This window comes from Polyodon spathula, chromosome 3, assembly GCF_017654505.1.
Source record: "Polyodon spathula isolate WHYD16114869_AA chromosome 3, ASM1765450v1, whole genome shotgun sequence".
Classification (NCBI taxonomy): Eukaryota; Metazoa; Chordata; class Actinopteri; order Acipenseriformes; family Polyodontidae; genus Polyodon; species Polyodon spathula.
This window is the reverse complement of record NC_054536.1, coordinates 6,566,022-6,705,213: the sequence shown is the minus strand read 5'-3', so window position 1 is coordinate 6,705,213 and position 139,192 is coordinate 6,566,022. Positions and strand designations below refer to the sequence as shown.

At 38.8% G+C, this 139,192-nt stretch overlaps 2 protein-coding genes across 18 annotated transcripts in view; one reads left to right on the top strand and one right to left on the bottom strand.

Annotated features, from left to right (window-relative positions):
* Positions 1-25,124: 25,124 nt before the first annotated feature.
* LOC121311369 (zinc finger E-box-binding homeobox 1-like) lies at positions 25,125-110,477 on the top strand. Of its 6 annotated transcripts, none has more exons than XM_041243937.1 (9): positions 25,125-25,292; positions 78,244-78,441; positions 84,317-84,376; positions 93,681-93,836; positions 98,008-98,210; positions 98,625-98,730; positions 100,589-102,390; positions 106,153-106,333; positions 107,930-110,477. In XM_041243937.1, exons 1-9 carry the CDS (start codon positions 25,235-25,237, stop codon positions 108,583-108,585), a joined length of 3,420 nt encoding a protein of 1,139 aa, XP_041099871.1. In that variant the 5' UTR covers positions 25,125-25,234; the 3' UTR covers positions 108,586-110,477. The 6 variants fall into 6 exon arrangements, with proteins under 6 accessions (XP_041099871.1, XP_041099870.1, XP_041099873.1 ...); XM_041243936.1 differs by having other exon boundaries at positions 93,678-93,836; XM_041243939.1 differs by lacking the exon at positions 25,125-25,292 and adding an exon at positions 26,851-27,184 and having other exon boundaries at positions 93,678-93,836.
* Positions 110,478-135,002: 24,525 nt separating this feature from the next.
* LOC121311263 (rho GTPase-activating protein 12-like) overlaps positions 135,003-139,192 on the bottom strand; it is a 65,153-nt gene continuing 60,963 nt past the window's right edge. For 5 of the 12 annotated variants that reach the window (XM_041243903.1, XM_041243904.1, XM_041243906.1 and 2 more), the window contains one exon: positions 135,005-136,913. In XM_041243903.1, the coding sequence (XP_041099837.1) occupies positions 136,739-136,913 (175 nt within the window). In that variant the 3' untranslated portion in view covers positions 135,005-136,738. Of the gene's footprint in view, positions 136,914-139,192 lie in introns of all 12 variants that reach the window. The other 7 variants (XM_041243901.1, XM_041243899.1, XM_041243902.1 and 4 more) reach the window with 3 other exon arrangements.

The window sequence follows — 139,192 nt, the reverse complement described above, 5'->3', positions numbered from 1 at the left end:
TGCCCTTGGTTTTCAAATACATTACTATAGATAAGCTGTGTATATGCCAATGCTATGCATATAAATCCTAGTACCTGTGCTGCTGTACCCCATGATTCAGATAGTCTCAAGTTGCTTACAAATGCCCTTTTCATAATAAATGTAAGTAAATGTAGACAGACCCTAAGATTATTATATACTATCACCTGTGCAAAGAAGGGCTCTGACAAGATTCATCACAATGTAACAAGCTTTGTTCAATAGACATACATACACCTGCCTGGATTTTACACTCTTTGTCAGCACTCATATAACCACTTATCATTGGTTCTCCTTTTAAACAACACCGCAAATTTCACTCTGAACCGAAAATGTGTGACTGCAGGGTATATTTTTTTAACACACATCCTTTTCAATAAATGTTGATAAGTCTGCAAGATGTTCAAGTTGTTCTGGAGGTATGCATGACACTTTCACAATGCAAACCGCTTTTAATACCTTCAGGGTGGATATCTGCTCAAAGTCTGTTCCCCATAACTGTCGAACGATTCATCACTTTTAAATAAGTGCCGACTGTCTAAAGCCATGCTTCCATTGCTTTGTCAAACATATCATTCGATAGACTAAATACAAAACTGATGTAATTGCTCATGATTTTAGTACATTTTCAAATGAAATGAATGTGTATTATAACCACAAAAATTAGCGGCTCTGTCCGGCCCTAATTGTACATTTGAAAAGTATTTTACTATCAAGCATTCAACCCTAGCAAACATAATTGATCAAAATAAATCCATTCGTATCAATTTCTGAATGTTTTTTATTATTCATTACTGTTTATACAATAACAAAAAATGAATAAAAAGATACCTTAATGATACTAACCTTTAATTGTACAAACAATGTGTATTTTTGTATTTTAAATATACTGTGCAGACTGTATGCTTGTCTGCATTCATGGTTTTAGAGCTTTAAGCTCATCTCGCCATGGAACAGGACAGAATCTGCAACGACATTGTATCACACAACACTGCCCGCTACACTTGTGGTGGCTAGGCTTGTTTTAAGAGCTGAACTCAAGGATATGGTTTTTATAGTCAAATGTTGTCTAGGCCATTCAAACGAGTAGTGCCAAATGAGCGTGTCATGCCTTAGTCACACAGGAGATAATCCATCTAATTAAAGTGACTATATCCTTTCATTTTGGCCTAGTAGGTTTTTCTACTACCAGTAAATGATACATGTTGAATCATTAACAACCCAGATTGAATAACAGTTTTCTTTGGGAACCAAACCTGCCCCCAAATGGTCCACAGCTGCTGGATTCAGAGATGATGGGTTCTCAAAGGGTTAGTAATGATACTCTAAACATTTCAAAGATGACATGTCATAAAAGTCACCTATATTTTATAGCATGCAATATAATGTTTCAGAAAAACAAACAAACAATTACATTCTTGATAATAACAATTAAAAGATAAAACCCTTTTAACTGCTTATAAATCAAATCCTGTCCCTTAACTGTAAAGTGTATTCTCAGCACGCCCTCAAATTGCACAAACACAAGACCATACAGTCAGTAAAGAGTCTGTGTCTCATGGAAGCAATCAATATCTGCAAAAAAATTAAAAATTATAGACAGACAGATAAATATATAGATAGATAGATAGATAGATAGATAGATAGATAGATAGATAGATAGATAGATAGATAGATAGATGTATAATGTTAGTTTCCTCTTATAATGCTGATTTTACTCTGTAACACACCATCTTTACTCTGCAGCAGGAAATCCAGTGCTTCAGAAGCAGAGTTTGGACCAGCATTATCCTGTAGCAATGAGAGGACATCATTATGCTTTCAAAATAAATAAATATAGCTATGGCTAAAAGAGCTTCTTCATTGTACCATCATGCTCTTGTGCCAAATTGTCTTGTGGCTATGGCTAAATTTATCCTAAAAGTAACCCAAGCCTGTCCGGCAGAGATGAAAAGCCAGTGCATTAATCCACTGCAATATCTTATGAGCCATGATACTGAGGTACAGTATTCTGGGAGAAAAGTTTAGTAATTGACTTGAAGATTTAAAAGGAGAAACATCTGTTAACTTTAAACAACTAAGTAATGTGTTCCAGGGTGTCTTAAGCAATCTCTGGTTTTTCATTTTGTAGTTATTAACATTAGATTTTCCAAAGTGAATTCTTTGTAAATGCTGAAGGTAGGAAGAGTTGACTAGTTTTCAGCTTGTTTCAAGATACCTTTGTCGGAATTTGCACTTACTCTTTTCATTCATATATATATATATATATATATATATGCTCTTAGCACATTTAAACTCAGGGGGGATGTTTAATGTTTAAGGAGGACAGAGATGTTTTAAACTCCTGAAAGTAGTTTTGTACATGCACTGGGTATGCTAGATGTCCAGACAATTTTTTAATAATTAAGAAAATCAAACAGACTCATTTCATTTGAAGTTTTAACGAATTAGAGCAGTGCAAGTGCTCTTTTTGGTTTATTAAATGCTTTAAATGGATCGAGTGGTTGAAATCCGCTTTGGATCCCTGCTAATATGCAGCCTACGCGTTTCCAGTGCCTTTACAGGTTTAAAGGCATTAGTACTTTAATACAGTAATACAAATATGGTTATCATATGCTTAGCCTTCAGGCTATAAAATGCAAAAAGCTAGAGCACCCACAGCTGCATCCTACAACATACAATATATCACGCTCCACAGCTAAAATATACATCCTATACCTTATAGTAATGCATCCAATATAAACGAGACATAAATTAAAATGTATGCTTACCTTCCAGTATATGGAAGTGTAGTGTAGGATATATTGAAAATTAAGAACTGTCTTCAAAAGCCAGAGTCTCCTAAATATGACCAAACAGCAATCTGTTTTTCAAAGACCCTCAGAGCATGGACCACGTCAGCTTGCAAGATCAAGTTCAATGGTATTGAATGGGGTCTTGCTCTGGGCTTATGTAAGATTTTCCCTCCATTGACTACATCAGGAGTCCCAATTAAATCTGATCATCAATCTGCCTTGACTGTTCTTATCTTTGTGTTAATGATATATACTAGAAGGATCCGTTCAACCCTTTTTAAAACTAACTGGAGTTACATAACAACCTTCAAAATAAATTGGATATAACTTATTTCCAAAAATATTGGAAGATGATCTCATAGTTCTCATATTCAACCCCTCCTTTCTCTAAAAAGTCAGGTGAATCAAAGTTCACAGGATACTTGCTATAATACAATACAATATGATACAAGTTTATATCTGTATTAAAAGAGATGTTGTTTTATATATATAACATCAGCTTTCTGTGTGATTATATTAACCTGGGTCTACAACATATTCCCTCTAAGTAGTATATCTTGTCAACCTTTCAGATTAGTGTGTTAAGAAAGTATTGGACAAAAACTGTAGGAGTATATCACAAGCCCTTTTATAAAATCATTAAGCATACAGTGCTCAGTTCGGTTATTTTCATTTAAATTTAAGCTATATTTATATTTATATATTTAACTGCACCATTCTTGGACTAAACCTTTCTCTAAAAAATTGCCTGCACAAGCATGTTTCAGACACCCTGTTTACTTGCCAAGGTTAGTGTTTTTATTAATATGAAAATGTCACTTTAAGCACACTTCCAAGTCATTTTTTGGCTCACAAACATTATCCCAATTAAAGTTGCTACCTATCTGATAAGGACTGATACTGTAGACAACTTTTCTAATTTAAATGAAATACTCGCTTCAGCTGTTAAGTTTTCATTAATTTCTATGACATAATGAAGAGGGTTAATTTTGTTTATTATAGAAAGGCCATGGATTCAAAACTGCTGACGAACAGTAAATGTCGCTTTTTATACAGTTTCACTGTCTTATATTCAAACCTAACAGTTCCTCTATTTTTTTATTTGCAGTAAAACCTTTATATAAACTAAACATTTATATTATTTGGTTTAATTGATATTATAATGTCTAAAATACTTTTTTGTTTATTTGGAAACAGAAATTGAACTAAGAGATTAAGGAAACGTCACACCTGATATAAGTAAAATTGAATGAATGACTCTGATAGTTAGATTTGTGTCAGTGAATTAAAACTGCGACAATGTGGCAGGCAGTGTAAATATCCAAGAGATTTTTTTGGACTTCATTGAATTAAACGATTCATCGGTGCCTGGAATGACTGAATTACTTCTGCAGAAACTTTGTGAGCTGAGACTTGACATTGCAGACATAAGAGGACAGAACTATGATAAGGGAGTCAATATAAAAAGCAAAAACAACGGAGTACAAAAAAGGATACAAGACTTAAATCCACAAGCTTTTTTTCTTCTGTGCAGTTCCCATTGTATGGAGGCTGTTGAGTTTTTCAGCCGGATTCAAAACGTATATGCATTTTTCTCAGCTTTCACACATTGTTAACTTGGGATGTTCTTAAAGAACACACCAAAAGCCTAAATGTTATGGTAAAACCACTCAGTGAAATGAGATGTGAAAGTTGAATTGAAGCAGTGAAGGCATTTTGGTATCATCTTGGCAAAGTGTACGATGCCCTTCTCTCAATTGCAGTAAACTCACTGGAAGCAACGGTACTAAATATTGGGCGGACTTATTCAAAAGGATACAAAATACAGGATCCTACAAAATTACTATTAGCAATGTATTTCATTCTATAGCATCAAATACATATTTAATAAGTCATCTTGTTCACAGCAAAATTCAAATTCTCCTCCTGGCTCAGCTCGAAGTGGCTCTGTGAACACAAACAATAGGCCTGTGCATCCAACATTTTACATCAGAGGCGTGAGTGACCAGAATCTTTACTTGATACCTGCAAAAACATAAATCTTGTTAGCTGGGCTCCCATCTCTACATTCTTATTCCCATCATCAGTAGCCAAACACATTTCAACTGAATCTGGGTCCATCAAAGAACCGCACACCCTGGCAACCGAGGCCTTCCATGCAAAAGGATCTAATGACTTATACCACAAAAGGGACGTGGCAGAACCATCTGTGACATCGTCCTTGTAAAATATATTGAGTGCAGTATTATTCACAGCACTTTGCAAATGGTTCTGTAGCTGTGAAACTGAAGCAACCTGCTCAGAGTACAGCTGGATTCAGGTGCTGACATCTGTCCATGTCATGGGTCATCAGGCATAGTGTTGTCAGCTAGTGATTGTGTAGATTCAGGGTGTGTGCATCCCGCTCAGTTAACAACCCTTTAAAACCTTACCTCTCCCTAACAGGTGCTGCTCTGTGGTGGTTGTCGATGTCAGGCTAACATGGCTTCAGAAGAAAAGTATAAGAAGTCCCTGAACTTTTTTGTTTTTTTCCTGCCACACATACATGTGCTAATCCCATTGCCACCTTGCTTAGTTCATCTCTTCCCATTCCCATTCGCCCATATGAAGCAGGTGTGTTTGCAACTAATATGTTTTTCACAACTGGGTAAATGGGACTAACCTACTGGCAATGTTGTAATGCCAGTACATACTAAGGCTGAACGAATTAATTAACATTTCATTGATAAATCGCTGCCTCGTGCCATGATTTTATCATAATGTTGTTCTATTGCAATATTCACTGTTTAATTGTTTCATTCATTTTTTTGAATGTATTGTGTCACCGAATGCTAAATAAATGCCATTGTTTTTAATACATTCAGAGTAAATCATTCACTCTATGTAACAAACACAATTGATGAATGTCAGATGAAGCCGTTCTAAGAGTTTATTCTAATGTGTAAATCTGGAGTCGTTTCCAGAGAATGATATCAAGAAAAAGGGTTATGTATTATAAAAAATGCAAGATCAAACAGGGTTGTTTCCTATAAAGTGGTGGACAGTGTCCAGTGTCCATACTGTGTTTCGTTTCGCTCTAAGCAGTGCTGTCTTGGATGATGGTATACTGGTAGGTTTTCATTTATTAACAGTTTTATTAAATCTTACATTTTTATCACAGTACTTCTGATTTATTTTGCAACAAATCTCTCATGTAAGATATATTTTAAGAAAAAAGTAAATAAGGTCATTAGCAAATCAAAATGAGCCAAGCTTGCCATGAAATTAAATTGCCAAACTGACTTTATATTATAGCTTATATTATAGCTCAGCCCATGTTCATCTTGAAACTCTTCCAGCCTGAATGAAATTCTTACTTGCTTTAGGCCAAAAGTACTTCATTTTCCTTTGTATGAAAAACCATCTGATCCCTGTTGCATAATTATGCTGTGATGGCTTCCATTCAATCTTGTACATTGTTCAGGAAGCACATCAGCAGCCATGCATAATGCAGCAGAAAGGTTTGTAAAACACTGCTATACCCGTCTAGATTCTGTACTGTGCCGGAAATGATTAGTTACCATAAAAGAAAGAACTGAATTAGCACTGTCATCTTAAAGCAGGCAATCCAGATTAGATCTTAACGTTCAGAAGAGATGATGACCCATGCTTTCTTTTGTTGGACTGAAAGCATGCAGTAAAACAAGAAACTCAGTAGTGGACTGTTTGATTAAAGTAACTCTCCACTCTACCTAAATAATGTGCTTGTAATCTCCCCTTGGTCCGGGTAGCAGGAGGGGGTCCATCACATTGGAGAGTGGGGTCCTTGAAGGTAGCAGACCGACTAGGTCAGCTAGATAGGACGCTTAGTGGATGAATAACATCAGCCGGAGGCACAACTCAGCAGCTTTTTTTTGTCCTTTTTTTAGCGTAAAACAGATTCCAGTTATCCCTAAAGGCTGAAACGCACACTCTTTCTAAGCTTGCTTATCGCCTGACATCATGCCATCATTTAAATACATCAACACTCTTAAAGGGGCCGCATCCTGCTACTGCAGAATCGCTTGACACTCATTGACAGCATGTGATTGCAATTCATTTCATTCACAGTCACATCTTCAGCACTTGATAATTGTGCATTACTTAATTAGTGTGAATAGGATATATATTGTAAGTGCTACTTGTAGGTAGGGTTACCACATGACTTCATGTACATTAAGACAGTTTGGGACAGTTCAGGATTTTCAACTCACACCCCAATGCATTCTGGTCAATGTAGTCCTGCTGTGAAAAGTGCCTGAGACAGGTAGAAAGTACCTGAATGCATTGTAATGCGAGTTGAAAAGCCTGAACTGTCCCAGACTGTTCTAGTGCACACGGAGTCATATGGTAACTCTATTTGTGGGTGTAAGGGTCGGGGGCTGGATGACCATGCACAACATTAACCTTTTGTTACTGTAGTTTATCTGCATGATGATGTATTTGAAATAAGTATTTTATACATTTCAGGGATATCTCTGCCAAACCTGTGTCAGCATCCAAAGTCTTTTCGTGGTTTAAAGTTTCCAGGCATGATCTAAACAGCAGCCTTCTCTTTTTTTACATGAAAAACCTTGTCTCACACATATGTGCAAGATAAGGAGGTGAGATAAGCTCTTAGATGTGTGCGGGAAAACACAAGCAGCAATTAATAAGTGTATGCAAGACGTGAATCTGATCTACACGCTCATAGTGAGGCAGTCCCAGTCGAGGCTCATTCAGGTTATCACCATTCCTTATGTGTGGTTAAATATTTTGATTCAGAGTAAGTGATTCAGTGCTAACTGAAGTATCATGTCAAGTGTTGTGCTTTGGTCATTATTCTGGCACGTGAGAATTACTGTAACACTGAAGGCTAAAATCACAGGTTTTCAAAAACATGATTAGAACAAAAGCATTCAAGGTTTAAAAAAATATATAAATAAAATGACCTGTATTTCACAATAAATGTATTCTAGATAGATTGTTGAGACATTCTGAGCTTTTCCATTCATTCAACTGTAAATTAGGCCCCTTTTTTAGATAGAGTGTGAGATAAGATTTTTGGTTTTGGTGGGAAAAATACATGAGCATTGTACAAATATGCAATAAACTGTAGAGTGGGCAAACCTTTACGTTGCGTTTTGAGCTGTACTGGGATTAGACAAGATGCTTGGCAAGTATACCCTGCTGCTTAATCCTGTTGTCATCTTATAGAATGCATCATATCAGCTTTTTGTATCTGTCATCTTAGCATTTCTTTTACATGCAACGATCAGCAATGCACCACTTTCTTGAGTATGTCAAGGATCCAAAATTATTACAACTGTGATCTGATTAGATTTTAAAACGTCAACAAACACTGGTTATTTTGAAGTCCACTTTTAAAACAAATCTTCAGAGCATGTGTGTCAATGCAAGATTCCCAAAAAGCTATTACAAACATTTTGGCTGCAGGATTCTTTGGTGTATTAGAGTTTTACCTCATATCTGTAGATTGATTTTGTAAAAATGTAATGTTATGTTGACTGTGTGGCTTCAACAGTTTGGGAATACAGATTTACAAGATATAATTCATCATGTATGGTACCTTTATTACCGGTTTGCTAAATATTCCTGAGGCGTGATGCCATTACTTGCATTTAATAGGCAAAGCACTGACTTAAATAAAAGGCAGTGCTTGCTGAAGGCAAACTGAGAGAGCAAAGATTCCTTCGCTATGCAAACACCTGTCAGTTTTATTTTTATTGTGGTTTCTATTGTAGTGCACCTCAGAAGGAATGATATCATTTTCTATGCAATTAAATAATCTATTCCCCCAACGAGGTAAAACGTGAAAGTTATCCTCAAGTTTGACATTATTATTATTATTATTATTATTATTATTATTATTATTATTATTATTATTATTATTATTATTATTTTATTATTAATTCTTAGCAGATGCCCTTACCCAGGGCTTCTTATAGCTGTATACAAAAAATACATATCAAGAATTACAGTACAATTAAGAGCAAGATACAAAATACAATGACTTCAGTCCTAATAAGAGCATGCAAAAATGTACTGGAAAATCATTGGGCATGCAACGGATTTAGAATTACTGATTTTCCCCCACTGTACTTTTTAAAATTACAAAAGAAAACAAAATGTGCATTGTAAAAATCAAATGCAACAACAATTTTATTAACCAACATTTTAATCATTGACATTTCATATTTTAAAATCAGAGATCTTGGGGCTTGTTATGAACATTTCCAAGCCCACAAAATCTTAAATCTCCCAGGAGAATCAATTGTAGGTGTGGTTTGGTTGTACTAGTCAATAGACACTAGTTCTTTGACTGGATAACCGAGCTATATTCGTTCAGTTGGAGGTGCAACCTGGTGTGAACTTTATAATCTCTGCTAAATTCAACCTCCTACATGTTGCTTTGTTATCTGGGTTAATCACTATGGATGCCCACTTTGACAAATCACCCCAAAGAAGGTGGATTTTAATCCTACCGTCTCTGATTTACACCAAACCTTGTTCTTGGGGTTGTTTCAGGCAAACAATCCCACGTTTAAATTTTAAGATTGATCAGGTCAAGGGGTCAAAAATCAAAGTGTAGTTGATGGGTGCCCCCCCCTAACAATTCCATTCTGCATCCAAGTTGAAGTCCAGTTTATGGTGGCAGAGATTTATGAAATTGACCCATTTCTTGTATTGGGCAGCACAACCATCACTGACGTAATGAATTTGCCTCAGATGGGAAAGTTCTTCCTTCACTTGGGGAAGGAGTTTGGATTGAAAGAATTCTTGGCACCTATTATACTCCACATCAATGGGAAGTTCTGAATTGAGTGCAAAACCTTGATTAACATCCTCCATACTTCATCACAATGATAGCAGTGCTACTAACATCTCCATGTCACACACAAGTAATTGTTCACCTGGAATAAAAGGTGCTGACTTTTTTCCCCACTAATGCTGTGTCAGTTATTTACTCATGTCATGTGAGTCAGATAAAATGTTTGTTACTTCCAGATTATTCAGGTTTCTTAGAAATGGAGGTTGGGGGCGGGGGGGGGCAGGTTAGGTTTTGAGTTTTTCAAAGCAAACCAAAAATGTTACACCCTGGAATGTTGTACGGAAGAAGCAGAGACCTGGGCCTTTTTTTGGTAATTGTTGAGATTTAAATTGTTGGGGTTTCACCCTACGGTCAAGGGTCAGAAACTTTGTAAAGGTGTAACTTCCTTTTGTTTTCTTTCACATGTTGCCCTCTCTATAACTATTTGTAAAATAATGTATGGGAAAGAAAGAAATATGGTAAGAGTTGTTAGGGGCTGGTTGCACTTCAGTGGAGTAACAGCTAAATAACTAATTTCTATTATATAACAGAAATTAACTGCAGTCACATATTATTTGAGCCTACTATAGTATAAATATTAGGCATAAAGCCGACACAGACAGAGAAGCCTCCAATACCTTTAGGGTCATCATGGACTATCAGTGGATCAGTCTGAAGGCTCTCTCCAGGGGTTTAGGTAATCTGATCAATTGCCTATCTCTGTTAATGCTAATGGAACGTATTGTATCTAAACAATAACTTTCAATGTAGCATGTAATGTTTGCATTTGGAACTAATAAATGGTAAACATTGTTCAAATTTGAAACATGGTCTGGTTTCATCCTTATAGAGTAACAATGTAGTTAAATACCTTAATTCATAAAATTTACATGATGTTTAAGAGTGGGGATCCACAACCAAAAAAGTCTTTTTAATTTCGAGCAACCAATTTATTACAAAACCAATGCAAATATCTTCTTATAAGAAAGATTGTTTCAGCCCTATATGTGCTGTTCACAGGATTAATGATTACAGGAGAATCTCGGGGTGATTGTGTAATTCCTCAAATGATGCCACAAATCCTGAAACCTTGCTTCTATCGCACCACATAAATGAAGCTAATCTCATAACACATTACATGCTTTTCTGAATCAAATCATTATTCATTGTCACGCCTGAAGCCTGATGTAATTGCCCCACCCATCACATGCTGATCACATTTCACAGGTCAATACAGAGTAACAGAGAGTCCTTTAGATTTCCAACAGGATTGCATTCAACTGCTTTCGGTAACAGACTGCAGGGAATAAACTTGGAAAGCCCATATCTTAAAATGTACATACTGTATATTGGCATGACTAAATTAATAACCCATCAAAACGATAATGCCTCCATAACATACCCTTCATAAAGAGTGTGAATGAACTGTCCGATTTCATGACAAAACACGATATGGTTCACAGAGGGGGGAAATCTTTGTTCTTGTTTTAAGTTGAAACACTTTTCTCTATTAAATGTAATTTTGTATGTGTCTGCCCAGTTCTGAATCTTGTCTAGATTATTTTGAATGGCCTTTGCTGCTGCATCAGTGTTTGCCACTCCTCCTATTTTTGAGTCATCTGTAAATTTGACAAGTTTGCTTACTATACCAGAATCTAAGTCATTAATGTAGATTAGGAATAGCAGAGTCAATGTGGAGAAACTATAAAAAAGGCTAACGATCCTCGGATATATTGTGAAAAGTGTTGAATTTAAATCAAGAGAAGTAATGTTAAAACTGTACAATGCATTAGTAAAACTTCATCTAGAATATTGTGTTCAGTTCTGGTTACCTTGCTACAAAAAGGATAATGCTGCTCTAGAAAGAGAGCAAAGAAGAGCCATCAGAATTATTCCAAGTTTAAAAGGCATGTCATATGCAGACAGGCTAAAAGAACTGAATCTATAGTCTTGAACAAAGAAGTCTATGTGGCGACCTGATTCAAGCATTCAAAATTCTAAAAGGTATTGACAATGTCAACCCAAGGGACTTTTTCAATCAGAAAAAAGAAACAAGGACCAGGGGTCACAAATGAAGATTAGACAAAGGGGCATTCAGAACAGAAAATAGGTGGCAGTTTTTTTACACAGAGAATCGTGAGGGTCTGGAACCAACTCCCCAGTAATGTTGTTGAAGCTGACACCCTGGGATCCTTCAAGAATCTGATGATGAGTTTCTGGGATCAATAAGCTACTAACAACCAAACGAGCAAGTTGAACCAAATGTCCTCCTCCCGTTTGTAAACTTTCTTATGTTCTTATGTTATTATTGGTCTGTAGTTACCTGGTTCAGTTTTGTCTCCCTTTTTGTGGATCATTATTAAGTTTGCAATTCTCCAGTCCATTGGTACAACCCTTGTCTCAAGAGACTGTTGCCTGATCTCGGTCTCCTGTTTTTATATATTAAACTAGAATACATCATGGTAAACATTTGTTTGTTTTTTTAAGTATTGGTATTTTGACTTCATTACACAAAAGCCCACTGTGGGTAAGCAGACTCAGTCTGTAACCTGGCTAATAAAATACAAAATTATTTTCTTGGATTATTGAGGGAAATAAATCAGCAATGAATAACAGCCCTGTTTCAGTCCTCTGGCTCTCTTCAGTCAGGACAAGTGCTTCCAATGCTGATCTCAAAACATTCTTCTTTTAACAGTGGTTGTAAAACATCAAAATGACACACTTGGAGATTATATGATTTTAGTTTAATCCAGGAGTTATAGAACACTGATTAAATTGGCAGGGAGGGGGTTACATTTCCCTTTGTCAACATGTAGAAATGTGGTTGGAGCTGACAATAAATAATTACATGATTAATTAGGCTCCAGCCATAGGTGTATAAAATAGGTGTTCATGGGTGTTAGAGAAGTTGGTAGTATTAATATTGGTGATAGAGGTGGAGGTCTGTGTTCTGTGTTTCGTGCTGTGCTGTCCTGTCTTGTTACCATTCATGAGCTTTTGTAGAACATTTAGTTTTGGCCATTGTGCCTTTTGTTTTGTTGAGTGTATGTTGTTATGACTGTGTTATTTGTGTTTATTTATTTATTAAAGAGCGTACTGGCCAAATACCATCTGGGCTTTGATGTTACCGCTCCACAGCACCCTACCATAGATCAACAAGATATTAAAAAAGCAAAACATTGCTTTTGGTGTATATTTTTCAAAGGCTGAACATGAAGCTATCTATGTTATCAGAAGTGGAGGGGGAGCAGCAGGAGGTTTGAGCTGGTGGATCTTCATGTTCAGCTTTGTATTGGGTGCATGAGGTACTTTATTAGACTGCTCAATACAAAAAAGAGCAACCCATAGCTTGTTTGGTTCTATATGACTATGGGGGTGGAGCTCACCATTAGCCCCTCCTTACACAGTTGTTTTCCAATGCTTTGGCTATACTTACACTTTGTATTGACTATAGTTAAAAACAATGTTTAGCCATATTTTGTAATATGCTTTACCATACCTCCCTGTGCTTTACAATGCTGGTCTACATCATTTATCATGCTTTCACTATGCTTCATTACATTTTGCTATGCTTTTACTATGAACACGTTTATATAAGGGCTGCCCTGCCGCCTGTCAGTTTATCACAACATAAATGTTTTTTTTCATTCTATTTACGCTGGAATGACATTATAGTTTTTTCAAGGAGCCTTTTACAATCTAGGATCTGGTTTTGATACTAGTTGACAACCTTTCAGCAAAGACACGTTATTTCTGCATTTCAAAAAATGAACAAAATATGTCTCTATGTTAGAACTGGAATGCAAAGAAAATGGAAACAATTTTTTTTCCCCACAGGTTAATAGTCAAATTTTTCAGACTGTGTGTGGTATGAACACCAAAATGTGCTGGTATCTTTTATGTAAACTCCCCACCTCTTGATTTTGGCTTGTATATTAATCCCATTGTGTTGGCAATCCATGGACACCTATTAACTAAAGACAGATATAGTTGGAAGTACAGTATTATGATTTTCCATTTTTCAAAAATCCACAAAATTATTGATATTTCCCCAAAGAAAATGTCAAGTCTTTTGTGTTTTATTTTTAAATAATTAATCTACTACCTTTAAATCACACTGGTGCTGCCTTATTGCACACAATGAATAATATATATTTCAAAATGTGAAACAAAATGAGTGTTTAAGAAACTTTAAATTATATCATCAAGGGGGCTGATCTCAGTAACCTCTACCCCTTTGTGGCAGGCTGGCGAGTGGAAAGAGGCCCAGAGACAGACTGCAGTTCAAAAAAATAACTATTTTATTATAAATAAACACAAAAATGAAAGGGCACAAGGGCCAAAACAAAGCAATTTAAACGCAAAGAAAGACAAAAAGCAAAACTTACAAAAATAACAATTTCCAGGCTGGGCAATGCCTTCACTGGATTCAAACTTTCCAAACAACCAAAAAAACCAACCTGCTTCCTCAGCTCCCTCCTCCCAAATGAAAAGCAGAGGCCTCCTTTTATATCAGGTGGCTGGGCGCTGATTGATCGTTAATTAACCTAATGAACTAATCAACCCCAGCCACCTGAACATAATAAACCCAGGCAGGTAGGGGAAGTTAACCCCATCCCTGCCAATTTAAAAAGGGCAGAGCTTTGCTCTGCCACACCCTCTTTACCAGGAAATCCGCTTGGATTGCATCAACCACTTATTGTTAGGACTGATCCTATGTCAGCTTCTCCAGTCACAGCCAGCTTCTCCACAGCCAGCTTCTCCAGTCACAGCCAGCTTCTCCACAGCCAGCTTCTCCTGTCACAGCCAGCTTCTCCAGTCCCAGTCAGCTTCTCCAGTCACAGCCAGCTTCTCCACAGCCAGCTTCTCCAGTCACAGCCATCTTCTCCAGTCACAGCCAGCTTCTCCAGGCCCAGTCAGCTTTGCCAGGCCCAGTCAGCTTCTCCAGTCCCAGTCAGCTTCTCCAGTCACAGCCAGCTTCTCCAGTCACAGCCAGCTGCTCCAGTCACAGCCAGCTTCACCAGTCACAGTCAGCTTTTCAGCTCCAGTCTCACCCAGAATTTGAGAAAAAATGTGTTTCCATTTCCAGTTCTAGCCTAGAGACATATTTTGTTCATTTTTTGAAATGCAGAAATAATGTGTCTTTGCTGCAAGTCTTTTTTAAATGTTGTTTATATATTTATTTAACTTTATTATGTATTGCTATTTATTTCAAAGCAATAACAGATCCAGGTTAATACAAAAGTCGAGGGGTTCAAGGCATTTTAGAATGTGTTAACTTTCAGGAAGGTACACATTTGTATATTTTTTTCTGACACTTAAGTTTTGCTTCAGGTTATGCCATTGAATATTTCTTATTTTTAATCTGAAAAGTTTTTGTGGGCGTTCTATTATATTTGGAAAACACTGTAAACCCCCGAAAAAGTCGACCAAAAAAATGAGTGCCTTTCCATAATGAAGCTGTGCCCCTCTTGGTGCCCCCTGCGTGCTTTACTCTAGAATCATCACTGCTGATAAGGAGCAAACACACAGGAAGTGACTGTTTCAAAAAACTGCACAAAACTGGAGGGTGTGTCCCTTTTGTTGTTATCGGAGCCTACCCTTACATTTCTGCTTATGTCTAGAAAACAGCTTATTAAATTGTTATAAAACTTGGTATTAACAATATTTAATGCCATTTATTGGAGTATTGTACACAAAATGTCGTTCTGTCTTTACATCTGTTCATCTGTATGTCACATTTATATTTTTACATATACAGTCAATTCTCATTATGATGAAATCAAATTAAACAAATATCCTGATACTGATGACTTTTCTACATTCTCCCAGCCAAATTTAGCAGTCACTTACAGTAAATTACTTCTTATAATATGAATTCACTTAACACAAATGTCCTGTTAGTGCAAATTATTTTGGAGCCCCACCAGGGAAGAAAAAAATTTATTAACTTTCATCCAGATGAGTGCTTCAGTCTGTACTGTATTAGTGCTGTTTTGGCACTACTGATCACTACTGATGCATTTCGAGTTGCCATAGTGCTCACACAATGCCATTTTCATGAAGCACTGAAATGAGTTTCCAATGCTAAAAACATGCACTATCCTTGCAGGTAAAAGTGAAAGTGCTGAAAGTGGTGGATAATGCACCATCGTACAAGAAGAAAAAGGCTTAGAACAGCAAAACTGTGGATGCAAGTCGTCAGCGTCTCCAATTTGCTCAATGCCCTGATGTTGAGGACGTCGTGCTTTTGTGGTTTAAAAATGCCTGTAATCAGAATGGGACGTGCAGATTTCAAGTTGCAATGCATACTTTTTAAAGTTCACTTACAACTGTATTTTCAAAAAAATGCACAATATATTTAAACGTATAATACTTTTTATTGTACTGTAATCAAAATTAGGTTTCAGTATTACTGTAACCTCAACAAAAACTGAAAGCATGCATTTGGCTTTGACTCCTGATAATAAAAATGACTGATAAGACACATTTTTTTGCTGGTCCCTTGAAATTTGTATTAATGAAAGTTGACTGTGTCTTGAGAACACAAGAAGTTATTCCACTTACTGTAATTCACTAATTAATTCTTAAATATTACGTATTCGATTGGCTTTGCTTTCTATCTGTCTCAGAGTGATCAAAAAGCCACTCTTATCCTAAAAAATAGGTCTGGAGAGTGTACTTATAATTGGACAAGTTCCTTGCATATTTTAACAATTCTAATAATAATACATTTAAAATGTGTGAGCATAAAAATACAGAAAAACCTGACAGAATCTAATTAAAATGAGATGATTACCAGGGTTTAAAACGTCCCAGGACAGGAGATGAAATTGCCCTGGGTTATTCTCCTGAGATGGGTGCCATAAAAGTCCTTTGAAACAACAAAAATGTGCAAAATCCTGATTTACATAATTAGAATCTGCAGGATTAGCAGTCTGGGGAAGTATCTATGCTTACTATACGCTATATTTCAGCTTGTATTGCTGGATGCAGAACATCACCTTGCTTACAGAAAACAATGGTTTCTGGTATCTTGTTGTACAGTGGGATCAAGACAACACTTACATGATGGCTTGGCAAGACTACTGATAAACAGTTTAATATTTCCTCAGTGCAACTCTGTGTGTATTATTTGTGCAGTTCATTAAGGATCTCCTCATTTTTTTTTAAACTTGTAGTCATTGTTAAAGAAAATTGTGCATTAGTCATCCAGACGCAAACTTTTCCTGGGGACCTGAAGATCCACTAAAGCTGTAATGTAAACTGTGTGCCAGCTATTCAAAAAGGGTTGAGAATAATCTGAATGAAGGCACCCAAACTGGGGCCAGGGGTAAGTTGTCATTGACTTTCAGTATTGCAAGCATAATCACACCTTTAATTGAGATCAATTTCATTCAAGAAACAATAAGAAAAAGGCTTTCAGGATGCAGTATATGCTTTTCCGATCTCACCAGTTGCTTTGGAAATATTTTTAACAAATCCTGCAAAATGAGCCAGATACTTTATGCAGATGACCAAAACAAAAAATGAAGCACACGTTTATTCCAATGATATGTTTTGGAGAAATTACATTGAACAAGCAATTCCGTGGAGGCAGAAGAGTACAAAGAAGTGAATTTTGCCCTGTGTTACACTGTGCTCTAGTACTAGCAGCAGCTGTAGCAGCATAGACAACAGGATAGCAGCTCCTTCAGACACCTGATACTCATCCAGGTACAAGAATAGCACATTCTGACTGCTAATGCTGCTCCACTGACTTGGAATAGACGAGCAGTGGGCATGAGAACACACAGCAACCTGGGTATTTTGAGCCAAATGTACTTCCCTTATAATAAGAATGATGTATTTGTGTAATGTGGAAACTTTGGATTATATGAATATTGATTCAACAGCTGTTTATCCCACTTAAAACATTTGTTTTTAATTTTATATCATTGCCATTGCCCACCACTTATTGGCAATTAGCATTAAGAACTTATAACAAAATGAACAACTGTTCATTGACTGGGATTTCTCTGACATGTCGATATTTTTTAATTGAATATATAACAAAACTTTTTAGTTTTTGAAGGCATTATTTACACTATCTACCCTTGCCTACAAAAAACCCTTCTAAACACTTTCTGTAATGATGACTGCTGAAATATGTATTACATTGTATGAAGAATCAAAATGACACCAAGTAATTCTTCATCGGTAACAAGTGTGTCAGTAACATAACAGCATCTGTATGTAAATTCTAAATTAGAACTAGCAGTGTGATGAAAAAGCTGATGACCCATTCTTATATGAGTATGTACAGAATGGTATATACTATGCATTAGCAATTCAATGTGTATTCACAATTTGATAAGTGACTCTCCAGGTATATAGAAAGATGTAAGTGTGAAAACAGACAGAAACCTTCACATATCCCCAGAAACCAATCCTCTCCTCTTCTGCAGCCTCCTTCATGTTTGGGTATTGATGGGCCCCGTCCCTTGGCCTTGGTTGACCAGTTACAGCTGTCAAAGGTCTCCCCTCATGGAAGGGCTCAGGCACCCCTATCCTCTCAGTCCCTGGAATAAATATTTTACCGCTTCATCATGCTGTCATTCCCCTCTTTGAATTAGCAGATAAAAATGGAATCAAACTTGCATTTATGTAAGGGACAGTGTTATGTGATACATTGCTGTGTGGCATTTTGTCCTGCCCCATCGGTGAGATGAGCTTACAAGCTATATAACTGTTAATGCAGAATAAGCCCGGGTCTTTTGCATTGTGGTTAAGATGCCCACTTGCATCTTAACCTCAGGTGAAGTCACCTCTGAAATAAAACGCTCAAATGCTCAGCTAGAAGCTGTTTTGATGCAGAAAGAGTGAAAATCTATCAACCAAGAGATCATGCAATATAAAAAAGCTGGACTGACCGACTGGCACATGTTTAAATATTTGTTTTCAATGTTTTAGCTCCTATAGACTACAATTAGTCTCACCCAGCATCGCAGGAGACAAGGAGAAGCAGGTCCACCCTTGCATCTTAGATCAACAGGCACTGGAAACAAATGTATGTTTCGTTTGGTGTTTGTAATCACAACTGTATAACCAGAAGCTACTTCAAGTGTGAAGCCCTGCAGGACAGTTAGTGACAGAATAAATGACATACTTTAATTGAGTAAGTATAAATGAGGGATGCTTTTCTAATTACAGATTCAGTGGTGGTGTAACACGATATTTATATAATTTGCAATTCAAGGCACTTGTCTTGAGTGCGTGGCATAAGCTGGGTCTACGAAGAACGCTGTTTTCAATTTCATATATATACTGTGTGTATATATATATATATATATATATATATATATATATATATATATATATACGTAGAGAAATTAGTTGCATTAAGGGTTTTAATTTAATGAAAATCAACTTCTAGAACAGTGTATTCTTAAAAGTACAAGTTTAGATCAATAAATGAGGGTCAATTGTGTTCTTTTAACAATGTTTATTGAATTTAGCATCTGCAGTAAAAGAAAATACCTGCACAGTGGGTGTCTTCAGTAATAGTAGTATCTACAACGTATCGACAATAACGATCAGCCACTTTGTTACAGACTTTCTAACAAGTGTGACATAAACAATTTTGGCTGTTACTTCATGAAACCCTTATAAACACAAAAATGCATAACAGTCACATTTTACAGTGCCTCTGGGTTTCTGATCACATCAGATCAATTCTAATTTTTTTTAATCCTTTAATGGATATGTCCAGTCTACTTTTAATGTGTTCAAGCAAATTGGCTTCATCACTGGCATTCTCATCTCCACTTTGATATCTAACACATTATTTCTCTTGTCCAGCATTGCTTTAACCAGTTCTGCATACTAGTCTGCCAGAGGGCGGGATCGCTACGAGTACTGTATGCAAGCGTCTGATTGGTGGATGTGTTATTGGCGATCCAATCAAAACCGACAAGAAGTCCAAAATAAATTCTCCACCAAAATTTCCTGTTATACTGTAATTATACATCCAGGTTCGTGAACACCAAAAACAAGTAGAGAGAGACATTTTTACTGAATAAAAAGATTTGAAAAGATGAATACAAGTATAAGGCTTTTCTTTGTCAGATGCAATAATCTATACTGTCTGTAGAGAATTCATGTGGGGGATTCATTTGGGGGATTTCAACTTCCCCCAAATAAAATGGGAAAACCCAGTGGGTAGCGCAAAGGATGAAATAGAAATGGTGGAAATGACAAATGACTGCTTCCTAACACAATCTGTGAAGGCACCCACTAGAGGGGAGGCATGCCTTGATTTAGTCTTTTCAAATAACGAAGATAGAATAACTAAAACAGAGGTCAGAGAACCACTGGCAAACTCAGACCACAACATGGTCTCATTTGAAGTGTTTTTTAAATCCCCAAAAGTAAAGACTAAAGCTAAGGTTTACAATTTTAGAAAAGCAAACTATGAAGGTATGAAACAGAGACTAACAGAAGTAGATTGGAGTAAAATAGAGAAAACACCCACAGAAGAAGGATGGTTGTTCTTCAAAAATGTAGTACTAGAGGCGCAAAACAATTATATCCCTAAAGTAGACAAATCTAAATGTAAAACTAAATTGCCCAAATGGTTTAATAGATCAATTAAAAAAAATATTCAGCGAAAAAAGGCACTTTACAGAGCATTAAAAAAGGACCAAAAAGAAAGTACGCAGAAAGAGTACACAGAACTGCAAACGCAAGTCAAAAAGGAAGTTAGAAAGGCCAAGAGAGGAATAGAAATGAACATTGCTAAGGGAGCTAAAACCAATTCCAAAATGTTTTTCCAATATTACAACAGCAAGAGAACATTCAAAGAGGAGATTAAATGTTTAAGAGATACAAATGGCAAAATCGTAGAGGAAGAAAAAAAAATAGCAAATATGTTAAATGATTACTTTTCACAAGTTTTTACAAAGGAAGATACTGACAACATGCCCCACATGTCATCCAGTTCCTATCCAGTTTTAAATAACTTTAGCATAACTGAGGCAGAAGTGTTAAAGGGACTAGGAGCTCTTAAAATAAACAAATCCCCTGGGCCGGATGAGATCCTCCCAGTAGTACTCAAAGAAATGAAAGAAGTAATTTACAAACCGCTAACCAAGATCATGCAGCAGTCTCTTGACACAGGGGTGGTACCGACAGACTGGAAAATTGCAAACGTAATACCGATCCACAAAAAGGGAAACAAAACTGAACCAGGTAACTACAGACCAGTAAGCCTGACTTCTATTATATGCAAACTTATGGAAACTATAATAAGATCCAAAATGGAAAATTACCTATATGGTAACAGGGTACTGGGAGACAGTCAACATGGTTTTAGGAAAGGGAGATCGTGCCTAACTAACTTGCTTGATTTTTTTGAGGATGCAACATCCATAATGGATAATTGCAAAGCATATGACATGGTTTATTTAGATTTCCAGAAAGCTTTTGACAAAGTCCCGCACAAAAGATTAATTCTCAAACTGAACGCAGTTGGGATTCAAGGAAACACATGTACATGGATTAGGGAGTGGTTAACATGTAGAAAACAGAAAGTACTGATTAGAGGAAAAACCTCAGAATGGAGTGTGGTAACCAGCGGTGTACCACAGGGATCAGTATTAGGTCCTCTGCTATTCCTAATCTACATTAATGATTTAGATTCTGGTATAGTAAGCAAACTTGTTAAATTTGCAGACGACACAAAAGTAGGAGGAGTGGCAAACACTGTTGCAGCAGCAAAGGTCATTCAAAATGATCTAGACAAGATTCAGAACTGGGCAGACACATGGCAAATGACATTTAATAGAGAAAAGTGTAAGGTACTGCACGCAGGAAATAAAAATGTACATTATAAATATCATATGGGAGATATTGAAATTGGAGAAGGAATCTATGCAAAAGACCTAGGAGTTTTTGTTGACTCAGAAATGTCTTCATCTAGACAATGTGGGGAAGCTATAAAAAAGGCTAACAAGATGCTCGGATACATTGTGAAAAGTGTTGAATTTAAATCAAGGGAAGTAATGTTAAAACTGTACAATGCACTTGTAAGACCTCATCTTGAATATTGTGTGCAGTTCTGGTCACCTCGCTATAAAAAAGATATTGCTGCTCTAGAAAGAGTGCAAAGAAGAGCGACCAGAATTATTCCGGGCTTAAAAGGCATGTCATATGCAGACAGGCTAAAAGAATTGAATCTGTTCAGTCTTGAACAAAGAAGACTACGTGGCGACCTAATTCAAGCATTCAAAATTCTAAAAGGTATTGACAATGTCGACCCAAGGGACTTTTTCAGCCTGAAAAAAGAAACAAGGACCAGGGGTCACAAATGGAGTTTAGAAAAAGGGGCATTCAGAACAGAAAATAGGAGACACTTTTTTTACACAGAGAATTGTGAGGGTCTGGAATCAACTCCCCAGTAATGTTGTTGAAGCTGACACCCTGGGATCCTTCAAGAAGCTGCTTGATGAGATTTTGGGATCAATAAGCTACTAACAACCAAACGAGCAAGATGGGCCGAATGGCCTCCTCTCGTTTGTAAACTTTCTTATGTTCTTATGTTCTTATGTCTTTAACTGGGGAAAATCAGTAGTACTATCTGCCAAACAAACATGGTAACTCGGAAAAGCATGGAAATGCTTCCTTTTACACCAACTTGAGTTCTTGGAGAATTCAGACCAATTTGAGTGCACTTGAGTTGACGGAAATGATATTCCACCCATTATCCATCCATCCATTATCATTAACCACTTAATCCTTTACAGGGTTGCGGTGAGCACCACACATAGAGAAGGCAATTTAGAGTGACCAGTCAAGCTGAACAGTATGTCTTTGGACTGTGGGAGGAAACTGGAGTACCCAGAGAAAACCCACGCAGACATGGGGAGAACATGCAAACTCCACACAGACAGACCCCTAGGCCCGATTCAAACCCAGGACCCTGGTGCTGTGAGGCAGCAGTGCTAACCACCACGCCACCGTGCTGCCCCCAAATGATATTAGTGGCTTTCTAATTTTCCATTTACATGCAGTGGCACTGAATACTATTACACAGTTATCCTACGTTTCAATAGATATGTTGTAATTTTATATTTTAGTACCATAGTCAGACTGGAAGTTTCCAGTAAAGTTGAATTCCTAACAAAACACTGAAGAAGTGAACTAGTCAAAGTACATTTTTAATATGACAAACTATTCAGTATTACAAATAAATAAATACAATTTACACATAGTTTGGAGAATTGTATTTTTTTTTGTAACTCGTCTGTTTTACCCGTGGCCACAACATGAAGTACAGTGCAGCAGAAGACAAGAGTAACACCTACTGAATGTAAATAAAATAAACACAACTGTGAATAACTGATGGTAACTATGGATACTTGTTGATGCCATGCTTTTGTACACTGTAAACATACAGAATGATTCCAATGTGTGCAATGAGATTACAAAGGGTTACTTGTGACATTTCAGCCAGAAGGCCTTTATCAGACTGTGTGACAGTGAAGGGCAGGCTGTATGAGGCTTATTACAGTAACTTGCCTGTTTCCCCTAGAGCTCCCATTGAAGCATGGTAGGGCCACATTCTCCAAGTAGAAATTAACATATTAATGTGTCTCTCTTCAGAGATAAACAAAGGCTCCTCATGCAAACATGTCAGTTTAATTTTTTTTTTCTTTTAACTTATCACATTTAGCTTTTTTAAAAATGTATTTTATAAAAAATAAAGACAGTTACTGTTATATATTTCACTGCAGGTGTTCATGTGCACAGCAAGCACGAAATAGTTACAAAGTATATTAATAGGTCTAAGGCCCTGGGTGCTAGCTAACAAGTGTAAGGCCGCCTGTTAGCTGCACTATAAAAGGGTTCTTGTGGTTCTGTGTTGGTGTGTTCTGTGTGTAACTGCCAGAATAAACTACTTTGATTTTGTACAGTTCTCCTGTTCTGGGCTCACTTATTACTGGACCCAAATACAGAACAGTTACTATATATGTATATAACGTTTGTAAAATGCGATTATGTAACTGGGTCTATAAACAAATCTAAAACAAACATGTACTCTGGTAACTGGCTTTATTATAACATCATATTAGAAAAAAAAACACGTCTTTTGTACATCTTCATCTACAATCCATTGTAAAACTTTAAAAAAAAAAAAAAATAACGAACAACAGCTGCAAAAACTAAGTGAAACAATGCCAGAACGGTTTGTATTGCTCGAAAACAACGCCGTTAAACTGCTTTGTCACGCACAAGTGTTCAGATTTCGGAATTACGCACTTTTTGCAGCAGAAATAAACGACTGATTATATAGGACTGATACACCATACTGTACACAGAGTGAAAAAGGGCTGCGGCAGATCTACACACTGCTTATCAAATCACTCTTCTTACGACAAACGTACAATGTTGTTTTTGTTCCCCCTTGCAAGGCAAATTGAAATGAGTAAGTGCGCAAAACAGCCAACTTATCTGTGCTTGAACTGAAGTTGCAATTGTAGGCTCCGCCTCTGTGTAATGTTGATGCAATGTGCTGCAACAATAGTGTAAACACATACCAAGTTGTTTCCCTTGCCAAACGCCCTTTACCGGTGTATAAATACTTCTGTGTGTTCATAATGCATCGTGTCATGCATATTAAGTACGCTTTTAATATTCAAATATGCACATTTAGATGGACGGCTCGGCTCTGCTTCACACACATTTGACAGGAAAAAGCTCGCTACATTTTACTCGCTAACTTCTCAATGACCCCCTCAACCCCCTCCCCGACATAGAGGTTTGCCAATGACCACAAATAACAAATGGAGCGCGCTAGGGGGTGGGAGATGGATCACCCCTGCTCCAGATGAGACGCTTCTGCAGTGACAGTCGTGACGGCCGGGCTGTATGTTTTCCCTCAGTGGCTCCTCCCTGAACGATAGCACTAGTCTGTCTGCTAACGGTAAAGCAGTGGATGTGGGATATCTAGCTCTGCAGAATGGAAACCCATTTGGCACCGGTGACATTTACCTTATCGACTTATACTGTAGGCTAAAGTTAGTAGTGAAAATGCAAAATTACAGTGTGTTTAAGCGTGGATGCCACGCATCAATCCTCACCCTAAGCAATGTAAAGGGTTAATGATTTCTGAAACTATACTTTTCCTCCTGCGCTCGCACTTATTTCAGTTTCTGGTAAACGGTCATTACAGTGGAGGCATATCTATTGCTTTGCGGTCCCTAGCGACTCGTCTGCTATTTCTTGGTTCGCTTTCTCCCTCTTTTAATTAATTACCTGAAGATCCCCCACCCCTCCCCGCTATGAAGTTAATATGTTGTGTGAGTGATCAGCGTCCCTTTCCCCAGTCTCCCTTAGCAACATGGATTCTGAAACAAGAACGAGGAAAGAGGAAAACAGCAACGAAAAAACAAGACAGATTGAGTTGGACAGGAGGGGAGGGCGAGGTGTAAACAGTGGGAAGGTGATGTCGTAAAGCAGTGTCGTAAACCAGGTGCAGGGAGGGGAGGTGGAGAGGAGGGGGGCCAGGGAGGAGGAGGTGACTTTAGCTGCATTTAGACACAGCGAAAGGATCATGGCGGATGGCCCCAGGTGTAAGCGCAGAAAACAGGCGAATCCGAGGAGGAATAACGGTGAGTAAAACTACTCCAGTGTTTTCTGGGACCCATTGGATTGGGAGAGGAGAAGGTGCTTTTTGAACCCCCGAGACCCCTGTGGTCGTGGGACGCTCCGATCTCTGTCTTTAGTGAGTTAAGTAGAGGAAAGTAGAAACTAAGGTCTAATATATGCCTATGTGGTGTACCGTTATACCTGGGTTGCTTCTCTCTCTCCGCCTAGCGGTTCATTGCTCTCTGGACCGTTACGCACCTAATCCCGTTACATTGGGGGGTCTCCTTTTGTTTTCCCATTTTCTCAGTTTTAGTTAAGTTTCACTTATTCTTTCTTATTCTTTTATTGCTTCGTGTTGCTATTGTAAGTTTAGACGCCAAACTTTAGGCTGTTCTCTTTTCTTTTTTTTACGCTGATTGTGCTGAACCGAAACTTCATACCTGGTTTGCAGCATAGCAAAAAACTATCCCAGCGCCACTGCGTCGTTTTATTTTTGAGTAGTCGTTTCTGATAATGAAATTGGGTTGGTTATTGATCTTGGGGGGACGTTTATTCAGCATTGGTTAACTAGTTTAATTGTATAAAAACTTGTTACCTGAAAGACGCAATTTGGGGTTGCTCTCTCACGCTCAGTTGCAAACGCAGGACGCACTGTTGCTGTAAATTACGTTTTATATTATTAACCATCTTTTTTTATATAATATTAGAAGTGCATTTAAAAAAAAAAATGTTGTCATCTGTTTATGACGAAAACTTAAAAAAGGCGTGTGTACAGTTTAGTACTAGCATCTGATAAGGTTATGTGACTAGCGGTTATTTTTTCTTTTGTTGCAATGAAAACTAAAGGATCTTAATTTGGAAGCAAATATTTGACTGGAAAACTTTAATTAAATAAAAAACAGTAAATACAGCGATACTTATTTAGTTTTTTTTTTTTCTTGTATGCTGAAAGATACCTGTTTGTATATACTGGGTGGTAACGTTCAGAAAGAAAGGAAGGGGGCCTCCGTTCACAACTGCTGCAGTGTGGATAAGGCTATACGGAATTCATGCACATTGTAGCTTCCCCAAACAAAAATAAAATCGAAGGAGAGCTGTCTGGGTTCCTAGTGGCTGTTACTATGAGGAATATGGTTTTTTGTTTTGTTAAACGAAAACGATGTGTTGCAACCTTTTCCTGGCAATTGTAGGTTTCTGAGTGAGATTTCCTTTATGGAATTGAACTGTCAAAAAAAAACAAAAAAAAAAAAAAAAAAAAAAAACAAAATTGTCCGCGGCAATGAAAATAATAATGAAAAAAGTTGACTTTTTAAAATCGTTATTAGGGGGTTAAAAATCAATTTATGTTTAACTGTGACGAAAGAAAAACAAAACCTGATTTAGAGTTTGTTACCATTAAACTGGATTTTGTCTGTAATGTTATTTTTATATTTGTATTTCCATTTCGTTGGGTATGCTTTGAATTGAATATTTTCTGTGTTGCCAGATTATTTCACCATGTTATTTTTTTTTTTTTCTTTTTTGTATTAAAACTGTAAGTGCTCCTTGTTAAACGTATTTTTCTTTGTTATATTTTGGTGCGTTGTTATTTGTTTTATTTGTTTTAATTTTTTTTATGAACGTTAAGCAGAAAAAGCAAGCAGGCTTTTCCTGCTATTGCTGACGACATGTGTGTGACATGTGAGTCCCGAGTCACCCACTGCCTGCCCAGGAGCTGTAAACATGTTTACCTGAACAGGAAAGACGGGACTTTGCGCTTTCAAATGCCCTTCGTATAAATAAACACGCAGTTCTAATTTCGGGAAAATTAAAACATCAAACTGTGAAAAGGAATCGTTTCGTGAAAACTGACTTGTCTTTGAAAACAGAAGGGAAACAGATTCTTTAACGCTGCAGCAAATGGCAACTTGTGCAGGTAGAAAAAAAAATGGTGTTTAGTTTTCCTCCCGCATGCTGTCACAGCCCCCTTCTGTCTGTCTGCTTCCTTAATCCTCATGGGAGGGATCTGTTTACCACGCTTGCTGTCAGATTTGTTTTTTCTTTTTGTTTTAAATTGGTAAAACAGATTTATGTTGGTTTCTTTTTTCTTTTATTTTACCAACGCGTATGTGCACGCAGTCGTACTGTAGTAGTCTAGTCGAGAATTAAAGCGGTGCTGCATAAGGTGGTTTGAAATGACACGTCCTTTCCATTTGTGCAGGTTTGTACTGTACCGTTATCACGCCCGATAATGTTTTCCCAGCATTTGTTCGATTTGTAAAGTGTATAATTTCCTGTATGGATTGAGGGAAATGGCGATGCGATTTAACGGTTGCGGCAGTGTAGTGTATGTAGCTGCTGTAAAGGAGACAGGCCAGGTAAGCAAGGTGATAGAACACGTAAAAAAAAATAAAATAAAATAAAATAAAAGGATTAAAAAAAAAAAAAGTTTTACTGAGCAAAATGTGTTATGCTATCATTTCAATCAAGATAATTATTGTTCCATTTTGTTATTAATTAATTAATTAAATATTGTCAGTTATTCTGTATTAGCAAATAACATTGCTGAGTACTTACAGTCGTGAAGCCGCAATGAAATGTGATGCAGCATATTGCTGTTCACATAGTCAGTACTCACTGAATTAATTGATTCTTGCAAGTCATATTTGCCATACCAAGTTTAAACTTAACAGTATATAGAGTAAGATCTACCAGGTATTCAGGTTAATACAGAAATAAATACATGTGTGTGCTTGATTGTTTACAGGTATTCCACAGATTATGTGGATTGATTTCCATGGTATTTATACAATATGCAATTGTGTAATGCATTATTAGGTTGACTTTAGTCTTAAAGAAATATTCAAACTTTTAAAACCTAACCAGAAAATTAAATTGTGTGTGTGTGTGTGTGTACTTACTGTAGAGGACACACATTCATTGATATGTAAAGATTACCTATCCCAAAACGATTTAATGCTAGGATTGTCCAGCAAATGAACGGGATAGTCCTCGTTAAAGCCTAAAAAAACACATATCCAATAAACCTGTGTTCAGATATATACCTGCTATGCATTGCGTGCTATCTATAATATACCCACCCAGTTGGATAAAGGTTGCCCAGAATGCAGTGTCAGCATCAAGGTGTTAACAACCGGCAGGATGTCAGGTGTTGGTGTGGAGGTGCATGGGATACTGCAGTTCTTTGTCAAGGCCACTTGTATCCGCTCTCAGTAGACTGGTAATTTAAGATGGCAGTTTGGGATTAGAAGAATGCAACCCAAGTTAACATTCATAGCAAAATAAACAGACTTCTTCAGTTCAAACTGTGTAGCTGGTTAAAACAGCGATTTTGATCCTTCATTAAAAAGGGATGCTGAAGGAACTTCAAAGGGGGGGGGGGGGGGGGGGGGCTGTGGCATTCTACATAAGGTTGGTGGTCACCACTTTGGGTAATTTATTATTGTCCTTTCCTAATTTTTAATGATGTTAGGGGCCTCCTTCTGCATTTCTTAGTTCACTTTTAAAATGTTTATAAGCATTTCACTTTAATGGGTGGTTTGACTTAAACAATTTTCTTTAATAAAGAAACACCAGAATCATGCCAAACCGTCATTTTTCAATGTTGGAAATGTAGCCTTCTCTATTCAGCTTTTAAGTGTCATCTGTTAACATTTAAAAGGTCTACCCCTGGTGAGTATGGTTTACACAAAGAGGAAATTTTCATTTATCCTAAATTTTGTGCGGCGTCTGTACAACGCAAGGCAAACAACAACAGAAAATTAAAACAAAAAACAATTCCCTCTTTTTGTTTAGTTAAGTCAGCAGCCAAGGTACCGTTATGTGACCTTTGAACTAAACACCCATGCATGCTCTAGGTACGATTTCACTTTCTCCACATTTCTTTGTGAACCTCGGTGCATGTCGAATTGCGTGTGTGTTTAGGCCATTTTGCAGAAAGGGCCCAGAGGAATAACAAAGCACTGGGGTTGTCTCAGGCATAATCCCCACGTTTATCTTATTCTATTATAGTGTTGTGTGGGGGATGGGGTTGCTATGCTTCCTGAGGTGCTGGTATGGGCATGCAAGTAGGTAGGTGATCAGTCTTTTCTTCTGGGCTTTGCATAACAACATAGCAGCTCCCTTGAGAGTTACTTGAATAAATGCATGGCTGGCTGGTTAGCTCGCTGGCTGATGCTCATAATAACTATTTGCTCTCTGCGGAGCACTATGTGGCATAAGAGGGCTATTAATTGGTTAATTATATGAAATCACCAAATATGTGTCATGATAAGCAAGCTGAGGGTGTGCGCATACATTATTCACTTTGTCATCCCCACGCGGTAGCACGTGAACTTAAAAATGTGGTAGACAGTTTACAGTTGTTTGGTTGCAAAACACTGCATAACAGAGCTGTTACTGTTCAGTAATTGTACAGCTGTTTGCTTCCTAGGTAAAAATAAATAAGACACAGACTTTTTACCCCCTTTCATAACTCGTAGCACAGAACTGGTGTCACTTTTTAATAAGACTGTAAAAGCAATGCAGAGACGTGTAGAAGTTGTGTAAGCCTTGCATAATAAAGTGTGCTTCATAATTAACTGTTGCTATACGGACTTTCATTGGGCTTTTAATATATGGGTAGCAAAATCTTTCTCGTTGTGTTAAGCTGTATTGTTTTTTTTATTTCTTCAGAAATATTAACAGGTTACATTGAAATAGCATTAACACAAGGATGAGGTCACCCTTACTACAATACAGCAGAAAACATTTATTATTATTATTATTATTATTATTATTATTATATTATTGATGATTATTATCATCATCATATAGGTATTGATGTTGTTATTTGGTAAAATATAATTTTCAATAAATTGGAGTGTATAACAGTTTCATAGTGCGCACCTAGTAGTTAATAAGGCAGCAGTTCAGTTGTCTGACATGAGCCTTTCAAAACAAATTCCTTTACCAGTACACAACAAAGCACCATTACCTTCAAAGTAGCTGCCAGTGCCAGTATTATCTGCATTTGATTCACATATCATTGATAGGCTTCCAAAGACAAACTATGATTCACAGGATAGAAAATACAAAAGAGCAGAGAAAGTTTAAAATTAGCAGCCCGACACAAGATTTCTTTGTCTGACAGTGAACAACAGGAAAGGTGCTTCTTTACACTTCGAGGACAAGATTTTGAAGCTAGTTAAAAAAGGAAGACAAATAAAATCTGCCTATTAAAGTACAAAGGAGAAACCACTTTGAGTAGCTGTGGGACAAGCATGTTGTTTTTTTGCTAGCTTGGGGCTATAACATTGTTTGATTTCTTTCAGAAATAAAACACTTTACCTCCAGGTGTAGGAGGTAGCTAATGTAGAATCTGACATGTAGCAAACATTTCTTATGCTTATAAAAATAAATAAAATAAAAAAATAAAATAATCTTATAAAATAAAAAAAAAAGATTTGTAATCAGCTTGAGGGGTAAACATGTTTTTGTCCAGGAAACACAATTTGGTGTCTCTAATGGTCTCTTCCAAAACAGACGAGGCACTCCAGAGAAGTTCACAGTAAGAATTCAGATCCAGAAAGATCTTAATTTTTTTTTTTTCCTAAATCTAAGTCAGTTTCATTTCCCTCCTGGACTGCAGTTCAGTGTGCTTTATTGGGTTTTGTCAAACTGAATGCTTAAATGAGCTATTGTGTGTTGAGGCTTAGAGAGAGCAAAGCCTGAGGAGAAAAGACCTAGTTACCTTTACAGTTTGTCCGCTCTACCTCATACACTTTCTGTTTAAGAAGAAAGGGCCTATTCACAGGCCTCTGTATAGGGAAGAGTAGTCTTTTCACACTATGCTTGTGGGAAACTTCTTTCCATACTATGCATTTTATTTGCATACGTCCATTCTTTAAAAAAAAAAAGAAAAGAAAAGAAACGTCAAGCCTTCAGCACATTAAGAATCAGTGGTACGTTCAAAGAATTTATGAAATCACATTTCAGACCCTGCCTGTTTTGCTTGCTGTAGTTAGCACTTTTAAGGAGCCAGAGAGCTCATGCATTTTAAAACTGTGTGTCTCTACATGGTGAAGACAACTGGTCATGCTATGGGCTTTGCATATAATTAGTTTATTCATTTTGACAACTTTTCACTTGTTAATTTAGATTATCTGTCTAGTTTTTCTGTTTTTATTTATTTATTTTAACGTGCCTTTTGTCTCATTGGACTAAAAAAATAGTTTGCTGTTTTGTCAGCCTTGAAAAACCTATAAACCTACTCAACCTCGAGGAGACAGATCTGGGGATGGGCATGTACAGGTGGCAGCAGCTTTCAATTTAGCATCAAATAAATTCACTTGACTGTAACTTTGGCGAATGGTGACTTAAATTCTCAAGGGCTTAGATGAGTCAATATGGGTCTTTTATTCCTCATAGTGAAGACAAAAGACCAGGTGTCTGATATACCAAAAAGGACAGAAACAGATTGGATTGTAAGTAATTTTTAAGTAGAACTACACAACTTTTAGGCCTTTGTTGAACTCTCTTATAAATATCTTCGTTTTAGAAAAAAAAATACTCATAAGTATTCCTTTTGAAACTGCTCAGACTTCACAAAGATTTGAATAACATTTTACTAATCTTTTGTTTGAAACCTTAGCCTGTAGTCAGAGGCAAGTGCCTGAGAAAAGGAGAATGCTCTGTTGGACTGAAAGTGATGCAGGCAATCTGTGATAAAGTAGTAAGAGGAGTGTGGCAGAGCAAAGCTCTGCCCTTTTTAAATTGGCAGGGATGGGGTTAATTTCCCCTACCTGCCTGGGTTTATTATGTTCAGGTGGCTGGGGTTGATTAGTTGATTAGATGATTAACTTAATTAACGATCAATCAGCGCCCAGCCACCTGACATAAAAGGAGGTCACTGCTTCCCATTAGAAGGAGGGAGCTGAGGTTGGTTTTTGTGGCTTTGGGTTGGTGAATTTTTGAATCCAGTGAAGGCATCGCCCAGCCTGGAAATCCTGTATTTTTGTAAGTTTTGTTTTATTTGTGTTTAAATATCTTTATTTTTTGCCCTTGTGCCCTTTTATTTTATGTGTTTTTGTAATAAAAGTAGTATTTTTTTTTTTAACTGCAGTCTGTCTCTGGGCCTCTATCCACTCGCCAGCCTGTCACAAGGAGAAAATATATTTGTATTCAGCAGTAGATGTTGACAGGAAGCTTGCTGTAAAGGGCACATTCACGTAAGGGATCCATCTTAAAGCCTAGAGCACTCTTGCACCCCATGGTAAAATACGCAGAGCTGTATAACACCCTACCAAAGCCACTGGCATCCTCACAGACGTCAAATGTCTCAACAAAAACGACTTGTAAATAAAGGAATTAAGACAGTGAAAACCTGAAAAACATCATAACAGTGTAGTGGAATATTATTGTTCTGCCCCAAGTGCCCAGAACAATGCGTTATGAGCTCACCCAGGTGCTTGTCTTTGTTTGTCAAGGCATGTGGTAATGCTTAATATCCAGCAGTGGGGAACTCCTGGGAATCCCAGAGATGTTCCAGTCAGCAGCACAGCTGAATACACTGAAGGACATTTTTTTTTTTTTAACCCTTTCTCAACATAAATCAGGGTCAGACAGGAGACTTAGGTGGAATACCTCTTTAAATGAGCCCCAGAGTTTTGTGTCACCTTGAATCGCGGTTATGTGGTGGTAGAAAATAAAGGGTTGTTCTTAAGGGATGACATGTCAAAGACTGTGCCTAATTAGGGGTTTTACAGAGTACCATTGCACAAGCCCCATTTAATTAGCATCTTCTGGGACACTTGCAGTGATTCGGTGGAAGACTTTGCCTGGATAAAACCAGTGGAATAATGTTTACAGAAAATAGGTGAGCCATACTGTACAGTGCACTGCATGATTCGTCAACTGGAATATAGTGCCAGGCATAAGCGTGTATGGCAAGATCTTTGTGCCAATTCCCTAGCCAGGGGAGTGGTTTGACTGGAAGAGTAGCCAATTCCCCATGGTCATCAGTTTTAGCATTGCTTAAGAACTGGCCATTAGAAAGCGTACACTTAACAGTTTGGGTTACATGTATCAGTTCTCCATTACATAGACCACAAGGTATAGTGCTATTCTGGCTTTGCAGCTGTGATCGGCTATAGTTAATAGACCTTGAGATTTGAAATGATGTGGATTTTGGGGTTTGCTTCTTCCATCTGGTCTTGGTCTTATTGTACGTACTGTACGAATGACATGAAGTTATGGGGCTCGTGACGCTACTGTATCAGAAAGTGACTAAAATGCATTAGTAATGATGCAGGGTACTGCAGTGTTCTTATGGTACCTTGGTGCTACTGATCCAATGTACTCCAGCATCCTGAACTTCCCTTTCGTGTTTGAATCGCTTTGTGGTAAAACAGAAAACGAAAGGAGATTTGCTCATGCAAATGTTGTTTCAATGTTCTGAGTCACTGCAGAAATTTTAAAATTATGTAATTGTTTTGGACGAGGTAGTAATGTTTATTGTAGGTATGAAAAAAAATGACATCATAACAGATTTGGAACGGTTTGGAAGCTGATCAGGTCTGTAATGTTTTCCTTTGCACTGAAGAGTAAAAACTAACAATTAAAAAGGAAATCAAGGTTCAATATCAGTTTTAAGGTTGACCAAGCATGTAGAGTGCCCTTTTATTGGAATGGTGACTAAGAGCAGCCTTTAAGTCACACAGTGTGATTAAATAGAAAAATTAGTCATAGAATATATTAGTCAGAGAGGTTGCATAACTCAACAGCATACTACATTGAAAAGCAGTGCCTAGGCTGAGAAATGAAACCATTTGCCTTTTAGAGGGGGTGACTTTTATTACATGGCTTTCCGATTAATTCCTTAAGTCGTTAATATGAAGTTTTACTAAACTTCTCCAAAAGAAAATCTAAAATGAATGAATGATTTGAAGGCATCTGCTGGTCTGATTATACTTACTGCTTTTATAAGGAGTTTTTGGAACGCAGATGCTACTCCAACCCCCCCCTAACTTCGGTCAGTGGTGTGGCACAGCCCAATTGATTTTATTTACAAAGGCATTCTTCTGCCAGCGGGGCTGTTTTCTCTGCTCGTGCTGTAAAGTACTTCCTGTTGAGAGAGAATGAAATAAATAAATAACGTCAGCCTATATAGATTACAACTCCCAAAAAGAGACTGTAGCAAATAAACATGGATCCCGGGGAAAAAAAAACAAAAACCGGTATATTTATTTTTGCTGACAAACAAGATGCAAAGGATGCAAAGCTACAGTACAGTAGTCTGCCTTCTTTAATGTAGCTTATTTATGAAGACGAAGAAGGATTCTCATAGACAGGGCATCAAAGTGAAGGTATTTCCAATGATTTAAAAATCTGTAAAAGGGGTGCTAGGTCAGTAATCTCTTAGTCCTGCTAATCGGATTTTGACCAGTAAAAAAACTAAACAAAACAGCAGCACTACTGTCATTGTCACACCACATTCACAAGTCATCCAAGTACGTGCATTACTGTAGTCTATAAGTTTCAGAACGACCGTTTCCCAATTTATTATCTAAATAACTGGGCTAAAAAAAAACAGGTTATTAGCTGGAGAGGGTTAGTATTTGCGCTTGGATTGTGGATCAGTGAAACTCTTTCTTTCTATTGGAATAATCTTAAAATACTTGTACATTAAAGCTTTGACACGAGTAAGGAAGCTGTGCTGTGCTGCTGTTTCTAAAAGCTCCCATCCACAATGCTAGTGATTGGCAATGCGCTCTGTGGGTTTGGCAGCTGCATTTGAAACCCCAGTCCTTTTGAGAACAGGTGGTTCTGTGGCGGGTAGGAATTATATTACACGTCTCATAAATAACACCTTCCAAAAATGTTAAAACATTCAGATTTCAAAGTTATGTCAAGAGCAGGAATGTACAAGGTTGGATTAGACACTAACTCCAGAAATTCTTAGCGACACTTGATAACACCTTATGGTGTGTTATTGCAGGAACTTTAATAGGTCTTGGTTTCAGAATACTTCACTACAGTGGAGGCTGAAGGACACCTTACATGTGGACCTTGTTTTATATAATGTTCAAAAGGTTTTTCACTCAAGCTTTTCCATGCTATCAGGGTTGCATCTGAGAGTCAGGTTTCAGCACACATATACCTGTTTCAGAAGGTGATTGCAGTAACTCAGCACAGGTTAAGAATGAGAGAACCAGGTGACGATCGTCTTATTGATTAAAATACTAAACTATATTGGACAGCCCCTGGTACCAGAGAGAATTACCTTTGTTCTTGAACCAAACGCAGAAGTATCCTCGATTTGATAGACTTCCAATAATATAAAACATTTTAATTAAAACTATTATAACTTGTAATCTTTGCTTGCAACACGGCCCCACTGCACTGCAGTATTGCTCATCCTTACTGTATTATCTGGTCCTTGCCATATAAAAAAGTGTGAAAAAATGTCATAAAAAGGATCGCGAAGAACCAAGGGTGACCTGTCGCAAACCTTCTATCGGATTAACTTTCTGTCTGCTCTGTGACATTTCAGCAGACGAGACCGGCTTCTGCTGAAGTTATGAATATGTTTGACTTTAGCTTTCTGTCTTCTGAATTTTCAAACACCCTTGAATTCCACAGATTTTTTCTGCACTCATTACAGAATAGCGCACAACGAGAATGGTCTCAAAGATTGAACTAACCGGGGGTACAGCAGTATGCACTGTATATTAACCCTGAGTACAGCAGAATACATTGCACTGTATATTAACCCTGAGTACAGCAGTATACACTGTATATTAACCCTGAATACAGCAGTATACATTGCGCTGTATATTATCCCTGAGTACAGCAGTATACATTGCACTCTATAATATAGTCACCCAGAAATTGCATTGATTTCCCTCCACTTGCCTTGTCCATTTGTAGTACACAAAAGCAGAAAGCTCAACCCAGTTACAGTCGAATCATGGATTGATTAGCTGCCCTGGATGTCTTTCTGCAGGAGCTTTTCAACTGCAGAGCATGCAGTATTGTACGATACATTTCTGTATGCCTTCTTTTTCACATGACCACAGAAATGTAGACACTTACATTCATTGTATAAAAGGGTCAGTGGTAATGTTGCTACTGCCAATAAAGACAATGAAAATAGAATTGAAATAATTGGTTACAGTATCGCAGATATAACGTAATAGCCATGTCCTGTAGTTTTAAACTTACATCGTGTACAGTAGACTGCAGTTATTTTCAACCTTTAATATTTGTCAGCTAATCACGCATTTGTAAGGTGTGAGCGCATGTGACAGTGTTAATAAGTGGCATTCCAGAAAACTTACCGGTCCATTGCCTGAGCATTTGCTGGGTCTGAAGGCACTTTATGAAACTAGAGTAAATGTGACAGTTTAATTTAATTGGCACCTGAACAAAATAAAGTAGTTGCTATCTCTGGAATGGTTTCAGGTATTCTGTTTATGAAGAACACAGATGTGAAGATGCCACATTAAATCTTGGAGCAGTAAATACATTTTTTTTTTTTTTTTTTCACAGAATGAAAAAATATGGAAATGAATAGCACACTAAACTGTATTGGTAAAACCATATGGTGAGTGTGTGGGTGTGTGTGTGTGTGTATATATATATATATATATATATATATATATATATATATATATATATATATATATATATATATATATATATATGTATATATATATATAGTGAGGAAATGAGGATGACAGCTTACAATGAAAAGTGGGGAACAAATTCTTAACAAATTGAAACCCTTTTTTTGTTTTTAATCAACACACACTTTACTCATAAAATGAATAGCTGTGAAGGTAGTTAAAACATGAACCACAGTATAGGCTATATTTTAAAAACAAGTTTCAAAAACAAACTCTTCACTGCTGCTTCAAGGGGACACTGCTATGTAATTTGCTGCAAATTAAAATGGACTTGCTTGTTATATTTTGCTGTGTTTAGAGTTGAGTACATTGAAAACAGAAATCGAGAACCCTGGTATTTTTTATACCTTACAGGAATGAACACTATTTTTTTCCTGTTACATGCAGCTACAGCAGGTCTTCACAGGTCACTGATTGCCTTGGTAACAGGCCAGGGTAAGAGACACCTGAATAAACTGGCAAAGATATATGTGACATCTGACTGGGAGCCATGCAGCCCGGACGAGTTAGACTCTAAATGGAAAGCGTGGTGTGTGTGAAGAACCTGGGCTGCCCAAGGCTAACGTGTGAGTCACACTGTATCACTTTCTGTTTCACTCATACATAGAGCTCATGCACATTTGTGTTGCAGGGGGATAGGTTAATAGTTACACTCTGGTTTACCTGATGTACAGTAGCTTAGACATGGATCCGAGAGCTCTGTGGAGGACATAGAAGTGCTTCAGAATTGTAAAAAGTCACCAGGATACCAACACTAAATATTAAAACAAAACTCCAGCCTCCTCAACATAAATTATATTATAGATATTGCATTATTTGTAATTGAAAAGTATTCTATTGTCAGTCCACAGCATCTTCCAAATGAGAAAAAAAAAAGTGTTTGCCCTCTAGTTGTAGTTTTTGTGGTCTTTTTCTGTGGTTTTGTGGTAGTAGCAAACATAGCAGATTCTCTGTGAAGATGCAACCACATTTTTATTTCTGTACTGTAACTTTTGTTAGGAAAAGTGAAATGCTTTTTTTAAAATGTGATACACATTTTTTTTTGGTCTGTATTGTACCGTTGTGGTCTTATGGGACATTTGAGACAATTTACACCCTGTGCTTTTTAAATTTTTTTTTTTTTTTTTTTTTTTTATCATCGCCATGACAGCTAACATTATAGTAGTATGGTACCTTTGGGCAATTAATCAGTCATCTATTACAGTGCTATTTATTCTCTATGAAGTATTTACTGTGTCTCATTTTTACTAGTACAGTAAAGGGGTTAAATGTGAGACCCCTTCATTTCACAGACCAAAAAATAATATATAAGACAAAAAAGTACTTTTTTCTCAGGGTCACCAAACCCAAACTCTTTCCCAAGTTTGCATAGCGATACATATGTGTGTGTGTGTGTGTGTGTGTGTATGTATGTATATAATTTCAGCTTTCAGATGTACTTCAGCTTGCAGATAGAAGTTTTACAGAGCTTTGAAAACCCAAGAAGTAGCGGTTACTAAACTGATAACCAACCCTCACCCGTGCCTACACTGTGAAACATGTTTGAAGTCTCATGATAACATATCATTTGTTAAATGAATATTTATAGAACTGCTTCTAATCTTAAGGGGTGAGTTGTACAGGAAAGATGTGCTACACAGTGCGGCCCATTGATGGTTTTGCTTACTAGTAAATGCTACAGTAAAGCCAATGCAACCTGAGGAATCCCTACAACTGGTAATATTAATGCACTGGTGATGGTTCATTTCAGTACAAGCTGGGCTTTTACTGGGGACAGACTGTGATTAAAAGTTATCCAGTAATCCCGGTAATTAAATCACAGTAAATTGCTTGTAATGAAACGGTTAACCTTTTGTTAATAGTTTAATGCTATTTAAATTGAATGGCGGATTGATTACGTCACCTCAGGGTGCTATTTGGGCTTTGTTTGATATTAGAGAGGAAAAGAGCAGAGTCACTGTAAAATATTACTGCTGTCAGTGTGGAGACAGACATGGTTTTTACCTGGTGCTTCGCCAATGATAATTGACTGTAACAGAATTGCTGATCTTCTATCAAGGTGATCTGGATAAGCACTGTCCAGACAGCCGTGCAAACAGGATCAGTAACTGCAAAGAAACCTGGGGGAGGGGGGGCATAAAACAGTTGTTTTCCAAAGCCAAAAGAAGACTTGCCATGGAGTGCAAGCCAGCCGTGTAAAGTGTCTTCTATACTGAGCAGCAACGGAGCTGCAGAGCTGGTGACTCATACAGGTAGATAGTGTTACCTTGTATGGCGATCCTCTTTTTATACAAGGTGGCAGGGCAGGAGAGTTATGAAATGAAAACAATGGCTTTGTTTACTTAGACAGTTTACACAAGGCAGATCAGACATCAGCCGTGCTGCATTAGCAACTGACCCTGCTGCCTTTGTGAGCGTTTATATTCCGAGGCAAAGCAGAACGCCCAAGTCAGAGCACAAAAAGAGAACATGGATTTCATCTCCCCTGCTACATAGTATACATGCAGATAGAGTATGTACTATATAGACACCACAGCACCTATTGTACCGTATGTATTCCCAGCTAAAATGAAAAACATAGGCAGTTACTACTTCCTTCTTGGAAAGTATTTGTCAAGGAGTGTACATTAGTCCAAGCGAAGTGGTTCTTCTGGTCGGGTTTAGATGTGGATTTGAATTGGTAGAGGACGGTTTGAGGGAGGCAATGGCAATGCAATGAGGTGTTTCTTCTTGCGATGTGCAGGGTCCCCGACCAGCTTTCTTCCATAAGGGCGCACTGTTTAAGGGTACAGTGCACTGACAGAGAACCATGCTGTGAAACGGTACCTGCAGTATCTTTGATGCAGTACTGCACAGTAGGCTATGCTGCTTGCTGGTTTGAATGATTCTTGAAGTGTGCTTTTTAAAGATTTGTTGTATTTGCAGTGTAACCTGCAGGCCTGTCCTGTATTTGGAACAGAAGCACCATGTCATTTGGAATGCTGCCGGTCCTGATTTTACATTGTTTTGCTTCCTGAGTTGTGGCAGAGGTTACAGGTGACATTTTGCTTTTTTTATTTGTTAATGTTTTAACCAGGATAGGATCCAGCATTGCAATAAACAGTCATATGGAGTACATGCTCACTACCTAAGATATGAAGCTCGGCTACTTTCAGAAGGTTATTGTACTGGACCTCTCACCACTTTCATTAAGAAGATGAATATACTACATGCAGAGAAGTAAGCCTGCTGCTGTAGTACAGCAGGACCTGTTTTGTCCCATGAATAGATAGGGTCCCTGCACAGCTGAAGCCACCGTCACGCTGGACAGTAATGAAGTGTTGTCGAGGGCACAAAAGAGTACACTAGGGAAGAATGTAGGACTACATCTGCTTGTGCTCATCTGTCACAGTTTGGGTATCTGAGCTGAGTTCAGAGGTGTATTTTGGCATCCTGTACACTTCTTACTTGGCATAAATTTGTTTTCTGTTTGGAGATGCTTTTACCTTTTGACGCATGACTCGGATAAAAAAATAAAATAAAAAAAATGTACCCAGGTTTTTTTTTTAAGGATTACAAAAGGAAAACGTGGCTGTACGTTAAATTAGTTCTTAAAGTGCTCTTTTTACTCACAGTGTGGGTCTAACAGTCCTGCAGTCATTTTAAGCAGTTGGAAAAATGTCAGGATATAATTTAACAGGGATCGGCTCCTCCAGTTCTTCTGCCAGTGCACTTTCACATTGATAGTGGAAACAGGAAGCCCTGTTGAACGGCGGCTCCACGGCACACCTCCAGGAGAACAGTTTGATGAGCTGCAACTGGAAGCGATCGAGTGGAAAGCAAACTGGAAGCAGACGTTTTCATACCTGGAATGGATTTTATGTGTGATAGTGTGCTCAGTTTGACAAGTGGAATAACAATGCTGTCAGGGTCTTGGGATATCATTGTAAATGAGCCACACAGCATTGCGGCTACCTCCTTCATTTATTTATGAATGCATGCATATGTTATATTTCTTTATTTATATCCCCTTGTTGAGGGTCTGGTGCAGAGTGCACAGCACACCTTAGCGTGGAACATATATTTATTCTTAGCTTGTTACGAAATTGTTCAAATCTGGAGCTAAAATAGTTGAATCCAGCTTACACCTAATGGAACATCTATTGAGTGAAACAGCCTGTTGCACTTTGGGGGAAAAAAAAAAAAAAACAAACCTGTGTACTGGACCTACAACACAATTTAATTATTGATGCGTTCAGGTACTGTAGAGCACAGCTTGCGAAAATTGAAATTTACAATAGCGCAACTAATAATAAAAAAGGAAATAATAATTTAAACAGGGAGAGAAATGTTGAATTAGGCAGAGTGCATGTTGAAATACAGCTGGTCAAAGGTATGTGTTTCTACAGTAGCTGGGAGTATCCCGCTGTTTCTAAAAGAGTTAAACACTGCTGAGTGGCTTTGTTTTTTCCTGCATAAAAAAAAAACAGATTGATTTTAAAAGCTGTATGGAGTTGGGGGGGGGGGGGGGGGGCGTCGAGAGGGGGGAGGGGGAGGGGCCCCGCTGTGTGTTCACTTATAGGTGACTGCTGTGTGACTTCAGTTCTTTATGAGAGGAAAGGTGTGGAGGAAACGATTTGCAGTTTGACAGATGTGCTGGAGTCCTTCTCGAATGAGCCTGTATGGATGCATGGAGTCCCAGTCAAGGCCAAGCGTCTCTAATTTGTTTCCAGCAAAGCATAGCTGAGCGAGGTTAGCCTTCTAATCTGTGGTAGTCTGCGCACTTGAGTAATAGAGGCCGTTGCGAGTTTCCAGGCCTTGGGCTTTCTGAGTGCTGTCTAGCCAGGAAAGATGAGACATGATTACAGCTGTGACTGGAATTGGGAAAGAAGTTACAGCACTGGTAGTAGGAGTAGCAAAGGCCTAGCAAATTAGCATGGAGCTGGCTAACTGCAAATCTGGTGAGACAGTGATAGGGGCTTTGAAAAACAGTACCATACTGAGGAATGAGGTGAAAGGATTTTGCATGCATCTGATTTCAAGTAATTAAAAAGGCAGTTTTTCAAATTAACAGTCAGCAGAACAAAGTGCATATATGTAACCTTTAGACAACATAGAATCCATTTACATTATTATTCTCAAGCCTTTCCTTGTGGGGCAGGTTCCCATTATGGTACTGTACTGTAAGTTTTGTGTTGCAAAAAAGCACGGACCATATGCTGTAGGTTGTTGTATTTCATGTTGAGTGCTTGTTTTGGTGTGGCTTCTTGGGACAACATTTGAAATGACATTTAATTTCAAATGTTGTCCCAAGAGGGTCGTCTCTACTGTATGGCATTGGAAGCGGTGCTTCCGAGTTCTGTTTATTCTGAAACTAGTGTATCATGCAAATGTATTACTGGATTATATTCTGTTTGAAGTTGATAAAGTTCTTGCCACCGAGAAACAGGTGTGTCACAGAAACCAACAGTCAAAGGGTTTCCAAAACAGTCATATTCATCTGTGGAGATCATTTCAGTATTGTTTTCACCAAATACATATTTTTCATGAGCTCTTCGCTAGACTGGGGTTTCTTAAACTTTACACAAGCGTCACGGTATCAGCTCTAATGGTCTTTTTAGGTGATTTATTAGGCACCTCATTAATAGCCTCCTGTACATACGAAAGCATACAGTTCTTACAGGTTGACCCGAGCAGGCGCACACAGTTAAGGGGCGGCAGTATTAGGTTGTCTGCCTGTTCTAAATTTGCATTTACAAGGTATTGTTCGCTAAGTCAGCCTACTGTTACTTAATTCTACCCATGTCATTTAAACGGTTTGGCTCCAGGCATGTCAATGGCATGTTCTACCTGTACCTGCTTTGGGCTTTGTTAGCTGCCTAAATTCCAAACAGATGTCCTTTCACAGTTCTGCTGTTTGTCCCTTCTTATACAGCAAGAGTATATGAAGACAGTGAATAATGGATGAATAATGTAGCTTTGTAATGAAGTATTTGTGAGACAAAGCCAGTTGTCTGAAAAGCAATGCATACTAAGCGGGGAGTTTGGAAGTGCTACCAGCATTCAGACTGGAGAGCATTTGAAACCTCCTGTAATGTATTCATAGAAAGTGTTTAGTGGTCTGCAGCACTGGGATTGAACTGTGACAGTAATTTTTATGTTGGGGGGGTGGAATAGAGGCATTTGAAGAATGCTACCCAGCGCTGCTATATAGTGGCTGGCTCTGCTCTGTTGCCTGTTTTGAATGAGGGCTTTAGTGAATGGTTTGATTGCTTTACATGTGAACTTTGACTTTAATGACCATTTTAAAGAGCAATTAACATGTCATGCTTGGTTAGAAGTGGCTTTCCATTTGCCAGCTCTGATTCCTTATTTGAAACCTCGGATCATTTTCATGGAAATTAGAATGCTTAGGGAAGCTGTTCTGAAGAACCTGGGATTGTACTTTTAGAGACCACTGAACGGTTATGAATACTTTTGTGACCCAAAATGGAATGCTGTTTTCTGAAATGGTGATGTCATCATACCGTCATCATTTAAAGTGTGCTTCTGTATGTCTTAGGCCAGGGCCATTTTGGCTTGTTTAAGCAACGCATCTTACGGTAACTAGACTGCGTTATTTGAATGGATTTCACGATTTCTCTGAAATGTACCCATTGCAGGTAATTGATACTGCTGTTACTCTTGAATTCCAATTTCTGTAAATATACTTTTTTTAGCACTTGAAAATAAATACAGCAAACAAACATTGACGCAGTACAGTACCTGTCCTATTTAAGAAGCTTGTTTACAGTAGTTTGCTTCCGGTTAACGATTGAACAGACAGCACAGAGCTGCATAACAAAAGAAAAAAAAAAACACCAGCTGCTTCAGGGATCGGAAATATTTCCGTTTAAGATTCAGTATAAATGGGGATATTTTATTTTTATTGTTTTTTTCTTTTCTTTTTTTTTGATAATTCTCTTGAAAATGGAATGTCTTTAAAAGGTGGACATAAAAGTGAAAATATTCAGCAATTTTGCATTTACTGTTCAGGTAAGTATTTCAATATTTAGGAACATTTCTTGTATAATAATTAGAGAAAAAATTTTTTCTGTTAAATTGTGAAATAAATATTTTTTAGACCGTGAAATGCAGTGAAATAAGCGGTTTTTCTTACAGTGAAAAAATACATCCCAGATCATTACACAAATAACAGAAATGCACTACCTTGATCTAAGTAGTGACCAAATCAAATTCCTCCACTTATTAACTCAAATAATCTAGCTGGTGCTGCTGCCTTGGGTGATTTATGTAAAGTTAGTAACTATACTTGTATATATAATTTCTCACTGTGACATACTGCAATGTAAATATCTATACATTTTTTGTTGCTAAACGAAAATCTGATATTCACAAAATACTGTACGAAAAAGTTAAGATGGACGTAAACTTTGATCGCATTTCTATTTCTAGTCGATGAGGATATTTTAGTAGCGGAATTTCAAAGAGACTAACATTTTAAATAAAAGTAATGATGGAAGGGGTGAGCTCTCTGGTGATTCTATACTGACTTGTTAAGTTATCAGACAATACCTTCAAGAGTTAGTTAGTTACAGTAGTCTAATTGATATTATAGTTATAGAAAATGTAAACATTCATATGTCATGAAAAACCCTCTGGTAAGTGTGGCGGAAGGATAACTAGCTCATTTGTTATCTCTGCGTCTGCCGTTGAAATAAATACCATCATGTTTTTTCTTGACATATCCTCTGTACAGAACAAACATAGTGAAATAGGTTTCTAAATTGTAGGGTGTAGCTATAAGAGCCTGTCACTGTTAAAGTAAAGCTCATTGTGTTTTTACTGAGGCACGTGGAGCTTGATATACAAGCTTGATGACTGCACCGTTTCTCTCATTTAGATTTGACCCATAGCACTGCACAAGCAGCCAGTGCCTATATACATTACAGTACCTGCAGAGCAGTCTTTTTGTCTGTTTCAAAACCAATTGAATTCTTCTCAGATGTGTCATTTCATTTTAAATGATTAACCTAACAATACAGAACCAAAACCGAAACCAATCAGCACTGCTTCTAGGAGGGATTTTCTGTTGCTGCCAGAGTAACAGCATCAGTTCCTGAAAGCGAGCACAAATTGGTGCTCACTGTTAGCTGGAAGGTTTTTACAATGTCTAAGAGCTGAAGATCTATTTTAACAATCCGTGGATCCCCTGTGAAATGCTTTTCAGCAGCTAGTTTTAGAAACTTTTCGAAGTGGAGTATGTAGTGAAATGCCTGCTGTACAGTGCATTATGTCAAAGAGGCAGTCCCTTTTATCAGTAGTGACATCCTTGTTAAGGTGGGCCAGTGAGAACTATTTGCTCTGGTTCTGTTTATCAGTCAGTGCCATGGTGTGAAATATTGGGCCTTGAAGCCAAGATTAAAATGTCAGTAGAACCAAAAGTATGTTCACAGAATTATAACACGGAATGTGTGCTGTCTGTTTTATTCCATGTGCCTTTAAAGCGAGTTGAGTTTAACTGTGTTATCGTAGCTTTTCTTTTTTTCTTTCTTCAACAATCGTTAAACTGTACTTTTCTTAGACTGAGTGCAATCTCCATTTGGAAGCAGTGAGCCGATTACCTTAAATATCGGTGCAGTAACAGCACAGTATTACTTACTACTGCACGTTCTGTTTTACTTTTTTGCATTACAACTTTCAATCCAAGCTCTTATGTCCACTCAGAGTCACAATACAGACCATTACGTTTTCAGCATTGTAGAGCTCTGTGGGTGAGTCTCAGCTCAGGCGCTCACAGGATGCTTGTCTCCATGCTGGGTTATGGGGCCTAACCAAGCATTCAAACACTATAATGGCCATGTCCCCTTACCCCTCCCCCCTGCCTTTTGGAGGCCACAGGAACAGCTCTAACAATGCTGGCCTGCCAAGCTAGTAAAAGGGGCTTGGACTCCAGTAGAATATCCTCTTACTACCAGGAAGATTTCTGTTCATTTGATTTCATTGACTTTGAAGCACAGTAGAGACCCAAAATAATCTACTCTTAAATTTTAGGAAACCGGACAAGCCAATGGAAGACAATGTGCATTAATATCAAAATCACAATATATAGAGAATTATTAGAAAAGAATATATAATCGGAACGGTCCATTCCTTTAAATAAGTTATATTTATTTTTGTCACAATTACACTGCACAGCCATACAATTATTTTTTTTTAAATCCTGAAAACACATGTTATAGGAAAGTTAATGAAAGATGGAAAGGCTTTGTGGAAACTGTGCAGGCTTGTATTGCAGATTGTGACTTGCATGTTTTAACAGAAGCATTTCATGATTTCGTTTAGCAAATAGTTTTTCTTTTTAGGGCAGCATGTTTAACTCCACTGTGGGCCCCTGTCTGCTTCTCAGAGTCATCAGCCACAGCATTGCTGTCATAGAAAAAAAGAAAGCAGATGGTCTGTGAATCCACAGGAGAAGAGAAGTTCTCGTCTCTAAAGACTTAAAGGATTTCATTACATTTTGCCTGGTCAGACGGTATCATTGCATGAGCCACAGGGACACACGCCAAGAAAATAACACATGAAACACAACATTGCAGTGGGCAAAAGCCCTGTAGTCAAGTCCACCTCAGCCAGGCATGGAGAGCCAAACTAAATGCTTTCATTTGTAATTACACCAATGATCAAAGACAGGTGGATGACATTACAATGTCTAGCTTTGTGTTTTTTGCCATCCTTGTCAACCTACATTAGATTTTTTGTTTCCCAAAAAAGTTTTTGCTCGGCAGCTGTTTATACAGCTGGCTTTGTGTGCAATGAAGTTTTACAATGTGGTGCATTTGAAAATGTAAATGTATCTTTTATATTAAATGATATAGACGGCTCTTGGGGGGGGTCAGGGAGAGGGGGGGATAAACTCTGTGTGGCTGTATGTTATCAAACATGATTGCTTTAAACTGTACAAAACCCACAGTTAGAAGACTTAAATCCACTCCATAGTCAGATGCATATGCGGTTTAAACATCATTCTCAATAAAATGTGCAATATTGCAGATTTGCAGTTGGAAAACCTCCGACAGACGTACTGTTTTGGGGAGAAGAAATTACCGGTGCTGTGTAGTCCAGTGGTTAAAAAAGGGCTTGTAACCAGGAAGTCCCGGGTTCAAATCCCGGCTCACTCACTGACTTACTGTGTGACCCTGAGCAAGTCACTGAACCTCCTTGTGCTCCGTCTTTCAAGTGAGGCGTTGTTGTAAGGGACTCTGCAGCTGATGCATAGTTCACGCACCTGTAAGTCTGTGTAAGTTGCCTTGGATAAAGACATCTGCTAAATAAACAAATAATACCAAATTAAAAGTGCACCCCTACTGGTTGTTTGTATACTGGCCTGATTAATGAAATTCTACTCAGAGACCAAGCCAGAGAGTAAACAAGCCAAATATCCAGGAGTACAAATACAATAATACACAATGAATGCATGCTGTATCATGTGATTGCAAACTGATACAAAATGTTTTTTTGTTTTTGTTTTAAACTAATAGACTAAACTAATAGACTCCTGTTATGCTGTACATTCGGATACGCTGGACACAATTCATGTTCCCCTGTAATAACCAATTAAGTGTGACGCGAGGACACTGTGAATTACATATGCCAAAGAGACACTGAAAAAAACCCATCTGTTATACTGACACCAAAGACAAGGGCGAAAATAAACTGAACAACAGATACAAGTAGCTTGTTAAGTATTGTGTATATAATGAACACATTAATGTTATTTAAGCACAATGATTTATACATTTAAAATAAATGTAGCACTAGAAATGTATGTGCGTGTTTTTTGTTGTTGTTGTTTTTTTGTTTTTTTTAATATACCGGACACCACATTCTTTCAAATATCCTATCTGTATCCCGACATATATGGTTTAGCGAGCGACTACTGTTTAAAGTATTTCTTTAAAAAACACCACGCCCTCATGTGAAAGAACCCAGATATGCCTCTGATATATACCAAATGTGTGGTATACTGCACCACAGCCAAACAATGTTAAAATCACACATCTTTTTAAAACCATGATTCATTTGACCGTGTACAAGTGAACTACAAATAACCAACCCAGGCCTGTGTTAATTCCGTCCATCTTTACTCTATTTTAAAGCAATCTTTCATCAGCAACCAGCTCCAGTTTCATTGGAATGACAAGATCTACTTTTACTGACGGTCGAATTCATTCTTGGTCCTGACATGACCTAAATCTGTGTGTCCCAATTTAAACAAACCTGCCTCCTCCACCAGATTCCTTACATTCTCCACCCTTGATGATGCTCGAAAACACCACTCAAGTAATGCTGCCTATTGCTATTTAGCAATTACCCAATGCCACTTGGAGTGTTATAAGCTGTGTTTGAATGTGTAGTCACATACAGGCTTGGCAAGTTTCAAAGACACTTCCTGCAGTGCATCTTTCCACAGATTAGTTACGAGCCATTGTGGGATTGTCCTGCCCAAAAAATGGGGTAAACACCCACCCCCCCCAAAAAAAACCCCCAAAAACTAAAATTTACGTCCTGTCTCTGTTTACTGGTTTTTAACACTGTAAAGTACGCCCACTCAAGCAAAACAAAAAAAAATGTACAGCAGCTGTTTGTAGGGGCTTTTTACACGCATCAGAAACATTTAGTCCTCTCTGCAGGTATTTCCTGACACTGTAAAAATATCTGTCATTATTATTTTTTTCTTTCCAGTGTGGTATTTGTGAATAATATGTTTTTGCCATATTGATCCTGTACAAGCGCAGAGGCAATCCTGTTTTATTTGGCATGGTGCATTTCCAGTTCTGAATTTCTGAAGATTGATAGGACTATAAGTATAATATTCATATTTTAGTGAATTGTACCTTTTAAAGGCTTTACAGTTTATTTACTTTACAGCTGTATTGTAGCTGGTCTTTCCAAATCTGAAAAAAAACACTTACCTGCAGCATTAGTGAATAATTAAAACGTGTAGAGTAGTGGAGCAATTGCCAGTATAAAATATGCATCGCAGTCCGTAAATACCCTGTTGTTTTAGACTTGAAACGAGAGTCCATGTGCTTTTGACACAAGCTGCCGGTATCCTCCCTCTTTGTCATGGGGATTTCCCAACCACTCTCCTGAAATGGTGGTCTTACTCCCACGTCAGCTGGATGTCAAAGCGGCAGCGCTTGCCTTGGACAAAGAGGGTCAAGCGGAGAGGGAGCCCTCGCAGCCGGCTGGAGATAATCGACTGGATCAAATTCTTCTGTTAGGTCAGTTTGCCGCTTGGGACTTCTAAAAAGTGCTGGACGTTCCGTTCTTGCAGCTAGGCCCAGTCTACCTTGACAGCTGGTGTGCTAAGGTAAATAAAGTGGTTATCCAGGTTGGGCTCTGTTGCCTGTGGCTTGAAATTCTATCACACAGATTTTTTTTCTATTTGTTTAATATGAGAGCAGTTTAAGACCTAAAGTAGCTTGTTCACCGAAGCGGTTTCTGAGCTACTGCTTTCTCCAGCACGGCTGCTTGAGCGCTTGTCAGAGAGCTGTGGTTTGGAGGGGATTGCGTAATACCTGAACTCGTTATTCCCTAGTTCATTTTAAAGTGATTAAGGAAAAAAAAATTACCTTTTTTTTCACAATCTGTCTTATTTCCTTGGCATAATGCCTCAGTCCTTGTGCCATTTCACACACAGTTTTCCTCCTATAATTAATACTGCAGCATTCTGCAAAAGAAGGAGTAACAGCTTGTAAACTTTGCATTGTGCTGGAAAGGTAGGTAACGAAGTGTTTGTGAGTAGCCTACGAGTAGCTGTTTGCCAGTTGGATGTAAAAGCGGATAAAAGCCATAAAAAATGTGTCAGGGCCTAGAGTCGGATCATAGTGTCCCAGAATGCAACTTCTGGGAAATCAGTGACGGTTGTGCCACTTCTTTTTTTGGCAAACATCCCAGAAGACAGTTACTGGTTGTTCTACGTGCAGTTGGAGGCATCCTGTGACTGGTGATGCAATAAATAAGCAGTCCTCCCAAGTCACACATACAGCACATGGCTTCCAGAATGGTGTGTGAGAAGCATGATCGCACCTTGATACCATCTTTAGAGTCACCAAAGGGCCTGGAGATTTGGGAACTCTTACAGCAGGCCAGGTGGTTGTTTTTTCACTTTATTGTCCGGGAAGAGCAGGTGACCACTTCAGGTTCAGGTTAACAGGAACACAGGTTTTACCTTTCTTTTGAGACAGTATGTTGCAATGTATTATGTAGTGCAAAACATGCAGTCACAAGATTAAAGGCTTCCCTGTTGGGCATTAAGCAGTGGTGCAGCAAAATAAAGTAAAATGATCCTACTGTACTGTAGGTACAGTACAGAGTTACATGTACTGAGCGCCAACATGAAGAAAATCACTGTGCTTTCCTTACATGACACTGCAGTCGTCTGAATGTCTTCATGCATATACATTACAGTGTCAGGAAGCCGAGCATCTGATGTGCAAACAGAATGAGTTTTAGTGCTGGAGTTCCATTGTAAAAGTGCACTGGAGGGTGTGAAAATAGACATGCATAGCACAATGCAAGCTCATAACATTTCTCACTATGTGATGCTTTATGTGACGATAATGGAATGTTGCGACGAATGACTAAGTGTAATGTGCGATGCTATCTACAGTAGAATGGATTGATCTGTATTCTGCTCTGGGTACTTTTTTTTTCTTTCCTGCAGAATTTTTTTTTTTTTTTACTTTTATTACAACCCAGGCAGGAAATTTAAATGTCCGCAGCTGAGCAGCAGGTTTGACTAATGAGTAGAATGAAAATGTTCCTATCTTGGAGGCTGCGTTGCTTCATGTGCTGTGCTTTGCTCTTGATTGTATCTGTTCCCCAGCCCCACAGATCTTGTAAGTGACTGTGTTTTGCTGGATAGCACACATCTCTTGCTGTCCTGATAGAACGTGCACAGTTTCTAGTATGTGTCACTGGGCAGGTTATACTTCGGATCTCCATGTAGACCTAATGCAGTAAATGGCAGCCTTTATATTCGTTGGTGACAGATGAACAGCTTAGCAAATCTGGATGACACTAAAGCAATCAGTGTTAGTGAAATAGTATTTCAGCTGACTGCAAAGTTTTTAAGGGACTAGTTGCTAGGATTTTGTGTAGTGTGCTACTTTTTGTTCATTTTCTTGTACTCTACTTTAAAAAAAAAAATCTTTTAAAATAGCATCAATAATACTATTAAACTCTTTCTGTGATATTTACTGTACTATTTACTGCTGGTTATGCCAGATGAGATTCTATTTTGTGTGAACTCTTGTTCGTGGTCCAAGAGAGGATTACAATACTCTTGCAGTATACCAGGAAAGTTAAAATCGAATTATTGTTTCACACAGAATGCTAAATGGAGTGTAAAAACCCTGCTGCTTAAAGAGTTAAGGTAATGGACTGTATGCTACATTTACTATATGTTTTTGGCTTGAGAGCAGTACATTAAGGCTAACATGATTTATTAACAGTGCATTATGCTTCACAACATACCTTTTCGTCTGTGCCCCCAATATATTTTGTCAAGTTAGGATGTACCGTATACTGTACTACTGTATCAAAAACATTTCAGTTCTATGCTTTCCTCTTAGTCTGTGGTATGCAGGTGGAATAATCCAGAGGTGGGACAGTGGAGGTGTTGCTGTATAGAATCCGACTTTATCTCCCCGTTTAATCAGCTTTAAGCTCCCCGCGTGCTCAGGTGCTCCTAGGCAACGTACTACATATCTGATTTTCAGATGTTTGGGTAACGCATCTCCTTCCGAGAAATGAGCATATATTAGGACTTGTGGGCAGCTTTTCAAACTGTCACTGTGTGTGCGAGTATAGAATGAACACTCTACTGTATGTTTGCAAAATTCCAATAAAAACTGCTGCCTTTTGATTCAAAAGCGGGCAAAAAAAAAGTAATCTATAAAAAAAACGACCTTCGAATACAGTCTGGGTTTATTCAGTGACTGGTGAAAGACATCCCTTTCACGTTCATTTTGTTTTTTCAGAGCCAGTAACCATAACACTAAAATTGATTTGCTTCTGTTCCTTCAAACTGTAGTAAACAATCCAATGCTGTTCGTGACTACATTAACGCAACTTGCCTTACATATTTTGTTGTTGAACTTGGAAACTCATATAATGTCTCGAATACTGCATCACACAGCCCAATCCTTCTAGGTGGCACAGTTAGTGAATGCATGTAGTTGTAACACAGGGAATACACTGTTTTTGTTCATGATACTGACTGTACTGTGTAGCTTGTGGTCTTTTTGCAGGGTAGGTACTGCTTGGGAAGCGTCCAGTTTGGGCCTCTGAGTTCCATCATGCTGGCAGTTCTCTCTGTGAAAGCCCAAACAATCCTAAGAGCAATTTATCCTAATCAGACTAAGGTCTGCTTTAAACATACCCACTAACATCTGATCAAAGACCACCTAATGTGTTTGACTTGTAACCCAAGTTCCAGCAGTCTGAAGAAAAGAAAGACTAGGCTCAGAGGTGCTTTTAACTTTCGTAGAAATAATTAAACTGATAGTTCTGTGTGAGTTAAACTACATACAATAGACAATAGTATAAATACTGGTTTACTGGAAATAATTGTCAAAGCACAGGTAAGGAATGTTGTCTAGCTGCTGGATCAGACTGTAAACAGCAGATAACTATAATAAACTTTGAACATTTTGGACAAATGTAGTAGATTTTTATTATATTTGGAAGATGTTTTCAGAATTATTCAGAAACCAAGAAACACATTATGTTTCTTAATTCATCTACTCTCCTGTCTAATAATAAAATGCCAAAAATATATGAATTTGACTTGGTTTGGAGCCCATTATCTTTTATCCAGCAGGATTCTAGGTCCAAGGAGGCCTTGTTTTAAGCTTGCTTAAACAGAATGCTCAGGACAGGTGAACAGAGCTCTCAAGACAATGAACAGAACTCTCCTCAGGACAGGTGAACAGAACTCTCAGGTGAACAGAACTCAGGACAGGTGAACAGAACTCTCCTAAGGACAGGTGAACAGAACTCTCCTCAGGACAGGTGAACAGAACTCTCAAGACAATGAACAGAACTCTCCTCAGGACAGGTGAACAGAACTCTCCTCAGGACAGGTGAACAGAACTCTGCTCAGGACAGGTGAACAGAACTCTGCTCAGGACAGGTGAACAGAACTCTCCTCAGGACAGGTGAACAGAACTCTCCTCAGGACAGGTGAACAGAACTCTCCTCAGGACAGGTGAACAGAACTCTGCTCAGGACAGGTGAACAGAACTCTCCTCAGGACAGGTGAACAGAACTCTCCTCAGGACAGGTGAACAGAACTCTCCTCAGGACAGGTGAACAGAACTCTCCTCAGGACAGGTGAACAGAACTCTCCTCAGGACAGGTGAACAGAACTCTCCTCAGGACAGGTGAACAGAACTCTCAGGACAGGTGAACAGAACTCTGCTCAGGACAGGTGAACAGAACTCTGCTCAAGACAGGTGAACAGAACTCTGCTCAGGACAGGTGAACAGAACTCTCAAGACAATGAACAGAACTCTGCTCAGGACAGGTGAACAGAACTCTGAAGACAGAACTGAACAGAACTCTCCTCAGGACAGGTGAACAGAACTCTCAAGACAGGAACAGAACTCTGCTTAGGACAGGTGAACAGAACTCTCAAGACAATGAACAGAACTCTCCTCAGGACAGGTGAACAGAACTCTCAAGGACAGGACAGGTGAACAGAACTCTCCTCAGGACAGGTGAACAGAACTCTCAAGACAATGAACAGAACTCTGCTCAGGACAGGTGAACAGAACTCTCAAGACAATGAACAGAACTCTGCTCAGGACAGGTGAACAGAACTCTCAAGACAATGAACAGAACTCTCCTCAGGACAGGTGAACAGAACTCTCCTCAGGACAGGTGAACAGAACTCTCCTCAGGACAGGTGAACAGAACTCTCCTCAAGACAATGAACAGAACTCTCCTCAGGACAGGTGAACAGAACTCTCCTCAGGACAGGTGAACAGAACTCTCCTCAGGACAGGTGAACAGAACTCTCCTCAGGACAGGTGAACAGAACTCTCCTCAGGACAGGTGAACAGAACTCTCCTCAGGACAGGTGAACAGAACTCTCAAGACAATGAACAGAACTCTGCTCAGGACAGGTGAACAAAACTCTGAAGACAATGAACAGAACTCTCCTCAGGACAGGTGAACAGAACTCTCCTCAGGACAGGTGAACAGAACTCTCAAGACAATGAACAGAACTCTGCTTAGGACAGGTGAACAGAACTCTCAAGACAATGAACAAAATTCTCCTCAGGACAGGTGAACAGAACTCTCCTCAGGACAGGTGAACAGAACTCTCCTCAGGACAGGTGAACAGAACTCTCCTCAGGACAGGTGAACAGAACTCTCAAGACAATGAACAGAACTCTCCTCAGGACAGGTGAACAGAACTCTCAGGTGAACAGAACTCTCCTCAGGACAGGTGAACAGAACTCTCCTCAGGACAGGTGAACAGAACAGAACAGAACTCTGCTCAGGACAGGTGAACAGAACTCTGAAGACAATGAACAGAACTCTGCTCAGGACAGGTGAACAAAACTCTGAAGACAATGAACAGAACTCTCCTCAGGACAGGTGAACAGAACTCTCCTCAGGACAGGTGAACAGAACTCTCAAGACAATGAACAGAACTCTCCTCAGGACAGGTGAACAGAACTCTCCTCAGGACAGGTGAACAGAACTCTCCTCAGGACAGGTGAACAGAACTCTCCTCAGGGCAGGTGAACAGAACTCTGCTCAGGACAGGTGAACAGAACTCTCCTCAAAACAAGTGAACAGAACTCTCATACTGTTCTTTGGTAGTGTTGTTTTAACCCTATTCGTCCACAGCGCCTCTTGAGCTATGTATAACTCTCTGATCTCCCCAGGGCCTCTCCAGAACACAAGGGTAACTGATAGTCTTTGGCAAAAGCAAGTGCTGTCAAAATGCAGCAAAACTGACGCTGTATTAAACAGGATGCGTGTTTAATAGGCACAACCATGCTGATGCTGTGGCATGCTAACCCTTCTTCTAATCTGTGTCTTTGCTACTACTATTCCCTCAGGTATTTCATTTTACTGAACTTAGGTTACAATATTTCATTTTTCTATTAGTAAAGGTACCGTGTATTGTAAGAACTCCCTGGTCATCGATATGTTTCTTTTAACCAAGAAGGTTGGACAGCTCTTAACCTACTGTAAATTAGCCCAGAAATAAGAAGTTCCAGAACTTATGAAAAAGCTGTTAGGCAAAGTATGAAGCACTTCAGTGCTAAAGATCAACTGTATCTCTTTAAATAGTTGAGAAGTAACGTGTAGACTGTAATGAGTAAAACCGGTGAACATTTACTGTACTACACAGTAACACAGTGCAAATATATACCGTTTTTTTTTTTTTTATCGAGTAAAACAGAAAACAATTCGCTTTTATAGATCAGTTGACTACTACAGTACAATGAGAGAGAGAGAGAGAGAGAGAGATCCCTCCCTCCCCTCCCCTCTGCTCTCAGAGACTTGCGTAACCACCATTACCCAGTTCCTGCCATTCTCTGTGAAAATACACAAGCTCTCTGGGGAGTGACTGCACTCGATCTCTGCACCTGGGCCCAGCGAAAGAAGCAGCTGGGAGTACAGATTACATTTCAGAATGGATCTAACATGTCTGACTAATGCATCGTTTTTCACTACTTATTTCTTTAAAGTTACAGCGTCTCCATCTCATACACTAAACAGTATTTTTAATTAAGTATTTTATCTGTGTTTAAAGGGTAGATATTTAACAAAATATGTCTTTTTAATACACACTTCAAGACAAAAATTGAAAATTAACACAAGAACACTGATACATTTCAGATATTCACATTACCTCAAACTTAGCACTGAAAAGAAACGATAGGAATTCTAAAATGGAGCTTACATTTACGATTTATGGCTGCTTGAAGCTATGGATGGCCTACCCTCAAAACGTTCTACAGTAATGCACGAGGCATTCTTTTTTTTTTTTCTTTTGGTTTCTGGAAGATACAGAAACAGTGTATGCTATTATACTGTTTTATGATACAGTTTTAATTTCCCAAGCATGTTTTAAAAGTAATCTGAACAGAGCTATGGTGTTTCCATGGCAAACATGCATATCACACCACGCCCATGCAGCTGTGGACCGAGCTGGTTGTTGGGGAATTCCCTAGCTCGGAAAGGCAGCAGAGCACTGGGGGTTTCCTAAAGAGGACTGTTTGACGAAGCTTCTGGTGGGAGAGTGAGTATGAGTATGTGTTTGGTGGCCGCCTTTCTGACCCCTCCTTCCAGCCTCTTAAGGTGGCGATGAAATGCTGCTTACCTGTAAAGTGCTTGATTTCTCTTGTAACACAGTCGTTCCGACATTCTATGTGGAAATCCCATAGATAGAGGTTCTACAGTGGCAACAATGCAGCCAATGTGCTGCTAGAATTAACTTTTCTTTTTGTCCGCTGTCGCTTAATTCAGTTGACTGCATTTCTAGTACATTCGTTTTTAACCCTTTCAGCTGAAACTCCTTTACTGAGTATATATGACAACAGGATTTTTTTTTTTTTTAAATGTAGTAATCGCCAATTATTGTATTATTTTCTCCCAGTTTGGCACATCCAATTATTTTTAGGCTCAGCTCACTGCTACCACCCAGGCTCTGACGCGAGAGCAAAGACGAACACATGCTGTCCTGCGAAGCGTGTGCTATCAGCCAACTGCTTTTTTTCACAAGAGCTCCCCTCTATTGTCGCCAATAGAATAGCCTGGACAGGATTTTATTTTTTTTACATATATTTATACGTTACCTCAGATAGGGACCTAGGAGTCCTGTGCGGTTCCATTGTGATTTCCAATGCCAAATTCTAACATACAGTGCTATGATAAGATAGGACCTTGAGGCCCCCCAGGACTGAAAGAGTTAAAAGGTTTGTTTTTTTTTTGGATAACTTGGTATGAACTCGTGGTACTCTGTTTTTACAGCTGCTGACTAAATCAAAGGTGAAAAGGCAAATGTTACTGTAAAAAAAGGATAGTTTAGTCTCTCTTTTGTACATATCCTGTATTGTATAGTATTTGCACGCTTTATAAGCTTAATGTATTTGCACTGACATGATTTACAGGAGCAGGATGTGGCAGGAGTTATGGGAGCATTGTTATTTCCTGCCTTCTATACTTACCTATGCTGGTCAGGACTACGTTCCTTGCCCTTCAGTGGCCTCAGGGTGAGTGAAAACCAAAGATCAGCAGAGCTTTGGAGATTATGTGAAGTAGAAGCTTATAAAGCATTAATGGATACATTGTAAGACAGGACACCACATCCCACATAAAAAGGAGGCTGCTGTTGTTTAAAACACAATACAACCCCCCCTACCCCACACACACACACGCACGTTATATATATATATATATATATATATATATATATACACACACACATATATATATATATATATATATATATCCGAACACTGTGTTGCGTTAGGTCTAGTATATGTGCTTGAGTTCACATAATTAATTAAAGGGTTAACAGTTTCAAACCTCTGCAGTACGCTTGCAGTAACCTAGTGCTTCAGATGTCCACATTTCCTAAAAGTACTGTCCTCAATAAGACAGGAGGAATCATCATGTTAGCAACAGAAATGGCCAACATGGTGATGTGTCGGCTACTATACAGTAATTGGCCAGTATCTCACGATCACACAGCAGCTTGCTATTTTTCATTTACGACAACCTTGGGGTTGGTAGAATGAAACTTCTCCTCTACAGCAGATTGAAACCCATGCATCAGTTTCTCAAGTTTCATTTTCAAGTGTAAACCAGGGTTTTCACAGATGATCCAGTAGGTGGAAACAATACTGTACCTTAAGCGCAATCCCATTCTTAACATCTGTGTTACTGTGATTTCTACCAGTCATTACTGTATGAGAACTCTGACTTACAAGGGCTAAACACGACTGAGCATTGCTGAACTAACTACAAGATGAGACACTTTGCCAAAGTTGGCTCTTACATTGTTTATAATACATTTACTGGACGTGCCTCAAACTTTACTGGCTGGCTTTATGAATATCAGACAGGCCTGATTCTTAAAATATTATTATTATTATTATTATTATTATTATTATTATTATTATTATTATTATTATTTAATTTTTTACACTGATTCAGTGTTATGAGGAAGCTAGACTTTTCTGTAGCTTTCCTGCTCAATCCCTCAGGAGAGAATGAGTAGGGCCTGCATGTCAGAAGCATGTTTGGAAATGGTTTCATGCAAGTTCACGCGGTGGGATCAGCAAAGTTCAACAGACCGAGTCCTCCTGTTACACCTCCCAATTCACGATTTGATTTAATCAGTTCAATGTAATTTGCCTGGCGTGAGCAGCGTTAGCTAGTGATTTACAAGCAGAGTCATTCCCTGGGCAGATGTGGGTGGCTGCACACAATGCTACTGGCTCTCTAATGCTGTTTAATTAACCCTTTCCCTCGACATTTAGGGTCTAATTGACATGAATGGGAAATCCGGTCTTAAAGTGAGCTGTGAGCCCTGAAAAACGTAACCAGATATGACACTGAGCATAATGTCTCCTGCTTAGCTTGGTTCTGCACACACACCCAACATAATTATAAAGCTGTGTATGGTACAAAAATATCACATTTCTATCTGCGGCACCATGACACCGTGTCTCTCCGTCTCACCCTGTTCCAGTTCAGGTGCCATCTACAGTCTACAATCCTATGTGGAACTGGATGGTACACACTGGTCATAGACTGCCTGTGTATTGAGTTGCACGGTATAATTTTTTTTTTTTTTCGCCTGCCACTAGTATTGTTCTGTTAATAAAATAAATGGACTGGCCTCCATTCTTTTTTTCTGCAGTTTGGCACTTCCCTCTAATGCCCTTCTTTTTAGAAGCTCAACCATCAGTTCGCCCCCTTGAGTACAATAACTTCCTCCCTCAGAGAAAGTTTGAACGCAGTTCTAACAGTGGCTCAAGGAATCTCAGTTGGTTTAACAAACCAGTTTCAATCAGATAGGGACATTATTTTTTATTTCCTAGAATAACAAAAATAAGCTGTATTACATTGTAATAGGGTATTTCGATGAGGAGTTATATTTTCAAAAAGCATATGTGAAGACCTCTGTCCAATGCAATATGTCAATGGTACATTTCATGTTGGGTTTGCCTCTTGCTTTTTGTTTGGTTAATTCTTATTTCTGCTCTTGTGCCTTGTCTCTTTACCGTCACGTCCTATCATGTTCGCCGATTGCTTATAGTGAAGGCTGACCTTTATCACCGGCAGGAAGTCTGCTCATCCCATGACTGCTGCTGCTGCCTCATCTTCAAGCACAGAACATTTCCTTTATTTCAATTGACTTGGCACTGACTGCTTGTGACACAGTTTGCCCCTAAGCCAGTTCTTGCACAAATGAGCATTGTAGCTGACAAGCCAGCTTTGTCTCTCAAGTCATTAGCAGTTTCTTGGTGGTGTGTGTGTGCTGCTGCTGAAGCTCTGCAGAAGATGCTTTGCAGTGCTCTTCTAGTAGCAATCAGAAAGGATTCCATGATGCATTTATCCAGCGCAGGTTTATGCACGAGCAGCCCCTCCATCACACACGTTCTCTATAGCAGTGCTTCTCAAGCTGTGAACCAATTACCAAACGTTTGCTAAAGCCACCGATTAGCAAACTTAACAGAGCAAATTACAGTTTACCGATTGACCAACGCTTAATAACGTGCACACCACGTAGTATGTAAGCCGATAAACAACATGCATTGCCAGGTGGCAGTGGACTTCATCCAAAAATATGCAAGCTTAAAAGGCACCAGTGGGATGCACAGTGCCATCTACAAACTTTGGCATGCCTGGAGGTGTCAGCATGAAGATTTGTTTTAAGTTAATATATACTGTATAACGGGAAATTTTGGCTAGTATTAAATTCGGCAGATTTGCTACTTTGGGGATTTTTTTTCACATCAAGTTGACAAAAAAAGGCACAATTTTGCATCTATACTTTTAATTCCAAAAACATTTAAATTAATGTTTATTTAATTAAATACGTATGCTAAAACAGTATCTCATTTACAGTAACTATTTATAGCATCTACATGTAACTGCAGCAATTTAGAGAACAACAAAGAAGGCCTTCTAATCAGTTACATTATTAATCGTTCTTATATCATCCATAACTGTAAGGTACCGGTAAACTTTTACGATGGATTTGCTGTCTCTGTTTTAAAACGTAGCTTTGGTTCACAGCATTACATTGCCACTTGTCAAAAAATTTAACGGTAAAGCTGAAACAAAAATGCTTTAATTTGCTTCGAAATCATTTCAAACTGGTTAATAGACTAGCCAGTACTGGCAAAATCAGCACAGTTTTATATGGCGCAGAACTTACTTATTTTTAGGTTTTGTTTTTGTTTATGGACTTCGCGATACGATCAACCATTTTGTTACATACTTTCTAACAAGTATGGCATAAACAATTTTGGCTGTTAATTAAACCTCTGAAAAAAAAAAAAACAAACACACACACACACAAACGCATGCTTACTGTAAAGAGCAATCCAACAGTAGCAGGCAGTTACACTGCTTCTGGGCTGACATTCTCATATCCTCTTTGATATTTGACACATTGTTTCTCTTGTACAGAGAGGGGGGGGAGCCCTGCAATATCTAAAGTAACTCATAAGAGTGTGAATGAGCTGTGCCTAACAGATTCATATGTTTCTGTAATATGTCAAAGCAGAATCTCCTTGTTGCAACTATAAAATACTTTGATTGGATGATTGATGAGCACCTCCGTGTCCAGCCCGTGATTACTTGGTATTCAGTATTAAAACATTGGTTCATACAGTCAGACCTGTTTGTGTCACTTCAAACGGACTGAGCATCAATAAGCAGTGACTTGATCAGGAGTTCATCAATAACAGAACAAACCAAACCACCACGTGCACATTTAACCCAAGTTAACAGGTGCTCTGAGTCCTCGTGCTTCCCTTTGCAGATTCTTTATGGATTAAAATTCACTTGAGAGTTATGATAGGCTCTCAAAATTGCATTCCTGTTTTTAAGATCTTAGACGGATATGAAAAGTTTGTAAGCAAGAGTTTTTTTTTCTCTCCTTTCTCTGTTAGAGCATTTTTTTTTGTATAAAATGTTTAGTTTGCGAGAGTTTTTCATTTTAATATACAATGGTAAAAATAAAAAAAAGCACTGAACACACACTTGTGATCTCTACGAGTCAAGCTGGGTGATTATGTGTGCACACGGCTGTCGAGTACGGTGTATACAGAACATGTTGATAGTACAGGACAGATGGTGCAGCATTTTGAAGTGATACTGAGTGGAGCTGAAATCAGATTAAGCAGAGTGTGACATTAAATAAAGTGATATTATAATGATATTGACTCCCATTATATTGCGGATGGGATGTTTCCATGTGATAATAAGAGGGGTGTGACCTTAACCAGAGTGATATTAAGCAGGTTTGATTATTTAAATTTTCTAAAATGTATATGGGTCTTTGTGACTGATCCAAAAAAAGTGATGCAGAAAATGAGAATTAAAACATTTCGTCCTGTAATAACACAACCACCCAATTACATCATGTGAGTTCAGAGTTTCTTTTTAAGTTGTAGCAGAACACTGTACCCTGAGCTGTCTTAAATCAAGAACTGTTGTGGGATACTAAGATATGGGGCTAGGCTGGGGAAACCCCACCTAACAGCATCCAGTTCACCCCCTTTGCAGAAAACAAGAGCACCAGGGATGGATTTTACCATCACCTGTTCTCAGAATGCAGCAGCTGAAAAAACGTGGGCCCACCCCAGGGTGATAGAACCAGTTTATTCCAGTTTGTACACTCCCAACAGTGTGACCTGCTACTCCAGTGTGCACCACTGACATCTGCTATAGATTTGCTTTAATCTGATTTGATCATTTAGCTAATGAAAGGGACAGCAATGTGTAGAAAAGATTTTATAACTGTGTTTGGGTGGATCATCGAGTGATACTTTGAAAGTTTTTGTTTTAGCTCCATACTACTGTACCTCCCCATTAGTCTCAGTGCTGTGTTTTAACCAGCATGGTAAACCCTGTTCATTCATTAACCTTGAAATGTGTTGCTGTCCATATCCCTGGGCTGCATGCACGAGAGTCTCATGGAAAGAATAGCCAGGAAGCCAGGGCTTGAATACAACCACTGTAGGTTAATTTGTGCATCAGGCCTACCAAACTGCACAGCACTGGCATCAAACCGAAAAGCACAAACCCACCTGCAGTACTGTAGCAGTCTAACTGCAGTTGTCTTGAATTAATTCAGGCGCTGTGTTTGCCAAACTTACTTGTTGGCTGTTTTGAAGCCAAGCTCTGTCACAGTTTCTAATCAGTTTGTTGCATGGCTTTGCTTTTACTTTGTTTATATCATCTTGTTTGTCTTATTTTTCCAGGCTTGCTCAGCCTGCACTTTTTTGAGAAATCTTCCTGCTGGAAATGATATTTTCAGCCTGTCTCCCTTTGGGCGTTTTAAACTAAATCTCTCAGAGTAAACATTTTCTGCTTAAAAGGTATATGTGACTGAAAATAGATACAGTGAAATACATTGCAATAAAAAAATGTTATTTTATGTCTCTTGTCCTTTTGACAAACTTTCTTGTCTTTGATCATCTTTTCATCATATTAATCATTTGCTTACACTACCAGTATTTAAATGTAATGCAGCTGACAGATGGAAAAAGACTCGGCTAAAACAAATAAGCGTGTTAGGCTCTACAGTAGGTGTTTCAAATGAAGAAAAAAACAAAGGTACTGAATAAGTAGGGCTTCTAATTTTCGGGTTTAACCAAAACAAAATGCCCCCGATACAAAAAAAAAAAAAATGAAATCGTTGTATAGCCAATAAACACTGAAAAAAACTGGAAATTCTTACTCCTTCACACTGGCTTCACCCCTTTTCCATTAAAAAAATAAAATAAACATACTACAAAAAACAAAAACAAACTACCTTTCCAAGTGCAGCGGGGCAAATTCCCTCCTTCCTGACTTGTATCTGTCATTGATTCAATCTGAACACCTTAAACCCACCCCAACTACATTTCTGTTAGAGACTCTGCTTGCGAGATGTAAAACAAGATTACAGTTAGAAGGCCACACTCGTGACCATAAGGATTTCGTTGTGGAAGACAGCAAAAGAAAGAAGGTACAACTTAAGTTACTATACATATTGTGACAGACAAAAACGCCCAAGCATTTCGGAAAGTAACCAAAAACAATAATTCTATACAGTATATAAAAAGCGAAAGCTCTGAAAAACAAACAAACAAAAAAAAAACATTTACATAAAACTCAAATGCCATAAGCACTGAAAAATGAATAAAAATTGAAAAACAGAAGTCCTATGTATAAGCCTTAAAGTTCTACAGCACAATGATTAGTAAAGCAGTAAAAATGGTAGTTAGACAAATTCTAATCAGCCCAACTTAAACACTGAACCTGCATCTTAATCGGCTGGTCAGTCAAATGGCTGGATATGTTCTTGTCTAGGCTTGTTTTTTAGCTTGCTTTTTTTTCTCATAGTAGTCAAGACACAGCTGAACTCTGCAAGTGACGCCGTGTGATGACATGCCTGGAAGACAGCAGGAAGCCGCTCTAAAAATAACCAAGAGATTTCCTTACGCTTCAAGTGTCGCTCGCAAAAATCTGTGCTGCCCCCATCTGTTCCGCTCATTTCAGTCTGAGGTAGTCTGCACTCAGACCGTTTTGACACTTTTAGCTTTGATTTGTAGCTGACTGATATAAACCCAGCATTGCACTTACTAAAGAAAAGTAAAAAGGAGCTTTTGAAAATTGATTTTTTCATTTCTCAGAACTTTACTGCAAAGCTGACCAGTGATAATGACGAGGTTGCTTTAAGTTCTGAGACAAATGCTGCCATTCAGTTTGCTTGTATTAGAAGCCACTGGCAGGCGTACAGCTGTACTGAAATATTATTCCTGTGCAGTAGTCTCTAACGTTGATTATATGTTGTGTTAGTATTGGGTTTGTGGGATGCTGGGTGGAATTTGCTGGGGTTGTGCATAGATGGTTTAAGTTTACTTCAGTTCTGACTGGCTGCCTGTTTGATTTGGCTCAAGTTTTCTTGAAGTGGACTTCAGTTCTTGCACTGTACAGTAGATTAGCATACCGACACGACCACTATGTAGGTCACCATAGTGACCTGGGAGGGAACAGAACCCTGCATTACCTTACAGTATTGAAAATGCATTAACGCAGATCAGAGGTATTTCAGAGATTTACAGTAGTGGTATTCTGGTATGACAAGGCTCAGGGTCTTTAGATATAATTAAAAACACTTTGCAAGTCAGCAGCTTGCCTGGCCTATAATAATAACAACCCTAACCCAAAATCCAGATCTCACCTTGCAGTATGTGACTACAGTGGAAATGTCTGGTCACTCCCCCACCCCTTTGAGAAATGGATAATCAGGGTTTGGGATGAAATATGGAAAAAACACTCCTGCTCTTAGATACAGTACTTGCTGTTAGTATGTGAAGGTGCGGTTTCCTTTTGCTGTCTTAGTCTTTGCTATGAATCATGATAATAGACCTAACAGACCCAGTGAGTCTGTTTTATATTTCTAATTTGGAACAAGTATGTCTCTAAACACTGTAACCCTGAAATTCTATATGTATAATAGTTTTAGGACTACAGAATTAAATAGAGGGATGCGCCTCCATTTTGAATTGGTGCATCTCAGTTAGGTATTACTGCTACACCTTGACTTACAGAGAACAGTAAATAGATCATTGCTATGAGAGCTGAACTTCTCAAAACAGGAAACTGATCAAAATCCCGATTGCAAAAAGAGGGTTGAAATGTTGTAATGGTATTTTGTCTTTTGTTAAGGTGAAGTAGAAATTCTTAATACATATCCAAGTCTAAACTGCAATTGTGTTCATTTGTGTTTATAAATGTGCTGGTAAAATGTATCAGTTAGCACACTGGAGTCCTTTAAGCAGTCACAAGCCACCTACATTATCATGCCAAAAGATTAGTGGAATGGTTATCCCAGTCAAGACTGCCTTTTACAAAGTGCAGTGTGCCTTTTACAGCAGTGGCACGGGAGTATTTTGGGGGAACTGGCATGAAATATATGTTCATAAAAGCCAAGTACTAAAGTCCAGGTCTTTTCATGGATCTAAAAACTTAGCAATTTTACTGAGTCACCTAGCCAGTAGATTATAATTGTATCCTCCCTGTACTTGCGGGTCCCTTTTAGGACATGCTGTATCACCTCTAGTGCACTGTCACCCCCCAGAGAGGAAGAGACATGATTAGAGTAGCCACAGGCTCCCAAGCCCACAGACAAGCCCTGTCCAGTCTCTCTGATCAGCAAGCAGCTGAGACTCGGAGTGATTCCTTTCGCCTTCCCTCCTGAAGGGCAGCGACTGTCCGCACTCATTGAGGAATGAGCTTCTGCTGCTGTGCATGACAGAGAACTCAAAGTCTGAGGCTTTCCCAAGCTCAACTCGTACCCGGTCCTCACAGGCAGGGGCTGTGTTAACATTCACACTCTGAGGCTTCCCCACGTTGAACTCACAGGCAGGGGATGCGTTAACATTCACACTCTAAGAGTTCCAGAGAGAAGGCACAGCATCGCACTTCAGAAACGTGTCTGGAGTTCCAGAGAGGAGGCACAGCATCGCACTTCAGAAACGTATCTGGAGTCAGTGCTCCCAAATTACACATTTCCTGGAATTGTCACCTTTTAGTTGCTAAAGTATTCGACCATCAAAACCTGCCTGCCTACAATATGGCCTTTTATCCGTTTCTTTTACAATGTCCTCTGTGCGTAATGAAAGGAACGGCAAATGCTTTTTATGTCTCTGTATGAAATGTTTAGTGTGTTTAAGTCGTTTTTACCAAGGCTGTTCCATTCTTAGTTGTTAATTTATGATGGAAAAAAACTCAATTTGACCTGATCCATGTTTCCTTGAGAGAAACAATGTGAAGATGTGATGTTTTACATAGTGTATAAAGCTGATGGTACAGTACCTACTGTCATTAACATTTAGTGCCCTACAGTATAGTTTAAAAAAAAAAACAAATGCAGCGGCAGAACTTAATGGGCAAGCTTCCAGTCGAGCAACGGGTGTACAACAGATGTTCCTTCAAGTCTGTGAATGCTGCGTTCAGATATTGTATTTACTGTACTTCAGTAAAGAAAGATTACAAAATAATAATAAACAGGCCAGTAGTAATATTTGCACTGTGCAAGTGGGCTTAAGTATGCTGTACAGTTTAGGCTATTTATGTGGTTTGTTTTGAGTCAGGAAAGCTGTCGGACTCATTTTAATAATACATTATGTTTGTCTGTACAGAGTGTCAGTTTTGACGCAGTTATTGATGAGGACGGCTCAAGTTTTCAGCAGAAATCCAGGCACTGGGATTAAAGAGATAACAGGTAGACATTGTACTGGCATGCTGGCTCCACTTAAATCACCACAGAATCATGGACAAAGTGGCCTTGGGCTACTACTGCTACCTTCATCTGCTGTGTGAGCTAGTGGGCAGAAATGAGATTTCAGAGGCAGAGTAATGAAGAAATCCATTTTTCATGGTGATTTGTGTTTTCTTTCTCCTGCTCTTCACCTTCCCATACTCCTGGCAGGTCGGTAGCCCTTTTATCCGCACTTTCGCTTCCATCATCCACAGCTGCCCCTCTGTTATGGTACAGAACCTTTCAGGACCCTTTAAAAATCAGACTGCAATGTGGACACATTCTTGGATGGCTTTGTCGTGGTTTTTGCTTGGTTATATTATTTATATTTAAAGATAACTTGCGACTAGGAGTCAATTGTTTTGAATGTGTTGTGTGGGTTTTTTTTTTTTTTTGGGGGGGGGGGGGGGGGGGGGGGGGGGGGGTGACAAATTGAAACTGCAGAATTCCCAGTAATCAATTGGGGTAGTGTGAAAGGTTGACGTAATACAAATATTTTGAGCCAAAAAAATAACCGGCTTCAAAACAAAAGGCTATTTTAAGTTTCATTTTCTCAGAAATGCCTACTGTTTCTTATGGAGATTTAGGCTGCAGCAAGTTTAAATACTTTGACATTGTCAATATACACTGACTACTCTACTTAGGTCTAATTTTAGGTTCAGATAAAGAGCCTGGCTGTGCATACTGAATGGGGAATTTCTACTTGCTGATAAGAGGCCAGATAAGTACCGCAGAGAGCTGTCTGTTAGTACCTTCTATTACTGTCTTAAAGAAACGAGTTGCTTCCATGCTATTGAGTGCCTTGTAGAACTGCAAAGTGAGCGAGTATCGTCATTGTGGCCCCTGCCATTAGAATCAAATTAAATTGTTCTGCTCTTTTACAATTGTCACGTTTTTTTTTACTGACTTTTCCATCCCACGGAGCAGATGAAAATGCTCTGGAGTTTACCTCATCGTTGTGGCTGTAGGTGGGCAGATTCTCAGAATCCGTCCTTTCCTGTCACCACATTGGGCTGGGAAGTTCTGCAGTGAGGTCACAAACCCCCAATGGGTTTGAAGGAAATTATCAGATTGGCTACCGGCTGGTCTTTCACTGCCAGCAAACGCCAACTCTGAAAACACACCTGCTGTTAAAACAATGTGTGGGCCTGAGAGAGAGAATAGACAAGCACTGTGTTTACAGTATGTACCATGCCCATCACTAACATTTTAAAATCCATTTTCTTACCCTAGTTAGCTTCTATATAAATCCAGGGTTGGCTGATTTAAAGCAAGTTGATTTAAAATCACTTGATTTAAAAAAATAATAATAATAAAAATCAATGATTTAAATCATTTTTTCATTTACTACCTATTTTATATAGTTTCTCAAGGAAAAGCCATGAAAAGTATATTTTAAAATCATTTTATTAACACCAGCATCTTATACTCTTACTGTCTATAAACTAAAGCTCTTAGGGCTGTATTATGATCACAGCGCAAATGCGCGTGCCAGCGCGAATGACGCTTGCCCCCGATTCTGTGGTGCATAAATGGAGTGAAGACGTAGAAAAATATATACTGCATTGAAATAGCATTCTGAAAACATGTCTTGCTCCGTTACAGAGCGCCTGCCCCATCATTAACGTATTCGCTAAAGGGATTCTGATGACAGTGGGGTCCCAGATAGACAATTAAGCACTGTGTTAAGACCACTGAAACCAGGTTTATTTAGTGGTGCAATCAGGAACTTTAACAACTGAACACACTATAAAAAGCAAAGTAGTTCTAAGTAACAACTGCATGTGTTTGTACTGACACAGAAAGAGGAAATCAAAGCAAGAAAAGTAAAAGAAGAATAGCTGGTATGAGGGAGGGGGATTTTTCTCTGGCGTACTCCATTTCTAAATTCTTGTAGTTCACATTTAGAGGAGGCCACAATGACAAATAATTTGCTTTATTTATGTATTAATTTAAGATTGAGTAATTTAGTTTAGGGTTGCCCTTTCCAACATCCAACAGTTTGGAGGTACTGTAGAGCTACAACTACTGTACTACAAAAAAAAAAAAAAAGTCGTAATTAAAAAAATAAATAAATAAACAAATAAAATTAAAACTTAAAAATAAAGTTGATTTAAAAGTAAAATCTGATTTAAATTAAATAAATCTGATTTATTTATTTAGTTATTTAAGTCACCAACCCTGTATAAATCGCAGTCCTGCTTTACAGTCTAGTTAAACCTTAAAACACATTACCATTGAAACATCAAAGGGTACCACACCACCATAGAACCCCCCTCTCCTCCATCTTGGTCTTCAGATATCTTCCACTGCTCTGTGCGCTAGACGGTGTCCATGTATCTCTCTCTGGCTGGGGAATGCATCTCCCCTGAGTCCACAGTTATAAAAGAGGAATGGCACAGCATGTGCACAGTGGACTTCAGGCTGGTTTGGGACCCTGTTCGGGCAAAGAAAAAAATGGCTGCCCTACTGCATTGCACCTTCAGATACTTTTCAAAGTGAAGACAATGTATATTAAAAGTTCAGCTGGGCAGTAAAGATGGTACTGAAAGCACAGGGCCCACACCTGCCAGCACTGTCATTTACTAGGCCCCGGTGTAACCTTGCTATGGTTTATTTTTCTAATCACAATAGAACAGTTTTATAGCGCTGGCAGCTTTTACTTCTATATTTTGTTACATTTAGTCATTGAAGTGGACTCATAAAAAAAAGAGGGCTCAGGGCTGGGCACCCAAAAGGCTGGGCCCGGGTGCAGTTGCATCCCTTGCTCACCCAGTGGGTATTACCCTGTTTCATGTAGGATGTGCTGTAGGCAAAATCACCTCTTTTCTCAGTTTCTGGAAGTTCATGTGATAATAGACTGTTCCGCTTGCAGTATATAATTAGCCAATTTTGCGCATAGCTGGATCATAGCGTGCATAGGGTTAAAAAAAGTCTCCAAGTACTGTAACTGCTGTGGAATCTATTTACAGAGAGGCATGCAGAAATGTGGCATTTACTGTAAGTCACAAGATGGGATATTCATTGCCTCTTCCTCGGTGCTAATTTATTTAAACTGTGATCATCATATTAGGTTGGCTTGAGCAGAATGGAAAAAGTGAGGGCATAGAGGTGTCACTGTGAAATGGTGCCCAGTGTTACTGCCTGCATGTGTAATAGTACTATCTTTTAATATTTCTTAGCCATCTTAGTCCCTGTCAACTTACAGAAAATCTGCATAAAGATACACTAAGAATACAGCAGTTGTCACTGCACTGTCATCGATTTGCTTCAGAAGTGCAGGAATATGTACAGTAGGCTACCTATTTGAATCCATTTGATTGTAGTGATGTGAATATTAAAGAGAAAAATGCTGTTTTTTGCGCAAAAAGGTGATAGAGGTTTCACAATTGAAATTATTTTTGTACAGTAAACCGCCAGCTGATAAATTTTCTTCATTATTGTTGTTGCCATGATCACAAAAGCTTGCCATGCTTTGTTATTTGATAAGCACAGTGACGATGGCAGGTGTCCCAACAGTGCTTGGTGTGTTTCTGAGTATCCTGGACATCTTTAGAACCCATTGGCAGAGGTCTGAGTCACTTCGCAGAAGTGAAAGGGTTTCGCAGAAGAGGAGGAGGAAGAAGAAGCTGGGCTCACACTGTGGCTTTCTTTAAATAACGTTGAAACAATTCTGAATGAAGAGCTGGGATATAACAAAGCGCTGTGTCTGAGGGGAGAAGCGAGGAGCTCCTGGAAGAAATAGCCACACTGAAGGCTGGATAGCTGTGTGATTATATAGATAGTAGGGAGGAGTGAGATACACACAGTATGATTGATTCCAACTCTGTATTCCAGTATGAGAGCTTAGGGTCATCCATGTGTGGATTGCTTACCTCACACACCAGCTACCTTGTGAGAAATGCAGATGTGTGCATTGGAACCAGTGTCATTGATATCCTTCCAGGTAGGAGATGAGTTGGGGTTTTTTTGTAACTCTGGCGTGTGTGTTGAAGTAGAAGTGCTGTACTTTACATTGTCTTCCTTCATCTACTGTATGATTTCCTGTCTGGTTTCTTTATAGTCCATATTTGTAATGCTGCGGCTCATAGTCAACATCAAAGCGTGGCTTTTGAGCATGTGCTGCTGTCGGTAACAGGCTAGAGGTAAAATACTGCATGTCAAGCATGTTTGAAATGTAAAGGCAGTGCTGATTAAATTATTCCTAATGTGGGTTTTTTTGGCAAGTTCTATAGGGCCATGTGCTATAGGTTTTAGACTACAAAGCAAATGCATTACATTGTTGAGGCACATTCACTGTGTTTATGGCTAGGCTACTGTTTTTAAGCACTATTAAAAATACTTTTATATAAAGCATGTTCTTAAACTGTGATCATTTTAAGTTCATAGTAAAGATAAAAATGGAGAACTCACTTTTTTTTAAAACTGTTTTTCCCAAAGTTCAGATTGATTGTTTCAGTATAAAAGAATCTACTGTACTACAGTAGTAGAGCTGTACAAAAATGTATATGTCAGTGCACATTTATATCTTGAGAGCCAATGACTCTTGGTACAGTAGAACCTCATATCCTATCCTGTAAGATACGATACCCTCTATACCGATGGACCTCCAGTATTTGTCATTTACACATGCTTCTGCCAACTGAACAGTACTGATGGAAAGTGATCAGTGCACATTTTATTAAGGGTCTAAAACAGTACATTCGGCTCTTAGGACAAAATGGATTTGGTTGCAAGCATTTGGGAATTCAGTTTCACTTTTTACATGCTATCACTTAACATCCCAGTTTAACCATGTTACATAACTCCCAGTTTAACCACATTAAATAAAAGAAAACAAGAAAACAAGAATTCATAGAATTACTCTGCCAATCTCCAAAGCCAGTTTGTGCTTGTGTGTGTGCGCTTTCTGTCAGGGGTTAACACACACAGGGCAAAGAAAACCTGTGGAGCCCTGGAGCCAGTTAAATCCGATATTTCAGGCACTACTGTAATGACATTCATTAGCACAGTACAGGTTCTTGAAGGTGTTGGTGTCAGTGCCTTGAAAAAGTCACCAGATAGGGTTAGCTACAGTAAGATGAGACGTTGCAAACCACTCCCTGTATCTGGCTGTGGTTGAATTACACTGTGCATAATGAACCATGTAGATGGCCTACTTGCTCAAGGTACTAATTTGTTACTGGGGGATATTTAATCAATGTTATTTCATAGTACCTTGTTGGAGATTACAAGCAGCCTAGCGTTGTCAGTCAAGCCTCTTCCACAGCAGTGTGAGCCACTTCCAAAAGAAAAAGGCAATGTAACCATGTGTTTTCTTGAGGACCTAAAGGGATTTCTCAGGTTTGTGTCTCCACTTACCCCCTTCATCCAAACAAGTCATGCTTGATTAAGATCTTGAAACTCAGCACACTCACTAGTGAAGCCTGTGACTGAAGCATGTAGCAGTGATGGACAACTTAGGTACTGAGATGCCATGCTGGTAGTGGGGTTTCAACAAGTAATGAAGTAGTCAGACCGGTCTCAGGAGTGAAATAATTTCCTGTGAGTCAGAGTATTTAGCAAACCCAACAGAAGTGTAGTTCAAACAAACAGATGTGTGCCTTGTACCCTGTAGTAGCTCACTGCGGAGGTTGTCATCAATTGGTTACAGAACCTGCCAATCTGAGACCATGCCCCTAATTCATTCTGAGTGTGGGATGAAGAGAAGGGAGTGACGGTCTGGAAGATAAACTGAAGAGTTTAGCAGCGGCTCCTCCAGCGAGAATCCCTGCCCCCCACAGCTTCAGCCCTCCTGGTTGATGACAATGATGATGCCTCAGGGAAATTAAAAGTCGAGTAAGGGAAGAAATAAGAAAGAAACTAAAGGACAAGCAATGACTAATCAATTTTTTTTTTTTTTTTTAAGACTTCCCGAGAAGCAGCTTTGCAAAGAGAAGCGAGTTGAGCCTGACGTGATGGAAATGTCAGAGTGAAGTGAAATAGTAATTAGCTAACAAGAAAGGAGACGGGGCCAGCGCTAGCTGTAGCTCGTTAAAATGATTAGTTGTAATTGCTGCTGTACTGTATTGCACATCTCTGCCTGTGTGATATGACTGGAGTTCCAGGTGTGTGAGCGTTTCAGGGGATTTTCAAATTCCAGTTTTTAATTTGAGATTCTTTCTTTACACCACTGCAGGTTTCCGCTCTTGTGCTTGTTTTTTGTGTGGTGTATGATGGAATGGACTATACTGTATTCTAACTTTTGCTGTCTCATTTAAGCATGTGTAATGAGGTATAATTATCAATAGAAATGCATTTTTAAATCTCACTTTATATGTATCTGCTTTGTAAAAACCACACGTACTATTTTTGCATAATAATTAAGCATCCTTAAAATGTAAAATACCAATAACAGTATGCTACTGTTTTATTAAGAATAGACTTGTAAAGCTAGTAAACAGTATACAATGAGTTTAACAGTAAGTAAGCTACTAGAAATCTACAGTATTGTTCATGAGAGAAAGAACTCAATTTTAAATAGCTTTTTCAGTTTTGCTCATAATATTTTTCTAAATGCCCAGTATGAATGTGTATAGTGATATTCAAGAGATAGATAAACATGGTTGTAAATGTGATGGATATGTGTTCTGCAGCTCTTGACAGGTAACAGGGAGAAGGGCAGCTTGTGATTTGAGGAGGCACTGTGCAAATATAAAGCTGTTACTGCAGATACTTCAGTAATTATATTTGCAACCTTTTTTCTGATATTTGGTAATTGATTATCCAGATATTTCAGACAATCTCCTCACCACCTCATGTGCTGTTGTTCAAACTCACTGTAGGGATTAAGCTGCAATCAGACTATTTGACCTCCAGCAAAGGTAATCAGTTTCAGTCGCTTAGTGTTGAATTTGAAGTATATGCTTTCTCTTACACTAAAGCCCTTTTCACACTGGCACTCTTACCCGCGTCCAGACCCGGGTCCTGGCTAACCTTGTCACAGTCCTGCACAGTGTGAAACCACGTACCTGGGTCAGGTTAACCCGGGTCCCAGTGACCCAACTCAGGATGTGGGTTGACACGCTTTGACCTGGGTTGAGCGAGACAAAATGCTTGACAGTCATTTGTGAGCCAACGTGATAACAAACACCCACACCTGCGTTAAAGTTTCACTTCCACAAGGCACGTTTCTGTTTATTCTGTTTAGCCATATTTTTGTTGCTTGAGACACACCATGAGCCAGATTGCAGCAGGGATGGAGAAACATTTGCTCTAATCAACATTTGGGCTGACAGTTCAATCCAACAAGCTTGAATGGAAGTGTCAGTAACAAGCTGCTTCCAGGGCATTGATACGCACATTGGTTACTTGTGTCTGTCACCCAGGTCAACCGTGCTTTATCAAAAGCCAGTGTGAAAGAGGCTTCAGAGGACTGTACACACTTTTCTGGTACCAGCATGGGTTACATGAGTTCAGTGCAGACAGCAGTGTGGCTTGTGTTGCATTTACTGTATGTCCCTATTAATTGCTCTCTTCAGTCAAACTTACATGCATGCCACGAACACACCAATGAACAGTAAAAGCAAAAAAAAAAAACATGCAATAAAATTTGAAAACTCATCACATACTGGGAACATGTCAACAGGGTAATAATGCAGGTCGTAAACTGTTTCTGTATTAAAGTTATTTTTGGATTGATTCCTCCTTGACCCCACCATCTTGTTTTATTCAGGTCGCAGTCGAACCATTGGTCCACATACTGTAATGGTGCTCTTGTGTGTTGCTTTGTAGAAACTGTACTGTATGTATTCCTTAACCTGCCATTCATACCTGTACTGTAGCAGCTATAGCATACTATTTCAAATGTCTTTGTGTATGGTGGTGACAAAGCGTTACTTTTGTGTAAAGACACTCTTCAGAGAGTAAAGTCCTGAGTGTTTTTCAGCTGCCTGTAACCCTGCTTTCAGCTTTATATTGTACAGCTAAAAAACAATTGCATTTCCACCACGTTATAAAACTTGAGTTGCTTCTGTAGTGAGATCTTTGCAGGGTGCTTTGTTATTCCACTGCGGTGACCTTATTTTAACGTATATAAGGCTGCTTGTAATTCAAGCCGCGGCAGTGATTTAAAAGGTGCTAATAATGCTTGGGCCGCCATGCGCCAGGCTCTACTGCAGATTGCATTTAATTTTCATGACGGTTGTCATATTGTGTGTGAATTTGGTATTTCTCCAGCAACCTTTTTTTAGTTTTTATATCATTTACAAGACAAATTGTTATTAATATTATATTGGGGGTTATTTGTCGGTCATCCAGGTTTTTGGGGTTTTAATAATTGTAATAAAACCCAGCTGTTTTGAATGTAGTGGAAGGGCATCTCTGAATAGGGGTTACCAGCACCTACTAGAAGTCATTAAATGAGCACAAGGTTGACATCCATGTGCTTTCCTATCAGTCACTTGGAACTGCCATAACCTCGAATGCAACTGTAATGCACACAAACAAGTGGCATTTCATATACAGTCTGACCTGGATTAACACTGTCTGCACTATTTCATGTTTCTGGGACCATTATTGTCTGGTTTCACGGACCGCATGTAATTAATAAAGCCAAAAATGAAAATGTGCTGCATTTTTTTTCGTTGTGTTGTCCATGGGATATCCCAGAGTTTAATTATCAGCAGGGCTGTCTGGTGTTGAAAATGTATCTTGTCACACATTATTGTATTGTAATTGGTTTTGGGTTAGAAGTAATTACTTGTTGTCCAAAAGTGTTTATTTTCCAACATAAGTTTAATAGCTGCCTACTTGACTAAATGTTCCGGATGCATATAAGTTAATTGACTTTGACTTTGGTTAAGGAAATTAATTTGTTTTTTTTATATTTACAATGTACAGTGCATTCCTTCAGCCCTTCCTGGAATTCTTAACCAAATGTTTTAATTGTGTTACGAAATCAGAAATATGTGAATAAACTGAGCACTAATAAAATCCTGCACAATTGAAAGGGGTGACGCTGCAGGTTAAACAGGGCATTGTGGGAAAACAAAAGGTCTGCAGCTGTGGCGCCGTACCGTACCGTAGAAATCGTTTTATAGGCCGCACTGGCGTAAAAGTCGCTCTGCTCTTTCTGAGACTTCAATTTTAAGAAAACCCCTTTTTGTGTTTTAAAATGTTGGTTTTTTGTGTTTATTTATTTATTTTTTTTTACAATTTTCGTTTTCCTACATTCTCAACGCCGATAAAGAAAGAAAGATACACAGGTTTAGTTTCGAAATAACCCTTGTTTGCAACATTTTATTCCATTAATAATTTTACAGTGTTGTTTTTCATTTTTAGTTAAACTACTAGAAACTATTCATTTTTCAAAATTTAAAAAGTAATAACTAACAGAGTGTAAAGTCAAGTTATACATTGCACATCACATCTGTGTTAAACTACCGTATTCTATTGTAGCTTATCAAGTACCCAGACAAGTTCAAGGACATAGCATCTTTGCTTTACTGAACATTTCTTTCCAAAACCATACTTAGACAATAATTCCAGCTGCATTGGCTTTGGCAAATTTGTTTTATTAATTCAAATTTAAAAGAAAAGTAATAAACAGAGGTGCTTAATCCAGTTAAAAAGCAAAAAATCTAATAAACTAAACAGTACACCATTTAATAACCAGTAAACAAAACCTGGTTTTAGTGTTGCGTGCGGTGCAGTACAATTGCATTAAATATCCAGCTGTACAAATACATTCATTTTGTTTTGTTAATCAGAACCATACACATACTTTACAAGTCTAGCACTGCATTGCACTGACATGTGAACAAGTTACAGAATGTATTAAATCATTCAAAGTTCTCCATTCAAACAAAATGTTTTCTACATCTGGCCATAAACACTTTCCTCCTATCTGCTCATTTTTCTTTCACCATTTTAAGTTTGTCTTCAGTTTTTTCAGCATTTTCTTTTTTTTTGCTTACTGTCTTACTTTATGTCACCTACATTATTATAGGATTGCAGTTAAAATTAACAGAGGACTTGAAAAGTTTACTACTCACTTTCTAACCAATAGCTGTTTGGTATGGATTTCAGAGGCGGGTTCAGTTTGAATATTGACAAATCATTGCCCTGGGATGGTGGGAATAAGAAAACTCATAGAGACTGACAGCTATAGTGCTAACACTAAGTGAAACGGTATAACTGACGTTTTTTAAAAGGAGGTCAGTCAAGAGTCTGAAAGCTTGTGTTTAACATTCAAAATGACTAAGTGTATTGAGAGCAAGAAATTAAAACTTTTAATTAGAACAGTGGCTTTGTTTTTCTACCAAGCAACAGGAACTGAATGTAGCTCCTGAACGAATAAATTGTGTTGTTGACAGTTAAGTTTTTGAAGTGAATCATTCCTCATTCATGTTGTGTGCATCAGCAACCGTAACAACAGGTATAGTCATTCAGATAAATCAATGAAGGACTGTAATAAATTGAAGATCTGTACAGTTCATGTATGTATTAATCAGTTTACTGGCACAGTCGGACCGATATTCAGCAGTACAGTATCTATTGAATGTCCCCCTGCCTTACTTTATTAAAGCATTGTGTAAGCTAGGTAAAAAAAAAAAATACCTGAAGATGCAGCACTCTGCATTCTAATTACATGCTGGGTTAGTTTAAACTGTTCAGTCAGCCAACGCACCCACTGCTGCTTAGAGCCCCTAAATCAATACTCCATTTTCACCTCCTGCTTTCCCTAATTAGAACTGCACACCTTGCTACACACTGTATAAATCTTCAGCACTACATGGGATTGGAATGGTAGGGTTCACAGCTACATGAACTGAGTATATTCTCCTAATGATAACTGGCTGCATGAACAAACTTGCTGAAGGGTGAAATCCAGCTCAGCTACAGTAGGTTTATATCTTGTGCTGTTATCAGACTTTTAATACATTTACTGTAGGGCAGTTTTGCCTTAAAGGTTACTGCAACGGAATAATAAAAACACTCTTGTTAATGGCTTAGAAAGGCCTACCAAGGTGCATCGTGGCCTTTGTAGGCCTAAAGCCTTGGAGGTCATTTTGTATTACTTGCCTTAACCCTTTAAGGTATAAGGTACAATGTGTCCTGCAAATAAATTGATGCTAGCATATATATATATATATATATATATATATATATATATATATATATATATATATATATATATATATATATATATATATATATATTATAAGATTTATTTTTTGCAATGTTGCAATGTGTTGCTTGAAGGGTTAAAAGATGTACTGACAGGTTGGATCTGGTCTTTCAAATAGTCTCTCATGAATTTTGTTGTTTGACCAACCGCCCAATTCCTTGTGTACCTTCAGGATTTTAGGGGTTCAATAGTTCCCCAGGAAAATTTAAGCACAGCAAAATAATTTCTGAGTGAATTAATGCATGCAGGGTTCAAAGGTTGAGGGCAAAGGAGCATATTATTTTTTCCAGTAGTTCAATAATTTGCAATAAAATCTTTTTTTTTTCATTACATTTAAAATGTATGTTAAATATTTATGTCTAGAACTCTGGTTTTCGAGTCATGTGAGAATGTTGTGAACACAGAACTGAATAATCTACAGGAGGAGTTTCTAAAGAAGTTACAATCATTTGTGTGCTTTAAGCATGAAATCCAAGGTGCTGCTTTGAGAAAGTGCCCTGCAGTGACACAGATGTGCTCGTGCGCTGTGCTAGTCTCTTTTTGACTTGCTCCTCTTCTTGTTCTTTCAGTTACCAGCTATAACAACGTGGTGGAAGCGAACTCCGATTCAGATGATGAAGACAAGCTACATATCGTGGAGGAGGAGAGCGTGACAGACGCTGCAGACTGTGAGAACAATGTGCCAGACGATGACTTGCCGAGCAACCATGCAGTATTACCAGAGAACGGGCAAGGAGAGGAGGAGGAGGAGGAAGCTTGGGAGGAAGGTAGGCAAGCCCAGTGTACCACATCCTTGGATTAGGATATGGATTGAACTCTTCTGTTCTCAGTCACCAGTGAAAGTGTTTTTTTTTTTTTTTTTTTCAGTGGAGTCTAATGCTTTTAATTGATCAAATCAGAATCTCTCTCAAGAATACAGGCTCTCCTCCTATCAAACATATGGAATTAAAATAGGAAATGAGCCAATATTTCAAAACTTCACAAAAAATGAGTTTGCAATTTATAGTTTTAGAAGAAATCAAATTACATAATGTACAATACAGAAAAGTGAAGGAAGATAAATGGATATAGACTCAATACCATGATGTCTGAAGGTTTAAAGAGGAAGGAATAGCAGATCATTAACTATGTAGTAAATGACATCACAGATATAAATATATAAATAAGTTTGTGTAGTTACCATGGCATCAAAGGCTTATAAGTACCTCCCTTCACAAAAGGTATGTTAAACATACCGAAACATTGGGAAGCAAAAACTCACACACCCATAGGCGCATACCACAAGAAGAGTCAGAAGAAAATCAGTTCAGAGGAACTGCCCATCTTTATAAAGCGCAACAGGAAGCCATTGTAGTCTGAGGCCAGACACCACATGGTCTTTGTACCCAGTGGAGACACAAAGCGACTTCAAGAGAAAGCACTCCTGTTATCCCTTTCAAACCCTGAAAGTACATGAACTCCAGTTCCCAGGGTGTTTGGACTGGGCATGCATGTGTTCATTAGCATTGACAATACCAGTTCTGTCTCATTGGATGAGAGTGCTGTGTGCTTATCTGGTGTCATTTAGAAACAGGATAATTCTGCCATAAAAGCAGCAAAATGAACCACATTTGATTTTCACTTTAAGGTCGCTGCAGTATTTATAACAGTCTTCCGCACTGAGCCATTGCTATTGTAAAATGCTATTGAAAACACGGGGGAATGTATGCTGTGCAAGTTACCTCGTTAAAACCCCTACATGTTCTTAATAAACACAATTCGAGGGAATGAATGCAGTACTAGCCGTTATATTTAGTGCTTTTGGTTCTGATACTGTATCTGCTTCAATGTATACCTGTCACAAAGACGGTTGCAGTGGGTGACGTCAGACCAGAAACAGGAACCGACTCGGAACACAGGTTTTGGAACGGTGAAGGCGCTGATGTGCAGTTTAATAATTAAACAGACAGAAAATAAAAGATTTGTAACAAAAACAGCACACAGCACGTGAGGCCAAAATAAATAGACAAACAAAACAAGTAGACACTAACAAAACAGGGTGGACAACACCTCACAAAACAAGTACGGTGCTGGTGCTTCCAGCACTCGTAGCAATTGATATTTATAATTACGCTTCTCTCTCCCCTGTTCTCCACTCCTCAACACACAACCCAGAGTGAGTGAAAACATGCTGCTTTTATGCAGCTGTACCAAGACTCGATTGCTAATCAATCATTCAGTTGGAGTCGCGGTACAGCTGCACGTGAATTAATAAAGTGCAATTCCCCGTGCTCACATATTATTACATTTTACTTGCACATGAAGTGCTATGCAATCCTTGTGCCTAAATACAAATCTACATTTTAAACAACTCGTGTTACACAGACCCGTTTATATCCCGTGTACCAATGACTATGCACCAACATTAACACACAACACAAAATACACATAGGGGCGGGCACTTTGCCACAATACCATAGAAGACTCTTGGCATTTAACTGAGATACTTTCTAGTGCTGTTTAAAGTGTAAGTGTTTATTTCTTCTGTCTGTCAGGGTATTCCTCAGAGCCCTTTAAATAAGGAATGCCTCTCTTCAGGAGCTTTACTGGTAAAGAAGCCATGCTTTTAAATTGGGAGGAGTTTATTAACCCTTACAAAAGTGACATTGCATTTAAACACAGTACAGGCTTTGCACAAAGCTTTCTTAACTGTATATGAACTGTGTAATGAGGCCCTGTTCAACTTTAAGGACTGTTTCAGAGAAAAGTGTGTGTTACCACAGGGTATTAGAAAGTGTGCACAAAAAACAGTGATACCTAAACTTACTGTACTATAATTAGAAAATGTGTGTATATAGGCTACTGTATATATTCCATTTCAAGGATTTAGCTTTGAAGTGTCGTACACTGAAACGTTTAGAGCGAGAGGGATATGTTGCTTGGTGTCATCTGCAGCAGAGAGAGTGAAAGTATTCCCATATCAGAGATTATTTTGACATTCTCAAATACATTGTAATTCTTTTAAATCGCCCACCCTGGCAACAGTACAGCAGTGGATTAATTGCAGTCTGTGATGATTTGGCTGTTCTGTAGTTGTTTTCTTTAGTTCACTTTGAAGCTATGTCCATTTTACAGGTGCAGAACTGGAAACAATGAGAGTACTTCTTACAAATCCGTATTGCCCACCATTACTGTACCCCTATGTTGACAGCAGTCATACCCATTCTCTACCAGCCGATCTCAGACTTGGCCAGTCGGAGACAGTAATGCCAGATGTTACCCAAGGAGAGGGACGCATTCACATGCGGACAAACGATTGCTTTACATTTAGGAAGAATAGTACGCAGGCAACGGAGGCATTGCTGTGTTTTTATATTTCTCAGGGTTATACTTACTTTAGTAAAAGCAGTAATATGTCTTGATAAACTGGGACAGCTATTTTTTTAGATTGGTAACAACCTGCTTGGGCCCTTAGTGTTTGAATTTTAAATTTCTCTTGGTCATAGTAATGAGCTGTAATGACTTGTTATCCAGTGTTTTCAAATTAGTTTCTGAAGCAGGGCTCGCAGTGGCTCTTATCTCGGTCCCTGCAGAGCAGCACGGGGACATGCAGAAAGATGCAGGCAAAGGAAAAAGTGACAACAAGATGGTTATGCACATGGCCTACCTCACAGGAAGTGGTTTTCCGCGTGAGGCTATTGTTATCAGCTTTTGGCACTACAGAGGTAGTGTAGAGAAGTAAGTAGTTGTCATGGGTGTTATACTGAAATAGTTTATCGTGTATTGTAGGATAACATTTTTCATATTTTTGGGAAATTACAGTGTGCCGTGAACTAGAAAACAGTAGCTGCAGACATTTTTTATATTAGCTATTTCTTGTAATCTTAGATTGTTGTACAATAAATACTTTGAGACGATTCTCCAAGCTATTTCACCCAAATCCTTATCACCATGTTTTTACCACTACTAACAAACAACTTCAGACTACAAAGAAATTGCTTATTTGTAGTGTTTTGGAATAAATCTCATGGAGCAGAAGAAAGGAGTTATTCTGGAGATCGTATTCAGAGCATTGTGTGTCAGTCATTGAATATCAAAGTGATAGCACATGCTACACATACACATGGTGTGGTGTCAGTATGGGTCTACTGTACCTGCAGCAGCACACAGCAAGTGAATGTGGGGAGAAATGGTTTAATATTTGCATTGTTATTTTCAAGGAGAATTTCTGTCGCTTACGGCTGATCAAAGACTGCACAGAGAATACATTCACGACATCCACATGTGCAGGACTACCTGCAAGTGTGAACATAGATTTATTATTATTATTATTATTATTATTATTATTATTATTATTATTATTATTATATAAAATAATGAAAACAACAGTAAAACAGACCACACAAGGAAAGAACAGAAACATAAAAACAGAATTTATTTCAAAATGCAATATAAAAAACTAGTAAGGGTCAAATTGTTTCTCCCTAGTTTTTATTTCGTAATGTATTAAGCTACATGTTAGTACTTCAAAGGCAACAACAGAAGCTGCAGTGTTTTCTACATCTCAGTAAAATGTTTGAGAGTGAAAATATCTAGCTTGAACTTTACCGCTAAATGTTTATCTTATGAAACACTTGAGAATAGCCTAAATATATACAATACCGCACCTATTTTCCATTTTCTGTGTATTTTAATGTTGTTGGCTCATTTTGAAACCAATTCACCAAGATAAACTAAGCTTTACATCCCCTCAAGTTGGGCTTTACTGTAATCCAGAAAGCAGAAACACGTGGTGAAATGAGTGTGCCATCATCAAGTGTTTTATCAATTAGCTTTTTTCCATTTCTAGTCTTCTGTAACCAACTCCCTCAAAAAAGATGGTGTTTATGCTGTGGCATTTAGATAAGGTGTTTCAATTTCTGTTGAGATTTATCAAAGAAACTGAGAAACAAACATGAGGTGCAGATGCTGATACCTTGCTGATAACATACTTGCATAAATTCAGCTCTTTTTCTACTTGTGTCTTCCTGTACAGTGAAAGATGCCATTTTACACCAGTAATTTGTTTTTATTAGCATTTAAATTCAGCTTCAACAAAACGGTCATCTTACCTACCTTGAAAGAAGCAAGGCTCTGACTGGACAGCCCCTCCTTACAAAACGATTGCCTGAAATCAGCTCTGCCCCACATGAAGTCCAACATGTTCATGTTTGTTCCGTTCGTTTTTAGCTTCCTATCCAACAGCACGTGGTTAAACATTAAAGGAAGGGACCCTTTTAGAGTGCTGCTCTATGCTGGTGGTACTTCACCTCATAACTCCCCACACCAGAGTGCTGTATTGCACAACAACCGCACACACTGGAGTGCGTTTGCTCTTGTACCATTAGATCTAATTAATTTAATTTATAGTCAATAAAAACCACTCGTTTTATGGAATGTATTCTACAAAACTACAAACATGTAAGAAAATAAAAATTCCTGCCATGTCTTATACACTTTGGTATGTAAGTTTGATGTTTGAAATTCCTGTGCTCCTACAATAATCAGGCTCTGGGGTCAAGGTGCTCTCGCTGTGATAGAAATTTTAAAGAACAGATAGACATTTTAAAGAAAAGACATTCAGGGAGATTGGTTGACATTTTAAATGTGTACAATTCCGTTTGCTTTCTGACAGTTTAGATAAATGAATGAATAAATATAAGAAAAGCTGAATATCTGAGTGGCCTGTAGCTCTTAACCACCTGCTGTAATGGCAGTGAATTTCAATTGGAAAGCTGTTGATCCAGTCATGCTTTGATCTTAATGTGTAAATACGGTTTGAAGAATCTAATACAAAAAAGTTCTGACCTGTGCATTGATGGGAATTGCCAGAATGGTTAAAATACTTAGACATTGGGCTCCATTTTCAAACCATTTTAGCAACATGGAATATATTTTACTTTTTTTTTTTTTTTAAAACCCTTTGAGTCGTGATGGGACTTTATTTTAGCACTGTATGTTAACATATGCTGTTGGAAATCATGTTGGAACCTCACGGGACTCCTAGGTCCCAGTCTGAGGTTGAGTAGAAAAATACATAACAAAAAGCTTTTGTTATGTTCTCATGTATACTCAGTAAAGGCGTTCCTTTTATAATTATATAACTTAATTTCAACAAAAATAATACAGGTCTCAAAAGATAACTAGCTTATGATAAGGCAGCTAATGGTGTCGTAAAGTCAACCGTTTTTTTAATTTATTTTTAATTTTTTTATTTTAGTCATCTCCAATTTTTTTACCCTAGTTTTCTCCCCAATGTAGTGTGCCCAGTGATTATCTGTACCCTCCCACCGCTCGCAACCCTCCGCCGAGTCGGGGAACGGAGGCTGGAGCATGTGTCCTCCGAAACATGCTTCTGCCAGTCCGTCATTTTTCGCACTGTAGATCCACTACACCAGACCTATAGTGCTGGAGGCTCCCACTGCAGAGCCCTGTCAACTGTTTTCTGATGGAGTCCACTGCCCAGAAAGCCAAATTATGGAACATTGAAGCAAACAGACACACTACACAGTTCAGCTTTATTCAGTGCTTTTAGGATTGCATGCAACTAATGGATTTTCTCATTTCCTTTGGTCAGTCAGATAGTATCTTTCCTCATGTCAAGTTTTTGTTTTGTTGCTCCAGAAACAAAAGGAGAAGACACCTTGGGGCCTGAAGCTCAGCCAGGGGACGTTGGATTTAAAGGTAGGAATGCGTCATATGTATGCATAAATAGTTTCAGTAACATAAAACAGCAAATTGTAATACCGCCTTAAATCTCTGCCACAAACTCAATGCAGTCTCTGTAACTTTAGATAAATTAACTTTGAGTTTGTACTTTTGTAAAATTTGTTTCTTAAGGATGATACTAATATATATATATTATATATTATTATATAATATATATATATATATATATATATATATATATATAGTGCTTTGCAAAAGTATTCAGACCCCTGACCAATTCTCTCATATTACAAAATTAGAAATGGTACATTGAAATTTCGTTCTTTTTGGTATTTTATTTTAAAACACTTAAACTCAAAATCAATTATTGTAAGGTGACTTTGGTTTTATGTTGGGAAATATTTTTAAGAAAAATAAAAAACTGAAATATCTTGCTTGCATAAGTATTCAACTCCCACACATTAATTTTTGGTAGAGCCACCTTTCACTGCAATAACAGCTTTAAGTCTTTTGGGGTAAGTATGTACCAGCTTTGCACACAGTGTCGGAGTGATTTTGGCCCATTCTTCTTGGCAGATTTGCTCCAGGTTGTTCAGGTTGGATGGCGACGCTTGTGGACCGCAATTTTCAAATAGTGCCACAGATTCTCAATGGGATTGAGATCAGGACTTTGACTGGGCCACTGTAGGACATTCACCTTTTTGTTCTTGAGCCACTCCAGTATTGCTTTGGCCTTGTGCTTGGGATCATTGTCCTGCTGAAAGGTGAATTTCCTCCCAAGCTTCAGTTTTTTAGCAGACTGAAGCAGATTCTCTTGCAGTATTTTCCTGTATTTTGCTCCATCCATTCTTCCTTCAGTTGTAACAAAATGTCCAGTCTCTGCTGATGAGAGGCATCCCCACAGCATGATGCTGCCACCACCATACTTCACTGTAGGGATGGTGTGTCTTGTGTCTAGCGCTTTGAGTTTTGGCCAAAAAGCTCTATCTTGGTCTCATCTGACCACAAAACCTTTTCCCACATCACAGCTGGGTCACTCTCATGCTTTCTGGCAAACTCCAGACGTGCTTTCAGATGGTACTTTTTGAGTAACGGCTTCTTTCTTGCCACCCTCCCATACAGGCCAGTGTTATGCAGAGCTCTTGAGATGGTTGACTGGTGCACCATTACTACACTCCCAGCCAGTGAATTCTGTAGCTCCTTCAAAGTGATTGTTGGCCTCTCTGTGGCTTCTCTCACAAGTCTCCTTCTTGTTTGAGCGCTGAGTTTTGAGGGACGGCCTCTTCTTGGCAGTGCCTGGGTGATGTGATGCAGCTTCCACTTCCTGATTATTAATCCAACTGCTCACTGGGATATCCAAACACTTGGATATTATTTTGTACCATTTCCCTAATCTATGCATTTGTATTACTTTATCTCTAACTTCTGTAGAATGCTCTTTGGTCTTCATTTTCCTTCAGATTCACAGCCTTACCAATGATCCTTCAACAGTGGGGTTTTTATCCAGAAAATGTGACAGCAACTTTTAATGGTTCACAGGTGGATGCCAATGGTAAGGTAATTGTGTCCTCATTAGGGCAATTTCTTTCATCGGTGCAAACTGGGAGCTTCCACAGCACTGGGGTTGAATACTTATGCAAGCAAGATATTTCAGTTTTTTATTTTTCTTAAATATTTCCCAACATAAAACCAATGTCACCTTACAATAATTGATTTTGAGTTTAAGTGTTTTAAAACTAAATATCGAACAGAACGAAATTTCAATGTACCATTTGTAATTCAGTAATATGAGAGAATTGGTCAGGGGTCTGAATACTTTTGCAAGGCACTGTATGTATGTATATATATATATATATATATATATATATATATATATATATATATATATATATATATACAGTACTGTGCAAAAGTTTTAGGCAGGTGTGAAAAAATGCTGTAAAGTAAGAATGCTTTCAAAAATAGGCATGTTAATAGATTATCAATCAAAGTAAATGTTGTGAGAATATACTAGACCTGCTTAAATTTGTGATTTTAAAACAAAGCGCTGCTGCTGCTGCTGCATCTACAACATGACAGCTTTGACAAATAAGGTATTCATATAGCTCAGTTATTAAGATTCTGGAATCTAACAAACAAGGAAGAAAACAAATGTGAAATCTGACTAACACAATGCAGCACAATGCAGTAATATATATATATATATATATATATATATATATATATATATATATATATATATATATATATATATATATATACATACATACACACACACACACACACACACACACACACACAGTACTGTGTAAAAGTTTTAGGCAGGTGTGAAAAAATGTTGTAAAGTAAGAATGCTTTCAAAAATAGACATGTTAATAGTTTATATTTATCAATTAACTAAATGCAAAGTGAGTGAACAGAAGAAAAATCTAAATCAAATCCATATTTGGTGTGACCACCCTTTGCCTTCAAAACAGCATCAATTCTTCTAGGTACACTTGCACATAGTCAGGGATTTTTTAGGCATATAGTCAGGTGTATGATTAAACAATTATACCAAACAGGTGCTAATGATCATCAATTCAATACGTAGGTTGAAACACAATCATTAACTGAAACAGAAACAGCTGTGTAGGAGGAATAAAACTGGGTGAGAAACAGCCAAACTCAGCTAACAAGGTGAGGTTGCTGAAGACAGTTTACTGTCAAAAGTCATACACCATGGCAAGACTGAGCACAGCAACAAGACACAAGGTAGTTATACTGCATCAGCAAGGTCTCTCCCAGGCAGAAATTTCAAGGCAGACAGGGGTTTCCAGATGTGCTGATCTCAACATCATCGAGTCTGTCTGGGATTACATGAAGAGAGAGAAGCAACTGAGGCTGCCTAAATCCACAGAAAAACTGTGGTTAGTTCTCCAAGATGTTTGGGCCAACCTACCTGCCGAGTTCCTTCAAAAACTGTGTGGAAGTGTACCTAGAAGAACTGATGCTGTTTTGAAGGCAAAGGGTGGTCACACCAAATATTGATTTGATGTAGATTTTTCTTCTGTTCACTCACTTTGCATTTTGTTAATTGATAAATATAAACTATTAACATGTCTATTTTTGAAAGCATTCTTACTTTACAACATTTTTTCACACCTGCCTAAAACTTTTACACAGTACTGTGTGTGTGTGTGTGTGTGTGTGTGTGTGTGTGTGTGTGTGTGTGTATATATGTGTATATATATATATATATATATATATATATATATATATTACTGCATTGTGTGCTGCATTGTGTTAGTCAGATTTCACATTTGTTTTCTTCCTTGTTTGTTAGATTCCAGAATCTTAATAACTGAGCTATATGAATACCTTATTTGTCAAAGCTGTCATGTTGTAGATGCAGCAGCAGCAGCAGCGCTTTGTTTTAAAATCACAAATTTAAGCAGGTCTAGTATATTCTCACAACATTTACTTTCCTGCTAGCTTGCACTGCATAATTTAACTGTGGAAAAACAAGGTATTCAATCACTCTGTGTCAAGTACATTTACCCATACAATTCTAAGCACTGGTGAGCCTTGAAACCACTGAATAAACAGGACTGTATTTTTTTCACTTTCAGATCAATTGCTAAATATGTGAGACTTCTATAGTAGATCAAACAAGCACAATCCTTTGTATTGCCTTTTAATAGGGCACCTAGTTTTGTGGTGTTTTAAAGCCAAGTACTTAATGCCTCCTGCTTTTTTACAAACTGCTGAGGGTTCTTCCTTTCACGACGGGGCTATAACTCGAGATCACATGTACTTGCACTAGCTAAACCGGACAGGTCGGGATATATATGGATCACACACATTTATCGTGCTCAATTTATTTTAAATGTATAAATCATTGAGCTGAAATAACATTCGTGTGTTCTATGTACACATTACATTATGTCAAAATATAAATCTGTACAGTGGCCTATGGATCATCCAATTCACAGTGACCTTGCCTCACACTTAATCGGATATTACTGGGGACATGCATTGTGTCGAATTATTAAAATAAGACGTTCTACTCCTTGGTTCAATGAGCTTAGAGCTCTGAAAACAATGGCTAGGAAACTGGAGCGCCAATGAAAGCGATCGGGTCTTGTTTTCAAAGAAATGTGGAAAAAACACCTTCTTGATTATAGATTTAGCCCTAAATTCTGCCAGGTCTAATTATTATTGTTCTGTTATAACTGAGGGGCAGGGAAACCCTAGAGCACTATTTCAAACGTTTAATCAGTTTATAACACCAAAATGTGATGCAGGTACTTCAGTATTGGATTGTGATTACTTTGCAAATTTCTTCACTGACAACATTGTTACAATAAGGAATTCTCTTACCCTGTCTAGTGAAGATGTAACTGATGTGGGCATCGAGACTATAGTAACTCCACCTAGACTTGCGCATTTTGCTACAAGTGATATTACTGATATCTTAGATATTATCAATAAAGCTCGTTCCACCTCGTGTTCTCTTGATCCTTGGCCGACTGATATTGTCCGTCCTTGTGCAGATACGTTTGCTTTTGTGATTCGTAATATTGTGAATCTCTCTCTAAAAACTGGAAATGTTCATTCTAGTTTAAAGTTGGCGATTGTAAAGCCAGTACTTAAAAAATCTACATTGGATCCTGGTGTCTTGTCTAATTATTGTCAAATTTATAATTTACCTTTCCTTGCAAAAGTCTTTGAAAAGGTTGTTGTTGCTCAGTTGTCTGCATAGCTCTCTGCTAATAGTCTCTTTGAAAAATTTCAGTCTGGTCTTTCTTAAACAACACAGTACAGAGGCTGCACTCATAGCAGTTGTAGATGACATCCTGCTGAATGCAGATGAGGGGCTGTTATCAGGGATTGTCTTTTTGGAAATATCTGCTGCATTTGACACCATTGATCACACAGTTCATCGCCTTGAGAAAACTATTGGCATTACTGGCACAGCACTCTCCTGGCTGAGGTCCTGCCAAACCTCCCGACAACAATTTGTGTCCTTTGGAGGATCAAAATTGGGTAATTCTGTTGTTTCTGGGGTTCCACAGGGCTCTGTTCTTGGTCTTTTACTTTATACTATGTATATGCTACTGCTGGGTAATGTGATCAGACAACATGGTTTTAATTACCTCTCTTATGCAGACAACACCAGATTTATTTTAAAATGAGTTCAAATGATGTAAACGTAAACTCCAGACTATCAGCTTGCCTTGACAAAGTAGCGGCTTGGATGTCAAAATTGTTTTTGCAGTTAAATACAGTTATACTGAATTTCTTTTAATTGGCTCTAAAACAGCATTAAATAAAATTCCACAACCAATGACCTTTGGCAGCCCCATTAGCTCTTCACAAGCTGTGAAAAGTCTTGGAGTCGTATTTGATTCTTCTCTTGGTTTTCAGCATCACATTTCAACTGTAGTGAAGTCTGTTTATTATCAATTGCAGAATATATCTCAAATCCGTTTGTATCTTGCAGAATCTGAAATTTTAATTCATGCATTTGTTTCATCCCGTCTGGACTACTTTAACGCCCTATTGGCTGGTTTACCTTGTAAACTTATCAATCGCTTACAGCAGGTTCAGAATACAGCTGATCAAATTCTGACAGGTACAGAAAGATTTGATCATATTAACCTGTTCTTGCCCACTTGCATTGGCTTCCAGTGAAGTGCAGAGTTATTTTTTTAATTTTATTAATGATATGTAAGGCTGTCTCTGGAAATGGCCCTGCTTACTTTAATGATATGCTTTTACCTTATGTCCCTGCTGATGCTGGGCTTTTGGTGACTGCAGTGATAAAGGCTAGATATCACCGTCTCTTCTGCCTCAAGACACCACACAAAACCCCAGATAATAACTGGGTAACCAGCACAAAAATAAGGGAATGAATACAACACTGTCAGAATGTGAATATAATCCTCATGAGGGGAGGAACAGTGACTTCTCTCTTGGGCTTCTCTCAGAGACTTCTAACTGCACCTTGTGCACAAGCTTTGTAATGTGAACTAGATGCTCTCCAATGGCGAAGCTGAAACCACAAAGCTCTTTTTTTTTTAAATTGATGCCTGGGCCAAATTTGAACCCAGGTCTCTGGTGGGGATTAGCCTGCTCCATCTAGTCCCATATTTTGTTGTGCCTCCTTGTTTTTTAATTTCTTCCCTGAAACAAATAAAAAGGTTAGCCTCGCTATGCTCCCCAGCTGCAATGATTAGTTCTATTAGGTCACTGGGAAGAAAACTGTTGTTAAGACTACAGATTGAGTTTATGGAAAGGGCTCTCTTTTTTATTATTATTATTATTGTTCCCACTTTGCCAAGACCTGGCTTCAGCACATTGTCATGTTATTTAGGAGGGGTGGGGCAAACTGGCAATGGTTTGGTCCTGCTAAAAGCATTTAGGAACCTAGCAACAGCCGATTTTTGTGTTTACCGCTGTTTCCCAGTGTGCCGTTGGAAGCAGCACCGCCTATGCAGTTTACTAATGTTACAGATTGGAACATGAGTCTTGAAGACTGATCTGTTGAGGACATGCAATTTCAGCACTTCTGTAGGTTCTTGGTGTTTACCAGAAGAAAAATATTATTTTGTTTTAAATCTTCCTTTTACTAAAAGTTTCCCCCAAACAAACCTTCTTCCAAATATATAAATTGCACAAGTGCGGTGCAAAAGGTAAACAGCGACTATCATGCTTTCTTTTTTTCTTTTAAACTAATAAATATCAACAGGAATAGTGTTTTTCGTTCATTTTATACTTTAAGTATTTTAGACTTTATCATCACCTGTTTGGCTGTACTAAGTGTTGACCATGACTGCTGTATTTAATAATCTAGTGACAGCATAACAGTAGTAACTTAACTTCACCATGTTGTATCTTTTCAAAGATTGCATTCAGTTTTAAGCTTGAAATGAGCTGTTTCTTTGGTGTGCTGGGGAACAGCACTGCACACACTAACAGGGAGGTCATGAGGATTGTTTTGTCAGTTCTGTAATGGTAAACCTGTGGTCTTTCTAATTACATTTCAGCCATGTAATTACATTTATCCAGTACAAATGTTTCTCACTGATGTATCTTGTGTCAGTTATACAGAGGAAAATGAATCCTGCTCTTGTGGTTGGATGCCGGTGGGGTGTGTGTGTCTTGCAGATGACTCTGCAAAACTCTCCTTTGGATAACCCTTTTTTCTTTCATTTATATTTGTACTTTTAACTGCCTGAAAAAAAGGGATCATTTGTAAATCATTTTTCTTTGTTCCCAATGAACAATCTAACCTAGAACGGAACATTTCGTGCCGTGTTAAAATACAGACATGAGACAAAATCGGTCAGGCTTTGTGGTTCAGTAACAGTCGTAAGGTACGAATCGCTTCAGCCCTTGGTGTCCAGATCGATATACTGTAGAGTACTGCAGTATCCATGATTAGTTCTGACTTAACTGTCAACTGGTGTTTTTCATTTCCTTTTGGAAACACTTCTGGTTAGTTGTGGGTGTAACTATGAAGAGAGGTGTTCAGGTATGTTAAGTCCAGGAGGTCCTGGCCCAAACTTAATCTCAACCTCCAGCCGCTGATGTTTATACCCCCACCATTCTGCTGAAACGATTTAACTGTACACCAGTGAGTATATGGACCACCTGCTGGACATTTAACACATTACAGCTTACTCCATGTAATTACTCTTTCCTACTGGTTTGTGGGTAGGTCATTGTTGGTATCTTATCAATATGCATACTGTAACTCCATGGTTTAGTGGCAGTCTACTCCCTAGCAGTGTCACTTAAAGGTCTGTGTGTAGATATGTATGTGTCCTCTATACTAGCCCCTAAGTATTATGCAGATGTCTACATAAAAATAAAAAGTCACATCTGGTAATGATTGGAAGTGATGCAGGCAGACAGTGAGAGAGGAATTGAGCAATGAGACCTAACTCCCCTCTTAACCTGCGCAGACTTCAGGGCAGGGTGCTGAGTCAGCGTGGGAGCATTTACATAAAAAAAATAGGTGTTTTTTATTTTGTTTTCTTAAATATAAACCTTATGTGTCCTTGATTCTTACAAAGTGACATCTGGTGCTCATTCTCTAAGAGGATGTCTTCTTATGACAGCCTCAACCCCCTTCCAGCTGTCATTGTCAGTAGGCCCTGCTTCTGTTCTATAAAGGTATTTCACCTGTTTAATATCTTTTAATATACAGTTCCAATGATGCTGGGGGGTTGCCCGTATCGTGGATGACATCATTTTGTTCCACTGTGTTATAAGCCATGTGTGTTACACCCGCAGTCTCTCAATTGTTTTCAGTTTTAGACCAGACCTGATCGTTTGGCTTGTCTGCTAGTTAACGTACTCCACAGTTCAGCCTGTCAAACCTTGTCATCCATTTTAGCTGCAGGGACACAAGCTCTGCTTGCAGTTTGAAGTGGAGTTTTTCTAGGGCTAGAGATCTGAATTGTTTGAAGAGTTATTGTATGTATGAGTTCATGAGTACGTGCTTAATGAAAAGGTGGTATTAATTATATTACCCAAAATAGGTTAGAAAACTATTTCTAAGCAAATTCAACCTACTTTGGATTATAAATATAGAATGCAAGCAAACTTTTGTTCAGTAAAGGTATGATTTTTTTAACAGGTGTGTGTCTGTTTAATTCAGTTCTATGGATGTATGTTTTTTTAATAGGTACATGATATGCAAAAAATGAGCTCTCAAGACAACTGTTTTGTGGGGGTGGAACTCATGTCTTTGTGTTTCAATAGGAATGTGATTGTGGGAGGATTACTATTAAAAAAAAAAAAAAAATTGTGACGGAGCCTCTCTGCTCAGGTTCTTTTGCGCCCTTCAAATAACAGACTCAGACAAAAGAACTGGACTTTAGCACTTTTGTGCTCTTACATTATTTACACAAAACAAAATAATAAAACCCAACCCTAACTCCCAGTGGAGTATGAACTAACGTTTTCACAATCCCTAAACTATAAGCCGGACAGCTAAGCCATTTACCAGTTCAGCAAAACACTTGTAACACAGACAAGTTACACACAGCACACAATATTCAGAGTACGTTCTTTTTCTTCTGACCACACAGGTCTTTGGCCTTCACACAGAGCCCCAACAAACATTTGTGACCTGCTTTTATACCTGCCTGCTTAGTCACAGGCAGGTGTTCCTCATTAAATAAGAGCCAGGTGATTCCACTTCTGGCTCAACTCCAACCCTATGGCATTCTGGGGGATGTAGTCTTATATCAAACCCCAAGACTACATTTTTTCTCTCCTCCCCTTCTTTGCCACATTACGTATAATTTTTGTTCTCCTTCAGTAGACGATGCATGTGGCTCTGAAGCTGAAGATGAACAAAACAATGACCGGATCGTAGAGGAAATGCTGCAGCAGGGAGACACTGCTGTCATCTACCCAGAGGCACCTGAGGAGGAACAGAGGCAGGGGACACCCGAAGCCAGCTGCCACGACGAGAACGGTAAGCACACCATCACAGCCTGCAGCAAAAGCACCGTACTCTACCTTTACAACCTGCAGCAACACCGTACTGTACCTTTACAACCTGCAGTAAGAGAACTGTACTGTACCTTGACAACCTGCAGCAACAGGACCATACTATACCTTGACAACGTGCAACAGAACCGTCCTGTACCTTGACAACCTGCAACAGAGCCGTACTGCACCTTTACAACCTGCAGCAACAGAACCGTACTGTACCTTTACAACCTGCAACAGAGCCGTACTGTACCTTTACAACCTGCAAACAGAACCGTACTGTACCTTTACAACCTGCAAAACAGAACCGTACTGTACCTTTACAACCTGCAAACAGAACCGTACTGTACCTTTACAACCTGCAAACAGAACCGTACTGTACCTTTACAACCTGCAACAGAACCGTACTGTACCTTTACAACCTGCAACAGAACCGTACTGTACCTTTACAACCTGCAGCAACAGAACCGTACTGTACCTTTACAACCTGCAGCAACAGAACCGTACTGTACCTTTACAACCTGCAACAGAACCGTACTGTACCTTTACAACCTGAAACAGAACCGTACTGTACCTTTACAACCTGCAAACAGAACCGTACTGTACCTTTACAACCTGCAAACAGAACCGTACTGTACCTTTACAACCTGCAGCAACAGAACCGTACTGTACCTTTACAACCTGCAGCAACAGAACCGTACTGTACCTTTACAACCTGCAGCAACAGAACCGTACTGTACCTTTACAACCTGCAAACAGAACCGTACTGTACCTTTACAACCTGCAAAACAGAACCGTACTGTACCTTTACAACCTGCAACAGAACCGTACTGTACCTTTACAACCTGCAAACAGAACCGTACTGTACCTTTACAACCTGCAACAGAACCGTACTGTACCTTTACAACCTGCAAACAGAACCGTACTGTACCTTTACAACCTGCAAACAGAACCGTACTGCACCTTTACAACCTGCAAAACAGAACCGTACTGCACCTTTACAACCTGCAACAGAGCCGTACTGTACCTTTACAACCTGCAAACAGAACCGTACTGTACCTTTACAACCTGCAACAGAACCGTACTGTACCTTTACAACCTGCAAAACAGAACCGTACTGTACCTTTACAACCTGCAACAGAACCGTACTGTACCTTTACAACCTGCAGCACAGAACCGTACTGTACCTTTACAACCTGCAACAACAGAACCGTACTGTACCTTTACAACCTGCAGCAACAGAACCGTACTGTACCTTTACAACCTGCAACAGAACCGTACTGTACCTTTACAACCTGCAGCAACAGAACCGTACTGTACCTTTACAACCTGCAAACAGAACCGTACTGTACCTTTACAACCTGCAGCAACAGAACCGTACTGTACCTTTACAACCTGCAGCAACAGAACCGTACTGTACCTTTACAACCTGCAACAGAACCGTACTGTACCTTTACAACCTGCAGCAACAGAACCGTACTGCACCTTTACAACCTGCAACAACAGAACCGTATGGCTGCCTACAGCTCACTGCACCTTTACAACCTGGCTGAGCCGTACTGGATATTTACAACTCAGGGTTTGCATCCGTACTGTACCTTTACAACCTGGCCCAGAAGGTACTGTACCTTCACAACCTGATCCTAGGAACCCGTACTGCCTGTGGAACCTGCAGCAACACAGATATTCTTTGCTGTCAACCTGCATTTTTTGACTGTACCTTTACAACCTGCAAGGTTTTTTTGGTTGTTTATAACAAATCAATAGAACCGTACTGTACCTTTACAACCTGCAGCAACAGAACCGTACTGTACCTTTACAACCTGCAGCAACAGAACCGTACTGTAAAACTGCAGAACCTGGTGAACAAGAACCGTACTGTACCTTTACAACCTGCAACAGAACCGTACTGCACCTTTACAACCTGCAGCAACAGAACCGTACTGCACCTTTACAACCTGCAGCAACAGAACCGTATGGCTGCCTACAGCTCACCCAAGTGGCTGAGCATGGATATCATCTGCTCAGGGTTTGCATCTCATGCTAAATGTAGCCAGACTGGCCCAAAGGAAATGTGTCATCACCAGGGATCCTAGGAACCCGTTTGCTGTGGAATAACACAGATATTCTTTGCTGTCAGAGAATTTTTTGAAAAAAAACATGCAAGGTTTTTTTGGTTGTTTATAACAAATCAATACACTTATCATAGATAATCATCAATACAGGCAATTTTGCTTTCAATTTAGTAAATATACTTGTTCAGTAAAACTGCTTCTGGTGAACAAGACACATCGCATTCATGCTAAAACGTAGCTGCAGTTTACTTCACTGTGTTTTTACTACTCAACAAGCTGTTTAAAGATGCTGAAAACTGTCAAAATCACCCCTAAAGTTTGGGTCAATGAGTTTGGCAATAGCCATCCAGGTGACAAAGACTATCTCGAGATAAACTGATATGAATACTGTTTTTTGTTTTTTTATTATTAGTACAGAGATGTATTTGTAACGTTTAAAGTAAAATGGTACGTTTGTTTTATGTTATTGATTGGTGGCGCTCTGGTGAGCTTGTAACTTCCTTCGAATTTGAAAGTGTACCAATATTTCCTGTAAAAACTAACTGTTAGTTAACTAACTTTTATTACTGTTTGTGTATCTGTTTGTTTATCTTATAATCTGACTAGGACTTTATATAGCTAGGATATATAGCTTTTTTTATTTTATTTTATCAGAGAATTTATTTTTTTAATTGCAGAAAACTAGGATTCCTGGTAATCACGTGGCCAGGAGGGGTTTAAGCTCTTTGTTCACGGCCGTGCTGAGACATGTGGAACTTGATATATAAAAACGAAGCGACGTTCGCCCCAGTCACCCCCAAAAAGAGGCATCTTTTTCCTTAAACGGAGCTGCGTAGCTTATTAAGGCTTTTCTTTACGATGTGTTATTGTTTCATGTTTCACTTTCCATCTGTCTTCTTTTGGAGGGTTGATTCAATTGGGTCTTAAGAATGCTGTCTAGCATCATGTGTCGTGCCAGAATGAAAACAGCAATGAACGTTCCTTCAGGTTCAGCTTCCATTGCCCGGACTGCTTTGTTCTAAAGGCAGTGTTACCGCAGGTGTCTTTAAAACAAACACAATGCCATCCCATAATCCCCCAGTGACCTTTGACACACGGCATGAATTTCCGAGTTTGGCCTTGTTTGTAATAAAGCACTGAAACGCTCTCTTGATGTCGGTGGCTAGCCGAGGGCAGCTGAAGCCTGTAGAGCCAGGCAGTGGAACAGACGCATTTTAGAAATCACTCTTAGTTATGACTGGAGGCAGTAGAACTCTGTAGGGAATCTGCGTTAAATCTGAGAATTAGGACTTGTATTGACCTTGCCTGGATCCTTCCTATTTGAGAATGCATTACAGATTGAAATACAAGACAGAGCTGGCAAACGGGTCACTTTAAAATTCAGGCAGATTTGATACATGTCATTTAATTTAAGCAGGAAAGGAACTACCATTTATCTGAGATCAAATAGACCAACAAAATGTGGATGGGGGGGGGTGTACATGTTTTTTTGTCATTTTTATATATTTGTTTTGTACTTTTCAGTTTTGGTAGTCAGAATTCCCAGTGGTTTTTATTATTTTTCAAAAGAAGTTTGCTGTACTCTTGACAAATGCAAAGTTCCCCTGAAGAATAAATTAAGCACTAAGCCACATTGTGGAGCAGTTACCATTAAAAAAATTGTATTGCTTTGCTTTTTCATTTGCTTGGTCTCCTTTATAAAATCGACTTGGTTACAATCCTGTTGCATCTCCAGTGTCAGTCTGTTTGAAAAAAAGCTAATTTCCCGTACCTGGATTGAAGGCTTGTAATTTTCTGATTTCACTTCATCCTCAATCCAGATCATTAAGAGACATTCAAAAGTCTGTCAGCTCCAATTATTTGTTCCAACCTTGCAATCACTGACACTGAATGGTTTTTGAATTTCCCTTACATCTAAAACACGCTCCTTGAATATCGATTCCTCTCTCTGGAAGATAGGCAGCGACTAACACATGGTTATTATTTTCAATTGAAATGAAGTGGGTGAAAGAGCAAGTGTTTCTATAGCGTGTTCTGCGAGTGGGGGTTTATTTCTTGTTCTTGTTTTATCCGGCACAGGGACGCCAGATGCATTTTCACAGCTGCTCACATGTCCGTACTGTGACAGAGGATACAAGCGATACACCTCTCTGAAAGAACACATCAAGTACCGGCACGAGAAGAATGAAGACAACTTCAGCTGCTCCCTCTGCAGTTACACGTTTGCCTACAGAACACAACTTGAACGTCACATGACGGCACACAAATCTGGGCGGGATCAGGTAGGGTGTTTTTTAAAAAAAAGAAAAAAAAAAACCAGCCATCCCTTGTCCAAGCCAGATCTTTTAAATATTTTATTGAAGCTCCACTGAATAATTCAAGCCCAGTATTGGAACATGGTTCAGGATTGTTTCAGTGCCACAAGTGAGCACGGTCCTAGATTATAATACTGCCATTAACTTAATGTCTATTTTACTGTAATTTAAGATTTATATCCAGCTATTATGAAATGCCAATTGTACCTTGTGTACATGTTAGTGTTGCTGTATTTCAGTTACAAAAGCCAGGATTCAGTATCTGGTTACCTGGTGTCTAGCCAAAGCGTAAATGCGTAGATCAGCTTACAAACAAAATATGGTAAACCAGATTGTTGTGTAACCTGAGAAATTGAAAATGTGTATGAATTTGTTTTGTAGCGTCATGTAGTACAGTCTGGGGGCAATCGGAAATTTAAGTGCACTGAATGTGGAAAGGCATTTAAATACAAGCACCACCTAAAGGAGCACTTGCGTATCCACAGTGGTAAGTACTGAACCCTAGCTTTCAGCTGCTTAAACACTAACTAAGAGTCTGGCAACAGACTGTCAGGACCATTGCTACCCCTCATACTGTATTGACACTATGGGTGGCAGAAACAGGGGTTCCGGCTTTCTCTACAGAGACGGTTTATGTTACCGGACATGATGTTTTAAGATGAAAAGGATTGCATGAAATATTGGAAGAAGAAAGAAGAAATCAATGCATGCATAGAAAATCTATGAAATGTATAGAGTTCTTGTGAGAGAGAGAGAGAGAGAGAGAGGCTGCAGTGAGTTACAGGAAAATAATTCCGTCTAGGACTTTTGTGACATCATAAACTATGAGACCGTTCGGTCAAGCACTTTATAAACTGTCACAGAAACCCAAGGTGGAATTATTTCTTTAACTCACTGAAGCCCATCTGTTGTTTTTTATAATACGTGAATATTAGTATCTGTAATAAAACAAAAAGACAATAAACAGGTGTTAAGGTTCAAATTGCAACTGAATAGAATGAATAATAATAATAATAACAAGTCAAATATTAAAGAATAATTCAGATAATCCAGGAACAAAAAATAACATATTTTTAAGGAAAAGGTGTTTCAATGGGGTATGCTTTTTTTTTTTCTTAGTCGCTGTCAGAGTCGAGGTTTATTTCTCTCGCTCGCTTGTTTGGTGCTCCCGTTGGTGGAGGATGATTGTAACTCTTCACAGAGACAGATTTGTTAAGTGGCTAAAAACCGCGAATTGTGGGTGTTTTCAAGTGATTGAAAACTAGACATTTGCGTTTGAAAGTGGTCTCGGGGTGCACAGGAGTCAAATATGGGTCACAGGTCAAGTATAATCTTCTAGACGAATATGCCATTTTGACGTCACTCCTGTGGTATTAAGCCTTTTTTGTAATGGCTGAAGATGCAAATACAGCCTTCATCCATGTATGTGTGTGTGTGTGTGTGTGTGTGTGTGTGTGTGTGTGTGTTTATATATATATATATATATATATATATATATATATATATATATATATATATATATATATATATATATATATACACACACACACACACACACATACCGTATTTATTCAAATTTAAGTCGCACTTAAATTAGGGTTAGGTTAGGTTAGGGTTAGGGTTTTTACTTAGATAAAAACACAATAATTAATTATTAAAGGACCTTTTCATTTCTAGGTGCCAGCATGGAACAATGTATTACTGTACATTAAAGCATTAGAGTAAGTCACCCACTATTACAAATGGGAAAAGAAAATAGGTACAGTTCAGCACTTACAGTATATATGACAGCCCTTGCAGTTTGTGCTAGCTGGTAAAGGGTAAATTACCTTTAACTTTATTTCAGTTTAATTTGGCCAAAATCTGCGTGAAGTTCTCCATGTAGCCATTGTAATATACTGGTATCAGGAGTAATTACTGTGGTGAGCATTACTGTGTACAGTAGCTACCTTTCAAGCGCGACAGAATAACTGAAAAGACCTGAATCAAAGTTGCTTTCCCTGAAATTTGAAGTTTTATTTTGGTCAAAAAAGTGTGACTTAAATTTGAGTAAATACGATACATATTTTTTAGTAACCCCTTTTCTAAAACACATTGCGTTCATGAATGAATGCAAAAAAAAGAAACCACCCGGCAACTGGGTATGGTTCAGCCTAGAAAACTGCTGTATTCCTGGCATGAAGTGAGTAGTGTTTTTCTTTTTCTCACACAATTGTGAGATGATTGCATCCTAATTAGCATTATAGAATTGAATTTGTCAACCCATGCTTAAAACGTGATTCAGTGTTGAGTCACAAAATGTCCCAGCAGTTATATTTATTTCCATTCTTTCTCGTTCTTTCCAGGGGAGAAGCCCTACGAATGCCCGAACTGCAAGAAGCGTTTTTCCCACTCCGGCTCGTACAGCTCCCACATTAGTAGTAAGAAATGCATCGGTGTGATGCCTGTGAACGGACGGTCCCGGCTGGCGGGCAAGACATCTCAGTGCCCTTCTCCGTCCCTCTCTTCATCGCCCAGCACCCCTGCCAGAACACAGCTCCGGGAGAAAGGTGACAACAGCAAGCCTTTACAAGAACAGCTTCCCGCCAACCAAATCAAAGTCGAACCTGTGGATTACGAGTACAAACCAATAGTGGTGACCTCCGGAATCAGCTGTGCCACGCCTTTGCAAAACGGGGCTTTCAACGGTGGCAGTCCGCTGCAGACCACGGCTTCACCCCAGGGTGTGGTGCAAGCTGTGGTCCTGCCAGCTGTTGGGCTGGTCTCCCCTATCAGCATCAACCTAAGCGACATCCAGAATGTTCTCAAAGTAGCTGTAGATGGGAACATTATTCGTCAAGTCCTAGAGAGCGCCCACGCCAATGCAGCCAAAGAACAAGGTGGAGTCCAGCCAGGGGGCCATTCCCTCATCTCAGCATTCAGTCTTCCTTTGGTTGATCAAGATGGAACAACCAAAATCATCATCAACTACAGTTTGGAGCAGCAGCCCAGCCAAGTCCAGATTCTGCCACAGAGCTTGAAGAAGGAGAACCCCAGCCCCGTCGAAATCTGTAAAACTGAGAAGTTACCCGAAGACCTCACTGTTAAGCCTGGGAAAAGCAAAATTCCCAAGACTGAAAACAGCAGCAGCACGTGTCTACTGTGCGATGACTGTCCTGGCGGTTTGGATGCACTTCAAGAGATTAAGCACTGTAATTTAAAAGGCGAAGGTGGTATTCTGACTTCTCAGGTTAATGGAGAGAATGCCGAGAAAACAGATTCCACTGTTTCATCCCCCACCGCTGAGGGAAGTCTATCCCTCGGCCAGCCCCCCTTAAAGAACCTCTTGTCACTCCTAAAGGCATACTATGCCTTGAATGCACAGCCTACCACAGAGGAGCTCTCGAAGATTTCCGATTCAGTAAGCTTACCACTAGACGTGGTAAAGAAGTGGTTTGAAAAGATGCAGACTGGGCAGATCCCTGTGGGAGCTGCCAGTCCTTCTGAACACGAGGCCATTTCTTCTGAAAGTGATGAAACTCAGAATAGTTTAGATCCCGCAGGAGATGTACCGGACAGCACGACAACTGCAGAGAGTCCACTTCAATTGACTAAAACCCAAGTTATTTTAATAACCCCTTCAAGCGTGAAAACAAATAGCTCCAGAACTAACACACCTTCCCCATCACCACTAAATCTCTCTTCAACCGGGACTGTGCTCGTGAAGACAGAAGAGGACACTGAGGAAGGGGCACAGGTGGAACCCCTCGACCTATCACTACCAAAGCAAACCAGAGAGGAAATGGAACAGGCCACCAGTACCAGTGTTTATCAAAACAGTGTTTACTCCGTTCAAGAAGAACCCTTGAACTTAACTTGCACAAAGAAGGAGCAGCCGCAAAGTGACAGTATTAATACAAGCCCAAATCCTGTTTATGTTTGCCCACCAAGTGCCAATCCCATTAACATTGCTATACCCACAGTTACCACTCAGCTACCTGCGATTGTGGCCATTACCGACCAGGGCAGTGTCCCGTGTCTGAGAGCTCTGGGTACCAACCAACAGACTATACTAATTCCACAGGTTACTTACGCATATTCCACTTTAGACACCAGTCCTGCAGTACCAGAAGCCCAGCAGAAAATAGTGCAAGCGAATGGAAGCCAGGTGTGTAAACAGCCCTTAAAATACCTCTCAGCATATTTTAGAGTTGCAAGGTATGAGGAATTTAGGAAGATTAGGTGCTGAGGGAAGAGTTGCTGTCTGCTCAATACTGAATACTTATAATAATAATTATTTATTAAATTTATAAAGCGCCTTTCAAGAGCTCTCAAGGCACTGTACAACAGCAACAATACAACAAACCCAGCAAAACTAAAATAAAATCAACACCAATACAATTTTACCATTAAAAAAAAAAAGCGCTTTAGCATAAAAGTATGTATTCAAGTATGTATTAAAAACATCAAGAGAGGGGGCCTCCCTTGCAGTGAGTGGCAGTGAGTTCCATAGGCGCGGGGCATAACAAGAAAAAGCCTTGTCACCCATCAACCACAGCCTAGGTTTAGGGACCACAAGAAGATTTAGATGAGCTGATCTCAGGGCACATAAACATGTAAGAGGTCTTTTAGGTATTTAAGAGCCTGTAGGTAAAAAGTAAAATCTTAAAATCGAGGCCAGGACTGGGGTTATGTGCTCAGATCCAGCAGTTCTACTTAAAACCTGAGCTGCTGAATTCTGTACCAGCTGGAGTCTCTGAAGGAACCAGCTTCTCTGCATTACGCAAATGGAAAGATGACATTTCCGTGATGTTTTTACTATGTTAGAAGGCCCTGTGCTGTTGGAAATACCATCCTTTTGAATATGAATATACACGGAGACCTTGTCTGCTTTAGGCATATTTAAGAACCCCTGGCACAGCGTTGGTGTAAATCAGTGCTATGAGCTCAGATATAGTGGCTCTCAAAAGTATTCACCCCCCTTGGACTTTTCCACATTTTATTGTGTTACAACATAGAATCAAAATGGATTTAATTAGGAGTTTTTGCCACTGATCAACACAAAAAAAGTCCATAATGTCAAAGTGAAAGATAAAATCTACAAATTGTTCTAAATTAATTACAAATACAAAACAGAAAATAATTGATTGCATAAGTATTCACCCTCTTGAGTCAAATATTTGGTAGAGGCACCTTTGGCAGCAATTACAGCCATGAGCCTATTTGAATAAGTCTCTACCAGCTTTGCACATCTGGACAGTTTTTGCCCATTCTTTGCAAAATTGCTCAAGCTCCGTCAAGTTGGATGGGGACCTTTCGTGAACAGCAATTTTCAACTCTTTCCACATATTCTCAATTGGATTGAAGTCCGGGCTTTGACTGGGTCACTCCAGGACATTGACCTTTTTGTTTTTAAGCCACTCCAGTGTGGCTTTGGCTGTATGTTTGGGGTCATTGTCCTGCTGGAAGGTGAATTTTCTCCAAAGTCCCAGGTCTCTTGCAGACTTCAGCAGGTTTTCCTCCAGGATTTCTCTGTACTTTGCTGCATCCATTTTGCCCTCTATCTTCACAAGCTTTCCAGGCCCTGATGCAGAGAAGCATTCCCATAGCATGATTCTGCCACCACCATGCTTCACGGTAGGGATGGTGTTCTCAGGATGATGTGTGGTGTTAGGCTTGCGCCAAACATAGCACTTAGCGTTGAGGCCAAAAAGCTCTATTTTGGTCTCATCAGACCGTAGACTGTTCTTCCACTTGGTCTCGGTCTCTCACACGCCTTCTGGCAAACTACCCGAGATTTGATGTGAGTTTTTTTCAACAATGGCTTTCTTTTTGCCACTCTCCCATAAAGGCCAGTTTTGTGAAGCACCCAGGCTATTGCTCCCGTATGCTCAGCCGTGGAAGACTGTAACTCCTTTAGAGTTGCCATAGGCCTCTTGGTGGCCTCCCTGGCTAATGCCCTTCTCGCCCGGATACTCAGTTTTTGAGGACGGCCTGTTCTAACAGATTCACAGTTATGCCATATTCTCTCCATTTCTTAATAATGGACTTTACTGTGCTCGGGGGATATTCAATGCCTTGGAAATGTTCTTATATCCTACCCCTGATTGGTGATTTTGAAGAACCTTGTTCTGGATTTGCTTTGAATGTTCCTTCGTCTTCATGATGTAGTTTTTGCTAGGAAATGTACTAACCAACTGTGGGACCTCCCAGAGACAGGTGTATTTAACCTGAAATCATGTGAAACACCTTAATTGCACACAGGTGGACTCCATTCAACTAATTATGTGACTTCTAAAGACAATTGGTTGCACCAGAGCTTATTTAGGTGTGTTATAGCAAAAGGGGGTGAATACTTATACAATCAATTGTTTTCTGTTTTATATTTGTAATTAATTTAGAATAATTTGTAGATTTTATTTTTCACTTTGACATTATGGACTTTTTTTGTGTTGATCAGTGGCAAAAACTCATAATTAAATCCATTTTGATTCCATGTTGTAACACAATAAAATGTGGAAAAATCCAAGGGGGGCAAATACTTTTGAAAGCCACAGTACCTTGGCCACATTCTAGTAAGGTCAGACATGATTCCACTTTCCTGGCTGATTTTATTCTGAATGTCTTAAATTTCCAAATCAAAATAAAGAGGAACAGGATATACCTCTCTCCCCTGTGTAAATACTGTGTAACTGTTATCCACGGTCTCCACTTCTTCCTATAAAGAGAAGCTATACAGCAATGAAAGCTCTCCACAGGCCCAGCTCCTTTGCAGAGCTCTTCTGCCGCTGTTTGGTGAAGAAACAGCAACTGATTCCCAATGTCTTAAAGGGGTGGAAGCTGAACACTTTACCTCTCCCCAGCCCCTCGGAGGCTTTTGAAATGATCTGCTGTTCCTCAGGCTCAATGCATTCTGTGGAGATCGGAATAGCTGCCAAAAATACAGCGCACAATACCAGCGTACTTCCTGAAATTCTTTCCACTGAAGACTGAGAGAGTGCTTGGGATTAGAATCTTACCGGAATGTGAATGCCACAGCAAATGTATAGCTTAGTTCCAACAGGGTCAGTTCCATTCATTTGTTTTTTGCGGTGCACCTACTGTACCAAGTACTTCTGCCCTGACTATCTTCACTGTAGACTGGCTATCCTCAGTAAGGTATCCCCTTCCGGATAGAGGCAGTTGACCATTAGGATTCAGAGACCAATCTCATTTCTCTATACTACACAGGTCAGGGAATTATAGGATTTATTTTGATTACTTTGAATTTACCAAATAAGCTTTGCCTACTGAATTGCTAGAAGAAATGGTGCATATAACTGTTCCCATTGGAACGTGCTGTTTTATAGTAGATTTACAGTAATTGTCCTCTCTGCATGTTAGTTAGTAGCGCAGACAGGCAGGCAATAGAAAGTGGTGGACTTCAATGCTGTGTTTTGCGTCTCCGGTAGCCTTTGCTTGGAGAGTTGGTGTCAGTGCAGCTATAGGCTTGGAGAAAGGGAATTTGAGAGATCCCAGTGTGGTTAAGAGCCTTCGTGCTCCTGTAACTGAATAGCAGGCATCGGCTGCTGGGAGAGCATCTGCTCCAGTCTCATGTCACACAAACAGAGACTGGAGGAGTTTTTAGACTCATTGACCTCATTGTGAAATTGCTTAAATTGTCAAGGACAATAACATGTTTAAAAATGTATGCATCCTGCATATCTGTGATTTCACATATTGATAATGTATTCTAACTCCCGAGTGTACAGTAACACCAATCATTTTAAAACACATTTACAAGAATATTGTACTCCAGATGGACCTGAATCTGTTGATTTTCTGTTTTGAAACCTAAATCAGATGGGGTGATTTTTAAAGGCTTTTAACAAAAACAACCACAAATTAAAAAAGAAAAAAATCAATAGACGGTGATTTGTTTTATTGATAGGAGGAGAGGCAAGAGACGAGCTCCGAGGGCGTCTCGACCGTCGAAGATCAGAATGACTCAGACTCTACTCCTCCCAGGAAGAAGATGAGAAAAACAGAACATGGCATGTACGCCTGTGACCTGTGTGATAAAATATTCCAGAAGAGTAGCTCCCTTTTGAGACACAAGTATGAGCACACAGGTATGTAGAAAACATAACCTCACAACTGCAATGTATTTTTACACTCAACTGTTCTGTGTTGCTGTTTCTTTCTGCAGAGCACTAGAGGAGAAAGCAACAGGAATTTTTAAAATGGCTTAACGTTACCTAGGCGTGCTTATACCAATTATAGGGTTAGACAATTGTATTCAATAAACAGACACTTAATAACATTGCAGTTGGTATTGTGGGCATGGATTTGCAGAATCACATTCGTTTCCTTACATACAGTAGGTCAAATTGTGTTTTTAAAATGACTGCTCAGATTTTTACATTCTATTCTTTACACTGTTGCTTAGCTGTTCCTGAAGATTAGTTTCCTTTACATAAGTTTACATTAAAGGTGCTATGTCTTGGCAAATTCATTTCATTTCAATTGTCTTTTCAATGTATGTGTTAATAATATCTCGTTGCAAATACCACAGCCACCTAAAATAGTCTCTGCTTGCTGTAATTCCTTCACTTGCATCAGCTGTTTGATCCCGAGACTGCTGAAATTATGGAAATGAAACAACGTTGGCTTTTAAGACGACAGATGAGCTGCTAATGTTCAGTTACTTTTTACTGCAGGTGATTCTCTTAAAACAGTTTAGTGATAGTGCATTCTTACAAGCAGTTCTCAGAATAAAGTGTCCTACTAGGTATGTGATGTGTAACTTTATACTGATCAGGGAGACTAGACCAGGTGATTCGCAGCTGCTGTTCCTACTGGAATTTTTATTTTTTAAATTTATTTTTTGGTTCCCTGTTTTGCAGTGATAACCGTAATGCCCAAACAAAATGACCTGGTGGATGCAATTAATATGAATAAGATTGCAGGGTGCTTGTATTTGTGATGCTTTGTGATCTCCATGCAGATTTTCTGTAAATGGAAACATTGCGCTAGGCTCCAGCTGTTTACATTCGTTTTGCATTATCCTCCGTTTCAGCCCAAAGTGTGACCAATTCCCTGGGCCCTCATCACTGCCCCTAGTGGATTTAAGAAATACTACATTAGTTCTATTTCTTAATACTGTACTTCTTGCATTCACTGGAGGCAGAATGTTGGAGGTGGATGGGTTACTGTTTACACTCTGGTGCACCAGATTTACTTTGAGGCTAGACATGGTGGTGGAGGGTTATCCCTTTCAGTCCTAGTTGGACCTAAAGGTCCCGCCTTATCTTAGCTCTGTATGTTAACGCATGCCTTCGGAAATCACATTGGAACCTCACGGGACTCCTAGGGTCCAGTCTGAGGTCGTGTACAAATATATGTACAAATATATATATTGTTTGTCCCATTCTCATGTATATTCAATAAAGGAGTTTATTCTTCATTTCGACAAAAATAATTCAGGACTGAAAGGGTTCATTGAGGCAGTAGGGGTACTTTAAACTTCATGCTTTTTTAAAAAGACCAGGGTGTGATGCAGGGCGTGATGACTGAGACCTCTGATACAACATGAAACTCAACAAGAAGAATACCAGCAGAGGTCCTGTACCCCGCTGCAGAGTCATTACGCTGGTAATTGGTGTATTCTGATTTGGCCACACACAATCATGATACCAACACCATTTTTTTTCCCTTCTAATTTCCAGGTAAAAGGCCTCATGAGTGTGGAATCTGCAACAAGGCTTTCAAACACAAGCACCACTTGATAGAACACATGCGACTGCACTCAGGGGAGAAACCGTACCAGTGTGACAAGTGTGGCAAGCGTTTCTCTCACTCAGGCTCCTACTCGCAGCATATGAACCACCGCTACTCTTACTGCAAGAGAGAGGCCGAGGAGCGCGAGGGCCCAGAGCTCAACGAGGAAGAGGAGGAGGGGGAGGGGCCCGGAGCCGTGGGGGAGATCCTCCCCGGAGAGCAGCTGTCAGGCAGTCGGGCTGCCTCCCCTCCCTCCCTGCTGGACTCAGACGACAGAGAAAGCAGCACACGTGGGGAGGAGGAAGAGGAGGAGGAGACGGAGGAAGAGGAGGAGGAGGAGACAGAGACGAAGGAGGAGACGGAGACAAAGGAGGAGACAGAAACGAAGGAGGAAGGCGAAGATATGCAAGTAGGAGAAAAGGAACACAAGGATTCAGAGGAGGATCAGGAAGAGAACGGGGAAGAAATGGAGACAGAAGAGGGGGCAGGTGAAAAGGAAATGGGCACAGACGAAAATCCAAGTGAGATTCCGTGGGTTAATAGGGAGGATTCAGAAGAGGAAAAAACGCCAGAAAAAATTGACGGTGACAACGATAAAATATGAAATGTAATGGATTATTTTTCTAAAACAGAAGAAAATAATTACAAAAAAAACTGAGCGTTTTACTCTACAATATAAATGTTGAAAACACGGTAGCTTGGATGCTGTGTTTCAGTTCACTACTGTGTATAAATCCAGGTGTGCCTGAATCTCGAAAACTTGTAACTTTTCCACAGGAGCATTTTCAGTATTAGAAATTAAGTTTGTAAAAATACAGGAAGTTTAACAAAAAAAAAAAAAAAAAAACAAGTTGCATATACTGACTTTGAAAGCTAGAATTAACAGGTTTTAGATGGTGTTTTATTACTAAGACATCCTGGATCATTTCTTTTATCAGTGTTATTAATTTCTTCACTCGTGTTATAACCTTTTAAGCTGTACAGTTGGGAGAGATTTCTATACCTTTTTATTGCCAACGAAGTTTGCTAAATCAGTATTTTATTAAGTTAGAAAGGAAAAGAACCTGTGCACTACAGAACCCCTGGTTTACCTAAGCAAGCAACGTGCTTCAGTGTTGTCTACCCTTCAGTATTATTGCGTGTGGGCGTAGTTTAGAATAGCATTTGTTTAAGTGGATTGATAGCCTTAGAAAAGCCAGCCCTAAAAAAGTTAAAGATGTCAGGGACAAAAAATAAATCAATGTGGCGATTGATATTGTAAGGAGAAATTCCATGCAGGGAACAGACTATCAAACCCAGTGTTTTGTTTTTTTTTTGTTTGTTTTTTTCAAGTCAGTGTTCAAAGTTCAGATGAAGTAAGGTGAGGTCTATTGTTGAATCCCCCAGCCTTATTGCAGGACCTCTGTGCTGTAAGTGCCATTGAACAGTGTTATTTTCAGTAAGTGGCCATCACCAGTTTTAATGCAGGACCCATATTCACTCAAATGTGTTTGAGTGATAGTCGGTTTGACCATTGTCTCAAGCCTTGTCAGATGTTTTAAATACACCCAGCAAAGTGAAGTGAGGTCAGTTGTGTTTCTTATGTATAAATGCTGCATGAATTCTGGTTTGGCTAATGCCTGGAAACTAAAAAAAGAAGTCTGTATTACTAAGTTAAAAAGTGTTGTATAAAGTTCCTGCCATATTAGGTCTGTCCATTTTGGATAAGTAATGCACTTGCTTCAAGCTTATGACAAGCTAGCCTGTACTTCAGATAACAAATGTTGGTAAATGTGGTCCCAAAATATTAAGTGTTAGCTGGGTTTACCTGTCAGTATTACTTTTAATTCTGTTGTTTTATCTTTTAGGGTTTCTTTTTTATTTGTTATGTTCATGCAAAAAAAAAAATGTGTACTGTATGTTTTAAAGAATGGCAGTATTAATACCATACTCACTGATACATGTAACAGTTTAGTTTTAGAAAACTTTTATATTTATGTGTCTTATTTTTATATTTCTTTATGGTTATTTATTACACAATGTAGTGTATAATACTGTAGTTTGTATTAATACAATAATATATTTTAGTATGAAAAATAGTTTGGAAGGTTGATAAGATTTCAAAGCTCGAAGTGAAGCTGTTTGTTGTGGAGGTGTCTTTGAAAAGTATTACGTTAACATTTCAGCTTGTCTGGCAAGATAAACCCCAAGAACAAAAACAAATGGAAGTTGTTTATCTTTGCATTCATAATCAAGTTAGTTTTAACGTTCCCCATTTTATTATGAAGCTACTGAATCTGAAAACTAACTGTGTGACTAATAGCATGAGATTTTGCTGTTTTATTGAAGGATTACCCTAACCAATAAGCTGTATAATGTCCTTTTACAAAGCCAAAAGTATATTCATAACATACTTTTTATGTTTTATGTGTGCCAATTTGTTTCTTTGTATGTCTAATGCAAGGCTACACCTTTTATAAGTTCCCTGTTAATTCATGGTCATTTTTTTATAGTTTTTTTTTTTTTTTTCTTTTTTTTTTTTTTTTTTTTTATTATTATTATTATTATTTATCCGACTCCCCGTATCACAATAAAATACATCAACAAAGCAGTCTTGACTTGTGATTATTGTCTTAGTGTATTTAAGATTAGTGGTCTGATTTCACTGCTCCCTGATGAAAGCAGTCTGGTTTTAAAACAAGGGCATGTACTGAAAAAATTGGGATCGTCCTGGTATTTCACAGCGACAGCTTTTAAAAAAAAAAAAAAAAAAAAAAATTGTAATCTGATTCATGGAACCACCGTATGCTTCACATGTCAAATAATGTATTTAAATGAACTGGGCCCATATTATAATATCAGCATACAATAGTACTGTCCCAGTGTGGACTGTAGATACAAAGCAACACAAATTAATGGAATTAAAGACTAAATGCTCATCTTAAATATATTCTTCAGCAGAGGCACTTTTTTAATTAAAACTTCTTTTCAAAAATCAGTTTCAGAAATATACAGCTGAACACATTTAAAAGCATCAGAACTCTGTTTGTTTAAGCTGCTGTGTGTTTCCACTGCCCAGGGAACGGCACTATTGAGCCCACAACATAAAACAATTGTTTGCACCTGCAGAATGACACACACGCACACGCACACTGCATCTAATCAGAACGGGGAAGTCAAAGATCTTTCACAGTTCCATCTGTGACGTCTTTTCCTGTTTGGAACCCTGTGGGCTCCCTCTGCCTGAGAATGCCTTAATAGTTATTCTCACTTTAAAGAGCCTGCTCTATCACTGGACAACCACTGGCCACTAGCATGTGGGCTAAGGCCTACCACATCTCATCTGTAAACTCTAGTTGCACCAAGTGCAAATACATTTACAGAATTTAATCCGGGGGGGGTGGTCTTGCATTCGCCTGGTCAACCATTCCAATGATCTCTTAAAACGAGACCCTTCCCAAGAATCCGAAATGCTGGCCTTGAACTGTTTATCTTTTCAAGTTCCAGTTCTATAGATAAGGTTTAGGGGAAAGACAAAAATAATGGTTCAATAGCAGTGCATTACAGTAAGAGCCTGTGGTGTCAAGCTGATTTCTTGAACCAAGTCTAATGGCACAGAACAAGTGTTTTCAGCAGATTTCATATTCCCAGTAATGACTAACCAGATGGTTCTATTCACTGATCAGTCTGTCCAGAATACAGTGTCAAACAAATGCCACTTTCTAGCAGAAGTCACAAATGAGTTTATTGCCACTGAAGGAGATGCACGTCGATCTGTTTTCACTGAAAAGAGCACTTGCTGTTTGTAGTCTTTGGAAAGCTGATTCCTTCAATCTTCAATTTAATTTGTAAAGGTAAAGTTTGGTTGATAAATATTTATGCTATTCAAGCTGTTTGTACACTTTGAGAAAAGAAAAATAGAGAGAATAATGCATGGGGTAGTATGTGATACAGTTTAATGCCCACCCAACAGGTGGGATGCTACATAAACTCTGGGGGTGGGCATTCGATTCTCGTTCAGCACACACACACTGCAGGGTTTTTTATAGTCTCTGATGTGCAATGTTTTGCCTGCCAGTTGTAAAGTTCTGAGTTGCTTGTTGTGAGGGGCTCACTCTTGTTGGTCTGTGTCAGGGAGTTATTGGCTCACGTTGCTCTGTTGCTGGTGTTAATGAGCCTACTGAAGTCATTGCTCACCAGTTATTATATATGCAGTGTTCTGTGTTTTTTATTTTTTTTATCTTAATAAAAATTAATAAACCAATTTATTCAGGGATTATTTTACCTGGCGGATCTTTACTATGCTCCTTCGACGTGGCCTCTTCACAACCGTGTTTTAGCTAGATCCTTGAGCTCAGTCTGAATTTCAGCAGCACACCACTGGACTGGAATGGAAGCAAAGACACGTTCAAAAGTAGTCCCAGTAAGGCACTTAAGTAGAATAGACACCTTTCCTGTTGTCAAGGGTTTTTGCGTTACTTGTGTAAAGCTTGTTTAGCTTCAATTCACATGCTCTGTATTCTATATTTTTGGAGCAAGTAGCAAATGGGCACTGCCCCACACGACTTTCTACAGAACAAATGCAGGCTTCATGCATAGTTAAAGGGAAACATAGATTTAAAAAAAAAAGCTCATTTGATCAGATTAAGTCTTATCAAAATTTTATTAATCATTAAATTAATAATCACTGCAACATGTCGACAAGGACGATGGTGCTGGAGACTGGTTCAACTAAAGCATTGTCAGTGCAGATAGGATTACCAGATTTTCAGAGAGAGGGTTTTTTTTTCTACTCAGTTCATTGACGTCGTAGCAACTCTGAAGCTATTAAAATAACTGAATATAATAACACAATCTTACTGTATATTTAAGTGATAGAGACGATCGATGCTGGCTCTACCGTGTGGTAGGGGACTGTAACAGGAGTTATGAGTCCTGAGACGAAGGCGAAGGTGCTAACGAAAGTCAAGGTTATCAACCACTCAGTAGAGCACGCATCGAGAGGGCTCTATGCTATTTGAAAATGATTTACGCCTTTGTTTTCTTTTTTAAAAAAACTTTAAAACCTACATGTACCTTGAACTTCTGATATTTTGCCGGGTAACCTTCCGCTGAGGAAAATAGTCCCTAACATAATTAGAATATAAAAAACGGCATACACGTAGAGAAAACATTATTATTATTATTATTATTATTATTATTATTATTATTATTGCTAACATATTTTTTTGGGGGGTCTTACTCATACTTATTATAATTTATCTGGTCATGTACAATTGTTGAATAGTCTGCGTAGTTTTGAGTCAGGCTCTAAACTTGTTGTTGGAGGCGGGACGTCATTCCAGCTGGCAGGGAGTGGATTGGCTGGTGCGGAAAGAACTGAAACACGGTTGGCAGTTTGACTGGCTGGTTTTGAGGGAGGGTGTTGTTTGTTTCCAGCTGAGGACATAACTGTGGACCAATTATGTCTTTCCTGTTGATTTGCTGTCCAGTAGCTGCTAACTGAGCCTTCGTTATGGTGTCCTGTCACAGACATGATTTCGCTTGTCTCCAGACCAGCGTCAGAAAGTATGTTTAAGTAGCTTTTTATGTTAATAGATTAGTTGTAGATTAGAATGTTAAGGGAAAAAGCCAGTATTCATGGGTGGATTGATTTAGAATTTAAATCACAGTTAAGCACTTAAACGTTCCAGCGAGCATCTATGCAAAATAGAAGACCGCTAGATCTGGAAGATGATTGAGTGTTCGCACTCAATCGTTTTCTAATTATAAATATTCAGTGGCTACCCTCTAATCAAGTTGAGAGTGCATTTGTCACGCACTATCAACCTAATTAGAGGTATCCACTGAACACTTACAAACCATACAATAGACAATTCAATGTCATCTGACCAAAACATGGTAAATGAACAAAAAGCCAGGTTAGAAATAAATAGATCAGCTATTACCTTTTAAACATGTAAAATGTAAATTTAATAGCAAAACCAGGACAATTTAATAATTTTACAGTTTCTGACCGAGACAGAAAATCAAGGCTCAAAACAGGGACTATCCCAATTTTCCTAGGGATTCTGGTAACCCTAAGACTGATTGAGCATATGAAAAGACACCATCTCGCTCAGTATCCAGGCTGCCCCCCATCACCTCCTGCAACCACATTACCTATCTGAGCATTTCTTCATTTCATATCTCTATCTCTCATGAAAACCGGTTTAAACTCTTAATTTTCAGCTAAACTGAACTGCGCAGTGGAAGTGCAGCTAACCGCTTCAGTCTCAGTTCAATCATGTCCTGGAGAGGGTACTAGGCCCTGTGTTTGGGGGAGGAGGCAGCAAATCAGATCTCCCTGGCAGGCCTGAGGCTTTACACTTCAAAAAGACCTTTTCAAACTATTAAGTCAAACTTGAAAGGCTTGACAACTAGGGAAGGAGTTAATTAGTACTTAAAAGAAACGTGGTAACGAAACAATACAAACAGGCTATAGTTTGAAGTAAGCTCAAAGGCAGGCATTCTGAGAGGAATAAAACAATTGTGACGTTGTTAAACTAGTCTTTGCAGGGCACTAGTTTATTATTATTATGATGATAGTCCTGATGATGATTATATTAATAGTCAATAAAGATTATAATGTATAATTATTGGATTAACCCCATTGCAATCAAAGCATTTTTTTTGGAATGCATTCCACATCCCAACACGTTAATATCTGAGCACAGCTTGTGGTATCAAGGAACATGTCATTCACTTATTACCCAAGGAGAATACAAACAGCAGCGTTGTCAATTTGCGGCTAGTTGTCCATTTATCTCACCCGTTAGGCTATTAGTGAGGTGGACTTTCACAGTTTAATTAGATTTGTGTAAACCAAGAAGAGCAACAGATGCTTTGACTTTCAGCTCAACATATGCCTGTCAGACTGTATGGCAGAATGAGAAGATTCCACAATTCCATATAATACTTCCATGCTGCCAGTTTAAGACTGTAGATATGTTAAGCCACCTCATGACATTGGAAACATGAAGTGCCAGGTCACTAGTAACATTTGTGAAGACCTGTGGGTGTGACAGAATCGCACGCCAAGCCAATCGCATCTTTGCAGCCTGGATCTGGACAGCCAATCAGCAAGCTACTGGCTCCTGGAAGCCAGTCCTGCAGCTGTATGCTTTTAAAAGTTCACCGGCCAGTAGGGGCTGCCGTACTAAATAGAAACAGTCCTGGCTGATTCTGCCTCCCTAACTTGCTGGAGTACCACACCAATGCCACATTGAGATCCCAAGGCAAGATCGGCAACTTGGCAGAGCCAGGATGCAAACCTGCATTCCCCTGATGGCATGACTCATCCTTCACATCAAGTGGTCCTACCTTTAGCAGGTGAGCCATTCTGGGATCAGACCTTTATTGATTTTTAAAAAAAAATGTATTTCTAAAATGCATTTGAGTGGAATTGTTGTTTATATACAGCATGTATGGCCGCCTCGGCACCTGTCTTTACTTCAGGTATAATTGCAGGTTAATTCCAACTGTCCATACCCCCTAAATTCATGGCTTTCTACCAGCTGTGGACAGGACAGTGCACAGAAAATAGCATTTTTCATAATAACTACTTATTGTTATAATTTGCTAATGTTGCTGTTTTCTTCAAAAGGCTTTGGGCAATTTCAAAAGTTTTATGCTTGTTTTTAACATGGCAAAATCCAGCATAAACCAGCAAAATCTATTACACCTCCATTGACTCTATATAATTTTTTTTTTTTTTTGCCTAACTATCTATATACCACAATGCTTTGCATGCAGTGAGACGGAAGTCTCCATTGAAAATCAGCGGAGTCGAGTATCTTGTTAAATAGAATATCTTTTGAAACGCCCTTCAAATATTATTGGCTGAAGCAGTTCTGAGTGAGGCTGGATTTTCATTGATTAAAATATTAGTATGTGCTCCCACTGGCTAGAAAGGTTGCAGTGTTTTCGGCATAGTGCGAGATTGACAGTTGGAAGTTTGTCTGGTTGATTGTAAATTTATAGATCCGTACGGCCTTTCGTATTAATGAATTGACAAATTAATTAATCAATTATTAGATGAATTAACAAATGTGTTATGAATTACTGTATACATTGACAAATGTATGGATGAATTGCTGGCCAAATTGACCAATTCATGAATTGACAAACAAATTGACAAATTAATGGCTGATTAGTTTTTGGCACAAATGGTGCTCCATAGTTGAGAGCTAGTGACACGCAGCATTGGCTCAACAAACTCATTGATTCTGAGCTGGTGAGCTGCTCAACAGAAAGAAGGCAACACCCACAAACACGATGAAACTGCTACATAAAAACTATGAATGGGATTTAAATGTAGACACTGATACCGCAATCCGCCTTCAAAACGGTAATTGTTAACACACACACACACACACACACACACACACACATATATTACAAAGTAATGCAGCATATTTAATAAAAACTTGTATTTATGATTTTGTAGTATTCTTTTTAGATTCTGAAGCTGCAGGCCAATATGCAGAATCGCTCATTTTAAATGTTACCGTTTAGTTTAGGAATGATGCGAAGAAGCGTTCCTAAATACCCGGAAGTGTTGTGACAATAGTGATGTTTTTGTTGACTCAACGCTCGACAGTAACGTTGAATTTAGGGACGCACACATATGTTTATGGGTTATGGTTTCCCCTAGTGACGTCACAGATGTCAAGATTCGAAATCAGGGCTTTTTGTCAGAAGCACTCAAAACAAGCTTTAGAGTGTACATTTCTTACAGCTAGAGTGCAAAAGTATAAATATATATATATATATATATATATATATATATATATATATATATATACTAGTTTTAGAACACTATTACAGTGTAGTTTAATAAAATATAATCAAATCCAATATAATCAGTATTGTCAAAGAGGTGACATATGGACTTTAACCAAATTGGATTAATAAATATCCGCATCCCTTTAACGTGGCTGCTAGGTGTGGCTGCAGCTCTTTTGTACTGGAATGTTTCTTTTATTATATTTCGATACTGTTTATTTCCCCTTTACTAAAATCGTTTAACGGTAAACATGACACCGATAGAGTAAGCTGAATTGTGCAATTGTCTGAATCCCTGAAACAGAAGATCTGTTGATTTTATCTGGGCTTCTATGAGACATTCAAAGACAGGACACAGATTGTACGCTTCCCTCTTTCTGGTGAGGAATTACTATTTGTATACAACAATACATTTATTTTTAAATCATCTGTCAGCGAGAGTGCAACAGATAGCAGATGAAGGATGAAGTAAAATCATGTCAACACTGGATTGCATCAGACTTTGGCGGCGAGCCAAAACTGAATGTAGCCTTGGCCACTCTGTGCTGGGACCACTCAATTATTTAGACTGAGGGATGAAATCCGGGAGAGGGCTCCTGAACACATTATCAGCACACCTATTTAAACTCCACATCAACTCATGGGGATCTCTCTAAAGCAATCAGTGCCGCTGCTCTTATTAGGGAAGCATGTGACCACAGCAACACACCACACCCCTTGTTCAGAGAGTGTTGCACCTTCTTCTGAAGCAACAGACCAAATGCTTTAGAACCCCTATCAATGAATAACCCCTTAATGGATACAGGGCTGGCACAGTGTCTGGGCTCGGGGCATATCCACACACACATATACTAGTGCTGAAAAACCAGTCATTCAGCACTGTTTTTTATTGCATCTTTCGATTGATTTCCGCATGGCTTGTCTATGCCAATCACCCTTTTTTTGTATATATCCATATGGTACATTACAACTTTAAACATCTCATTTATCATGTACCTCCAGCTGAATATCACCTGCCTAAGCATTTGTCATGCTAATGTATGTTCCCATTTAAGAACAGTTTTGTGTCTTATAGGCATGATATTGTTTAAAGTTCAATATCAAAGACATTATTCTGTGGCTAGTTTTTCTTCAGTCTGTTCTGGTTTGTTGGCACAATTATTTATAGCACCATGCTTCCAAACTACTGATGCCTTAAAGCAAAAAAAATCCACATAAGCCATGTTTTTGAATGTAACCATTTTCTCAGAGGTTAAAGAAAGCACAGATTCCAATTTTCGAGCTGTGCTAGCAGAAGTAAATGTCACCAAGCCTGCATCGCTTTGTAGCAATTTATGATTGCCGAGGAAAGCTCAGAAGGTGAGGGAGAAAGAGAAAAGTGATTACTGTGTGAATACAGAGAAAATGTATTCATGATATTTACCAGCTGACATTCTGCGCTATGACGACACCCAGCCTGTATGCGAGGCAAATCAAAATAAGAATCAGTTCCTGGTGTGTTGGGCTTTTGAAACGCACAGATTCACAGCTGTTTTGAAATCCCCTTAGTGCCACTGAGACAAATGATCCAAGTCAGGCTGTGCTAACAGGGTCAGTTTCAGAGGCAGCACAGAGCTGTGAGTGATGCAGGATCACCGGAGCTTCAGCAGTTTGCACATCAATCAGTGTACCATGGCGCTCCTCGGGGCGGCCCACCTTCACCTAATCTCTTGCACTGTTGTTTAGAGCCATTCCCACTGAAAGAGAGTGGAAAGATTTAAACAGGCTTATTTACGCTCTCTTGAGTTGACCGGAAGAAAGAACTACGATAAATACGAAGCTTGAAAAGTTGTCAGTAGGGATCTGTTTTTCATAATGAAACTCAAATAATTTAACCATTCTTGGATTCCGAAGCCCAAAATGACTGAGGGATGAAAACCCACCCTACACCTCACCACGCCGGACAACCCCACACAACCCCACCCTACACCTCACCAGATCACCCCACACAACCCCACCCTACACCTCACCACACCTGACCACCCCACACAACCCCCCTGCACCTCACCACACCAGACCACCTGGCACAACCCCACCCTTCACCTGACCAACCCACACAACCCCCCTGCACCTCACCACACCAGACCACCTGGCACAACCCCACCCTTCACCTGACCACCCCACACAACCCCCTGCACGCAAGCATGCAGCAGAAAAAAAAAAACTACTTTTGATTTGACTAGGCAGCTCAGTGGGGTATTGCTTCTTCAATGTAGTTGCAAAGGAGAGAAGGAGAAAAAGACTGTAAGACTGAAAGCTCTTCAAATGTTCAATTTAGACCACAGAGTGCAAGTATTGATCAGTCTGGCAGCAGCAGTGAAAAAAGCGCTGTATCTGTGTCTTTCTTTGTCAGCATTGCAAGCTACTACCCCACCCCCCACCCTATCCCACCATCCCCCTTCTGTTATTATAGCTTGTATGTTGCTCCCAGCGCGTTCATGCTTTAATCAAGCTTTTTTTATCACCTGTAATCCTTGAATCTCTTTAATGGGTTATCCATGCATCATCCCTTTCGTCTGCTGTGGACGCACTATTTCTATTTCCAGCCAGTGACCTTTCACTCAGTAAATACTCCCTGAATTGCATGAACTGCGCCCTCCTGCTTTGTCCCTTCCAGCCAGGAGGTAACTGCTGAGTCTGCTGTGATCATTCCAGAGCAGCAATGCACTCAAACAAGACTCCTTGTTTTCTTCCTCTAGCGAGGCACCTTTTGCATTAAGACCAGTTACAGGCTGATAAGCTGTTAGTGACACAGAATTACCCTGGTCACACTGACACTGACAAAGCCGTTTATTTGTCATATATTGGTATATACTGTACAGTACAAGTGTGTACTCTAATCTCTCTTTGCATTTGCCCTGCATATTGTAGTTTTTTTAATCGTACTTACATATTTTAATATTTTATGTTTTAAACCATTAAGTACCAAATTGATTTTTTCTTTGAAAAAAATCTGAACTCAAGCCATATTTATGTATCTTGATACATTTTAAGTCAATATTTCTACACAGAAGAAAATGAAATCCTGCGTTTTGGCTACAAACTGCTGCGTCCTACTTTGAGGACAATCAAGTTAGACATGCCAGTAATCAGAGCAGTGGAATTTCAAGCCAGAAAATGCATCCCAGTAGCATTTTCTGACAACGTTGTGTATCAAATTTTGCATCCCCATACTGCAGGGTTCATCATTTATAGATGTTATAAAGCTTACAAGCCCACTCAAGGAGATTTCTAGGTTCAATGATTGTGCCTGTATTTATGTATTAGTTTATCTGTATTTATGTATTAGTTTATCTGTATTTATGTATTTGTTTATCTGTATTTACTGTTTGGCGACATGCAATATTCAGTCCATTCTACTTGTGGAATTGATTACTTCCTGCTCCTCCAGCATGAATCTGGTTTGCAGCAGATTCCGTCCCCACGCTTCCAACAGCAGCACGAGCAGGGAATGGGGTGTGTCACTAAGCTGCCACCACTTGATTCAGTTCTGTGAACATGTATGAATTACATGCTTAGTGCCACTAAAACAATTAGGTGGGAGTGCAAATTAATTCACAGCAGCTTTAGAAAAGCAACAGCTGATGTCATCTGTGTTTTGGTTGGATGAATATTATTTATAATTATGAAAGAGAGTCATTGGCTTGAATGGCAAGCCTTTATATGGACGCACGGTATGCTGTTTTTTATTTTGGTTAAAAAAGGGGGCTATTGCCCCCCCTTGAGGTTACTGAGTGATATACCTGCAGAGACACTAAGAAAGCTCCATATGCTGCACTATGTTACAAACTCTGATGCAGCAAAGCTAATAAAATGCCCTGAACTTTCTGATACAGTGTACTGTTTTTGTTAACTGCGATGAAAGTAATGAACCTTGTTGAATTTTTTCATATGCAGTTCTACTTCCGCCACATTTTTCCCTTTTTCTTTTTGAGCTGAAACACATTTAAAATGTATCACTCCTTTTATATCTCATAAGTGCTTTCAGCTCTACAGCCCTTTTTTCAGTTAACTGTCAGTTAATGCATATGCAGGTTTGGGTGGCACAGTGTGCTTAAAAAATTGCAGCTGGGTTCCAGTGAAACCAGCCTAAAACCAACTCAAGCCAGTTCACACCAGTCAGACTGGACAGAAGATCAGCTGGACCACTGCCTGGTCATACTCAAGTCAAGCCACTCCATTGAATAGAAAAATATTACTGTAGGATACTGCTAAATAATAATAATAATAATAATAATAATAATAATAATAATAATAATAATATGCACCCAGCTGTGTGTTATTAGGTTGTAATTCTATTGAGGGGTTCTGGTTATGAATCATAAAAATGCTAGCTGGAGTGGAGAACAACATTGGAAAACAAAATTTAAAATAAATGTGTTTTCTTTTGCAATTCATTATCTTTTTTTATTTTGGGGGGGGGGGGGGGGGGGGGGGGTGGGGTGTATGGTGGGGGGCTGATACTACCTATAAATCTTAAATGAGGTTACCAGTTTTTATCAAATGGTCAAATTAGTAGTTGTGATAATATGTGTTCAGGGTAGTGACACTTCTCAGTGCTGACATTAGAATAAGTAATTCGAGAAGTTCATAGAAAAATGATCATTCACCATACATTATAATAAGAATAATTCTGTCCTGAAAGCCATTTTATTAAATTAGAATTTTGACACCTGGCTTTTATTGAGATTGCACAATGGCGTGTTTTAAGTGATGGGTTACCTCGTGATCCCGTTTCCCGCAGGTTCTAGCAGCAGGCAAATGTCTTGCTTGCTGCATGCTTCCCTCCAGCAGCAGGGAGGGCAGGATTTGCTTCACACAGGGCAGACACATGAGATCCTTTCCATTATATTCATGGTCTTAGAAGTTTCACTATAGATACCTCACATTCTTTTGCAAGTTCATACAGAATGCCTGTGTGGTATATTGTATATGGGTTATGTTTGAGTTTTTGAGTGGTGTATTGAAATGACAGTTTGTAATGGATATATTTTTGATTATTTTGTTCGACCCTTGCATGGCTTGCTCTGCACTCTGAACGCTAGTACTTGTATGGGTATGCTACTGGGACCTGTGGCAGGCCCTGCATGTTTCATCTACATATTGTGTGCTTTTGTTTATAATAAAGTATGTGTTTAATGTGGCAGTGCTGGGGTTAGAAAACGGCCAGGTGCCAATTAAGACAGGTCAAGAGAGTGGGGTTAGGGAAAAGGCTGAGAGCAGGAGGCTGTGCTTGCTGGCTCCAACAGCTAACCTTTGCTTTGGTGTTAGTTTATATGGGTTTAGTTTTGACTTGTTTGTTTAATAAAAGTGCTCAAGGCTCTTTGTGAGCCGCAATCTCCTGTCTCATGCATCTGCTATTCCTGCCGCTGTCCTTGACCTCACAGCCACCCTTCCGTGGGATCCCAAATATATATATATATATATATATATATCTATATATATATATATATATATATTATATATATATGTGCACACACACACACACACACTCACACACACACTGTATATTAAAACCATTAATTCATGGGGCTCAGTTTACCAGTGAAACACAAAACAACTGCAGCATGAAAAGTGAGACTATAAAAGGTAATGAAGTGTGTTGTAGGTTAAGGTGAATTGGCAGGAGAGTGTAACATGCAGGCTCTATACCAGACCCTGAGGGGTGCTTTCATTCCAAGCTTTCCAGCACTGAAAACCAGCAGCCTAATGACAATAATAATTTCATATGATGTTAGCTTGTGTATAAGCACTCAACAGGAATGGCACTGCTCTTAGGAAAGATCTAATTGTTCAGTGGCCTCCACTCTTAGAGGATCAATCTAATCTCAAATGTGGATATGGTTTTTGTGCAAATGCACTTCATCACCTATGCTGAAGAATTACTTCAGTGTTTTAAAAATGTAGAATCAAAGAGCACGCTGTCTTCATCCTCATTCAGCCATGCTTTGTATTATGCGCAGGAGCCTTTAGTATTACTGAAATGTATAAAATAGTTTTTCGTTTGCTCATTTTGCACATTATTTGAACAGACATTTCCTAGCGAGCACAAGACGGATTCGAAGCGCTGCAGTGCACTTGTGGTAGTTTACAGTGCATCCCGGTCTACAGTAAGAGTACAGAAGACAATCCCCAATCCATTAGCACTGTAACTGGATCACTACATCAAAGATAGCGAAACAAATTAATTGTGTGTCTATAACCTAGAAGCAGTAGCACAGCAATGTATTTCAAATAAATAAAAACATTGGTTTGTGCAGCACCAATGTGACACTTAAACAGCACTAAAATGCAAGACGTGCTAATAACAAATATGTTATTAGATTTTTCTTTCGCTCTAAATTATATTAGAGGCATATAACAATACAATATAACGATTAGCCATTAAAATCTAATTAAAAAAAAAAAGGAACAGTGTGTTTGTTACTAATCGCTAGGGGGAAATATTAGGAAAACAAGAGTTTTTTTTTTTTTAATACTGACAGACACAATTAAGCGGTTAATAACACAATACATCACTTAAGGTCCTTTCTTAATACAAACGTCTGCTCCTCTGTGGCAAGCCCAGTGAACCCTTACAATAACTGATGGTGGCTGTTATGTGAATTGTATTCAAATATGAATAGTTTTTTCTGTTGAATTTTTAAAAAGGTTTATTTTTGTTTGTTGAATAGTCATGGTTTAAGCATTTTACAACCAAATAACATTATACTATTGAAATTTATCTGCTATCTTTATCTCCAACTGCGAGCTTGGTTGTTTACTTGTGTTAGCATGCTCTACCCGAGTCGGAACCTACCCGGGCAGGACCCGGTGTCATGCGGGTTGGCTATGTGATTTCACACCGCTTTTGATAAAGCCGGGTTTACCTGGGTGACAGACACAAGTGTACAATGCACATATCAATGCCCCGGAAGCAGTTTGTTACGGACGCTTCTATCCAAGCATCTCTGGATTGAACCGTCAGCCCAAATGTTGATTAGAGCAAATGCTTCTGCCTCATGCTGCATATCAAATAAACTAAAACGTCCATACGAAAGTGAAACCTTCAGGCAGATATGGCTGTTTATTATTTTGTCGGCTTAAGAACAGCCATCATGCATCTTGTCTCGCTCAACCCGGTTCAAAGCGTGTCGACTCACATCCTGAGGTGGGTCGTTGGGACCCAGGATCGTGGTTCCACACTCCGCGGGATTGTGACCCGGGTCAACCCAGGATCATGGTTCCACACTCCGTGGGATTGTGACCTGGGTCAGCCCAGTTACCTGGTTTCACACTACATGAGATTGTGACCCAGGTCAGCCCAGATACCTGGTTTCGGGTAGCCAGGAGTGCCAGTGTGCAAGGGGCTTTAGTCGTATGATTTAGCAGTAAGTATACATAATGAACACTCTGCTGCACATATAAATGCAATGTAAGTTGGTTAATGTGCTTGCATCTGTAAATTCAGTTTCAGCTTTAAGCATTGTGATCACAATCTGCATGGCTAGCATTGTTTAGCGAGGCACCCAGTCCACCCCCCTCCTCCTGCATCTCTGAATAATGCGTCCTGTCGTCTTTCAGAAACTGTCCAGGTCAGCCAGTGGGAATGATGTGACTGGATATTTCATTAACTTTGACTAGTAACAAAAAATCAATAAAGTGAACACTTTTAAAAAAGAAAAACAGAGTAGGTTTAAGTCTAACACTTAAAGATGACGTTATCTTTACCTAAAGCTGCTTATTCCTTTTGTTCCACAATCCATCCACCTTTATCTCCCCGGCACTCAGACTGGCAGTGTGAGGGATCCAGCTTCATCAGGTTTGCACCCCCCACCCCCTTATACATTCAGAGCACATCTCCTTGATTTCCCCTGGCGAGCAGCTCGGCAGTGTAAACTGAACGTTTTACATGAGCTTCCGCTGTTTTACATCATTTAAATGCTGCAGCTTTGGAAACCTGGGAGCAATTTGCTGTCAGTCGGTCAGCTCTGTATACGTAAGCGTGCGCGATATATATATATATATATCTATATATTCTATATATATATATATATATATAATATATATATAGTTGCCTCCGGTCAACGGTACCATGAGAAACGTACTTGACATTAACACAACTTGAATGTTCTCCATATGAAAACACTTGGTGATTACCTTCTGGTGGGGGGAGGTGAACTTTGTGTTATTGTAAAACCACAGTATCCAGGCCGTGCACTGAAACTTACACACACACACACACACACACACACACACACCCCCCGCCCCGTACCAACCCACTTCCACAGTACAGTCACATTACTAATTCTCAAAATGAAAAAGACAAAGATGTACATGTGCATCTCATCCTAGCTCATGTTTGCTTGTCAGAATACCCTTAGGTGGGTATTTAAAGTGAATGTAGCTAACAAAATAATCCCAGAAATGTTCCAATACATGCACATCTTTTCACCTTATAGGTCTCAAATGTGTTTTTTTTTTTTTTTTTAAAGAAATCTGTTTTTAGCAAACATGTATTTTCAAATACATGATATCTGGTACTACACTAAGTTAAGGAAATCTCTGTTTGCAGGCTTTTGGAAAGTCTTGCACTTTCATGGGCATTTCACCTTATGAGGAAAATGGTCCCCATCTTTTCAGGGCCTTCCTTCCTGCCCTAATGACTGACATGAACTGCAGCCAATAAGATGCTCACCCCCCAAAACACCACTGAGGCTAAATGACCTAGGAATTACAAGTATATCTGATTTCCTGGAGGGCAAGGCAAGCAAACTGATAACTTTCTTTAACTAGTGCAGTACTAAAATGAAAATAAATATCGTGTGTGTCTTTCAAAACTGCACATTTGAGACCTGTATAGAGGTAAGGCCAAAGGTTTTGCATCCCCCTATAGAATGAACTCACTTTGCTTCATAAAGTCGAATGAAGCCTGCTGAATAATGTTACGTTAACATATTGAATTACATATTACTTTGTAGTTTTCCATACTTAACAAAAAACTGACAAATTGAAAAATGTGACATTTCAAAATCAAGCATGGAATACTATACTACTATTATGGCTTCTGGTAAACTTTTACAGTATTATTTTGTTGTGTATTTGATTACAAGAAGTTAAATGAAATATCTAAATTATGTTAAAATTATGTCTCAGTTGTAAAATTCTAGGTGATGCAAAACTTTTGGCCACAGCTGTAGTGAATGAAAGTGCTTGGCAGGTAAGATTTATTAAAGTACTTTCTTAGCTACAATCACTTTAAGCTTTGGAACCTTTTAAGGTGAAAAACAAATGGTCCGGTAATTTGTAATAACGTTACTGCAGTATTAGCTGTCAGCCAAAATGAGTTCAAAGTCCACATGACATACTTGCTTACATGTTTAAAGCCTGTCCAATAAGACACTGAGGACAACTTAAGGTAACCAATGAAATATGGAAGCCTCCACTTGGCCAGCCCACACTAGTGTGTCTAGCTGGTCAGCCTTCCCCACAGCTCCCGTTGAGCCCCAGGGAGTTTGTATTACAAATGCAGAAAATATTTTTACTGATGCTACTGCTCTTTAATTATTCTGTGAGAATGTGAGGGGCCTCCTGTTAATCAGCAGCATTCATTTGTAAGTCATGTTGGACACTGTTCAAGGATCATTTAAACCTGATTTGATAATGCTATTCCTTATTGACAGTAAGGAGCACAGTTCATTCTGACAAGGTCAGGACAAACATTTAAAATTCCCCTCTAAACAATAATGTCAATATTGTTGATGTAACAAAGAAGGATGTGTGCTAGTCTATTGTACAGCCGCACTTATAACTGCCAGAGAAGCAGTGCAGTGGACACAAAAATCCCATTAGCCTTTGTTTATATGATCCTCGATATAAAACTACTACGGTGTTGTTGAATTAAAAGATGCTTATGCAATACAACATTGCATTTTTATAGCACCTTTCAAAACTAGGATCTCCCAAAGCGCTAAACACATTTTAGCAGAGCAAATATGATTACAAAATAATATTTAAGAAGAAACATTTTAGCTATTAGGCAGGTATTTTCTAATATATCTGAGATCGCAGCACACCATTAAACAAGACGCAGTGCAGTGCACTCTCTAATGCCCTACAATGAGCAGTGCGTCTGAACAACTAGCTAACTCCTTCCATCTCTGACACATCTGGATTCACTTCACAAGGTAAAACCTCTTTTGCAACATTTCACAATATCGGGGTTAAACAAATATCACCGATTTCATCACTAAATTATAAACACGTCACTTCATTAACAAATAATGAAACACTGCTAGAAGTAAGCTAGTATTCAGTTAATGAACAGAAAAGTCCCCTGTTAAAATAAAGAGTAACCAATTGTGGCAAAGTGGTTGCAGTGCTCAGGTGTAGGAGTGATGCAGTGCTCAAGACAAGGACAAACAACAAAGTACTGGTGAAATGATGGTTTTATTTGTAATCCCAAGTCTGATGACAACAGTAAACAATAATGAGAACAGGCAATACACAGCGTTGCGTATTGCTCCATTTAACCCACGGGTTTAGTACTGAAATAATAGTCCCGATATTTAAACACCCACACTCAACGCAAACACGATCACAAGTCCACAGGGAGTTCTGCAGTGCTTGTGGTGCAAATACGTTAATCATGACACAAGTGCAGCAAACAAGTATATTTTTAGACACGACAAAACACTCATGATAACTGCATGGTTCTCCTTCCGGTTCAGTAACAAAGGGACAGATCACCTTGCTATGCCCTCTTGGTTAACTATTGCAACCTCTCCTCGAATCCACGGCTGCCACATCGCTTCCCTTCTGGATCGATATGGTGTGCCATAGCTCTACCCCCTTTCTAGATGGCCAACTTCTACCTAACCCTAAGAATGAATTGTCTGGCCATCCAATCCAAGACACTCTGTTCCTTTACACAGTGCCCTCATGTGTCACGAGGGAGATTTATCACCAAGAATCATTCTGTCTCTGTCACACTAATATTGTGAAAAACATGCAGACTGGTGGTCCCTCGTCTGTCTTTGTTATGCAAACAGAAACCCTGACCTTTATCTAATCATGTGCATTGATTTTATGTAGCAAAATGATGCTGCCCCAGTACTGTAAACTTCATAGCCTTGTAACTGTAATCTTCATGTTGTCTTTCAGCAAGATTTTTTTCATCTGTAAACCTCTCTCAGCTGGTGTCAGCTGACCAGGGCTACCACTGTACTGTAAAACACTCAAACTGCAGCTCACTGTTTAAATGTAGCTTCAGCCATGATGAGCAAGAGAAGATTTGAGGGCAGACAGCAGCCAAAGAAAGCTTGTGCCTGATGCTAATGAGATGGAATGGATCTCTGCAGCTTTACCTGGGTGAACAAAATGTTAAATAAATAAATACAATATGACCTGTGAGTGACATGTTACAACTAAATCAAGACAAATCAAATTCATTAAATGAAAAAGAGAAAAATTCCTTTTCATTATTGGATGGATTCAAATGAACTGTTTAGCTGGAAACATCCAAATTACTGGACAAATCCTGATAATGATATACAGAGAGATTTAATAGCTTTATAATAATAATACAAAATAAAAAAACTCTTGAGGTACAGCAGTTTACCTGGAGGCTCGGAAACCAGCCAGTATTATATCAAGTGATGCACTAACTCAGCACTTTAGCAGCAAGGTATAATTAATGTTTACTTGTCAGCCTCTTTGGATGTCAGCAATCATTGCAGACTCGGGGTGAAGGGGGAGAAGCAGAACCCCTGCTGCTCTCAGCTGTCTGGAACAATAATTATTCTGTGTTGCGGCACCACTGGGAGTCTGGCACCGTTTATCTGGGATGTCATCCACCCCCTGGTTACCTGAGATAGGGCAACCCCCAAAGCAGCCAATCACAGGCCCCCTGCTTCATTATACATGTTGGAGACAGTGATAATGGAAAGATAACACACTGTAGTTGCTCTTCTCTCTCTTGCTCTGCTTTGTGAAAGCAGTGTCTGATGACTTAATTAAGGTTTAAATAAGATCTTGTTGGAGAGACTACAGCCCTTGCTAATCTCACGTAAATATGGAAGCAATACAAGTGCATGAGGAAAGAGGAATAATCTACTCTGGCTGAGTTTCTCTTAGGAGCTGTCATTGACTAGGCGTGGAGCAGATTGGTCTGCAGGATGACTGTTTAGTGTTCATGACCTGCTGCCAAAGCCACGCTGGAATTAATTTGAATGATTTTCTTTTTTTTTCTGATAGGACCAAGAACAATTCAAAAACTGTTCTAATTACAATCAGTGGCACACATGCCTCTTGAATGAAATGCTAAGCTTGAGGCATTCAGGGCTGAGTAACACTGTGTGCTGTAACTCACTGACACAATGCTAACCATACTCTGCTTCTGCAATGGCTACCAATTCGTAAAGGACATGAGAAAAGTTACTAGATTATATCGACTTCCTCAGTAACAGTTGCTACTGTTTTGTGGTATACACAGTCTTGTCACTTGACATCTAAAGCATATTACCAGGCTAGTGCAGATCTTCCACTACCCTACTTGCACAGGGGTTGCCTGCTTCTGTGCGTGTACAGCATCAATCTTTTGGTTTCCTAGGCATACTACACATTGGCTTCAGGTTTTCCCCATCTACAACCAAGCCCCGGTGGCTTACAAAGGTCTGAAGATAATATTAATGAAATGTAAATGGTCATTTCAGTAACTCAGAAGGGGTGAACTTTATAGTGTCATGATTTACAAACACACTTTTAAATAAACAGGACATTAAACCGGTTAGGTTATGGGAGCGGGGTTATTGCTACATGTGGAAACCTGAACAATCCTGGAGCAGCACATCATAGGTCCTTATGTGCTGCCTTCCCTTTTAATAATGTCAGATTAGGCAGACACAGACTGTTTGTTTTACAGTTTGCTTTTACTTCTGCCACAGCTCACAGACTTTTCCAAAAAGCTGCTAGTATATGAATATACAAGGCTGCATTACAAATAGAGAGCTTTGTGTGTGTCAACCCTTGAAGTAACTGGAGTTTAGGACAGTTCCAAACTTTCTAAAGTTGTACAATTTTAGAAATCAGCACCAGCCATATTGGCTGAATTCTGAAAAAAATAACTAAAGAGCTTATTCACCCTTGGAGCCTACATTTAAACCAAAAACAGGCAATGTGTCAACCCATGTAAAGGACTTTCATTTGAATGAAGTCCAACTGCTGTACTGCATCAGTGTTATAACTGTGCAGGGTGTGCCCAGAACTGTGTGGTCAGAATAACAGACAAAAATTCAAAAGGCATAATAATAGGAGCATGCTATAGACCGCCAGATTCAGACGGTGAGCACAATAATCTGTTATACAATGACATTAGAAATGTGTGTAGCAAAGGAGAAGCCATACTAATGGGGGATTTCAACTTCCCCCAAATAAAATGGGAAAACCCAGTGGGTAGCGCGAAGGATGAAATAGAAATGGTGGAAATGACAAATGACTGCTTCCTAACACAATTTGTGAAGGCACCCACTAGAGGGGAGGCATGCCTTGATTTAGTCTTTTCAAATAACGAAGATAGAATAACTAAAACAGAGGTCAGAGAACCACTGGCAAACTCAGACCACAACATGGTCTCATTTGAAGTGTTTTTTAAATCCCCAAAAGTAAAGACTAAAGCTAAGGTTTACAATTTTAGAAAAGCAAACTATGAAGGCATGAAACAGAGACTAACAGAAGTAGATTGGAGTAAAATAGAGAAAACACCCACAGAAGAAGGATGGTTGTTCTTCAAAAATGTAGTACAAGAGGCGCAAAACAATTATATCCCTAAAGTAGACAAATCTAAATGTAAAACTAAATTGCCCAAATGGTTTAATAGATCAATTAAAAAAAATATTCAGCGAAAAAAGGCACTTTACAGAGCATTAAAAAAGGACCAAAAAGAAAGTACGCAGAAAGAGTACACAGAACTGCAAACGCAAGTCAAAAAGGAAGTTAGAAAGGCCAAGAGAGAAATAGAAATGAACATTGCTAAGGGAGCTAAAACCAATTCCAAAATGTTTTTCCAATATTACAACAGCAAGAGAACATTCAAAGAGGAGATTAAATGTTTAAGAGATACAAATGGCAAAATCGTAGAGGAAGAAAAAAAAATAGCAAATATGTTAAATGATTACTTTTCACAAGTTTTTACAAAGGAAGATACTGACAACATGCCCCACATGTCATCCAGTTCCTATCCAGTTTTAAATAACTTTAGCATAACTGAGGCAGAAGTGTTAAAGGGACTAGGAGCTCTTAAAATAAACAAATCCCCTGGGCCGGATGAGATCCTCCCAGTAGTACTCAAAGAAATGAAAGAAGTAATTTACAAACCGCTAACCAAGATCATGCAGCAGTCTCTTGACACAGGGGTGGTACCGACAGACTGGAAAATTGCAAACGTAATACCGATCCACAAAAAGGGAAACAAAACTGAACCAGGTAACTACAGACCAGTAAGCCTGACTTCTATTATATGCAAACTTATGGAAACTATAATAAGATCCAAAATGGAAAATTACCTATATGGTAACAGGGTACTGGGAGACAGTCAACATGGTTTTAGGAAAGGGAGATCGTGCCTAACTAACTTGCTTGATTTTTTTGAGGATGCAACATCCATAATGGATAATTGCAAAGCATATGACATGGTTTATTTAGATTTCCAGAAAGCTTTTGACAAAGTCCCGCACAAAAGATTAATTCTCAAACTGAACGCAGTTGGGATTCAAGGAAACGCATGTACATGGATTAGGGAGTGGTTAACATGTAGAAAACAGAAAGTACTGATTAGAGGAAAAACCTCAGAATGGAGTGTGGTAACCAGCGGTGTACCACAGGGATCAGTATTAGGTCCTCTGCTATTCCTAATCTACATTAATGATTTAGATTCTGGTATAGTAAGCAAACTTGTTAAATTTGCAGACGACACAAAAGTAGGAGGAGTGGCAAACACTGTTGCAGCAGCAAAGGTCATTCAAAATGATCTAGACAAGATTCAGAACTGGGCAGACACATGGCAAATGACATTTAATAGAGAAAAGTGTAAGGTACTGCATGCAGGAAATAAAAATGTACATTATAAATATCATATGGGAGATATTGAAATTGGAGAAGGAATCTATGAAAAAGACCTAGGAGTTTTTGTTGACTCAGAAATGTCTTCATCTAGGCAATGTGGGGAAGCTATAAAAAAGGCTAACAAGATGCTCGGATACATTGTGAAAAGTGTTGAATTTAAATCAAGGGAAGTAATGTTAAAACTGTACAATGCACTTGTAAGACCTCATCTTGAATATTGTGTGCAGTTCTGGTCACCTCGCTATAAAAAAGATATTGCTGCTCTAGAAAGAGTGCAAAGAAGAGCGACCAGAATTATTCCGGGCTTAAAAGGCATGTCATATGCAGACAGGCTAAAAGAATTGAATCTGTTCAGTCTTGAACAAAGAAGACTACGTGGCGACCTAATTCAAGCATTCAAAATTCTAAAAGGTATTGACAGTGTCGACCCAAGGGACTTTTTCAGCCTGAAAAAAGAAACAAGGACCAGGGGTCACAAATGGAGTTTAGAAAAAGGGGCATTCAGAACAGAAAATAGGAGACACTTTTTTACACAGAGAATTGTGAGGGTCTGGAATCAACTCCCCAGTAATGTTGTTGAAGCTGACACCCTGGGATCCTTCAAGAAGCTGCTTGATGAGATTTTGGGATCAATAAGCTAATAACAACCAAACGAGCAAGATGGGCCGAATGGCCTCCTCTCGTTTGTAAACTTTCTTATGTTCTTATGTTCTTATGTTCTTAACTACTTGGAGGTATTTGACCACAGAAAAGTTCATGAAGTGTACTACAGTTACCTGAAAAGATATTCCACATCTTGAAAGGCTCAGGATGTAAAGTGGCCAGTAATCCAAGGGAATAATAATGTTTTTTCTAGCTTAGGAACTGCAACTCCTCACCACAAGTTTCTACCAAGGAGTCAATATTCTGCAATCCATTTTCATAATGCATTATATCAGGGGTGCCAAGTGTCACTTAATAGGATGTTTGGTATTGTGGGCAGCAGTGTTTCGATTCCTACAGACCCCAGAAACAACCGAGTGCTTAAATGAGAAGGGCAGAAGAATGTTGCAGTTCAGTGTTTGTTTGTTTATATTATTTATATATATTATATTATATATATATATAAAATAAACAAACAATATATATATGTAGACACACACAGTATATATAAAAATTTCAGTGCCTTGTGCATTTAGAAACATCCACAAAAATGTCCATCTGGATGCGAGTGCTCTTAAAGCATTGTACAAATAACAGTGCCAGGTCTTGTTACAACCTTCCCATTCTATTAAATATTGCTTTCTTAAAATCCTGTTCAGTGTAGTTTACATGACAACCTACTTCCTGCAAGCTTCAGTGCCACCAAATACTAAATGGCAAGCAGCCCATGAGGGCATGGTTTGGACATCTCCACCTGCCCAGTTTAATTACTGTAAATTAAAAGTGTGAATGCTTAATTTAATTTCACAAAAGTTTGCTAGTTTAAGATTCATGAATATCTAACCTTTAGAACTACAATCTAAAAAATACATTTTTAATATAAACTGGAAAGAGGTTCTGTGTTAATTGAGCAGCTATACAAAACACGTCGCCAACAAACTCAGCAGCGTATTTAAGAAACCAAAAACACCTGTGCTGTAGAAAAAAAAAAAAAATTAGTGATCCATTTTCATAGAGATGTACCTTAGGTGCTTTGGTTCGAGATAGAATATGCAATAGCTGAAAAACATTCGAAAAAATAAAATGCTCTGAATAAATACTGCCGCCAGCTTTCCAGCCAACGCTTATCAACAACAGACACAACTGTCTGTCGGGTAATTTAACACTTTGTCTCGTTTCATCTTGATCTGGACAGTATGCAGTGCAAGTGAGTGGGAAATGTCTTCAGTCATCATGTAAATAATATCCGTCCTTTGGATGAGATGTAAAACCGAGGCACTATTGTGACTCTGCAGCAAGAGTTGTGATGCACAGTTCACCCAAATCACTCTTAAGTCAACCTTTGAACTAATTAAAGGGATTTAAAAAATATTTGTACCCCAACAGCTGTGAGCACCACTCAACTACCCTACAGAAAACAGACACTTGTTATAGAATAGCGTACAGCAGTGTTCAAGCAGCGTCTGTTTTTACTGGTAGATATTTTGATTTAGTTTAGGGATCTGGCAATAAACAATCCATAACAATGCTATTAACTATACTATAAAAAATTATAGATTATGATTAGAAATAATAATGCATGGCAATACATTGTACACAATTACATTAATAATTTATAACTACTAATAAAGGATCCCTAAAGATTTTCCATTATAAAGGTAGATTACACATTGTATTAGCAGTACGTAAAATCAAAACAAAAACAGAGTTCAGTTTATTAATTCACTGACACCATCATTTATCACCCTTACTGTTGCTATATTTGGCTCTGAGATACTTGGCATTAACAATTCACATTTTATTAATTCCACTACTACACCCAACACATTAGCAGATGGTTATATTAAGTTCTGCAGGATTAGAAATTTCCACTAGTCCTGCACCCAGTCCTGGATTCCCCTTGCTTAGGTGTATTATTCAAATCAACAGGTGCCAAGAGTTTGCACAATCAGGCCCCTGCTAAATCTGCTCTGAACTGATCACACTAGTCATTTAAATAATGATACTACTGATGGTAGTTAGAAACTCAGGACTGGGTGTAGGGCTGGTATAAGTTTCTAACCCTGACACCTTCATGTTTTCAGTCATCATATGACTTAGGACTTAAAAAGCAAAAATCAGACAATGGTGGATGTGCATTTAACCCCCTGGGCCTTTAAAAAAAAACAATCAATTAATTTAATGAATTAGTCATTTAGCATTCACTTTTATCCAAAGCGACTTACAGAGACTAGGGGGTGAACTATGCATCAACAACTGCTGCTGCAGTCACTCACTTACAATAGGATCTTAGTTTTGCGTCTCAGCCAAGGCACAGAGCATATAGAGGTTAAGTGACTTGATCAGGGTCACACAGAGTCAGTCAGTGGCTGAGCGAGGACTAGAACCGGGGTCTTCCTGGTATCAAGCCCTTTTCTTTAACCACTCCTTTGGAATGCCGTCATCACTTGGGCCCTGGGATAATGAAAATAATTCCAAACAGACTTGAACAGAAAACACGGTGTTTTTTTTTTTTTTTTTTTATTCAGATTAGACATAGCAATGTCACAAACAGCAGTTAGTCTAGAAAATTACATAAAAAAATGTGCCGCTGACCATGCTCCCAGTAACAGATAAACTTCCCAAACCAATTTTTCTTTTTTTTAAACAATCAGTCTATGTTATTGAATATTTATATATAAAAAATAAAAATTAAGGTGATTATTTTTATTTATTTATTTATTTTTTTAACTACCATCACTCACCACAAAAGCATACATACAAAGTTTACTTCTGGTTAGAGATTTGTACAATAGATTCCACTAGGCAATTTCTCAAAATTAAGCTGCACATATTAATCATTTTATAAGGCTGTTTGCAATGTACCACCTATTTGCCACAAGTCTATTCAATACTATTTCCAGTATCATTTTCTTAACAAACAGGTAATATAGGCCTGGGAATGGGAGATAAGAAAAATTAAAAGACAGAAAGTGCACAAAGTTAGTACTGATCTGTAATAAAAGTTGCATGTACTCAGGAACTCAAACACCCTTTTAATCCTAACCCAGCAAAGCACCAGAAAATACTGTCTTAAAGCTAAATGGCTTGAAAATAAACTTATTGCAGGAGTGAAGCCTACATTAGTTCATGAAACTATACATTAAATCTATTTACACTTGCTAATGGTGATCAGACCATTAGCTTATTTACAACACATTTCATAACACAGGTTTTGATTATTTCCTCAGCATTTAAGACATTTCAGTTGTACATGACTGGCTGACACTGGGACCAGAGTTTCCATTTAACTCAGGGACATATTTATAGAGCATTGGCACAATGATAAATGCATAGAACTGCAATGTGCTAATTCCATATGAACATGCGTCCGCCCCCCCCCCCCCCCCCCCCCCCAATGCTTTAACAGGATTAACTTGTTTTTGATCAGTAGTAGTTTAACAAGTGCTCTACAATACTGTGAACATTTCCAGTATAATAATAATAATAATAATAATACAAAACAGAACCCAGGTACCCTAGAAGTAGGATACTCTCTTCTTTTCAGCACATCTAAGTCTATGATATTTATTTAGATGAAATAAAGGTGTGCTGTCATGCACTGCCGGGCAGCAATGTGCCTTCGGATTGTGATGGGCTGAGGAATCCTTCCAGCCAGAGCGGTCACTGTGCAGAAAGCATGTACATGCACACAAACAGCAACACTCACAACAGAACACTTTATCCAGATGAAAAGCTAACAATAACAACCTTTATTTTTTCATTTTCTATATCGCTGACGGAAACCACTGCCTTCTGGCATGGATGTGCAGTGAACACCGTTGAGACGTCCAATTGCCAATACTGGCCAAGGAATCCAGTGTATGCAACTTCCCCGCAATACTTACTTGTATTTGCAACTTAGGCTAGGATTAATCTCTATTAACTGTACCAACTTGTTAAGTATTCGTAATGGATTCATCCATTTTCAGTAGGGTATACACCACACGCTCCTGAAATAACAGCATCTACTTGCAGGAATGGCAACCAAAAGACAAAATACAGCTCCAAAACATTAAGTGAAAAGGTTTTAGAACTTTTTTCTCCTTGCTTGGTCCATAGCATAAGTCACAAGTGTAAGCTCTGATTGCATGGTACATAGCTTGGCAAGTCTGTCCCCTTCTCATGCAGTTTTACCTGCCGAAAATGCTCTCGTACTCCAGTAGGATCAATTCTACGATCTGGTTCTGATACACCATATGTACTGCAATGTTTCCAGTCTCTGTCTCGGGTCTTAGAAGAGTCGGACCAAACACTATAGCAACACTTTGAGTGTTCATACGGTTCTCTTCTCCATGCTCTATAACTCTGAAACAAAAAGACATTCACAGATAAATGTAACATCACACATTCATTACAGTCTTCTTCAAGCACTCATGAGCAACTCTGTTTAGGTAGATCAAACATATCCTAACAGAAAAGGAAAAAGCAAATTCATGCAACCTTTCCATTGTGTTATTTATAGCAGTGGCTCTCTAACTATTTGGACCTCGCCCCCTTTCCTCTTGTCTGTGGTACTTGATGCCCCCCCCCCCCCCCCAAAATGTGCTTATACAAAAAAAAAAAAAAAAAAAATCGAACAGGTCCTGATGCAGCAAAGCATCACCAAATCATGACAATACCATCGCCATGCTTGACCGTTGAGGTTCTTAACAATAAAGCCGAAACTAAAATGCTTTAATTTGCTTCGAAATAATTTTAAACTGGTTAATAAGACTAGCAAGCACTGGCAAAATCAGCAGAGTTTTATACGGTGCAGAAATACTGTTATTTTTACGTTTTGTTTATGGACTTTGCGATACCTGCGCAGTGGGTTAGGGTAATAGTAGGTAGTAGTTGTATCTACAATGTATCGAGAACAACAAATCAACCATTTTGTTACAGACTTTCCAACAAGTCTGGTATAAACTTTGGCTGGTATTTAAATCCTTGTGGGGGGGGGGAAAAAAAAAAAAAAACACACCACAAATGCTTAACATAAAAAAAAAAAGAACAGTCCTACTACAGTATCAGGTGCAGTTTACATCGCCTCTGGGTTTCTGATTGCATCAATTGCAGATTTTTTACATCCATTGATGGAAATGTACGGTCGTCTTAATGTTTTCAAGCATACAGGCTTCATCACTACCATTCTCATACTCACTTTGACATCTGATACATTATTCCCCTGGCCCAACGCTTCTTTAACCTGTTCTGTGTACCAGTCTGAGAGGGCAGGATTGATTGGTGGAAGTATTATTGGCAATCCAATTGAAACCACCAATAAAGCCAAAATAAATTCTCTGCCAGTTACATGATAGGTTGTATGCGGTAATAAAATTAAAAAACTCTGAAGCTTCTAACATCCATCCACCCTTTTCCAGGATACAGTCCATGCCCCCTAGTTTGAGAACCACCAATTTGTAGGGTGCAGATATGACCAGGTTTCATGCCTTTAATTCAAATATACATTCTCATTTAAAAGCAAGAGTGAAATGTAATTTCTATTAAAAACCCCACAGCAGTACTGACGCACTGAGGAGTCACGTGATTGATTATTTTTATATCAATCCATGTAGGCCAACCATACTCGATCTTGTCATTTCAAATACTGCATAAATGAATGTTAGTATATTAGTAATTCCTATAAACATTCAGTGCAACGATTGAAAATAACTACAGCGACACCAAATTTACAAAGAGCTGTTTTATTTGGTCTTGTGGTGGCTGTGGACAAAGTAATCTGAAACACTGCTGTGAAAAGCACCTTCTTCAGTGAAGCACAGGGAACTGCTTTTATACAAATTGAAGTCAAAGTTTTCCACTGAGTGCAATATTTCAGCATGTCTAATTGGAATGCTTAATTGCACAGGGCATTTGTGCAGTCACTTCAAATCACTGCAAGTGTCAATCTGCAGGCTCAACATGTCACTGAAAATGCTCTTATACTAAAGAACAAAAGGAGGAGGATCGTGCCAATTAGGACAAAACACCAATTATGGATCTGCTTACAAGACATCATGAGTAATCAATACTGGTGTGCCGCTTTGAAACTGAACATTTATAATGTTTCTACACTTATCAGCAGGCATGCATCCACAGTGACCTTTCCTGTTCTTGCTACTGTGCAATCAACTCTTGGCTGAAAACTAAAGCAACATAAACCTTTAGACAGCCAGGTCAGACAAAACAGTGGTTCTGGCAACAATCTGATCCAAGGCAAGGTTTTGCACAGGTATTTGTAACCACTAATAACGGATCCCTTAAGATCCCTAAACTTGTCTATTACTAATTAACGGAATGGGGTTCAGTGTATTAAAAATGGAGGGCAACTGAGTGAGTGGAGATGGAACAGCAAGTCTTCATTTAAAAAAAGCCTGATCCTCATCCTGCTCCATGCCTTACTTTACTTCTAAGGAAACTTTTCTTCTCATCTCCAGACTGAATTACCATGTGGATGAAGCATTCTCAGAATGTGAGATCGAGTGGGATGTAATCACATCTTCATTTATCAAACTCCCTCAGCAACATGTTTACATTCTTTAATACATCTTCCTACCTCACTATGATGTTGAAATTGTACTATATTATATCACCTATGTTATGAC

Excerpts from the sequence above, each read along its gene's own strand:
- LOC121311369 (XM_041243934.1), top strand. The coding sequence starts at position 70,363 with ATGTGTGGATTGCTTACCTCACACACCAGCTACCTTGTGAGAAATGCA. Across the intron at positions 98,211-98,624 it reads ACAAATCTGGGCGGGATCAG|CGTCATGTAGTACAGTCTGG; the intron begins GTAGGGTGTTTT and ends TTTGTTTTGTAG. Across the intron at positions 106,334-107,929 it reads ACACAAGTATGAGCACACAG|GTAAAAGGCCTCATGAGTGT; the intron begins GTATGTAGAAAA and ends TCTAATTTCCAG.